This window comes from Schistocerca serialis, chromosome 3 (assembly GCF_023864345.2).
Source record: "Schistocerca serialis cubense isolate TAMUIC-IGC-003099 chromosome 3, iqSchSeri2.2, whole genome shotgun sequence".
In the NCBI taxonomy this organism is placed as follows: Eukaryota; Metazoa; Arthropoda; class Insecta; order Orthoptera; family Acrididae; genus Schistocerca; species Schistocerca serialis.
This window is the reverse complement of record NC_064640.1, coordinates 160,849,463-160,993,641: the sequence shown is the minus strand read 5'-3', so window position 1 is coordinate 160,993,641 and position 144,179 is coordinate 160,849,463. Positions and strand designations below refer to the sequence as shown.

The window sequence follows — 144,179 nt, the reverse complement described above, 5'->3', positions numbered from 1 at the left end:
AAATGCTAGAATTATTAGCTGTCATATCCCTACAACCTGGCCGCCTACATCACCTGATCTTAATGCGTGTGACTTCTGGGTGCGGGAGTATCTGAAAGATGTTGTGTTCAGTGCACTAATTACGAACGTAGCTGAAGTGAAACGCGCAACGCATTCTGAACGTGACCCCCCGAGGCACTCCAATCTGCTGTGGAACATGCTGTTTCTCAATTTCAATTGTAGAAAACGGTGAACACCATATTGAACATGTCTTGCGCCAGTCTCACGACAGTTAGAACCCGATGTCATTTTGTTTTTTATTCGGTTTTTGGTTCCAGGACAATTAAAAATTTATGTAATTTTCCTTTTTATGCCGTTTTTGGCCTCAGGTCAATTAAAAGTCGATTTTTCCCATCCGAAGTGGTACGACCTTGCCGTGGTGGATGGGCTGACCTCACTAACAGTGCCACAACTATTGACTGGGCGAACTTGTACAGTGAGACACAGCGAACCGTACAGATGATGTACTGTGCAACTCAAACCATAGCCATTGTATTGCGATTCAACTGCCATTTGTAGCCGAGCCCATTTACGTTAAGACACTTACAGCGTCATTCATTGGTACAATTTTTTCCATGATATTTCCTACTGTGCTAATAATTTCCTGTTCAAATTTGACGTCAGTCTGAGCAGAGGTTCTCTTTCTACAGCTTTTTGAAACTGGAACTTTAATTATGGGTACCCAGTACATTGCATATATGTCTCCTACAGCTATTTCCAGTGTACATGATTTATTTTCATTTTGCTTTAGAATTAGACGTTGGACATATGTGTGGATGACCCTCACTGTTGTGCACCAGCTGTGCATGACCCACAAGTCTGTCAGTTGGTCTGCACCAGTGGCCAGCCCAGTTACTGCTCGCATTGAGGTTGATCCCCCACCTGTGGCCGAGTGGGAGGTCGCCTTAGGGCGCAGCAGGGTGCGAGGATTTTTTGGAGGCTGAAAGTAAGGCCTCACCAGTTAGTCTGACAAGCAGGTCCCAGGTGCTATGTGTGGATGACAGTGCCCCTCAGCCAGATGCAGTCGCATTTCCTGTTTCAGATAAAACCTCCCAGCCTGCAAGGTTATTGGTAGTTGGGAGCTCCAATGTTAGGCATGTTATGGGGTCCCACAGGGACATGGCTGCCAAGGAGAGGAAGAAAACCAGTGTGCACTCCCTGTGATACCAAGTGGAGTCATTCCAGACGTGGAACGGGTCTTTCTGGATGCCATGAAGAACAAAGGAAGAAAGATTGGTTTTAACATCCTGTCGATACTGAGGTCATTAGAGATGGGGCACAAGCTAGAATTGTGTCAAGGATGGGGAAAGAAGTCGGCCGTGCCCATTCAAAGAACCCATCCTGGCATTTACATGGAACAATTTAGATAAATCACAGAAAACCTAAATCTGGATGGCCGGACACAGGTTTGAACCGTCGTCCTCCTGAATGCGAGTAGTGTCCTAACCACTGCGCCATATCACTCGGTCCTTGAGGAGCGCACGTTGGTACGGATGATGTGTGTCGTTTTCGATTGGAAGAGATCCTGTCTGGTTTCAATCGACCATCTGAAGCGATAAAGGCCGCCAGTCATACTTGCGAGATGAAAATAGACCTCACTATTTGTAGCATAGTCAACAGGACTGACAGCAGACTTTTGGTACAGAGCCGAATAGAGGGTCTGTATTAGAGGCTCAGACGGTTCTGCAACGGTGTAGGTTGCAGATTCCTTGACTTGTGCCATAGGGTGGTGGGATTTTGGGTTCTGTTAAATAGGTCAGGAGTCCATTTCAGGCAGCAGGTGGCTACACGTGTAGTGGGGGCTGTGTGGCGCGGACTGGGTGGTTTTCTAGGCTACAGGGTCTCGAAGAAACACAAAAAGGGCTTCAGTCTCTAAGGTGCAGGTCGAATACAGGAATTTTTTCATTACCCGCCACTGTCAGACATTTTTTCACTTCACTTCCTGAGAGTTATACTTTGATTACAGCAGTGTGAAGGCTATGCAGGGAGCTCCAAATTAATTAATTTACGGACCACCTGGCCATAGCAACGACAACTAACACAGATTTTAAGACAATCAAAATTAACATCAGTACACAAACAAGTACAACAATGCAACACTAAGTCTCTTATTGAGATCAGACTTATAAAAAATTCTAGTACAATCGAACATATTTTGTTTCAAGAAAAGACACCGAGCCTTGGTGACAATGATGTCCCTGAAGAATCCAAACTTCCCTACAGCGTTTACGTGTTTCATATACAAGTTCCCTAAGCACGAAACAGCTTTTAACAAATATATTCTATTATATAAACATATTCATATTATAATAATTTAAAATTTCAAGATTTTTTTGCTGTCTTGGTGTATACATTGCAAAGCTCTAATTTTCTTGCCATAGATCAAGGAGTTTAAACAACACAGAATACATACTTCATAAATTGCAGATATACAGTTACATAATATAAACCTACTTCTAATCGATGTAAGTGTTACATGGTACAAAAATTTATCTTCGAAGGAAGGGTCTGTCATAACAAATTCTTTTCACAGAGGCAACTACAGCAACTCCACTCACCTGAAAGTCATACACATGAGAAATATCCCGTCAGAAATTAATGAACAATCGGTTACCAAAGAGTGAGGAAAATAATAAAATTTAAATAAAAACACATATCATTTCGTGGTACATCAATTAAATGAAAGCAACAGATTTATCAAAAATATGTGTTATTTGTAACTGCATCACCTGTGGAAATCATATATAAATCAGTACTTTCAAATACATGAGTATCATACATCTTGTATTAACGAGAATATGAGTTGTAGGGCAAGGGCAGCATGGTCATACTATGCATTGTTGCCAAATTTGTTGAAGATGGTGGATCCAAGATGGTGGTAATAGATGTGGCAACATCACAATAACGTCATGGCGGGAAGTTCAAAGATTGGCGGGAAAATAGGTCAGTTGGGCTACCTTCAGTAACCTAATCCACTCTCCTTCCCCTCTCCTCCACCCCCCCCCCCCCCCAGAAAAGGGCTGGAAAATTTTAATGGGAAAAATGTCTATTGTGCTACCTCCACTAACCCAAGAAAATGGCGGGAAAATCCAATAATATAAGTCATCCAGCCACCACCATCTCCTCCTTGGAATTGGCCTGAAAAGGACTCAGTCTGTGTGCAGCTGCTGAAGAGGAAGCAGTGTACTCTATTTATTTTCAGTGGGAAGTTGGAACAATTTATTTAGGGATGAATCTCACATAGTTTATTTAGTACACTGATACAAAACACTTGCCCTGACGTGCTTGGGGTCACAATGCACGGCCTACAGACCTGCAAACTACTCGTAAACCGCCGAAATAATGCAGTACCCTGATGTACAGACACGCAAACAACTCTAAATTGTCATAATAATGCTTGCAAACATGCTTGCTAATTGTAAACTGTCGAAATAATGTATTGCACAGCCTACAGACATGTTCGCAAAATAATGCAGTACGCTGATGTGCACACACGTTCACTATGCATAAAATTGTCTAAATAATCCATTTATAACAGTATGCAAACACGCTCACAACGCTTAAACAGCTGAAAATAATGCAGTGCACATACACTCATTGCACGTAAAAAAAGGTTTCTTACAGTCGTTATGAAATTCGACCGCAACGTTCCCTACAGAGCTCCAATGTGGGCTCCGGGACGGCGCGAGCACGCTGGTCCTCTATGCGAGACGCATCTGGCCGCGCACATGTTTACCGTTACTGATGCATAGTTTTTGTAACTGTGGGTCCAGCACAGGCTTAATTGCTGTGTGAGAGATGTTTGCCTAGCGATGCACCATCACAAGCGCAGCTAAAAGGTTGTCAGTGTTATACTCGTACTGACGCCACATGTCTATGTAAATAAGAGCCAAGTCTCCTCATGGAAATCGTAAAGTGTCGAAGAAATAGTTAACGGTCGCTTTTGTTGTTGTAGGAGTTTTCGTGATCTCTCAGCTTGTCCGCATGGAAGTTCTTCTCCTAACAGGACCTGTTTACGAGAATAGCCCAGAACAACACCGAATGCATTCTTCCTGATGGTCCTAACGATGCAGCCCATCCATCATGTGTTACCCTTCCTGGAAATCGTAACGTCCTGCTTTCAACACACATCTCAGAAACGGTAGACGTTCTCACTGTTAAAATCCTTCATCATGTCTGTGCATGCCTGCAAAAACACCATTAATCATAAAAGCATTGTTGTTGTTTGGAAAGAGAGCACTGTCAAAGACCAGACAGGAAAATCAGAACAATTACACAAACAGAATACGAAGCACTGTCCTACAGAAGAGAAAAGTGGTTGCAATTTCCGGTGTACCACAGCTACTGGTCTGGAGATGTCCTAATGCCACAATGGCAGATGAGGGACAGGATCCCGCTGTAGATGGATGATCAGCTTCAACTTGTCTTTGAACACTTGAACAAAGAAGACATCACATTGCTCTCGGAACTTTCTGTAGTCCCTTGCCACCGTCTTGTTTGAACCAGTCTGTAGAGGCTCCTATGTCCCAGCACAAAAGATGGGTTGTAAATGAATGGAGCATTCTGATTGGCTCTTGTTGAATTTACTTACCAAATTACTGATGCTGCCAATGTGGGAGCACTGTCCACCATTTTTTTCTGCAGCGAGACTTTCAGTGGTAAAACTACTTTGTACAGAAAGCCATGTTGCACTGATAGTTAAACCCTGCAAAAGTGGTCAACAGGTCATGAAATACACGAAGACACTTCCTCAATTACACTGTTCTGCCACTGACGACGGTAGCTTGAATATTTCAGCGTGAAATCCATCTCCAATCCAGCTATATATCACCACATACTGTATCGATGTAGTAAACATACAATTCGTATCCTGCGCCAAACAAAATAATCACTTCTGCATCCTGCATATAGCTGTCAGCCACCAGACACTTGTACATTTAGCGCGAAGACAGACAGCATAGACACATGGACCGTATACAGTCCTCGCAGCACCAGATATTTCCCGCGAGGTCGATAGGTTAATTGCCACAGCCGATAGTCACAAGTCACCTGCACCACACACACACTGGCACGATACATGACCAGAGCACCATCAGCAGACCAAGGTCACTCTCCAATTGACACAAAGGCATTACTGTTTCTGGTCCCGACCTGCCTGCCTGCTTGCTTTCTACACCCATCTCTAAACTCTGGGATTACAAGAAAATATGTATTTTCACCTGGTTTGCCAGAACATCATACCATTTACGCAATACTTTTCGATATCAAACACATAGAGTATGCTACCGATCGCTTGCACAGCATAACTCGGAAGATATAGACTGGAAATTATATCTCTAGAAACCCGAAACTTTAGCGAGATGCAGCCTGCTGTAAACCACTGAGTAACTACAAACTTATCCCGCCTGTGAAGACTTTTACTTGAAAACGCGAAAAAAATAGAACAAACTGATATTTCCACTCACGAATACCAATGTTGGTGATACAGCTCTTTCCAAATCATCCTTATAATTTACAAAGACAATTAAGGTGCTCCTGATGTTTAGAGAACCAGCAAAGGTGTCTTCCACCCGTCTTCGCCTGCTAGATGCACATAACACACAACACAATCGATGTTCTCTCAGCCAAATAAAGATAGGAAATGTGCAGAAGCAGTGAACTGGACAGTTTACATGGGAGGGAATAATGGTCCAGCGCAAAAACACGTCCATATTGAATCTTCTCAAACTTCCATGGAGAACACACGCAATCAAGAAGGCTGTCGAACACATACTGAGTATTCGTTCGCTATTCAGCCGTCTAGAGGGCGACACTGTTAGATCAGCTACATTCCTGTACCCCAACCGGCGTTTCCATTCGGGTGGCTCCTGCCATTAGCCTTAAATGTGAATCATTCCCGGCACAGGCCACTGCCACCACGTACTCCACACACACACCAGGCAGAATCGTCCTAGGAAACCAGTCACACATATATTTTGTCACTGAACATACAATTAAATATTATGATCACAGTCTCATTTGGACGACATTCGACAATGAGCGAAGTATCGGAAATACCATGCTGACGGCTGTGGCTCTGGAAATAGAAATATCTGTACCATTCTTATGAACTGACATACTTTTCCAAGTAAAAAATAAAAAAACTTTCATTCCCTTTGCAGCTATCGCAGTTTTCCACGTCAAATCCATACCTTCCTAACGCCTGGACATAGTCATTTTCTTTACACGTGTCGGAACATACGCACATCCAAGCCTGATGCTCAAGGCGAACCTATCACGCATCCCCTACTACTAAGTATAATACTTCACCAATAACTGATTGCTGGCGATACGAAACAATACTGAGCGAAAATCAGCGATTGGTGGACATGTCTCGTAAGTTTTCATGTGAGTGGTACCACAGTGTCTTAGAAAGAGAGGTGTAATCATCTTACAACCGTCCGCCCCTAGTAGCTGAGTGGTCAGCGCAACAGAATGTCATACTTAACGGCTCGGGTTCTATTCTCGTCTGGGTCGGAGATTTTCTCCACTCAGGGACTGAGTGTTGTATCACCCTTATCATCATCATTTCATCTCCATCGACACGCAAGTTGCCACAGTGGCGTCAACTCGAAAGACTTGCACCAGGCGAACAGTCTACCTGCCGGGAGGCCCTAGCCACACGGCATTTCCATTTATCTTACAAGCCACCAGATGTTAAAAACACGATCGCAACGACCATGTTACTATCACGAGCGGTCTTGGTTCTACAGGTGCTCACAAGTATCGCAAAAAATGTCCATGTTAGAAACTATACAAGCCTCATAAATCGAGGTATGACATTACCTCCGAATGAAGAGGTTTTTCCACACAAATGGACCGCGACACTGAATATAGATGATGATCGCTGGAGTGTATCTTAACAGACCAACAGAGGGGTTACACGTCACCGACTGTGTATGTTCGGTTAAAACCAAAAATCGACAGCAGTGGGCTTCTGGGGGGAAATTTAATCGTATATCGAAAGGATAGGCTAATAGGGAAGGGAGATTGGTTTATTGGTCACAGTTCGCAAGAAATTCAAATCCACGGAGATATAAATTGAAGTTGCAGGTGAGACTGTTTGGATCAGTGTCACTGTCAAAGAGGGGTGAAAAATTATAATTGAATCATTCTCTCGGCTACCGGACTCACCTATTGAAGCAATTGAGAATGTTAGAGAAAAACTCAGATCGCTAGTAGGTATGTTTCCCAATCATGCTGTAGTGATAGGGGGAAACATTAATCTCCAACAGTCAATTTGTGTAATTACAGTTTTGGTGGTAAATTCCTATGGAACGAAACTGCTGAGATGATCAGTTCCTAGGCTTGCACACTATTTAGTCTAACTTAAACTAACTTACGAGGGAGGATTCGAACTTCCGACGGGGGGAGCCATGCGAACAATGACAAGGCGCCTCAGATCTCGCGGCACTTCAGTTTTGTTAGTGGTTGGTGTAACAAGATACCTGCGAAACATTAGTAAATGCCTCCTCTGGAAACTACACTGGTGTACAAAACTTAAGGACGAAAATATCTTTCACCTGATGTGTCACTGCCAAGTAACATAGCCCGATGAAACTTGGACCATACATAGAAAGAACTTCAACAGAATAGTACAGAAGATAACTGGAAAAAATACACAATGAGACGAACAGAGACAACGCTTTTATTCAAGAACAATAATTACACTGACGTCACCGAGATTTATAATGGCCCTGTGGACATTACAGAAGGCAGAATATGGTTCTTAACAGGGCAAGAAATCACCACAGATGGCAGTGCATACTCTGCAACGTACTCCCATGTTGGCCATGAAGTTAATAAGGAATTCTTGTGGTAGGGCGTTCCGTTTTTCTACCAGAGTGGTTGACAACTGCTGGATGTTCGTTTGTGCATGTGGACGTGTTCCAATACGTCTCCCAAACGCGTCCCATATGTGCCGATGGGATTTAAGTCGGAGGAGCGAGCAGGCCAGTCCATCCACCGAATACCCTCTAGTTCCAAGTGCTCCTTCACCAGCGCAGATCGATGCGATCGCACATTGTCATCCATAAAAATGAAGCCAGAACTGAATGCACCCATGAAAATACCCACATGACCAAGGATTACAGTGTCGCAATAACTTTGACCACTGACTGAACCATGTTCAAACATTTGGAGGTTAGTACGCCAACGAACGTTATGCCTCCCGACACCATAATGTATGCACCACAAACACGATCATGTTTGATAATGTCGCTGTATACATTAAATACTTCATGTGGTGTAAGTTGGGAACACATTCTTTCTACGTCCATGTTTCATCGGGCTATGTTACTTGGCTGTACAAGATTATGCAATACTTCGCTCCTTAAATTTTGCACACCGGCTTACCTAGAACAAAGAGTTCGAAATTCCATTCCTGATGGAATTATAGTGGATATAATGGCGACCAATAGAACTACCTATTTGAGGTTGTCCACATCGTTCCTGGTGTTAGTAATCATGTGAGAGTTGTAGCAACAATGTTTACTAAAGTACAAAGAGCAACTAAAATAAGTAGAAAGCTTCAACTAGATGAAGAGACACTAGTGTCATATCTCAAAAAAATGGCTCTGAGAACTATGGGACTCAACATCTGAGGTCATCAGTCCCCTAGAACTTAGAACTACTTAAACCTAACTAACCTAAGGACATCACACACATCCATGCCCGAGGCAGGATTCGAACCTGCGATCGTAGCGCTCGCGCGGTTCCAGACTGTAGCGCCTAGAACCACGTGGCCACCCTGGCCGGCTCATATCTCAATGCAGGGACCAATTTGTCGCCCAGAGCCAGAGAAATGTACTTCCGCCCCTCATTTCGACGTAAATGTACCACCAAGTAACTTCTATCTGTACATAGCTGAGTACTACGACTGCTACTACTACTACTACTACTAAAAATAATTATAGTAAATACATCTATTCTGAACTCACAACACTCATTTCAGGCAAAGGTGTTTACGGCGTGCTTTCTCTGTCGCAAATTTATGAATCACATCTTCATAGCCTAGGAGCTGCGTTTGGTCAGAATTCATGGAGGCCGGCCGGGGTGGCCGAGCGGTTCTAGGCGCTACAGTCTGGAACCGCGCGGCCGCTACGGTCGCAGGTTCGAATCCTGCCTCGGGAATGGGTTTGTGATGTCCTTAGGTTAGTTAGGTTTAAGTAGTTCTAAGTTATAGGGGACTGATGACCTCAGAAGTTAAGTCCCATAGTGCCCAGAGCCATTTGAACCAATTCATGGAGAGGACGGCAAGACGTGACAAATAATTCTTGAGCCTTTTGAGGAGTGAGAAAGAGCGCTCTGCCGAACAGTTGGTTGCAGCAGTTGACAAAAATATTCATAGTGACATTCCCAAATTAGAGAACAATTCTTGATTGCGATTTTTTTGCAATACTCATTACGTAGTACCTAGGGCAGAGGTATTTATTTCTAACGTCGTCGCTGTCTATTTGTCCGACATAAACATTATCCCGAGTCCGCTGGGCATGAAAGAGTTTGCACACCTACGGACAGCTGATCGCGAGTTAGCCAAAATGTGACACAAAATGTTCTTTAAAACTCGAGCGTGACCTCCTACCGGGTTCCACCACACCCGTCGAGTGCGACACCTTGACAGGCACGCTCCACACAGTCACTGAACGTTTGTTTGGTCAGGTATAAGAACAACTGTCGTGCTTGGACATGCGCGTGTATCCCGTGTCAGAGGAGTAAAGTGGGGTGGCATGTCCAGCCCCTCTTGGACAATTCAGCATCTCCGAGGGTCACCTGTGTGACGTCCATATTGACAGTGTGAGACCACTAGCGTCCTTTTGCGCTACATTCTATCGTCTACTGGATCACGATATGGGTTTAAGTCGTTCCCCTATCTGACATTATGACCGAAATAGTTGTCCATGCTTTCATTAACTCCCTGATTGCCCACTTTGGCTGCCGCTCCTGAATTACAGCTATGAGTGTCGACAAATTTCTCACCACTGTTTACCATCCACAGAGCAATGGTCTGGTGGAATGTTGGTATCACACACTTAATGCAGCACTCGTGTACCATGGAGGGTTCCTAGTTTGAAGTGCCACCATGGACCCTTTTAGGGATACATGTGCTGCCTGCAAGGAAAATCTCCGGGCGTCACTCACAGACATCTAGTAGTACTATGAGCCCCTTGTCCTACATGCCGAATTCGTCTCCCCTCTTCTCCTCCCCCCCCCCCCCCTCAAAACACAAGACAATGAGATTCCAGCACTGGCTGATCGTTTAAATGCATACATTGTGCACCATAAGGCACATCTGCAGTCACATTCTCTATCCCGGGTTTCCGTTTACAAAGAACTGAGAACTTGCGATTATGTGATGCTCCACGACAACTCTATTCACACGTCACTTCAGCATCCTCACATGGGCCCTCACAAATTCCTCTAACGCTGACAGAACACCTTTGACATCATACTTAATGGCAGTAGTGGGACAAAATGGATACGATGCCACCTTTAATTTATTCAAGATGATGGACCCTACCCCACCCCTTCCCCAGCCCCACATGTAGATGTGGCAACATTGCACTGATGATGTCACACTTTTGATATCAAAATAAATGACTAATTAATTAAACTTATCAATTAATTACTCTCTTCCCCTCTGGGAAATCTTCAGTTCATGAGAGGGGTCCTCCCCCATCCCCTCTGGGAAATCCCCAGCCTACATGTCACAATGTGGCGGCCTGCAAGCTTAAGTAAGTGCGTGAATCAAGCCCATGGGCACCAAAGATTGCCCACGCCTGGAATAAGCAGACGTTCGGTTGACCAACATTCAGATCATCGACGATGATGGTTTGGGATGTGGGGTGCTCGTCATCATGGTCATCAGCATCCTGACTAACAGTCAGCATGCTAATCTCATGGGTGAGGACGAAGGCTGTCCCCACATGCGGAGCAGTTCATAATGTATTAAAGTCTGCCACCCTCCCCACCAATTTAGGGATGAGGCCTGACAGTTCACAAAATTTCACCACCCTTGTAACACAGGAATCGGTATTTGTGAGGATGGTGGGCAGATCTCCATAGAGACTGAGGGTTGCCCTAATATCAGTAACCAAAACTGAATGGGAGATCAAACCTAGGTACCGGACCATGACTTGAACCTCTAATTAATTTGCATAATTTTTTTATATCAATGTGGTGCTAGTGGTACAGTTGTTATTGGGAGGGAGTGCGTGAGTGGGTGACATAGAGCAGAACGACAGGTTATGTGCAGAACACTACGTTAATTTGCATGATTTTTATGTAAAAGGCAGTACAATAGTTTATGGGGGTGGGCGACAAAGGAGAATGCGTCAGAAATGGTGTTTAAAAGCATGTGAAATTCGAAATGTGTACCAGAAAATGGTGAGAGGGCATAACTGATTACTTAATTTGGTATAAAAGGCGGTACAATAGTTTAAGGAAATGGGGATGATATGGAAAACCAGTTAACGGAACAATAGGTTAAGTGCCGTCAAGGCCCCAAACATTAGGTTAAGACACCAAGAGTTCAATGCCAAAAATTAAGTTATGCCACATCCAATTGCTTCTTGCAAGACCTACATGTTTCCAAACAGCAGAGAATGATGAGCAAGAGAAATCCAACTCCCCAAAAATAAATTTTTTATAAATAAACAATATACGGTGGAATTTCCTGTTATGAGATCCTTCCTCTCCACCAATTTCCATATATTGCATACAATGCATTGAATCCCCTAAATTGTTTAAATAAACAATACTCCACACAATGTCTAAATTGTTTAAACAATATTCCATACACTACAATCGAATTCCCTCCTAATGATCGATCAACTGAGTCTTTTTCCCGCCAATTCCTAGGAGGAGATGGCGGTCGGATGACTTAGGTCAGTGGAGGTGCCCTTTTTTCCCGCCATTTACTTAGGTCAGTAGATGTTGCATTGTCCTGATGGAATTTGAGCCTCCAACAGGGGGGCATGGCAGGGGTGTGTGGCACTTTCCCACCAGAGAGGTTAATTAATTGATCAATTTAATTAAGTAAATTTGACCTATCTTCCCACCATTTTCTCAGGTTAGTAGAAGGTGCATTGCCCTGTTGGAATATGAAGTTCACTCCATTTTATGGGGGAGGGGAGGGGTTAGGTTAGTGGAGGCAGCCCAAGTGGCCTATCTTCCAGCGATTTTCTTAGGTTAGTAGAGATAACCGTGGTGTGATGCATTATCCTGTTGGAATTTGAACTTCCCAGTGGCAGTTTCCCGCCAAAATTCAAACATCCCGTCGGGGGGGGGGGGTATGACAAGAGATGTGGCGCTTGCGTCATCAGTGACATCACGGAAGCCATCTAGGGTGACCTACTTTGGGGCGACGTCCTGGTCTAGGGTGACCTACTTTGGGGTTACGTCCTGGCCTGGGGTGACCTACTTTGGGGTGACGTCCTGGTCTGGTGTGACCTACTTTTGGGCGATACCCCTGTTGTCTCACTACTAATGGCATATACATACGATTCACACTACAAACAGCATGCTGTTATTGAATTCTTGTGTGCAAAAAAAGAAACCGTGGTGAACATCCATATACATTTGTGTTCACTGCATGGCGATGTTGCAGTTGAGAGGAGTACAGTTGGGCGATGGGTAAAGAAAGTTGGGCATCAGGAAATTCAGAACCAGAGCTCCATGATCAGCCACATTCGAGACGTCCTGTCACAGCCACCCTCTCCAGACATGCTGAATCGTGCGGATGCCATTATTCGTGCCGACCGGAGCATCACAAATCGACAATTGACTCTACAGCTCCCGGTCAGCATTGGAAGTGCGTCTGCAATGATCGACACTCTCGGATATTCAAAGAGGTGCTCACCATAGGTTCCACGAATGCTCACAGCGGACCAAAAGATTCTAAGAAAGGTCATTTCATCTGAATTATTGGGGGACGAAAGCTGGGTGCACCACTTCGCGGCCGGCCACGGTGGCCGAGCGGTTCTAGGCGCTTCAGTCCGGAACCGAGCAACTGCTACTGTCGCAGGTTTGAATCCTGCCTCGGGCATGGATGTGTGTGATGTCCTTAGGTTAGTTAGGTTTAAGTAGTTCTAAGTTCTAGGGGACTGATGACCTCAGATGTTAAGTCCCATAGTGCTCAGAGTCATTGAACCACTTCGCGGCAGAAACAAAAAGGCAGTCCATGGAGTGGCATCATACTCATTCACCACAAAAGAAGAAATTCAAGACAACCCCTCCCTGTCGGAAAAGTCATAGTGACAGTCTTCTGGGATTATGATGGCTTCATTCTCATGGATGTGATGTCAAGATGGTCAACCGTCAATTCAGAGGTATAAGTGAAGACTCTGCCGGCCGGAGTGGCCGAGCGGTTATAGGCGCTTCAGTCTGGAACCGCGCGACCGCTACGGTCGCAGGTTCGAATCCTGCCTCGGGCAGGGATGTGTGTGATGTCCTTAGGTTAGTTAGCTTTAAGTAGTTCTAAGTTCTAGAGGACTGATGACCTCCGCTGTTAAGTCCCATAGTGCTCAGAGCCATTTTGAAGACTCTGAATAAACTCAAGAACCGTTTCCGACGTGTTCGATCGGACAAGAATCCAGCAGAAATCTTGCTCCAGGACGATAATTCACGCCCACACGCAAGTCTGAGAATCTGGCAACACATTGCCAAATTGGGTTAGACATTATTGCCTCATTCATCATGCTACAGTCGGACCTGGCATCCTCGTGGACTTCCAGCTCTTTGCGCCGTTTAAAGTTTCACCATGGGGAACACACTTTGAAGAAAATGAGAGTGTCAGTCACGTAGTGAAAACATGGCTACGCCTACAGGATAAGTGCTTTTACCAACGGGGAATACATTCTCTTCCACAACGTTGGTGTACAGCCATAGAACGTGATGAGGACTACGTAGAAAAATAGGATGTGGACGAGACATGTTGATGTGTGTTGTCACCAAATTCTGTCACAACAATAAACATGTTCTGAGAAAAAAATTACTTATTGAACGACCCTCGTATATTTTCCAAGTCACAGTTTGGGTTTCTTAAGGGTTCTGATACAGAGAAAGGTATTTACACGTACAGTGAGAATGTACTTAATTCATTAGATAACAAATTAGAGGCCACTGGAATATTCTGTGACCTGTCAAAAGTCTTTGACTGTGTTAATCACAGCATTCTCTTAAGTAAATTAGAATATTATGGTGTCACCGGCAGTGCTGCAAAATGGTTTGAGTCTTAACTAACTAACAGGAAACGATGGGTGTCGTTGCGAAATACCTGTGCAGTAAGCAGTTGGTCTTCAGCTGATTGGGAATTAATTAAATGTCGTGTTCGTCAAGGTCCCATCTTGGGTACATTGCATTTTCTTATGTACATCAATGACCTCTCGTCTATTACATTTCCAGATGCTAAGTTTGTTTTGTTTGCAGATGATGCAAACATTGCAATAAGTAGCAAGTCAAGTACAGATTTAGAAATGGCTGCTAATCAAATTTTCAATGACATTAATAAATGACATAAAGCTATTTCTTTGTCATTAAGCTTTGAACCTGTAAGAGATTTTCTTCCAGCATGTGTATAACACATGAAGACATGCAGATTGAAGAAACTGACGGTCTTAAATTTCTGGGATTACAACTCGATGATAAATTCAGTTGGGAAGGGCATATGACAGAATTGCTGAAGCACCTAAACAAGTCTGTAATTGCAGTGAGAATGAGGTCAGATGTAGGAGATGTAAATGTAAAAAAACATTCATACTTTGCTTATTTTCAGTCTATTACATCATGCAGTATCATATTCTGGGGTAACTCATCAAACCAAGCAAAAGTTTTTAGCGTGCAAAAGTGTGTAATAAGAATCATCTGTGGTGTAAATTCAAGAACATCATGTAGGAACCTGTTCAAGGAATTTTGTGTTCTAACCACTGCTTCTCAGTATATGTATTCCTTAATAAAATTTATTGCAAGTAATACATCTCTGTTCCAACCAATAGCTCAATAGATAGTATCAATATTAGGAATAAAAACACTCTTCATAAAGACCTAAAATCACTTACCTTGGTCCAAAATGGGTTCCAATATTCAGGAACACACATTTTCAATAAATTGCCAGCAACTATTAAAAACTTGGTTTCAAATAAAGCACGGTTTAAACGGCGTTTGAGAAAGTTTGTGATAGGCAACTCCTTCTACTCTATACATGAGAATCTCAACGGGGACGTTAGAGCAGCTTAGATTTCAGTTTTAACAGCACTTGGTCACAACAGTCAAGATTGGGTATTTTGTGTATGATAAATTTATTAAAAGTGCATAACCATGTTTCATTCTGACAGCGTATTAATTCTGTACATATTAGCAGTTCTATTTTACTGTAATGTATTGACCTATTTTTACAATCTCCTGACAAACGATCAGGGTAGTGAGTATTATATTCAAATGTCTTGTGTGTTTTATGTTATACTTTCTGACATGTTAAACTCCCACGAGTATCATCTAACTTTTGGGTCTATTGAACGGAAACTGAATCTAATCTAATCTAATTTAAAAACCGTCAGCCCAGACTTCGACTCCGGGCAACGCCATCGGCAACGTGACCACAGCGCGGCCGCATCCTGCCGTCTCAGCTCGCCTCACAAGGCGCAGTCTCCTAAGCAGCGTGTACGTCAACGTCTGCACCTACGACGCAAGAATATTATGTGGGAACTCCGAATCGCGCCAGAGAATGGAGCACAATCAGAAGAATGTCTGAACTGTATGAATGAGTAAAGAACTAATGAAGAGTTGTTGTATCTTCAGAGGACTCGTCTCTGCTGCTGTCCACACCCCCTATGTTCAACAGAGAATCCAGCCCACACCCAAATAGCCTACCTCTCTCACCTTTACAGATTCCTTGCATTTTCATATAACTAACCCCTGCGTAACTCGATGTCAAAATCATATTTACATAATAAATTTATCAACGAATCAACTAATTCTTCTGATTTGTACCCTGAATTTGGCACGAAACGGATAAATCTTTCAACAGGAAATCCATCTTTTGATAAATACCTTATAACAAAAGACATCTGATTCACATGTGTAATTTCAGGGTGGAGTCTAATATGGTGGAAAAATATTTAGTTACCTTCACTTCATCTACAATATACTTCACCACTCTTTCTGCCACAATTGACATAAACTCTTCACGCTTTTGAAAATAAAGATATGATGTGCTCTCTTTTCCTCTCTTTCCATACAGTCCTATTTGTTTAGCTATGGAATTCTGCTGTTATCCGTAATACCATCTCGAAATTCCGGCACTGTCTTGATTCAAACCCACAGTTATAAGCTCTGAAAGATAACCCTTGCATGGAAAAGTTTTTGATCACAGCAACAACTCGTTTTAACACGACCCGCCAATATTTTACGTCTGTCTCAAGCAGAGATGTTATGTTCTTATCTACTCTTCTCGTATATCTCCTCAAACTTTTAAAGCTAACACACATTTCCTACGCTCAGCTGAATTTTTTTGGCCAGTTAATCGGGGCTGACCGTTTTTCCAGTCATTAAATCCCTCGTTAGGCTTTAGAAACTGTAATGTTCCGTTTGAACAATAAACATGAGACACAAAATGCACTGCCCTTGCTTTGAGACCATACTAAAAATAGTCTTTGTTGTTTCTCGCCATTCCTCGTGATTCTGAAAAACAAACCTTCATTTAAGTACCTCAGAAAGTCAGCATAGTGCCTGCATGAGTTTCTGTAATCACAATTCATATTCTGTGCCACATCACCTACATCGCAAAGAACTTTATTTGTTATCCAGTCCTTAGGATCGTCAGAAACTGAATCACTGTCATTATTCGCTTTATATGCATCATGTGGATCAAAGGAAATGGTTTTTTTCTGTGCCATTGTTGTTGTTTCGAATATAGGAACGCTTGACTCAGAAAAAATCCACAAGCTGCGTTATCTGCACTATTTTCGATATTGTTCACACACATTATGAGACTCCACAGTATTACATTCTGATGTTTCTAGACTCGAGCTCGAGCCGGAAATGGATCACTGTCTTTCATTTTTAAGCAGGACGTCGATTTCTGCAATATTTGTCACACTTTCCACTTTTCTTATTGCCTTATCTTTCATGGCTTTTTGCTGCCGGGAACCCCTACTTTTACCAGAGTCACTCATTATGATTAAAACTAAACAGTAAACAACTTCACACTTCACATTTCAAATTAAATTGAACTGCCACACAAGCGACCGACTGGTGGTATTTTCTTTGAGCTTGAAGTTTGAATGGACCGGGTGAGAGTTGACGCTGGCTACTCGTATGACAGTATTAGCGACGTCTCCGTTCACAAAGCTTAACTGCGAGATAGCTTTCCTTATGTATACCACATGAGAAGGTATGACACTGAGTAAAGTGAATAATTGTCACATTGTCACAACATAAGGTCATTACTACAACAAAACCTGTCCTTTACCGTTGTCTGACCACAACGTTCATTAAATATGAGCTAATCGTTGCCAGTGTTATTCATGTACATTTCATTGCGGTTTAAATTCTCATTCTCTTTTCAAGAGTTGTGAATGAAATGTTTTTTTTTTTTTAAAAACAGTAAGAGCTTATAAGCCAGCTCTTAAAGTCCGGTGCTTCTTAAATTCTGCCACCCTAGGTAGCTGCCTAGTCTGCCTAGGCCGAAATACACCTCTGGCTCAATGAGTAACTTGAAACTTTTAGCTTTAGAGGAATTATAGCTCAAGTTTAAACAAGTGGTTGCCGGCCGATGTGGCCGTGCGGTTAAAGGCGCTGCAGTCTGGAACCGCAAGACCGCTACGGTCGCAGGTTCGAATCCTGCCTCGGGCATGGATGTTTGTGATGTCCTTAGGTTAGTTAGGTTTAACTAGTTCTAAGTTCTAGGGGACTACTGACCTCAGCAGTTGAGTCCCATAGTGCTCAGAGCCATTTGAACCATTTTTTTAAACAAGTGGTTGACCATACTCTAAATAGATATGTACCTAACAGAAAAAATCCTGATGGGAGAGACATGCTGTAAAGAAACATCTAAAGAATAAGAGACTACTGCATAATATATCTAAAACAAAACATAGGACCGTAGATAGAGAGGTTCTGAATGAAACACTTTTACACTACTGGCCATTAAAATTGCTATACCACGAAGATGACGTGCTACAAACGCGAAATTTAATCGTCAGGATATGCAAATGATTAGCTTTTCAGAGCATTCACACAAGGTTGGCGCCGGTGGCGACACCTACAACGTGCTGACATGAGGAAAGTTTCCAACCGATTTCTCATACACAAACAGCAGTTCACCAGCGTTGCATAGTGAAACGTTGTTGTGATGCCTCGTGTAAGGAGGAGAAATGCGTACCATCACGTTTCCGACTTTGATAAAGGTCGGATTGTAGCCTATCGCGACTGCGGTTTATCGTCTCGCGACATTGCTGCTCGCGGTGGTCGTGATCCAATGACTGTTAGCAGAATATGGAATCGGTGGGTTCAGGAGGGTAATACGGAACGCCGTGCTGAATCCCAACGGCCTCGTATCACTAGCAGCCGAGATGACAGGTATCTTATCCGCATGGCTGTAACGGATCGTGCAGCCACGTTTCGATCCTTGAGTCAACAGATGGGGACGTTTGCAAGACAACAACCATCTGCACGAACAGTTCGACGACGTTTGCAGCAGCATGGACTATCAGCTCGGAGACCATGGATGCGGTTACCCTTGACGCTGCATCACTGACAGGAGCGCCTGCGATTGTGTACTCGACGACGAACCTGGGTGCACGAATGGCAAAACGTCATTTTTTCGCATGAATCCAGTTTCTGTTTACAGCATCATGATGGTCGCATCCGTGTTTGGCGACATCACGGTGAGCGCACTTTGGAAGCGCGTATTCGTCATCGCCATACTGCCGTATCACCCGGCGTAATGTTATGGGGTGCCATTGGTTACACGTCTCGGTCACCAATTGTTCGCATTGACGGCACTTTGAACAGTGGACGTTACATTTCAGATGTGTTACGACCCGTGGCTCTACCCATCATTCGATCCCTGCGAAACCCTACATTTCAGCACGATAATGCACGACCGCATGTTCCAGGTCCTGTACGGGCCTTTCTGGATACAGAAAATGTTGGATTGATGCCCTGGCCAGCGCATTCTCCAGATCTCTCACCAATTGAAAACGTCTGGTCAATGGTGGCCGCGCAACTGGCTCGTCACAATACGCCAGTCACTACTCTTGGTGTACTGTGGTATCGTGTTGAAGCTGCATGGGCAGCTGTACCTGTACACGCCATCCAAGCTCTGACTCAATGCCCAGGCGCATCAAGGCCGTTATTATGGCCAGAGGTGGTTGTTCTGGGTACTGATTTCTCAGGATGTATGCACCCAAATTGCGTGAAAATGTAATCACATCTCAGTTCTCGTATAATATATTTGTCCAATGAATACCCGTTTATCATCTGCATTTCTTCTTGGTGTAGCAATTTTAATGGCCAGTAGTGTAGTTTTCATGAGGGCACTGGATGGTGCCCTCAACAAGTACTGTAGCAGCATATAATCGAAAGATCTTTCACTAAACACGGATGAATTCTGATCCTATGTAAAGGCTGTTAGTAGTACCGAAGCTAATGTCCAGACACTCACGGAGGGGACAGTAACATGAAACTAAGGTACCAAAGCAACAGCAAAAATACTCAACTCTGTTTTCAAACGTTCCTTCACAAAGAAAAATCCAGTAGTAATACGCCAGAATAAAGGCCAATTCACACAGGCCATCACGTCGCGGCAATGTCAAGTCGAGTCCTGATTGGCTCTTACCGAATTTACCCTCCGAATTACTCATGCCACCAGTATGAAAGCACCATCCACAGCCATCCTAATCATGTCATAACATAAACCATAATAACTTTACAATGCATTATATACCCATTTTACACAATGTAAGCCACAGTAACTTTACAATACAACATATACACATTTAACACAAACAATGCAGTTATCCTTTTTATCTGTACAGCACCTGAAAAAATTATCATACGCCTACACTCACACCGGCTATATGTTATGATGCTCCCCAGTCCTAGGGAAGCACCATCAGCCAGTCTTTCTACAGTCGCGACATTCAGCGGTAATAAACTACTTTACATTAATCACCATTTCGCACTGACAACTAAACCTCGCAAAGTTGTCTACAGATCATCAAATACATACTAAACTCTCAAGAATATCGGAGCTTGAAAGTGATCACCATCGCAGCAATATATCACCAAGTACCGTGTCGATCTAGTATACATACAGTTCATATCTGTTGTGGATTGGCAAGAGCGCCAACCCAATATGAGAGGAAGCCGAAAGGCACGCGTTTTAGCTCACGCAGGCTGGCGTGAGGTCTGGAACAGGACAAGGAAATGAGACTAACAAAAAACTTACGTAGCTGCTGGAATACTTAACTTTAATCCATAATTGGTGAACATCGCTCTTGACGGTACATGTTTTACAGCATCAATAGTAACTGGTAATGGCGCCTTGCTAGGTCGTAGCAAATGACGTAGCTGAAGGCTATGCTAACTATCGTCTCGGCAAATGAGAGCGTATTTTGTCAGTGAACCATCGCTAGCAAAGTCGGCTGTACAACTGGGGCGAGTGCTAGGAAGTCTCTCTAGACCTGCCGTGTGGCGGCGCTCGGTTTGCAATCACTGATAGTGCCGACACGCGGGTCCGACGTATACTAACGGACCGCGGCCGATTTAAAGGCTACCACCTAGCAAGTGTGGTGTCTGGCGGTGACACCACAATATCTTCCACCATACAAAATCACCACTTTTACATCATCGGGCCGAAGTCGCTCTCAGAACTATTGTACAAATTCGCAGTCGTTTCCCCTCAACACAAACGCGTTACTGTCTCTGCTTTCTTGCCTGCTCGCTTTTCTGTGCACATCTCCAGACTTGGGGATTACAAGAACACACGTATTTGCGCCATAATATTATACCATTTTTGCGATACTTTTCCATATCAAGCACTAGGGCAGCATCCCACCGATCGCTAACGCAACATAATTCCCCAGATATAGACTAGAAATTATTTCTCTACAAACACAAAACTTTAGCTACGTGGAGCATGCTCTAGACCACTGACTAACTAGGAACAAACACATGAAAAATCATATTTCCACCCGTGAATACCAATCTCGCTGATCCAACATACCCCAAATCATCCATATAATTTACAAGCCAACTAAGGTCTTTCCCATGTCTAGAGAACAGGCAAACGTACCTTCCACATGCCAGATGCACACACCACAATCGATCTTCTCTCAACTAAATAAAGACGCAAAATGTGCAGAAGCAGTCAACTGAACATTTTACGTGGGGGGGAATAACAGTCCAGTGCAAACGCACCTCCATACACAATCCTCTCAGATTTCCACTTGATCACGAAAGCCGCCCATCTTACGATCGTGTGGGCCCGAGCGTTGTGAATCAGCAAGACCTTTGAGCCCAACTTTCCCCTGCGCTTGTTTTGTATTGCTCTTCTGAGGTTGTGCAGAGTTTGGCAATACCTTTGAGAGTTTATTGTAGTGCCTCTTTCCAGGAAATTCACAAAAATCACACCTTTTCTGTCCCAAAAGACAGTCATTACGCGGTTGAAGGCGCAGGCGGCCGAATTTTACGACGAAGGAATTTCCAAGCTCGTCCATCGCTACGATAAGTGCCTTAATTTAAATGGCAACTATGTAGAAAAGTAGTATTTAAGTGTGGCTTTCATCTGTATATAATTTTAAAAAATTCCAATACTTTATTTATTTTTAATTCCAAAACGTAATGTACTTTGTGGATAGCCCTCGTATTATGGCGAAAATACGTGTGTTGTTGTAATCCCTGAATCTGGAGATGTGCATAGAAAAACGAGCAGTCAAGGAAGCAGAGACAGTAATGCGTTTGTGCTGAGGGGAAACGATCGCGAATTTGTAGAACAGTTCTGAGAGCGACTTCGGCCCGATGATGTAAAAGGGGTGATTTTGTATGGTGGAGGATATGAACTGTATGTTTACTAGATCGACACGGTACTTGGTGATATATTGCTGCGATGGTGATCACTTTCGAGCTCCAATATTCTTGAGAGTCTAGTATGTATTTGATGATCTGTAGACAACTTTGCGAGGTTTAGTTATCAGTGCGAAATGGTGATCAGTGTAAAGTAGTTTATTACCACTGAATGTCGCGTCTGTAGAAAGAAAGAAAAGGCTGATAGTGCTTTGCTAGGACTGGGGAGCATCGTAACATATAGCTGGTGTGAGTGTAGACGTATGATAATTTTTTCGGATGCTGTACAGATATCAAAGATGGCTGCATTGTTTGTGTAAAATGTGTATATACTGTATTGTAAAGTTACTGTGGCTTACATTGTGTAAAATGTGTATATACTGCATTTTAAAGTTATTATGGTTTATGTTATGGCATGACTAGAGATGCTGACTGTGGATGGTGCTTCGATACAGGTGGCATGAGTAGTAAATTGCCGGGTAAATTCGACAAGAACCAATCAGAATGCTCGATTCATTAACATCGTTTCTGCTGGGATATAGGAGTCTCTACATTGAGGAGGGAACGTTTGCGTATGTTGAAATCTGGAAGGGTAACACGTTAGGAGAACTGGGAAGACTGCATTCGATGTTATTTTCGTAAACAGGTTCTGTTAGGGTAAGAATTTCAGTGCGTACAAGCTGAGGCATCAAGAAAGCGAACGCTAACGATTTCTGTGACTCTATACAGTTCCCGAGAGGTCGACTTGGTTCTTACTTTTTTACAAAGCCATGTGGCGTAAGAATAACATTGAGAACGTTTTAGATGGCGACTAGCTACTAGCTAGTTCCAAAATTTAAAGGACACTGTCGAGGACTTCCCTTTGATGGTGATGAAGCGATCCAAGCAGAGGTGAGGTTGTGGCGCTATCAACAAAGTCAAACATTCTACAGTGACAGTATCAACAAATTGGTCACTCGTTGGATGAAATGTGTTCATCGTCACGGTAACTATGTTGAGAAGTAAGTGTGTAGACATGAAGAATAAGGATGTAGTCGGCAACTGCGGAACACTATCTAAATACAGGACATCGGATGACTTATGAAAAGACGTAAGTTTTATCCCCGGCATCATCTTTCTGGGATTGCGTCATTAAGGAAACAATACATATCTGTACAGCCGATAATCTCATCAACAAGGATGCAGGATTTCAACTGAGCACAGCCTGGAACCCTGCATTGGCTACCATTAAATCACGAGGCGAAAATCAAGATTCTTCGATAACAGACCCGTCATAACATTGGTCTAGTACGGCCGTTGGTGAGTAACGTCTGGCCGCACTGTTGGCAAACGCAGCGTACAGCGCACGAGCAGGAGAGCCGCTCTGCGATTTTCGGCAGAGGGAGTCTGAATATGGCACCATCTATCTGCAAATCGCTGCGGACATGCGGATACCGTCAGTCGTACCTAGCTACCAGCCAGGTTGAACCACCTGGAGATGTCGGACAGTTGCTCCGAGGAAATATTGTGGAATTTGCACGTGATCTGGCGGCAAACCCGTGAAGACTATTTACAACATATCCGCCGGAAAAGCTTGAAGAGTCACATGAAGATGTAGATTGTTAATAATCTTTGTTTTATTCAAGAAACTCTAAGAGTTTTCATATAAAATGCTCAGAGGCTTTACCTTTCAGTGCGTCCTGGTACATTCTGCGACATTGGAACTGTTTTTCATTTTTTCTTGATTTTTGGAAGCCACTGGTATCTTGTATGAGTTTTTCCACTACTTCAACATTATGTTCATTAAAATATTTCTGACCTTATTTGAATCTCTACATTTCTTCTCATCCTTACCTAATATTCTATTAGTGTTCCCTTTCCTATCGGGACTTTCCTATAGGCGTTTATATGGACGTATAGAGTCTTAGGTACATTATTGGAGTCTGAAATTTCATTTCGGTAAAATGGGATTTGGTTTCACTTATTAGCGTACCATATGCTCTCTTCTTGTTCATCTAAGTGACAATATTGCCGTGAGTAATGTTTACCTGGCAATTTTCATATTCTGGTAACATTTTTAGTTCTTCACTTGGTTTTACAATATCTACCGTGATCCACCTATAACGTTCTCCATATTTACATTTCTGAAATCAATGGGGCATGCAGTATTCATGATGTAAGCTACTGTTGAGGAAATGTCTTCTCATCCCTACTTTATGTTATTAGATAAGTGTACTTCCATCTAGTCTTCTGTCTTTATTAATCTCTGCAGACTACGGTAATTTTATAGCATCAACTGCCTAAATTCTACAAGTATTTTTCAGAGCTATCGCTGATTTGTCCACAACGATCTTAGACTGCAGTATTTATTACTTGCAACATTTGCCTGCTGTGATATGTATATTGTATCAGTTATTACATAATCCATCAATTTCTGTGAGGCCTGACAACACCTTGTTGGCTTGTGGGTATTAATCAGATCTCTGAATCTTCTTATGTGACAACCATCGTTTAACATATCAGTACCAGATTGGGAGAGCCAGCCATGAGAAAAATATTCCATCTGGTATGGAAGCTGTATAAAACAGGTGAAAGACACCCAGATTTCAAGAAAATGTAATAATTCCAATCCCAAAGAAAACGTGTTCTGACAGGTGTGAATATTACCAAACTATCAGTTTAATAAGTCATCATTGCAAAATACTAACACGAATTATTTAGAGAAGATTGGAAAAACTAGTGGAAGCCAAGCTTGGGAAAGATCAGTTTGGATTCCAGAGAAATTTAGGAACATGTGAGGCAGTACTGACCCTATGGCTTCTCTTAGGAGATGGATTAAGTAAAGACAAACATACATTTGTAGACTTAGAGAAAGCTTTTGACAATATTGACTGGGATACTCTATTTGAAATTTTGAAGCTGCCTGAGGTAAATACAGGGAGCAAAAGACTATTGTTAAAAAACCCTAATCTCAGGGATCGTAGTATGTCAGAACGACTGAGAGGTGTGGTTTGGGAGAAAGGGGTGACTCACACCGAAGCGTGCAGAGAAAAACGGCAAGTGTGTCATTGACTTGACTGCATCGAAGGTACACAGTCGGCCTTTCGCTGATCCCAGTGAAGGCAATGTGCATGGGTCAGCACCAATGCCAATGCCGGAGTCTGCAACATTGGCGTCCAGTTGCCCAGCCTTGCAGACATAGTGCTCCTACCCACGCCATGGCTAAGTGGCCAATGTGTGTGTTCACTGTGCCAGTAGCTTGTGACACAGCTGACTGCTCCCTCAAGCGCAACTCGTGAATCCCATACATAGCGCCGAAGGGAAACAGCTATTTGCTGTCATTGTAGTGAGCCTTAGCAGCTCAAGCTGTAAGCCCATGGCATCCCGTTCAGTGACTATAGAAAGCCATGCACCCGGGAGGTCATGAGTTCACGGCCCAGCTCCGCCCCTGGGAATGGCAGCTTGCAATCTGCTGGATGATGTCACTCAGGGGCAGAGGCCAGCAGCCCTCTCGCTCCTCATGCTGGTGTAGCTCCAAGGTGTGGCCTGCCCCATCACAGCTATGGTGTGTCCTTGTAGCAGAGGTTGGCGATAATTTCAGAAGACCAGTTGGCCACTGATATCCTTCACCAGAAGATCGTCGCGGTTGGCCTGCAACTTAAACAATTGCCAGACCGCACACGTTGAGCTATCGTGCTGGCTACCACTGCGCCACGGAGATGAAGAATAATTATAATATCCGAATGCCTTATCTAGGAGCATTTCTAGTTCTTTTAGAAATCTTAACATGAGATACAGGTGATCACTAACAGACTTAATGTCGAAAACTTCGCTCCCTGTAACTTTATTTGCTTAGATATGGCTTCAAAAAACATTTATGTAAAACTTGCAACTGCCCATTCATTTCACTAGCGCCGATCGTCATAACAGTTCTACGAACGCACAGCTTACTTTCGGCAGAATGTGAGGCATGCCCAGGCATGCATATGTTCCTGACGCTAACCAAATTGGATGCTACGTCAGTCCATCTGGATACTGGACCTGACTTTATCGAGACGGCTGTCCGACAAACGGAAACAAGCTAAAAATGGTAATGTTTTTTTATCTATGGGGTAACTTGCTATTGCAGCGCGAAAGATGTAAAGTAGAAGAATTAAAGAGACAGCAGTATTCTGCCAGCTCGCATGTAAGTTGACTAGAATTTATTATTGGAAATTAAGTGCATCCCACGACAGTCACATAGTTATGGACGAATGACATGAGCGAATATATGAGGTGGCGGTAGATCATGGTAACACGAAACACACAGAACACAAAAAATATCAGACACGCGAGGGCCAGGTTTTGGTATGGAAAAATCGACAGATGATAGCACTCCGAGTAAACTGGCAGTGAACTTCAAATTTGGGAAAATACGGCGCGACAATCCGTATTCTTGCTTTGCGAAATTCCAGTACTATACGATAATATTTTTCGTCTATACTTTATGTGTGGGTCTGGTACTAGAGTTAATTTACTTAAAAAAAAAAAAAAAATTGTCATTTCGACAGTGTGGCTGTTATCGAGTGGGAATTATGTTCCCGACTACGACTTTCTTGTGTGTATTAAACTCTTTGAATTGCATTGTAAATATGTTGCTCCTATTTTGCTTATTTTTGCTCTCATTCTTTAATACTGAGTGTGGTAAATGGTTCCGTATTTGTTTTTGCTTCATATGAAACACATGCTGGTTTCATCGCATGGTATAATGTGGACTTATTTCTATTTGTCACTACTTACTAATCCGTGTGTGAACTGCTCCTTTGAATGCATTTTAAGTATATTGTTCGTATTGTAAGTTATTTTTGTTTCCATCCTTTTTTTTATACTCTCGCATTTAATGTAGGCCACCGAAATTTTCAGTGACTTCTACAAAATGTTCCCTACTGTTTGCAGTACCTGTTAATAACGTGTGAAAACATTTACGTAGCTACTGGCACGTTTTCAGCATTTGCAAGGGCGAACGCTCTAGTCACCAAGTGCACAAAACATACTGATCTACATCCACATTCTGCAATCCACTGTAAAATGGATGGAACTCAGTGGCAAAAAGCAACACCATTTAAAGCACAATAACATATTCATTCCGTGACAAGATGTAATAATGATGAATACGAACCAAAATACCATAAAAACCTACCAACACGGAGTTCTCCGTTAAATGCGAGGTAAAGTGTGTATACTAGATCGGTACCAGACTTCCTGCCACTACAGTACAACAAACCGAAAAAAAGGGGTTATCTTGAACAGATCTTTGATGCTCTATATCACTGAAACTGCATATTTGTGCAATACTCGAGTATAAATACGAACTCTATCCGAGAAGGTACGGAAAACGGACACAAACATAAATAAAGTACAACAAAAGCAATATACTTTCAATGCTTTTAAATTGAGCAGTAGACACACAGATGCGTAAGCAATAACAATAAACGTACCGTACGTCCACAGAACACCATGCAACGTAAGCAGCTTCTGTTTTATATGAAGAAATGACAATTACGGAATCATTTACCCCACCCAGTATTAAGGATACTAGCAGAACGCAATGAGAATACAATCAACATATTTACAACGTAATACAGAGCAAAACACACGGGAAGTCAAAACGAGCAGCGCAATGTTACGAGTTCAAAACACTTCCCGTAAGAAACTAAAACAGATATAGAAGCCTAAAAATTAGCCAATGAGAAAGCGAGATGACGGACTGGTGTAAACCTAAAGCACTCCAAGTGGCCTGGCGGCGAACGAGGTCATGTTAGCGGAAGTCCCTGTGTGAAATATATATATAGCGTTACACCCCCGCGGCCCCGTGACCAAACATTTACAGTTGCCGTCCCAGCGCATGCGCAAGTGATTCTTGTAACCGCGAAGTATGAGCAACGGGAATGACATCATGACGGGAAGTTTTATGGTGTAGCTGATTCACGTGACATTGGTTGTGAATTGAGGCAAACGCTGAGACGTGTCATTAAATATTTGTGTTCTGACAGTGTTGGTGCTACACACAAGAGGTTTAGGAGAGTTTCTTGTTGTTTCCATCTAAGAAGCAAGTTTCACTAAGGCTCAGGTAATAACTGGACGACTGACGAAAACGGGTACCCCCTTGTTTTGCAAGGTATTGTTATACTTTTTTAATAAATTCTGTCAGGTTTTTAATTGCCCTGTATAATTGTTAAATTTAAGTTACTGTTTTCCATAAGGAATGGAAACTGAGGCAATGAATTCCACTGTACCGCGATTTTGTGGGATTCTTGTCAGATGTTACTGATTCTCGATCTTGTAGTAAAGATGAGTTGGCCTAGGATAGATTCTTTTTCGCGAGCTCTAGTAGCGGAAGTAACAGTACACAATTTGGTATGATCTTCATAATAATATAATCTTATTGCGTCCTTCCTGGAGCAGCCTCAGTCTCTCCTCGCACCACCACTCACACTAATTGTATGGTTTTAAGGTAGGGTTAGGCGAATGCATCGTTCCCTCTTACTTCATTACGTAATTGGTAAACATACTCTTCTCATTCCTTGCTCATGAGCTAAGAAAACTAGACGTCCAGTTAACACAGTTCATGCCGTTTCATTTCTTCATTTGTGTGTCTTATACTACCGAGTGGAACAGTTTTCATCTCCATACCTTCCTTTCACAGTATTAGCCAGTTTTCGCTTCCATTGCTTCACATCTTTCGATACCGTACTATTAGTCTAGGGTGGGCTGGGTTAATTATCACACGAAAATATTGGGGGTAATTAGCAGGCCGTAACACCATTCCCATAGCAATCTGAACTTTTGTTGTCAAATAACTTTTATTTTCTATTAGAGCAACTTCCTCGTGCAGTTATACGTATTTTGAATCAGATTGTTCTCTGTTTATGCTGTACAGTAGCATTTGTTTTCGAAAATGTAGCAGACAAAAATTAGTCACATTTTCAGCTTTTGTAACCCTGTCCTCCATGGTTGGGTATAATATTATGATATGTTGATAAATTTTATTTTAGGGACGGCTGAAAACTATTTCATTCAGTTGTAATTAGACTGTCTGAAAATAAAAATTAGATAATTTACCAAACTTCTCTGCAGACTCATCATCCTATATCAAACACTTCCCAAGAAAGAAATAAAATTTGTATGTTAGTGTAGCAAGAAAGGAATTTCCGGAAAAAAGCAACACCTGTTGTTTTAATGTATTTTTTGAGGCGGCATATTATTGTGAGTGTATTTGATCTTTCAAGCAGTTTCAATATAACATACATCAACAAAGATAAAGACTACTCCACACCTAGAATAATCATCTGGTTTTTGGGTCTATGGAACGAAAACTGAATCTAATCTAATCTCCAGCTACTATATGCAACTACAGAATTGAATGAAAATCCCATTGTAAGCATCAGAAGTGTTGCTAGGAAATATGAAGTGAGGAAGGACTCGTTATTTTCTCATCTTAAATTTTTTTAAAAAGATATGGGACTTATAGCAAAAGTTACATTTTTGTGTGAAAATTACCTGGGGCTATGCTACTGTGTTAGACAAAGATTGAAACTGATTGTTCTGGGCATATACTCTGATGAAAATTATATACAATAGAGCCAGTGGTTTTAGGGGTGATATTCTAATTTATTTCCATTAATATAACTGATTACACAGTATACCACACATCAAATGTGAATGAAAGTTTCACACCCCTTTCCTCACCTAGCCTCAGCAATCTATGGGCTGATTATTTTTTGTTTTAAGCAACCAGGAAAAAGGTACATACATTATTGTATGATCTGCCATTAATTCTTTAGGTGATAATAACATAACAAAAGATATGCTTGCAGATTTTTTATATCAGATCTATGTATGAAATATTTCATTAAATGTAGGTCTATTGCTGTGAAAATTTTGAAATAATGTTTTGATAATTTTACTGTTGCTTATTTCAGATAACACACATTCACCAATGGCTTCTCAGTCATATTACCGGTCACCGGTAAGTAACTAGGCATAGTTGTTGCACTACAGTGTATTTTTAAAATATTTGTTTTATCTATGAGGAGATATTTGTGAGCCTGCATAAAATTTGAAAAGTTAAGTATGCATCTACAGTGAGATTACATGCTGGAAGGCACACATTGTGACATGTGGACTTCCATTCCTCTTTCATGCCTGCACCGTTTACCTTATGGTCTCCTGTTCATAATTCATAATTTCCCTCCCCAAGAAACCGAGTGAGATGGTGCAGTGGTTAACACACTAGACTCACATACGGGTGGTCAGCCATTGCCTTGGTGAACAAACCATCTTGGCATTTGCCTGTAGTGATTTAGGATTACATGAATCACGATGGCCAGACAGAGCATTAGCCTTCATCCCCACAAATCTGAGGCTAACATCTTATGCACTACCTCATTACTTTTATATTTAGTATACATTGCTGTGGCATTGCCACGCCTCTGTTATAGATCCATTTCTTTCCTTATGCCAGTCTGAAAAGCTGAGTGAGACTCCCCTCATGATTGAAATATTGAACTCGGAAAGAATGGCGAGACATTATTATTATGCACTATGCTCACTTATTTTTTTTATTAACCCCTACTCAGATTACTCTAAATAAACTTTGTGTGCAGTTTTTAAGAGATCAGCTTTGACTGCATGTATAAATAAATGTATTTTAGTTAACTCTTTCATTTCCTGCAGTTTTAATTCCAGATAGGAAATTCTGTAGAATTTTTTCCCCTTAGGTAACTGTTACTCCAAACTGGCTCTTGTTCCATAGTAGTGTGTAGAACTATTTGTGACACAATTATTACTTATTAATGTTTTTCATGATGCGGCCAACTGATTGTAGGTAAATGCACTCAGGGAAGGATACACATTTTTCAGTATTTTATTGCTATGAGCCTTGATTTGATTTTTAATAATCCCAACAAATTGCAGTTGTTAATCATATGGTGATTTTCTGCTGTTTGAAAACTCTCTCTCTCTCTCTCTCTCTCTCTCTCTCTCTCTCTCTCTCTCTCTCTCTCTCTCTGTGTGTGTGTGTGTGTGTGTGTGTGTGTGTGTGTGTGTGTGTGTGTGTGTTTAATGCATTTTATTCCTAGAAGTAAACCTCATAGATGAAATTTTTAATGGACATAGGAATAATATCGAACCACAAGGCACTGGTTGTTACATGCTGAAATGACCCTAAGGGCATAACATGCTTATGATGTTTCTTTGCCAGTATCTTCCTGTGTTCATTCCCTGTCAACTGAAAATCAATATTCATCCCTAAAATACTTATTTGCTACACACTAAACGATGTATCATTTATGCTGAAAGTGGCAGACGTTCTCTCCTTTTAAGCTGAAATTCAAGCTAATTTTTGTTAACAATAAAAATTTATTACATACTGCCAAGTCATACACATCCTCCAGGAGTTCAGGTTTTTTTATCAGTGGCTAATGCTGCTGTCATCAGCAGAGAATATTTTCTACATGTATTATAAAACTCATTAAGGGGAAGATAAGATCCAAGATTGCATTAATCATTCATTAGCTTTCTGCTCAATAGTATTGATATGTGGAGATGTCATAGGTCATTTCACTTGTGTGGTTTAATACTCAGCATTCCAGAAGCCACAAATTTCTCCTGTGTGATGCTAATTGATAAGCACCACATATATATATATATATATATATATGCTAAGACTTTTTGGGTGATAAGTTCTCTAGTACTGTAACCTATGACTCTGCTTCAGCAATCATCAATTGCAAAACTGCCTTTGTTGTGAGGACAGTATAATATAAACTGAAAGCAGTACTGTGTATAGTTGGGATGGCTCAGGTTTGTGGGGCTCTGTTGGATTGTTGTTGTGGAGTTAGGATGGCACTTGTGGGGAAGAGAGCAAGGCATCTGGCTGACGAGTTGTTTTAGAAGCAGCACTACTATGAATAGTAACAGGACACATGTGTTTAAAAGTACTCAGTTTATAGGCAGATTAAGATCACTTTTTAGATGACACTTTGCTTGGGAACATAGTTCCTCCAATAGGAGCTCTTATCTCTCAAGAACAATTCTCCATTGACACTGTGTTGCAACAGTGGTCATTTCAGTTGCAGTTTTAGAGTAGTATAGTGTACACTTGTAATCTGTTATTAGACACTGCCAGCATCCTGCTACCTATCGTCAGAGCCCTACCCAAGGTGCTCCTGACAGCCAAAATGGCAGCACCATAATGCCATGTGACAAACTTCAAATAACAAGTAATTTTAGCAAAAGTATAGTGAAAAGGGGATGTCTTATAAAGAATTATCCCTCCTACATTTAAAAAGCTCTGAAGATAATTACACTACCTTTTAAGTCTTTAAAACATCTCCATAATGGCACACTTCTCATAGACAGTGATAACACGTCCAGCTTCTTAACACTAAAGTCCTACCAGACTACAGAACAACCAAAGTTCCTAAACTTCATTAAGGATGCCATGTTATGCAAGAAACTGTTGGAAGTATACACTAAACAAGCAGCAGAGTGAATGGGAGAAAGATGATAAATCACATAGAAATGTCACATAAAGAGTAACTGGTGTACTGGGAAGACACGTGGTATCATTTTTAACTGTTAAGTGAGCAGTGCTTTCAGATTATATGAAGATTTTGCTTTCTCACTGATAGTCAGATCATCTTGGTATGCAAGGGTCAGGCAATAATTATAAACTGATAATGTGGTTACCAAGTGTGGAGTGAAGGTAGCCCACAATTATGAGCTTTAAAAAAAAATTTACTTTTAATTTTAAGGGCCTAGTTCTCTTTTCCTATAACACCATGTGATGCTTTTGTCAATGCCTCACCAAGAACACAAAATTATGTATCTGGTACCAAATCCTGCAGTTTTCAAATATAACTGCAGCCACTTTTAAATTGGTGAAAATTCTTAGCTGCAGTGTCACCTATCCCATTATACAGGGTGAGTAAAAAAGGACTGATATAGAAATTTGGAATGTTATAGAAATTTATTGAGTTAACTTACAGAAATGGTACATGTATCATTTTGTAGCAAAGAACTTAGTTTCACATAAGTGTCAAATGTCATTTTGGTTCAATGTGACTACCATTTGTGATGTGACAAACACCACTAATCAATTTCTTCCCACACTCATTGCGGCAAATCGGATGTAACTTCTGCAATAGCAGTGTGGATTAGTTTTTTCAGGTTGGCTTAATTGTTTGGTAGGGGTGGGATATGTATTTGTTCTTCAGTGGAACCACAGAAGCAGAAATCCAGTGGTGTAAAGTGTGGGGAGTGAGGTAGCCGTACTATTGGCTCTTCACGGCCAATTCACTGACCTAGGAAGTGATTATTGATGAAACATTGACCTTCCATGAGGGAATAAGGTGGTGCACTGGCTTGCTGGTAGTAAACCATCCCATCTCGGTCATCTTCATCGATCTGTGAAATTAAAAAGTTTTCAAGCATATCCCGATATGCAATATCAATGGCAGTTTTCTCCATGAAGAAAGGGCCATGCACTTTCAATGTGTTAAAGGGCACAAAACACATTAAGTTTGAGACTGTCACAAATGTGTACCAGAGTGCGAAATTTACGCAGAACAATTGTTGCCGAGTTTTTTTTTTTTTTTTTTTTTTTTTTTGTGAAGCCAAAAACACAGCAAGCATGTTGTGCATCCATGCAAGCAGCCGTTCTAACTGAGCACTGCACTGGTGCTCCTGGGGGAGGAATGGGCTACTGATGCAGTATGTGAATAAAATTCGACTTTGTTTGCTACAAAATGACACATCTACCAATTCTAAAAGTTATCTCAGTAAATTTCTTTATCATTCCAAAGTTGTAAAGTCCTTTTTGACTCACCTTGTAGAACTGCTCATAGCTCTTAAGGTATGCATTTTAGACCCCATGTTTACTTGACTGCTACTGGGTCATCCTCAGCCATTGACCCCTCGTTCTGCTCTCCAGCCCTTGCATATTCAGCACAGTGGGAAGCAACTGAAGACATTCATTTTAGTGACCAGTCCCCACTGTGGATCCACCCACTGGATGAAGGATTGCTTGCTTGCACAGAAGCCACCGAAATGGATGATCAGCAGAGCTAACTGGGTGCTGTTCAGTTGGTTGACTGTGTTTGAATACCATGATAGCTTACAGGAATGGGCAGACCACATCATGCAAGTGATCCATCATGCCGCTGACTTATCCATCCATAAGTCTGCAGGTCATCTTGGGGAAGTGACCTGTACCTTGGTAGACAGAGATGAGTGTTGTTCAGCAATCCAGGACAGGTGTGTAGCTCTTCGATGGTTTTAATGTTGCCGTAAAGCAGACAACTTCACTTCCTTTTAAAGGCATGAGAGTCAAGGCTTTATGCATAATTAAGGAGAGCAAGAAGAGGTCATGGCAAGTGTTCCTGCGCTCCATTAATCATTCCATTTGTTCCACAAAAGTATGGGAAGCCATGAGGAGGGTTCCTGGAAAACATGGTTGTGTAACAATAGCTGCATTGCTGAAATAGGTGTGTCTCCAGACAGCACCCAGAAATGTCACTCGATGCTCATTTTGCAAAGCTACTGCCAGTGTAAGCCAGAATCCGGCATTTTGTCACTACTGTGCAAATGTAGAGAGGGACAAGTTGGACTTCAGGTCCAACAATTTGAAGATTTACAACTATACTTTCTCCATGTGGAAGCTGGAATTGGTGCTGCCTGAGACTCGTGGTACTGCAACCAGTTGCAGCGAAATCCGGCACTGCATGCTTAGACATTTGCCAGTAATGTCAAAAGGAATCGTCCTCAAATATTTTAATTTGATATGACAGACAGGTCACTTCCTAAACTCGTGAAGAGGCAATTTTGATACCTCTCCTCAAACCAAGAAAGGGCTGCACATGTCCTATTATTTACCAGAGTATTGTCTTAATGAACTGTGTAGGAAAGACCCTGGAACGAATGGTTAACAGTAATATTGGCTGGTTATAGGAGACGAGGTAACTTCTTAGCTACTCTGTGTGGATTCTGGAAATTTTGGTTCACTGTCAACAATCTGACCCAGCTAGAGGTGGCTGTTAAACATCACTGTATTGGCGTTTTCTTTGATATCAGTAAGCCATATGACACTACTTGGAGATACAGTATTCTTGTGCAACTGCATCAATGAGGAGTTCATCACCACCTCACCATCTTCATAAGGTCTTTCCTGTATCAGTGATTTTTTTAGGTCCTGAGTTGGTGACTCGCTGTCAGATTGTTTTGAGCAGGAGAATGGTGTCCCTGAGGGCAGTGTTTTAAGTGTGACCCTCTTTTCAATAGCCATAAACAGCATCATGTCTGCAGTAAAGAGTCCTATACAGTGCTCCTTATTTGTGGACAATTTTGTAGTTTTCTGTTTCTCCTCCAGTGTTGCAACAGCAAGCAATCAGTCACAACTCTCAGTGTGGAGGTTAGAGGAATGGACTGCAAAGTTGGGTTTCCAGGTTTCTGCAGTAAGTGTGTGTGTGTGTGTGTGTGTGTGTGTGTGTGTGTGTGTGTGTGTGTGTGTGTCCAAATTGGTTGCCATGTCTGAGATACGTGAAAGCCAGAACCCAGAAGCCACTGAATATCGTAACATGCCTTAGTCACAGGTCTCGGGGGAATAGGCAGGGTGTGTCTGCTCCAGTTCTATATGGGTTTCATGTGTTGATGGTTAATCTATGGGTGCACAAAGTATGGATTGCTGAGGCCTTCTTATTTGAAGATTATTTATGCTGTTCACCATGAGGGGGATTTGGCAGGCCATAGGTGCATATATGACCAGCCCCATACCCAATCTCTATGCTGAAGCTGGTGAACTGCTACTTACAATTTGACAGCAACTCCTTATTGTGCACCATGCATGCAAGTTCTTCACAGCCTCGAATTCACCTACATCCTACACTGTTGCTCATTCACCTCTTTCCTCCCATCATCCTCGAGAAACACTGCCGTTCAGGATCTGCATGCAGCATGTGCTGGAGTCACTTGGTGTGGAGCATGTACAGCTCCAAATCCCAGGTTTTAACTGTCTGCCACCATGGTTACTGCCGAGGGCTAGGGTGATTTTAGATTTAGATTTAGTGCTGTACAGGAGAGATTACACTCCTGCATGTTTTTAATACTTTTATTTTCTGCCATTTTAAATGAGCACCACAATTTTACAGCTGTCTTCGCGGGTGGGTTGAAACAATCCATTGGTTGCTATGTTGTTTTCCCTGATCATGTCCTTAAGGTCGAACTGCCTTGCGGAGCAGATGAGACTTTTTTTTTTAAATGCTAAATTCCTTGTTTGTTCTGCCTCCCTGAGTGCCTTTTGCTATGTGCTGGGTACCAAGGCCCACGGGTCTTGCAGGGAATCCAAGAGCAGATGTAGCAGCCAAGGAGATGTGTAGCAATCCTCAGTTGTTTGTGTGGTATCCCGCTGCATGTGTCAATGGGAAGATGAGTGGCTGGAAGTGACTGATAATCAGCTCTGTCTATTAAAGCCAATTACACAGCTGTGGAATACTTCCTTTTGGCTACAAAGATGGGATGATGTCCTCCTTATTTATCTTCACATAGGCCACAGCTCTGTGACGCATGGCTTCTTGCTCTAGTGTGAGGCCCCTCCAAATCACTGTGCACCACATTTTATTTTCTGACCAGCAGGGCACAGTGGATTTGCCGATGGATCTGCCCTCTATGTTAATCAACGTGCAAATTAATGTGGTTTGAGTTTTAAAGTTTTATGAACTATCCAGCATTTTTCTCATGATTTTAGGGACGTGGTTATGGTTTTGTGTGTTAACCGGGTGACTGGCTCATACATGATTTTTAAGTGGTCAGCCAGCAACTGCTCCCTGTGCCATTCTTTTAGCTCCTTTGTCATTTTACTTGGTTTTAAGCTCACATATAGTTGCTTTTACTCTTTCTCCATTGTTTTAGTGTGTGTGTGTGTGTGTGTGTGTGTGTGTGTGTGTGTGTGTGTGTGTAAGGTAGAGTGACTGTGTGGTCAATTTGAGTGCATGAGTGTGCAACAATTTTAGAGATTTTACCCACATTTGTTAAATTTAAACAAACACGCGCGCGCTAACGAGCGAGCCCTGCTGAATAAGATTTAAACCAAAAATAGACAAACGACAAACAATAAAAAGGGTATTTACAGATGAGGAATGAAAAAAAAGGTGAGAACGTATAAAAAGATACTGGACAATTCGGAAAGAAAACCTATTGGAGATGATGACCAGAAAATAATTGGCAGAAGCGATCAAAGAAGAAGAAGAGGAGGAAGTAGTAGTAGTAGTAGTAGTAGTAGTAGTAGTAGTAGTTAGTTATTATTTCACGTAACAAAATAAATTTATGTGAAATGGTAAACAAAGAAGACAGGAATTTAAAAAGTAAAATAACAGTTTAAAACATCAAACAAATGTATGTAAAATGCAAAATTAGAATAATAATCAACATCTAGAAATTTTAATTAGGTATGTTGAAAACACTCGGACAGCACATTGTGTATAGCTTATTCTCCAAAAATGGTACTTTGGAAACCAGTTTTATTACAAATGAATGGATGTGACCTGAAAGGTTCTTTAATTTGTGATGTAACAAAAGTTTTCATTTTTCAAAATTGATTAATGGGATGGAGCATTTTGCAAAATTTCAAATTATTAGAAAAATTGGTTGTACAGTTTTCAAAAATGCTTATTACATTTCAACATATTTTTCGTGTATCATGGTTTCGAAGAAATTTCCTCTAAACCTAATGTGTCAAATTACCTTTTGGAGTGTGTTTGACCCCTTAAAAGTGAAACTGAGCAAAATTGAAAAATTATGTTTGCATTATTTTGACCACTCTCTACAGCCGCCAAGTTCCATAAAGATAATTTATTTACACTTGGGAAAATTCCCTTGTAAGTTGACTATATCATTTTGTTTTCTTGCTCACACCACATACTACTGTCCTACTTTGAAACAGTCATTAGTCTGCTATGTGCAGATTGCTTAACCTTCACTCAACAACTTGAAATGCCATGAAATGTTTTATGACCTCTGGCCTTTTTGACCCATCTCATTTTTGGTACAGTGTTTTGTTTTCATAGTTTCGTAAAATAATGAAGTACAATTTTTTTTAAATATGAAGAGATCTAGGTAAAGTCATACTGTTACAAAATAAACACTCAAACAATAAGTAAAAGACTATTTACAACTAGGCTAAGATAGGTAATACTTTCTTCAGTCTTCTGTCATTTATTCTGGCTCACACTGAAAGCACAACCATTTAGTTTTCTCATGTTGCCTACAAATGGGCAAGACACAGGTCTTGCAAATATTGTGTGTTTCTGTCATTCATTTACTGATACCACCTCTTTCTGGTTCCTGGTTGGCACTGGTGTGAGGGGAGGGGGGGCTCAAATTGGCAGGCTCTGGAATCCACATAACTGCTATTATTTCAGTTTATAGATTTCTGGGTAGCCCTTAGTTGGTCACCCTCAGCTTCATGAAGGACTTCGCCAATGAGAATGCCAATAATGTCAGAAAGTCGGATCGACTCGACTTGTCACAATGTGTTGTTATTCAACTGATGCAATACAAAGGTGTTTATTCCAGCAGTGTCCAGTACTCTGTAGAATTAGCACATTGACATCTTCTGGTACCTCTTTCTCTTGAATAGATGGGACACAACTTGTCGAAAACATAAACCCCACCTAGTGTGGAGTTGTAAAATTCAACATCAGGTGTTTGCATGTCTGGCTTCACAGTTCCAGTATTGTGCAGTGCAAATAGTAGACTTACGCATTTTGTTTTTTGTCTTCTGGTATGAAAGTAACATCTTGTCAGGCTGATAAAGGAAACATGAAGCTCCAAATTGCCCACCTTCAGTTGCATTGAGAGGAGGAGGAATTTCATACTTGTTTCTTCATGTGGTGTCAAACATGGTATTCTGCCATTTACAGAGCTCCTCACAAAGTTCTGTAGATGGAAAACCAGTTGTTACATCTACATTTATACTCCGCAAGCCACCCAACGGTGTGTGGCGGAGGGCACTTTACGTGCCACTGTCATTACCTCCCTTTTCTGTTCCAGTCGCGTATGATTCGCGGGAAGAACAACTGTCTGAAAGCCTCCGTGCACACTCGAATCTCTCTAATTTTACATTCGTGATCTCCTTGGGAGGTATAAGTAGGGGGAAGCAATATATTCGATACCTCATCCAGAAACGCACCCTCTCGAAACCTGGCGAGCAAGCTACACCGCGATGCAGAGCGCCTCTCTTGCAGAGTCTGCCACTTGAGTTTGCTAAACATCTCCGTAACGCTATCACGGTTACCAAATAACCCTGTGACGAAACGCGCTGCTCTTCTTTGGACTCGCATTCGGGAGGACGACGGTTCAATCCCGCGTCCGGCCATCCTGATTTAGGTTCCTTTCAAAGGGCACGCCCCGACTTCCTTCCCTAATCTGATGAGACCGATGACCTCGCTGTCTGGTCTCCTTCCCCGAATCAACCAACCAACCAACCAACCATCTTCTTTGGATCTTCTCTATCTCTTCCATCAACCCGATCTGGTACGGATCCCACACTGATGAGCAATACTCAAGTATAGGTCGAACGAGTGTTTTGTAAGCCACCTCCTTTGTTGATGGACTACATTTTCTAAGGACTCTCCCAATGAATCTCAACCTGGTAGCCGCCTTACCAACAATTAATTTTATATGATCATTCCACTTCAAATCATTCCGCACGCATACTCCCAGATATTTTACAGAAGTAACTGCTACCAGTGTTCGTTCCGCTAGGATCCTTCTTTCTATGTACTCGCAATACATTACATTTATCTATGTTAAGGGTCAGTTGCCACTCCCTGCACCAAGTGCCTATCCGCTGCAGATCTTCCTGCATTTCGCTACAATTTTCTAATGCTGCAACTTCTCTGTATACTACAGCGTCATCTGCAAAAAGCCGCATGGAACTTCCAACACTATCTACTAGGTCATTTATAAATATTGTGAAAAGCAATGGTCGCATAACACTCCCCTGTGGCTCGCCAGAGGTTACTTTAATGTCTGTAGACGTCTCTCAATTGATAACAACATGCTGTGTTCTGTTTGCTAAAAACTCTTCAATCCAGCCACACAGCTGGTCTGATATTCCGTAGGCTCTTACTTTGTTTATCGGACAACAGTGCGGACTTGTATCGAATGCCTTCCGGAAGTCAAGGAAAATAGCATCTACCTGGGAGCCTGTATCTAATATTTTCTGGGTCTCATGAACAAATAAAGCGAGTTGGGTCTCACACGATCGCTGTTTCCGGAATCCATGTTGATTCCTACAGAGTAGATTCTGGGTTTCCAAAAACGACATGATACTCGAGCAAAAAACATGTTCTAAAATTCTACAGCAGATCGATGTCAGAGATATAGGTCTATATGTGAATCTTCAGGTTTTGGCGGCGCAAAGACTGTTCCATTAAGTTTCGGGTGTGCAGCCGCAAGAAATCTCCTTCTTCTTCTAATATTTCGGCTGTAAAATGTTCAGCCATCTTCAGAGTGAGCCGCAAGACTGAAGATGGCTGAACATTTTACAGCCGAAATATTAGACGAAGGAGATTTCTTGCGGCTGCACACCCGAAACTTAATGGAACATATAGGTCTATAGTTTTGCGCATCTGCTCGACGACCCTTCTTGAAGACTGGGACTACCTGTGCTCTTTTCCAATCATTTGGAATCTTCCGCTCCTCTAGAGACTTGCGGTACACAAGTGACATGACAATTTGTTAGATTGAGAGGTTCTGTCTCTTGAACATTCTAGGTAGGTAATATCAAACCTTGGTGAGTTTTTGTCGCTTTTCATATGTAAGCGATACCTTCAAAAAAGAAGGTTCTTGTGGAGCAATAAAATTTTCATCTTGAATTTGTCAGGTTCTGCTGGAGTGTACATTTTGAAGCAAAACTCCTTGGAAATCTATCATTTTTTTCCCCTTTCTTCTTGGGCTGATTTTGAGTTGAATCTCTTGCTGAAAAAGTAGAAAGATTTTTTTTTTTTTTTTTTTTTTTTTAAATGCCCATAAAATTGGTGGTCCTCAACTATTGCTCGTTTGATGTACAAGAAAAACAATTTTACCTCTTCTACCAGGTTCTGAACATTTCCTTTGGCGACAGAGAAGTCTGTAATGATGATCCTGAAAGGGACTCTGATGTTTCTGGACAGCAAAAGATCACTATCAATCAAGATAGTTTCTTCATATTTGCCCAGCTCGATGTTTCTGCTTTACCCATCAGCTTCTGATGCTAAGGCTGAAGATTCTTGTCGACTAAAATGATCATCCAACATCACATCATCTTCAGGAAGAACTTCGAAGAAGTCGGCTTCATTGCTGTCATTTTGTATCATTATTTTCATCTTCACTTTCAGATACTTCTTGAGAAAAGTGTTCCTTGCCATCGTCAAAATCGGAGTTGGTCAGTCTTCGTGGATTTCTCCTTGAATTTCCTCATTGATCAGGAAATGTGAGTGGTTCACCACAGCTGAGAAAAATGTAAGAATTATTTCTCAGAAACGAAAATCACAGATTCATTTAATTTTTTAAAAAAGAAATTGCCTATGAATGGAAACTGGTAGAACATATCGTACAATGTGGTGTCATGTTGACCCTGCGTAAGTTTTATTTCATTATTTGCAAACAATAAAAAGTCGCTCCCCTCTGACAAGGGTCCCGCCGCATCTACATCTGCGGTCAGAGTTGATGGCAAGCTACTCAAACCTGTAAGTCATTCACAGCACCTACCACTGATATAGGCGTGGTTTTGTCAATCTTGGGTTAGTTTGATCCCTCACATTGTTGAGGGACGTTTAAGTGGATTGCAGTGCTGTTTGGTTTGCATTTTGTAGGTTAGAATAGAATTACTTTAACAGTAATATCTTCAATATTTGTTGTAGCTGCTTTGATTTCCTGAACAGTTGCTATTTGTAGGTTATCTTGAATTAGTAGAAGCCCTGTGTATTTACACTAAAATAAGATTTGTTCATTTGAATGAAACATTATGTGTTTGCACATGCTGACATTAGGTTTGTACTAAGAAAAGCAACAGAAAGGATGGTATTGTGGGTTACTGCCTGATTAACAACATGAGATTTGTTAACCTATCCGAGTGTCTGAGCAAGTTATAGTGGGTATGTTTGTATGTATGTTGTGTATTTACTGAAAAATTGAGTTTCTTGGTTAATGTATATAAGAAACAATACTGTAATAATGTTTAAGTTAAATGAAATGTGGTAAGGTCTTCAACGAGCAGTCTTACTACTTTAATATTTAACTGATTTTTGTGCAGTTGCTATAAATTTTATATTGTCATATAGTGGCAGTAATTAGTTACTTTAATTAGTGTAAAATATTGAATTGCTATACATAATGCAGAGCACAATTGCTAAGTTATCTGCAATGTAAAAAAGCAGTTATGTTGTTTCAGTGTACACCAACAGTGTATCCTGCTGAACCATTTGATCCAAAGGCCGATGCAGAAATATTAAGGAGAGCAATGAAGGGATTTGGCACCGATGAGCAGGCCATAATTGATATAGTAACTAGACGGAGCATAGTACAGCGCATTGAAATAGCGGACACTTATAAAACAATGTATGGGAAGGTAAGAAAATTTGGTGAGAGCTTCGAAAATCATGCCATTTCAAATTACTATAGGTTTTCATGTGTGCACTTGTGTACGGTGTAGTATATAAATGTATAACTACCGTATATTGATGCAAATTTAAGTGCTTCAAAGCACTTAATAATCTTTGGACAAAAATTGATATTTATTTTCAGTAAACTGCATCAGTGATATGCACAGCCTTGCTGTTATCAAATACTGCTATTTTTGAGATGATGCTCACTCAGATATACCACACCATTCTGAAAAAACATGGTAGCAAGGAGAAATTTTCTCAGGCTGAAAGCGAACAACTTCGCATTTTAGATCAAAAGTGCTCTTGTTTTTAAACGTTGCCCCCAATTTTTTTAATACAGTCAGAACAACATTTTTACAGTGAGTAGATTTGTCTTCTGAACAAATGGAAGTCCGAAGGTGGATCCTCCAACATTTTGTACTTAAAATCCATCAGTTCTCCCCAATGGAAAAGCATCTTCATGCCCAGGTGTGTTTTCCTGAAGATAATGTAATTTTTGACTATTTTTACTGTATTCGCTGCTAGGTAATCATTAAGAATAATTCGTTCTACATCCCATGAAACTCTGACCATAATCTTCCTGATAAAATAAATCACCTTCACCATTTTGTATTTTTATTATTACAGGGCACCTGCTTCTGCTCACTCTGTCATTGCTGATGTACAACACTTTCTTCTTCAATGATAATGAATTAGCTATTTCATATGTCTGTAATCGTCAGTCATGATATTTTCACATGTGGTGGCAGTTCTGGGATGACCTTCACGTTGGTTATCTTATAGAGAAGTACGGTGGTTTTTGTACTTGACAACCTTTTTCTTAGCTTTTGATAATCAAATACTAGACTCTGTATGAACCTTCATTGAGTTTAGATGCATTTTCATGGGTGATAAATCATCCAAAACAGGCATTTTATGACACAATAAATACCAGTTTATCCATTTGAAGACAGTACACACACTGTACAAATATTATGCAGATGAACTTATTCGTGTGCAAAGATACCAACATAACAAAAAGCAAAATTTCACTGAAATCGACCCTATATCTAAACAATGCCAAAAAATTTTCTCCTTGCCCTCTTATGTCTGTTCATAACATTATCCACAACACCTCCTGCTTAGAACATATTGGGCAGTGCTATAGATAGTAGCATGGTTCCTTAATTTGCTAATCTGTTCATGAGCCATCTTGAGGAATCCTTTTTAAACATCCAAAATCCTAAACCCATTGTCTAGCTCAGATTCATGTATAGTATATTTATTACATGGACCCGGGTTCAGGAGACCCTGTCCCCATTACATGAATCTTAGCACCATTCGACCAGTGTTTTTCATTTGGTTGCTTTGTGCACAGTGAGCCACTTTCCCAGATGTCTACTTCCATCTGTGATAGTGCAATAAGAAACTCTGATTGTATTAAGCCAACCAACAGTGCTTCCATTTTGTCAGGTACCCTTGCATAAAAGTGTTTCACATTTTAGCTGTCTGTGGAAGCTATATCTAAGGAACAAACACTCTTCTGAAATCCTGAAGATCTTAGAAGACATACTCTCTTAACCTAAATTTCCCATGGCTTATCACCCATGATCTTAATATTCTATCTACACTTGCTAACCACTTACAAGGGGCATTCACCTCATTGCAAACTATTATTGTGAACTGGAACAACTAAATCACATCCTGTCTTGTTGGCTTAGAGTACCTTTCATCAGGGTGGGTGATGAAGTGTCCTCAACTAAATCCTTCCAGTGGCTCCATAATGGTATTCCACGATCTACCTGCCCTACCAGTGTTCTGTCTCACTCCTTCCAATCCCTTGGTACATGATCATATTTGGTAAAAACCCACAGTAAGGCCTTTTCAATATGTTCACCTAGCACATTATTCCAGTCCTCTCACCAGAACATTAAATTGCTATTGTAATTTACAGAATGGCATTAAAAAGAATTTTTAAAAAATAGAGATGGTTTACAACAACACATTTCAGCAACCTCTTTAAAATACTGTGAGGAACTCATATGCAGAGTAAACAAAGTCAAACCTTTCAACTTAGATATGAAAATCTATAGTTTTACTCACACTTTCCAGTTCTGTGGGAATCCTGTTGAAAATTGACATGCAGAGGAGTGCATATTTTTTTGTACAATGGTTAAGGAACTGTTATCCAATTGCAAACAATAATTTCTTTATAGCCTTCACTGAGAGACTGTCATAGTTCATTTTGAATGAGCCCATGCTCGAACACAATTCACGTGAAGGACTACTTGTACATATATGGCAAAGCTCCAATTATGTGATGCCTGATTGGTAGGGTATGAAAAAACTGACACAAAAGGTAATTTCAACTGCCCTTTTCTAGGCAAGGAATATTCTTTGTAAATGCAGAATTGTCACAAATATGATACCATAGAAGATTAAAGAGTGAAGAGAATCAGAGTAAATGAGTTTTCACATTTCAGCGACAGTGAAAATTATTCTTATAGCAATGATAGCCACACTTGGTTTATGTACAAGATCCTGAAAGTGATTATTTCCAAGCATGGACCTAAATAGATAAAAGAAAAATAGAATTTAAAATGTTGAGTTTCACTGGTTAATTGATCATCCCATGATGATAGTTTGGCTTTAACGAGACTTTTATCTTGGAAACTGTATGCATTAAGTTTGCTGTAGTCAAATCACATTTTGTTTCCTGTAAGCTAAGAGCTGATACTACCCACTGTCCTAATATAGGAACCTGGTTGCAACCAGTGCACTGCTTTCAATAATTGTAATTGGTATCATTATTGAGTTGCAGTACACACTTCTCTGGAAAGAAAACCAACTTAATGGTTGTTTCAGAATCCTGTCTGCCTGTGCACCTCTTTGCTTCCCCCCTCCACTGTGCAAGACAAGATTTTTTGCATATACTAAGAAAAACCTGTCCTCCTTTAAATGTCTGTTTCACGAGTCTCCCAGTCCCAGTCTTCAGTATTCTATCTCCCATGTACTTCTGCCACTTATTGTGACACCTGTCCTGCTCTTATCTATGTGCTGTCACAAGCTTCATACCTTTCTGTACACTGTCTGTGTTTGTAGGGCTAATGTACACGTATTCCTATCCTGTGACTTTCTCACATCTGCCCCTGTTTAACTGCTTTCTTAACTACACCTGAATCAGAATTAACAAAGTGATTAATAAGGAAGCACTGTTAAGAGTGGAAGGGAGCAATGATACCAGTTCACCGGTGTGTGCGCATGGAGTATGGCTCAGGCTGCGACAGCAGTGTAGTTCCGTACTGACTGTCTTCATCCACCCTCTGATGCAATATTGAGTTTGCTTTACAGGATCATAATATCATTTCACTTAAGGAACATTCCTGTGCATAAAATTACACTGCTTTTCTGTTATTTGTATAGCTCATGGAAAGCAACAAGATATGCACTGTGTTTTACAGTAATCCGAATGATTCATGTTTATTGGTGTATTTGATATGAAAGGAATGCTAAAATTTATATGAATCCTTGATGTAATTATAGTAACTAAATACATTAAAATAATATAAACTGTTATGGTACTTACCAACCACTTTAGTGTGCATGTAGTATAGCATACTTCTGCAGAGGGGCGTACGTTAACGTGAGATGAGATTTAGTGTGCAAGTGTGGTAGACATTACTCACTCAAGATGTGAAACCTGAACCATGTCTACAAACAATGGAGGAGACGAATTACAGCAAAGTGTAAAAACCACTTACCGTATTTACTCGAATCTAAACCACACCTGAAAAATGAGACTCAAAATCAAGGAAAAAAAAATTTCCCAAGTCTAAGCCGCACCTGAAATTTGAGACTCGAAATTCAAGGGGAGAGAAAAGTTTTAGACCGCACCTCCAAACTGAAACAAAGTTGGTCCATTCTAACATGAAACACAGTTTAGGTCGAATGGATGAAGATACAGCTACAGTAGTTTGGTTCGAGTCATAAGCTTAACAGTTAAGCTTTACCAAGTAGCCATTGCTTTGTGTCAGGTGCTCCATCCTTATTTGTACGGGTACCCTTCCTTTTCCACGTGCTTCGTCTGGTTTGAATCAGATTGCTTACCTTGCTTTGATCTGATAAGTGCCGTTCTCTTTGTTATAGGTGTTTACATCACTCTAAGCTGAAACTGCATTATTTTAATGTGTCATGCATTGTTTGTCACATTCTGATAATAAGTGTTTGTGACATGGCTTGCTTTTGTGCGCGCTACTGCAGCTTACAATAAAAAAGAAGAGAGGAATTGTCTCATAAGCAAGACAATGGCAAGAGACTGCTATTTGTTGTTACTTACACTGCTGCTTTCTTTGATAATGATCAACAAGGACCAAATAATAGACTGCGTATGATAGATGATGTTCTGAACGAGAGTTTAGCAAAAATTTTTCTCCGTTTAAAAATCTTTGCAGACCTCTCTTTAGTACATTACATTCTGCACAGAAATTAGTCATCTTAGATTTAAAAATCTAGTCAGTTGCCGTGCTTCATTTCTGACTGTATCACTATTCAGCGTAAGAATAATACGAATATAAACATGACATGATATGTATATTCTTCCGCATTTGCTGTTCTCTCACTCTAGTTTCGTTGTTTATTAGGCAGACAGGATGTAAATGAAATAGCAGCAAACATGAAAGAGTACATGGCATAATGTTTACATTCTTCTACCTTTTCTTTTAATTTATTTACTGACACAGAGGTTTCGGTGCCAGTATTTATCTTTGTGCCTGCAAAGCATGCCTGTGTAGTGCTACGTATATTCGACGGCAGAAGTTAGTTGTGGCGGCACCTACCAACATTTTTCAGAACTTCCGCTTACTTTGCACTCAATTCTAAGCCGCAAGCAGTTTTTTGGATTACAAAAACCGAGAAAAAAAGTGCGGCTTAGATTCGAGTAAATACGGTAGTCAAGTCACTTCCTTCCTTGGCACTGTTATGTGCTACGGTCCATGGGAGAGACACTGCAACTGCCTAAGGGTATAATTATATTTTAGATACTACTTTCTATACTCACTCCAATTTACCGATCTTTTGTGATGGAATGACTGGTTTTTATCTATGTTTCATCAAGCCACATTTGTCTTCAGATGGTACATTAACAATGTCCCTTAAAAATAGATAATGCCATACAATGGTATCTCTTCTTTTCATTACAATTTTGTGTCCATTAGGTGTTCTGTTCCTGAAACTGAGGGCTCACTCTTAATATCAAAGTTTTTCACTGCCTGTGATTAATTTTGCCTGTGAAGAGTAACACAGCTTTTTTAAATGGTCAGATGTTCTTTTCTCTCATAATATGCACATGTGTGGTGAGAAACAGCATCTTTTTAGGTTTCATCAAAGTCTGTTACTCATTGTCCTATCTCACTCTTTTTTACTTGGTGCCTGTAACCAAGATGAACTAGTCCCTTATTGTTCTGCACAGTATTTTTTCCTCGCAAACTTTCATAGTGTGTTTAAATGCATCTAACAGTTCTTTTAGACTGCACTCATTAGAGGCAGTAGAGTCACACTATTTTCTCTCTTCTTCTTGAAATATTCCCGCACCGAGCACACATGCCTGACTATGCGAAAAGTGAACAGGTCACTGAACATTACATTTAGCAGCCACACTGTCCTGCACGCTTCAGCTACAAGCTTCAGACATTGCTGTTGTAGCAAGTTTACTTTGCACCACAGAGAGTGCCCAACAAAAGTAGGTCACAACTGTTAGGTTACCAGCTGCAAGTGTTTTCTGCAACTGGCTAGTAAGTGCTACCTGCTGTAACGGAGTGATTTGACAATGCTGCGCAGGAAGTGCAAAGAAGCACATTTGCTGGCTGTTACTATGGTAGCAGCTATTCAAACAGCTAGATGTTTGTAATTCTGATCCAGGTATACTTTCTTCTGTCCCATCACCCCACCCCCTCTCCCATGCAATTCTGAATGTTAAGTTTGAGATATTCTTGTCAGGAACTGGGTCTGGGCTTCTCTTGAGCCCTTACTGAACCCTATCCCTTTCCACCTGTTTAATGTTAATTTAACCTGTTTGGCCCAAGAAATAGCTGTAGCATTGTATGTGTAAAGAAGACCACTCATCAAAAAGCAAACGCATTGTGTCATCTACAGGTGCACACAAAAAAGGACAGAAAATTGACTAGTTTCCAGAACAATCCTATCTTGAGCTGGCGTACAAATATACACATGCACAGTGTCTGGAGTGCAGTTTGGCAGGTGAACTTGGTTAGGGTGGGGTTTGTGTTGGATGGAGGTGGTAAAGGGGGGGGGGGAGAGAGAGAGAGAGAGAGAGAGAGAGAGAGAGAGAGAGAGAGAGAGAGAGAGAGACTGTGTTACTTGGTAAGTGAAGACATATTGAAAGTAATTGAATATTGACTTGCAAATAACAAATGTGGTATAGCAGAGTGTTACTAGTTAAATAGTTGTTTCACAAAATGTGGACATTATCTGAATAGCATTAGGAGATGACTCACTCGTGTACAGATGAAATTGGTCATGCCAATCTAGATGCGGATTGAAGTCCATCATTGCCAGTCAGTTTAAACATGTCTAGTAATAAGACAATTGTTGCAATCCACTCTGGTTGACACACATCCAATCTCTTTGCATCTTGCTTAGCATCTGTCTTTGATTCTATACTTTTAGTTATGTGGTAAAATGTAGTGCTTCTTAACATTTCACAACACCCAGTTGTTACAAATACTGGGTGGCAATATGAAGTTAAAGCTATTGACAGATTGCCAGTGTGGGCTGTAATTATCATACGGAAGTGAAGCTTGGTAGATATGCAAATTCGTTAATGCGAAAACTGTTTCTGCTGGAAAAATATTAGTTCAAATTTTGGCTGCCAGGTTCAAATCTGGTGCTGTACACTGTTTCTATGATGGCACAACATCCACTCTGTCATTTGAGAAGCCATAGTGGTTAATAATAAAATCACAATTATGCCTTTTTTTTCTTTTGTTTGACCTTTTCTGCCCATGTCTGGTTCGTAATCCATTACAGATAGAAACATTTCTGTACATCTTTCTTGCATTCATAGCGCCAAATTTACACCTGGTGGCCAAGAACAGAACTAATTTTTTTCCAACATAAATCGCTTCCACATTAATACATTAGCTTATCTACCAGGCTTTGCTGCCATACAATAATTGCAGCCAACTCTGGAGCTCTGTAAGTAGCTGCACCTTAATTGTAACCACCCAGCATAATCTTTATGTCCTTGTTTACAGATGAGACAAAATAGTAATTTTTTCTTCATTCGTGGTATGTATAAATCCTTGTTTAGTATTACATAACTAGTAATTTTTTAATTTTTTGTTAATACTTGTAATGCTCTTCCACAGGATTTAATATCAAATTTAAAAAGTGAACTGAGTGGGAATTTTGAGAATGTCATTATTGGGCTGATGACACCTCTGCCACAGTTTTATGCTAAAGAATTGAATGATGCAGTCAGAGGCCTGGGGACAGATGAGGAAGCTATTATTGAGATAATGTGCACACTAAGCAACTATGGAATACGTGCAATTTGTTCAGTCTATGAGAAAAGTAAGTGTAATTATTCAATTAAATATAGCAATACTGGATAATAATCATCAGTCCAAACAACACACATCAATTGTATACTGTTGTTGTTGCACATTTTTGTTTTAAACTGTTGGTAAATGAGTGACTTGGTCCTGATCTATTTATTTATTTATTTATTTTGATCCAACATCAACTGATTACAAAAAGGTTTTTTTTTTTGTTCCAGTCTTCTGGATAAGTCAGAGCCTTACTTGCTAGGGTTACATATTATTGGCTGATACTTTTATCTACACAACTTTTTCTAAATTTAGTTGAGAGAACAGAGTTACATATATGGACTATACATAAAAAATTGTTATTGCCATACTTAGATTAAGGAATTTACAGTTTGTGACATAGTATTCATATCTGACATTCAAGTATTTACAGTTTGTGACACAGTCTAAGATCTGAGATTACACATATTTTTAGATAGATGGTCTTCCATGATACGAGTTTACTAAATCAAGAAACTCATCTATTGAATACACAGGATTGTTTAGGAGCCATAATTTTAATTTCGTTTTTACTTTTGTAATGGGCAATTTGGAGATATTAGGATGGAAGCAATTCAGTAGTTTTATGCCTGCAGAGTGAGGGCTTTTCTCATAGTGTCGTTCTATTAGAGATGATATGGGGTCTCTCTACTTCTAGTGTTGTGATCGTGTATTTCTTTATTAAGTGTTTTGTTACTGTTTACTGCCATAATGATTATCTTCAGCACATACAGGTTATGAACAGTTAGTATTTTAAATTCTTTAAACAAATTTCTGCAGGACTCCATGGCACATTTCTTTCCCATAATTCTAAGTGCCTTCTTTTGTAAGATAAGTACACTTTTCATATTACCTTTACTGCTGGATCCCCATACCTCTATCCCATAGCTTAGATGGGATTCAAATAGTGCAAAATATATTTGCCTCAGAGTGATGATGTTACAAAAAGGTGTCAGTTTTCTTAGGACATATATGGTAGTACTTAGCTTTTTGCAAATATCATTCACATGATCAGACCAGTTTAACTCCGCATCAAGATATAGGCCAAGAAATTTGGTCGAGTATTGTTTTTTTAATGTATTCGTCACCCATTAAGATTTGGTTTTCATGAGTTTTTTGCCTCCCAAGATCAAATTCAATATAGACAGATTTATTTGTGTTTAATTTTAGTTTGTTTTCACTAAAATACTGCAGAATTAAGACTGCTGCAGTATTGGATTCCACTTAAAGCTGCGAATAGCTTGGATTGCAACATATTAACATGGTATCGTCTGCAATTAAGATAGCTGTTGCATGGTTTGTTATTGGGGGGGGGGGGAGGGGGGGGAGGAGAGGAATATCATGGTTGATTATAGCAGCTCATTATGTTACACCTGAAAGTAAGTGTACAAAAAATTTGATATGTTCTGCCTTCTAAAAAAATTTCATTTATTAACTTCTTGTAGGAACATTCTTGTAGAATGTAAATACTTTGGATTAAAGGAGACCACTAGCTGAAAAGCTGAAGCATTGAGTTGTTGACAGGTGCACAATGTTCGTCCATCTGGCACCATGTAGTGGGCATAGTAGGAATCACAATATGCCGGCTGTGGTTTAAATTGCACAATACACCATCCAGACTGTTCAGTGTGCTTAACTGCACAAGTTTGGCAGTCAACAGTTGTGACACTGTTAGTTAGGTAAGCCCATCCACCATGGCAATGTTGTATCACATTGGATATGGAAAATAAATTTTTAATTGTCCTGAGGCCAAAAACCACATCAAAAGCAAAATGAGATTGCTTTCTGATTGTTGTGAGACTGACGCAAGAAGTGTTCAACATGGTATTCATTGTTTTCTGCTACAAGGTGAAATCGGTAAACGACATGTTCCACAGTGGATCAGAGGGCCTTGAGGGTCATATTCACAATGTCTTACACAGTGTGTGCCTTCAATACAGCTACATTCCTGCTACATCTACAGCTACATGGTTACTCTGCAATTCACACTTAAGTGCCTGGCAGTGTGATCATTTCTCCCTAACTAGTTGGGTGTCAACAAAATATTTTCACATTCAGAAGAGAAAGTTGGCGATTGAAATTTCGTAAATAGATCTCGCCGCAAAGAAAACCGCCTTCGTTTTCGTGACTGCCACCCGAACTCCCATATCATATCAGTGACACTCTCACCCCTATTGCACGATAACACGAAATGCGCTGCCCTCCTTTGCACTTTTTTGATGTCCTCCATCAAGCCTACCTGGTAAGGATCCCATACTGCGCAGCAATATTACAGCGAAGGATGGACCAGGGTAATGTAGGCTGTCTCTTTAGTGGGTTTGTCGCATCTTCTAAGTGTTCTGCCAACAAAGTGCAGTCTTTGTTTCACCTTCCCCAGAATATTATCCATGTGGTCTTTCCAATTTAAATTGCTCGTAATTGTAATTCCTAGGTATTTAGTCGAATTGACAGCCTTTAGATTTGTGCGATTTATCATATACCCAAAATTTATCGGATTTCTTTTAGTACCCATGTGGATGACCTCACACTTTTCTTTGTGTAGTGCTAATTGCCACTTTTCGCACCATACAGAAATTCCCTCTAGATCACTTTGTAATTGGAATTGATCGTCTGATGATTTCACTATACAGTAAATTACAGCGTCATCTGCAAACAATCTAAGGGGGCTGCTCAGATGATCACCTGGATCATTTATATAAATCAGGAACAGCAGAGGGCCTATGACACTACCTTGTGGAATGCCAGATATCACTTCTGTTCTACTCGATGATTTACCGTCTGTCACTACGAACTGTGACCCCTCTGAGAAGAAATCATGAATCCAGTCACACAACTGAGATGATACTCCATATGCGTGCAATTTGATTAATAGTCGCTTGTGAGGAATAGTATCGAAAGCCTTCTGGAAATATGGAATCAATCTGACATCCCTTGTCAACAGCACTCATTACTTCATGGGAGCTAGCTGTGTTGCACAAGAATGATATTTTCTGAACCTGTGTTGGTTATGTATCAATAAGTTATTTTCTTCAAGGTGATTCGTAATGTTCGAATACAGTATATGCTCCAAAATCCTACTGAAAACTGAAGTCAGTGATATGGGTCTGTAATTCAGTGGGTTACTCCTATTTCCTTTCTTGAATATTGGTGTGACCAGTCACTGTTCTTGTAAAAGAGATTCACTAGCAGCGGGTGATCCTTCGGAGACAATCCTGCTGGGAGTCTTGGATGCAATCTGGGGAATAGTTGTGTGCCAGACTTGTGTTGGTGTGCATGTTATGATGCATAGAGCACTATCCATTGGTAAAATTTTCATTAAATTTTGTTTTGTTCTGTGATGTTTCCACCTCTGTCAATAATATGCTATTGAAGTTTGATATCAATCTGCACAGTGGTTCTCTTTCTACAGCATTTTGAAACTGGAACTTTAATTGTGAACACACTGTGTGTGTGTGTGTGTGTGTGTGTGTGTGTGTGTGTGTGTGTGTGTGTGTGTGTGTGTGTGTTGCTGTCTGAATTGTCACACTCATCAAGATGGACATCAGATGCAGAGTTGCTGGACGATTCTTCTACTTTACATTTTGAATAACTTTTTGGCTACTTTATTCTTAACTTCGGCTGCTGTTTTTTTTTTTTTTTTCTGTTAAGATTCTTGTACTGTGACTAGTTCCACTTTCCTGGCATCACCTTCTGGAGGAGTGTCAGCATGGTGATGAACTGATAAATCATACTCCCTACAGAAGTTTGTGTCGTACAGGACGAGAGCTGTTTTCCTGAAGGCATTCACAGATGCTTCCATTGTTACTGCTCAGTTGCAAGCTGCCCCAAATAACCTGGCTGTAATGGGGTGACAACATCACCTGGGTTACTTGCCAGCCATGTTTCTATCTCTCAGGCGTAGTAAGTTTTCAAGGGCCCCATAAATTCCAGATCAAGTGGCTGCATTTTGTGTGTCGAGTGAACTGGCAAACATACAGTATGAACACTGTTTTATGTGCTTTACCTGATACATTAGTGTTCAGTGTGGGAATAATGTCCATCAAGAATCAGGATGATAGGGTCCTCTGATGATTGTTTTACAGTGTTCACAAAATGATCAAACCACTAAGTAAAGTATGAGCCTGCATTCAGCCACTTGGATGTCAAGCTGTTATTGATCATTCAGGTGCACAATCAGTCAATTTCTGCTTCATATTCTTCCGTGGGAAGATGATTAGTGGCAGAAAATAATGGCCAGCTGCTTCCATACAAGCCACAACTGTGATGAGATTTCTCCTTTCTGCTGATGTCAAGGCAGCAACTTGTCTCTTCCCTTTCATAGCAATAACCTTGCTGAACAGATGTCACCTCAGTTTCAGCAACATTGAAGGCTCAGTGTGCATTATGGTTGACTTCAGGTAGTGTAGATTCACAAATATCAAAAACATCTCACCACATTTTGTGGAGTAAAAGCTTTCAGTATTGCTGCTGTGAGACCCTGAGTAGTTCTCATTGGCAAACTAGAATGTCTCTTAAAGGAAAACTTGGAGCCATTTCTTTCCTGCTGAAGCTTTTCTGAACTGAAGGGACTCCTTGGCCTATTTGTTATAGGTAACTGGAAGGCCATAAGGCCATGCTTCGTATGTCCTTACATTTAACAGGATGAAAACATTCTTCCATTGCAAGGCAGTATTTCATAAGATCATCTTCAGTTGAGGTGACAAAACAGGCCTACCAAAATGAACCTCCATTAACTCCTCAGATGTAAGAATTTTATTCTTAAAGTGCCTTTCCAGCCTGTGTTTTGATCAGCAAAAAGTTTTAAGTCTTTTAAGTGCTCGATCTTGCTGTTCGTCACACATGTAATGGCACAAACCATGGCTTCTTTATCTCAGGTTTCCTTCTAGGTGCCAATGCCACCTACACAGAGTATGTGCAGTAATTAGGAATAGTCGCCATAACACTTAAACTGTTCTAATTTTATTTGATATATTATTTTTTATAAATACGATGAATTTAGTTCTTTAAATATGGAGGAATATTGATTATCTTATGAATGAAATGCTGCCAGAGTAAGAAGGTCCAGAAAACTTGCCTAGTTTCCACTTGCAGGACCATTCAAAGACTCCCCATTCATGGTATTTAAATAAAATAAAAGTAAACACAAATTTTATTATTTTACTATAATAAATGTAAAAAATGTTGTCTTTTTATTGTGTTATTGTATAAGCTATGTATAAGAAATTCTGGGAGGAGTAGTTCCCCAATATGCGATAGGTACCTTAATATGCGACACTATCACATATTTGAAATCACGCCATGTTGCACAAACAAGTCTTGCTCTGCTAACAATGTTACTTTGAAAAAAACATAATTGTCAATAATTATAGGTAATTCCATCACAAAACCAACAATAAGAGTACAGTAATATCCACTTAACTCTGAACACAAATATTTACTTAGCACCAATGCCACAAAAACTTCCTACATTATAAATTTTATAATGGCCTCTACACACTCTGTCTAGCTCAACAATGATGTACTCGGCACTATGTCATCCTTGAACGTGCTAGACTTTTTTTTAAAAAATCTCCACCAGAGTTCAGCAAAGTAGAGGTACAGCACATTAGGGAAGTATTGCATAATAGGCACCTTAATGTCAAATGTATCTGTCAGCTCACATGACACTAGTTTTCATATTGTGTGGACCAATTATCTTTGAAGCTGACACCAACGCAATGGGACAACAGTCACAAACCTTATGAGTTAGTTAAACAAAACTGTTACTAAGTATAGTTTCATCACCATGACTTTATGCTTATTGTGTGTCACCATTAGAAATGGTCACATAGTCAGTTATTGTTTTATAGTGATGAAGTTTCTTGGATGTATGGATAGATGACACACTTAAATAGGTTATTTACAGGTGAAAGGTAATAAATAGTCTATGTAGCTTGTACTACACATTTGATGAACTGAGTACTGTGTTTCTTGTTGCAGAAATGCTTGTTCTTTTCTGTAAAAGGCTTAGAGTACCAGATGCAAACAGTGTACACTTATACATAATGATATGTGAACAAGTACTCTATGCAGTATCTATTTTTCATATTAACATAACCACTCATAGCCATGGGGTGTGTGTGTGTGTGTGTGTGTGTGTGTGTGTGTGTGTGTGTGTGTGTGTGAATAATTAGTATTATTTTATTAAATGTTTAATGTAATCCTTACATTTTGTAATTTTGTGACCTTCAAAATGTATGACAGTCTCATATTTGCATGTCATCACAGTTAGAGATTTCTCAGGTTCAATAAATAACCTTTTATTGTTTCTGGCTCTTTGGAGGGTTAAGGCCTTCAGAATAATACAGGACATAATTAAAATAATGAAGATGTGTGTGACCATGAAGTAATGTGTTGGGCTCCTGAGCCTCATGTGAAACTGTGATCCCTTGCAGAACTAATGATTAACTGTCAGCTGCTGACAGAGGGCTTCCATGTCAGACAATTCATTTTTAACAAGATAACACAGCAGTTAAAAGTCTGTCATTCTTGCAAGTGTTGAACTTTGAATTTATTTTTATATGCATTTCATGTGTAACATTGTGTACATGTTGATTTTTCTTATATTTATTATAATGTCCAGTGTATTAGTTTTTATATACATGTAATTCTATACTCTTTCAGTATATGGAAGAACCCTGGAACATGATTTAAAAGATGACACCTCAGGACACTTCAAGCGTTTCCTTGTATCTCTCTGTATGGTGAGTACATTGGTAATATTTTAGAATGTGTCAATCAGTAATCTGCTTTTTGAATTTTGAGTTCACCATTGAAATAATTAAATGATCTTAAAAGTGAAAAGAATATGATGAGAAAATGACTGCTGACATAACTGTCAAAGACTTTGAGTACTTTCCATAATTGGAGTCATAAAAATATGCAGAAAGAGAAATCTCTATCACTGCTAATCATGTAGTTTATAATGAAGTTTAAAAAGTAACTGTAAGCTATTTAGATCACCCTCACAATTCATTATTCACAGCTGTGAATTGCGATAGTGATCTAGATAGGTTAGACTTAATTCTTGGAAATGCCCACAGGAGGAGCTAAAATATGGAGTGATATACTGTAACAATGTTCTTTGCCACAGCATTAACGCAACTATATTAAATAGTTCTTTAGAGTAGGTCATGTCTGAATAGGAACTGAGAGAGATAGTGCAATGGGAAGATATGAAACTCGTTTTTAGGACGACTGCAGTTTCGTTGCCTAGATTTGGGTTTTCCAGGAATTGCATTGGGCAAATGCTGACATCGTTTCTTTGAAAATGGTACAACCAATTTCTTTTCCTATTCTTTTCCAATTGGAGCTTTTTCTCCATCTATAATGACCTTTCCATTGACAGGACATTAAATCCTGATCTTCTTTCCATTTTCGCAAGGAAACAGGAAAACCAACTATTGAAGTTTTTGGTAATTTTGACTGGATGTCTTGGGAAGAGGTGAAAGTGTCAGTTTGAACTGTTAAAAATCAAAAATAAGCATTAAATTGCACTGTGTTGCAAAGAAATTTGTCTGAGCAATGTATCCTTGTAGTGGGAGTTGGGCACCCACACGACACATACACAGAGACATAAAATTTTTTACTAGTCTCATTGTGACACTTTGAGAATAATAAGACTGGCATATAAATTAATTTTCAGTTCTGCGTGCACACTTTATGTTGTGTGGCAGAGGGTGTTTCTAGCACCACTGTGATTTTCCCATTTCTGTGATCCATTCACAAATGCTGGGTGGGAAAGAAACTATTGATAAACCTCCATAGGAGCTCTAATTTCTCTGATTATCTTGTTGCGGTCAGTTCGTGAGATATAAGTGGGAGGAAGTAAAATGTTGCTTGACTCCTTTTGAATTGAAATGGTCACACTCAGAATATCAACAGTAAACGTATCTCTGGTACACAGTACCTATATTAAAATGTCTTGTGTTGAACATTTCTGTAATGCTCTTGTGCTTGGTAAACAATCCCATGATGAAATTTTCTGTTCTTCATTGGACTTCCTCACTCTTTTTTTTTTTTTTTTTTTCAATCCTAGCTGGTAAGGGTTCAATACTGATGAATAATATCTAATAATCAGGCAAAAAAGTGGTGTGGACCCCCCCCCCCCCCCCTCCCAATGAATCTCAACCTGGCAGCTGCTTTTCTCACAATTAGTTTCATGTGGTCATTCCACTTTAGGTCACTTCAGACAGATACTCCTAGGTGTTTCGCAGTAGTTATTATTTTCATTCATTCTTTTGCCAATAGCGTAATGAAATAGTTACAGATCTCTTTGCCTATTTATGTGCAGTGCATAAAACTCATTTCCCTTACGAATAAATTGCCAGTCCCGTACCAGCTACCTATCTTCTGCAGGTCTTCTTGCAAAATGCTAGAGACTTCTGACTTTCCAACCTTCAATGGATGATAGCAATGTCCATGAAAAGCCTCATAGAGCTTCTGACGTTATCCACTAGATAACTTATCTTGGCCACCCCAGATAACTTTTTTGTCCAGAAGCAAAATAATAAATGTATCAAGGAAGTGTTGTTTAGCTACCATGAAAGCATTAACCAACACTATTACCATTCTTGTATCTTTGTTCGAGAGGAAGGTATGAACAGCAGTATGTATTTTTTTAAAACCGCCCTGTATTTTTAATTTCGTAATCTGCTTCCTCTCCTCAAGAAATGTTCAAAAACATATCATGTATTCACATAAACGTAGCATTCAGCTTGGTAAGAAATAGAGGGAGGGATAGTGTGAGGGGGGGGGGGGGGAGGAAGGGGATGGGTGGAGCAGGTGGACAGAGAGGGAGGGGAGTGGAGGAGGTACGGGGGTGGAAGAGGTGGAGATGGACTACAAGAAAATTAGAACGAGCACATACCCATGCAGTGCTGGGTAGTTGGTAGCATATCATGTCAGGGGCTCAGCATTCCTTTGCTGGGTACAGGCATGGTGATCCTAGGGTTCCTGAGCTGGGGACTGGTAAATGCCACCAGTCCTCTGTCACTGTAAGCTCTGGGCATGCTTCAGCAACCACCATGCATCATGGCAGTGGAATGTTGTGTGTCTCAGGGAATGGGGATCATGGCTTGACCGCCTGGATTGCGAGGATGGTATAAGCCTCCATAAAAAACCCTTGATCTCAAGGTGTGTTGCACACTGGTGGGGTGGAACAGTTGTCGCTGGCAACGTTTTGGAAAACTGCCACACATCAGTTGTATAAGGCTTACACAGGCATGTGGGGCTCTGTCTGAGTGGACACTTATTTCCCTGTCTACTCATGGGACCAGCATGGATCCTTCGAAATCTTCTCTTCCTCCTTCCAGAGGAAAGGGTGGGCTGCTGGTGGATACCAGCACTCATTCAAACTAGAGGGCTTGCGTAGCCAGTGCTCCAGACTTCAGAATTACACAGACATTGTCAGTATTGAGTAACAGAAGGTATACTGGTGGCCAGCATTTATTTCTTATAACCAAATGGAAAGAGAGGAGGTTTGAGAAAGTGTGACCTTTGAACAAACAAAAAGGTTTAGAGGGAATTGATGGAAGTTTAAAACCTGTCAAACGCTTGTCAAATGGCCCCCTGCTGGTAGAAACATCTAATTCCTAACAAGTGAAGAACATTCAGGTAGCTCAGTGCTTTGGGCAGTATGCAATAGAAAGGGAACTGCACAACACTGTGAAATATAGCAAAGGTGTTGTGACTTGCGGGGCTCTGGTTGACATTCCCCAAGAAGAAGTAAAAGCTGAGTGGTCCCAGCAGGTGTCATTGATGTACATAACATAATGAAATGGGTGGATGGTTATCTTGTGAAACTGGACTCATTGATACTGACTTTCAGCAGCACAAAGCTTCCAGAGCACGTTAAGGCTGGTTTCCTCCCACCTCACCATGTAGCCTTATTTTCCTAACCCAATGCGCTGTTATACATGCCAGTGCTTTGGGCACACCACCTCAGATTTTAAGAGAGCAGCAACTTGGAAATGTGATAAGGTTGTCCATGAAGGTGCTGGTTGTTCATCTCCAAAGTGCTCTGACGATCACCCTGTCTGGATTAGGGACTGCAGTGTCTTTCTTGAAGAAAAGAAGATACAGAAAATTAAGACAAATAAAGATATCTCATATGGAGAGGCCAGAAATATTGATAAAGCCATGAAACCCCCAGAGTTTGCTACCTCCTTTTCGTCTGCTCTTAAACAACCAGTTCAGAAGGCCAATGCAGCTACCCAAATGGAGGATGCTAGTGTCAGCACTAGCACCTGTATTTGCCAGTGCACTTGTGCCACCGCGATTCCTTCAAAGCCTACCCTTCCTCCCAAAACATCAGTCAAGTCTGTTGTCGCTAATGTCGTAGAGCTCCCTGCTCCTCCAAAAATTTAGTTTGTCCTCAGGTCTTGTCCAGTGGTCTCACTACCACTGCCCCGGTTTTGGCTCTGAAGTATACCCAGGACAAAAAAATCAAAAGCCAAGTATCCAACACCAACGGAGTTGGGGAAATAAACAGTTAGGCAATGTTAATGTCATACTATCTGGCATCACTCTGGACTCTGGTGGAACTAATGGACCTTGATGTCGAACTGGGGCAATCATCTTGCCCCAAGATTGAGGCCCCACCCATTACGGGCTCCCTTCTCCAGTGGAAAGACAGGGTGAAAGTGCAGCCCTAGTGATAGATGGCTCCCGTATTACAGTGGAACTTTAGTGGGTTCAGAACCCATATAGAACTAAAACTGCTAGTGTAGGAATGCCCCCTATGCCTGTGTTTGCAGGAAACACATTTTAAAGCCACTGACACCTCTATGCTATGTGGCTATATCCTTCACCGAAAGGACGACTTGACTGGGGACAGAGCTGTGTTTGTCAGTAACGTGCACCCCTCCACTGCTCTCTCCCTGGCTGTTGACCTGCAAGCAGTTGCTGTCAAAATTCATGGTGTCAGATGATCACTGTTTGCTCTCTGTATCTACCTCCACAAGATGTAAAAGACTGTGAGGCTCTCGTAGATCTTGTGGGACAACTCCCACGACCATTTCTTCTGTTGGGAGACTTCAGTGCCCATCGTGTCTTGTGGAGCTCGACCTCTACTTGCCTTGGGGGCCAGATTTTGGAGAGCCTCATGATGTCTAATGAGCTGTGCATACTCAACACAGGTACTCCCTCATTTCTGCACTGCTAGTGGGTCATTTTCAGCCATCGACCTCTCTTTCTGCTCTCCAGCCCTCTGACTGTTCAATGGGAGGTCATTGATGACCTTCATTCCAGTGACTGCTTCCCACTCCTCATTCATCTACTGGATGGAGCACTACCTGAAGAGAAGCCGCCAAGATGGATGGTCGGCAGCACTAACTGGGTGCTGTTCAGCCAGCTGGCTGTGTTTGAACATTGCAACAGCATCCAGAAATGGATGGACCACATCACATGACTGATCCATGATGCCACTGACTTATCCATCCCAAAGTCCTCGGGTCATCTTGAGAGGTGACATGTACCTTGGTTGACAGGTGAGTGCTGTTCAGTCGTGTGGGACAGGTGTACGGCTCTTCAACATGTTAAATGCCACACTACAGCAGAGTCACAAAAGCCAAGGCTTTATGCATAATTAAGGAGAGCAAGAAAAGGTCATGGCAAGCATTCCTGGACTCTGTCAACCATTCCACTTGTTCTACGAAAATGAGAAGACTTCAGGAGGCTTTCTGGTAAATGCAGTTGTTTATCAATAACAGCACCTGGAGCCATCTCTCAGATGCTGGCGGAGAATTTTGCAAAAACTGCTGCTAATGCCAGCCAGGATCAGCGTTTTGTCACTACGGTGATACTGTAGAGAGGGGAAAATTGCACTTCAGATCCAACAATTCTGAGACTCGTGATACTGCACGGCTCTGTTGGTTGCTCTGTCATTTTCCCAGATTGTGTCCTCAAGGTCCACCTGCATCAAGAATTTACTGTCTTTGACACAGGAATATATGCAATCTTGCGACACTGGAGCAGATGAGATGGTCTTCCAGTGCTAAATTCGTCTGTTCTGATTCCTTGAGTTCGCTTCACTGTCTCCAACATTTGTACCCAGTGGGTCAAGTAATCCAGGACGCCCTTTGCCAACTACAACAGGTGGGGAAGGTGTCATTCTGCTGCATACCAGGACACATGGGTCTTGCAGGGAACAAAAGGGCAGATCTAGCAGCCAAGGAGGCGTGTAGTGATCCTCAATCATTTCAGTGTACCATCCCCCTGCATGCTATCACCTCACTGTTGAGGTACAAAGTCATGTGTCAATGGGAAGACGAGTGGCTGGAAGTGACAGACAATAAGTTCTGTGTAGTAATGCCCACAACTCGACTGTGGCGTACATCTTTCCAGCCTTCTTACTAGTCTTCCGAGAGGGCCCTCCAATGTGTGGTGCTTGAGCCATGCAGATAAGTGTGTGCCACATTTTATTGCACTGTGTTTTATTTTCCAACCAGTGGGCTGTGGCGGATTTTGCTGATGGATCTGCACTCTATTTTATGTAACGTCCAAACAAATGTGGTTCAAGTTTTAAAGTTTTGTGGATTGTCCATCATTTTTCCCAAGATTTTAGGGAGATAGTTTTAATGTATCAACAGGGTGACTTGCTCACCCAAGTTTTTTTGTAAGTGGTCAGCCAGTCACATTTCCCTGTGCTTTCCTTTAGCTCTTCTGTGTTTTGTTTTCTCTGAGTTTTAATTTCATCTACAGCTTCTTTCCCTCTTTCTAAGTTGTTTCAGCACATGTGAAGTGATGACCCTGTGGTAATTTAGAGTGCATGAGTGTGCAACAGTTTTAGAGTTTATCTCCACATCAGTTTTTTAATGAGTGTAAGGGTGCTGATGACCTCGGCATTGAATGCTCATAAGATCCAAACACACACGCTAGCATATCATTAAAACATTCAAAGCATTAAAATTCGGAGCACCACGGGCAGTGAGTGAAGGCTCATATGTCACAATCACAGTTTCTAGTGTGATTGTAACTAGGAAAAGCAACCTCATTAATGCTGCTAAATACCTCACCATCTGGTGATAATTTTGCCACAAACCAAGCAGATCAAACCATTTGCTCAAAAGCTGGAACCAACAACTGATTATGAATCTAAGTTTTTATTTTATTTATTGCATCACTTCTACTTGTGATTTCCATTTGCTGTGCGATGAGAACAGGGCACTTTTGTTGTGAATGAACATAATGCTTCACTTGTCAGTATAATCATATGTTGTAGGCTTGACAAAACAGCATACACTTCAGTGGAATTACTTTTAATGAACAAGGTGATATTATGGTTTCATGAATAACCAGTCTATTGTATAAGGAGAGCGAGCTTTGCCGATCCTGCAAGTCAACAATGTACAGAAACAGCTCCATTTTTACATAAAGTAGAAAACTTTTTCCAAAATTTGATGATGAATTTCTTTGTTTTAGTTGGCCTACAGCTATTTCTTTAACTTTCTCACCTCAAAACAGTGTTGTCTTACGAGAGATGTGATACCCACATTCTGTTCAATGCTTACTTACAATGAAATCGAGGGTGAAGTGAGGAATTTTAGTGGAAGTTTAAAGTTGAAACAATCTTGCTATTCCCAATAATTCATCAAATGTGCACTTGTCTTGGGTACTTATGTATTTGGTGACAAGGCACTGTCAAATTCCATTTTTCCTTTTGAAAGAATTGGTCCCGGTGTTTAAGGCTTTGTATTCAAAACTTCCCCCAGAAATGAGGCTGCTGCCCACTGTTACTTTGGTTGTGTAGTAACTGCACATCCATTGTTTCTAGCCTCTGTAAAAAAAAAAAAATGGCTAATTTTATATTTAGCTCTAGTGGATCCTCTGCTTGTCACTTCAGTCCTCCATTGCGATAGTTGTTTTGTACTGACAAGCATGCACAGTTGCAAACAGCCCAATGGTTGGAAAACAGCTACCAACAGTTTTTGTTCTTCTCCAAGAAGTCAGCAGCAAAGGCAGTGCTCAAGTAAAACAATAATGTGTACACAACCACCACAAAAGTGGGAAAGCCCACAAAAGATACCAATCATCAGGTTTTGGACTAAGTTTTCTGACCATATGGAAAAGTTGAGGCATTTCTGTATATTATTCGCGTGTGGATTGGGCAAAGCTATCCTGCCTCACACGATGGCCTGGTTGCCCATAAAAACAGAATATTGAAGTGTTAATTAAAAGCAATTCTGCTGAAGTCTAGGCTGTTCTCTCAACCTTACAATACATACTTTCACTGACAGGTGAAGAATTAAATTCACCCATTACAGATGTGCCATTTGTCATTGCACAGAAAATGTAAATCACAAATGGAAGTAATGTAACTGATGCCTGGATCCTTAATTGATTGAAGGCTCCAGCTTTCAAGAAAATTCGCAGGTGTGTTTGGTTTACCACAAAAATTGTAGCCATATCGCAAGGTACTTAGCAATGTTAACATGGTTCCTTTTCCTAACAATATTCGCACCAAAAATGTGACTGTGGCATATATGCCTTCATGCATTGCTTGTGGAGCTCTTAATTTTTTAGTCTTTCAATGTTTTTATGGTATATATCACCCTCAGGAATGCAGTGGCTTTCTTGAAGTATAAACGCAAAAAATCACAGCAAAAATTGAAATGTCAGAATTTACATATTTGCCATGTTCAATTACTGTTAACTGTGTAAGGTTATGTAGGATTTGTGGTGTTGAAATCTACTTTTAATAAGAAATGACATGCTTATTTCTTTTGTCACTAAGAGGATATACATCTGGAGAAGGGGAGAGGCAACCACAGGAACCAAAAGTACAGCACATGGAAATCTAACTCGTGGCTTGGGTATGCAGAAAAGGAGTGTGGTAACAGGACAAGTGCTGGTGTATAGGAGAGAGCTGTGCCTCTGAGCAGTCCCTTGTGTGATCGTGCCAGAAGCATCACACGCTCCGTACACCACCCCATTGGCCAACAAGGTTGAACAACATTCACAAAAAATATCCCTTGTGCAGCACCTCGCACTGTAAAAACTGTTAACACATTAACATCTCCTGCTGAAGGCAAAGGAACATTTGAGTAGCAGTTATAGTTTACAAGAATTTGTTGCTATGGTCACTGACAGAAATGTACATAATTCTGGAAGTAATTCTCATGCAATTCTTGGTGTAAGTGTACATCTACATCTACATACATACTTGGCAAACCACTGCATGGTGCACAGTGGAGTGTACTTTGTAACACTGCTGGTCATTTCTTTTCTCATTCCACCCACAAATTGAGTGAAGGGAAAAAGACTGTCTGTATTCTCCCATACAAGCCCTAATTTCTCTTATCTTTCCTTTGTGGCATTTATTCGAAATGAATGTTAATGGCAGTAGAATCATTCTACAGTCAGCTTCAAATGCCATGTCACTAAATTTTCTCACCAATGTTCCCCAAAAAGACTTGGTGCACAGCAGAATAATTTGGTTGCACAGGCTTAAAAATTTTATTTAACGTCCACCTGGTGAGCCTGGAATGGAATAAGTCAGAGCTGAACCAGACAGAAATGCATACAGTGCTGTACTGCTTAGCAAGACACTGTAAGAAAGCACTTAGTGACTCCGCATCTGAGCACTGCTACAAAGGCAAACATTGACAGACTGAGCTTGATGGCCTGCAATCATTATTGAAATTACCAGAGTGAGGTAAGAAGTGCTGACAGGTCTGATAAATGTGGACAAATATACTCATGTGTCCAGAGCCTCAATGTTGTAGGCGAGGCTCAGACTCTATAAATAGTGCAGCTTTTGGAGCACAAGAACGCATCCTGTCATACTACCATTCTGTTCTTTTCTAAGAACCAAAGGGAATGGTGGTCTAATGAGTTTCTGAGAAATCACGATGAACTGTTTGATTGTGGCCAGCCTGCTACCTGCTTGCCAACTTGCACACTGAGGCAGCCAACAGTGATCAGTGATGCATACCATAGCCGTGTCCAGCCAGTGCTGCCTACTGGGTCATCGCCAATGAGAAGGCCGGTGTGCAACCTACCCCCCCCCACCCCCCCCACCCGTTCAGTCATTGGGGTTGATCTACAAACTGCCATCTTCACACAGACCAGCCATGGTGCATCTGTGCACCCTCCTGGCCAACTCGAGAGCATCTGCTGCAGCCTTGGTTGATCCATACTGGGTGACCAGAGCTTCTCTGCACAACAACCAGCATCTAGGACCACAGTTCGTAGATTCCACATAAGTGCATGACAGAGCTGTGTTTGAGAGCGCTGAGACGGTAGCCAATCTGGGTCACTGCAATACATCTGGCAGGTTACACCCAACTCGCCCGCTATTGTCAGCAGCACCACACACATCTGAGCCACTGACCTGTGGCTGTGATGTCACAACATGCTGGCAGGGCGTCAGCATTCCTTCGTGGGACGTGCACCCATGTCCCGCCACTACCTGCAGCTTTGAAGAAGCCATACCTTTGTAAATTTTGCTCGATCAGTAAATGTATTTACAGATGATGCCATATGACTGACACCTCCAGGCATGCACTGGACAAATCCCCCTTGCACTTTAATAGACCTTATCATTACAGTGCAATCTGTAGCTCTGATAGACTTCGTCGGTGTCGGAACGTGGTTCTGGGTCACTATAGAATGTTACTTTCATGCCAGGGATTTCCATTTGAATTCCCAAAATACTTGTATGATGATTGAACATGCTAGTAACAAATCTAGCAGCCCACCTTTTGAACTGTTTAGATGTTTTTCTTTAATTTGACCTGGTGGGGATCCAGACAGTCGAGCAGTATTCAAGAATGTCACACTGGTGTTCTATATGCGCTCTCTCTACAGATTGCAAAAAAATTAAGCTAAAATTCTCCTAATAAACCAGAGTCGACCATTTGCATTCGCTATTATAGTCCTTACAAGCTCGTTTGATTTCATATCGCTTCCCAATGTTATGCCTAGATATTCAATCAGTGTGATGTTGAGCAGCACTGTAGTCAAACATTACGGGGTTGTTTTTTCCTATTCATTTGCATTAACTTGCAGGTTTCTACTTTTGTAACTAGCTGCTTTTCATTATAAAAACTAGAAACTAGTCGCTCAACAGCAATACTTCCCCATAAACTACACCGTCATCAATAAAGTCAGAGATTGCTACTCACCCTCTCCTTCAGATCATTTATGTCAACAGAGAATAATACTGGTCGTATCACACTTTCCTATGTCACTCCTGAAAATACTCCTGTCTCTGATGAACACCCTCTGTCTAGAGCAACATACTAGGTTCTACTACTTTAGAAGTCTTTGAGCCACTCACATACCTGGGATCCTATTCTGTATGCTCATACCTTCATTAACAGTCTGCAGTGGGGCACCATGTCAAATGCTTTTCAGATCTCGAAATGTGGAATCTGCCTGTTGCTCTTAGGCCATAGTTCGCAGGATATTTTGAGAAAAGGGCTATCTGATTTTCAGACAAGCAATGCTTTCCAAATCCTTGCCACCTACTGCCAGGTATTCCATAACAGCGACCTCAGTAGTCATTAGACATCGTAAGAGAGCAGAATGGGGCACTCTGTGGAACTCGTGAACTTTGAATGTCGTCATGTTATTAGGTGTCACTGGTGTCGTACATCTGTACGTGAGATTTCCACACTTCTAAACATCCCTAGGTCCACTGTTTCCAATGTGATAGTGAAGTGGAAATGCGAAAGGACACATACAACACAAAAGTGTACAGGTCGACCTCGTCTGTTGACTGACTGACACCGCCGACAGTTGAAGAGGGTCATAATGTGTAATAGACAGACATCTATCCAGTCAATCACACAGGAACTCCAAACTGCATCAGGATCCACTGCAAGTACTATGACAGTTAGGAGGGAGGTGAGAAAACTTGGATTTCACGGTCGAGCGGGTGCTCATAAGCTGTACATCACGCCAGTAAATGCCAAATGACGCCTCGCTTGGTGTAAGGAGCATAAACATTGGATGATGGAACAGTGGTAAAACGTTGTGTGGCATGATGAATCACGGTACACAATGTGGCGATATGATGGCTGGGTGTGGGTATGGCGAATGCCCGGTGAACATCATCTGCCAGCATGTGTAGTGGAAACAGTAAAATTCGGAGGCAGTGGTGTTATGGTGTGATCGTGTTTTTCATGGATGGGGCTTGCACCCCTTGTAGTTCTGCATGGCACTATCACAGCACAGGCCTACATTTATGTTTTAAGCACGTTCTTGCTTCCCACTGTTGAAGAGCAATTCGGGGAATGCACGACCTGAAGCAGAGTGGTTACATGACAATAACATCCCTGTAATGACTGTCCTGACTTGAATCCTATAGAACACCTTTGGAATGTTTTGGAACGCCGACTTCGTGCCAGGCCTCACCGACGAACATTGATATCTCTCATCAGTGTACTACTCCATGAAGAATGGGCTGCCATTCCCCAAGAAACCTTCCAGCACCTGACTGAACGTATGCCTGTGAGAGTGGACACAGTCATCAAGGCTAAGCATGGGGAACACCATATTGAATTCCAGCGTTACCAATGGAGGGCGCCACGAACTTTTAATTCATTTTCAGCCAGGTGTCCGGATACTTTTGATCACATAGTGTATACAGGAGTCAACTACACTTTTTGCCAGTCTCTCGGGATGCTGTGCTGGGCAAGAGATTAGTGATAAATGCAAGCTAAATAAGAGACCAGTGCTGTAGACTACTCTTCATAAACCTGAATTGTGATTCCATCTGGACCTGACAACTTTCTTGTTTTCAACTCTTTCAGTTGCTTCTCTACACCAGGGCCCCCTATTACTAAATCCTTCTTATGGGAATTTATGTGTTAGTCAAATTAAGGTATGTTTGTACCATTCTCCTGTGTGAACAATTTCTTAAACATGAAATTGAAAACTTCAGGTTTCCTTTTGCTACCTTCGATTGCCACACCAGGCTGGTCAACAAGTGAATGGATAGAATCCTTATAACCGCTTAGCTGTTTTACAAGGGACTAGAATTTTGTCGGGTTTTCAGCAAGCTCTTTTGCTAAGTTATGATGGTGGTAGTTGTTGCATGCCTCGCACATTGATCTCTTAACAGACGCATGAAACTCTACTTACTTTTGCCTATCGTCATTTGTGCGTTGTCTTTTGAACTGAGAGTGCAGCAGCCTTTGCTTCATCAGCATTTCCCGAATTTTGTTATTAAATCACGATGGGTCTTTCCAGTGCTTAATCTGCTGACTCGGTACATACTTCTCCAGAGCGTGATTTACAATGTGCTTAAACTTTGCCTGTAATTCCTCCACATTCATCATACCTGTACTCATTCATTGTCTAAGTGATATGCTAACAACTGCTTATCTGCTCTTTGTAGCAAAAGTGTTGTCCTGGCTGTATTGGTAGTTTTATTAACTTTTGTAACCACCATTGCTATGATATCATGATCACTGATCCTTGTCTTATACTGACACCACTCATAAGGTCAGGCCTATTTGTAGCTAGAAGTTTCAGAAATCGGCAGTAGAAACCACCACAGAGTCAACAAAGCCTTTGTTTGAGACACTCCACTTGCCTCCAAAGCAGAGGACCATGATCAAGTCTGGAAACAATGACTCAGATTGCGAGTGTTGTGCTTGTGCCCCATGTGCAAAGCCACAAATCATCACCACTTCTGCCATCCACTCATCGCCATACCCACTTCTTTCCATTTGAGCTCCTCCCCCTCCTGCTCCCAGCTATTTTCCCAATGCCATTTTTGTTTACAAAATATGACAGTATACAGTACATGCAATGTGTTACAGCAGTGGAAGGGACCTCTAACCACAAGAGACAGTGCCACAAGTTCCTCCAAAAAATCATAACACAACACACAGACGCATGTCATACTAACAAATGTAAATCCACCTGATGATGGAGGTTTAAACCTTTGAAACACGTTGTGGAGATAAAACAACAATGACTGGTAACAGTAAACTTGTAGTTTCATTTAATGTCAATAACAGTCATGGTAAAGCCTAACAAAAAATGTTCGCATTTGGAGAACAGTTCTCTCTCTGCTGTTACTTTTGCTTCCTCGTTCTTCCCCTCCCTGGCCATCACATAAGTTTCGTGAAGTTGATGTACTTAGTAAGATACACTCTGGTTCCCTACTGATTAAAACCTCTTCTGCATGTCAGTCGGCTTTCCTTTGTGCTTGAGAGTGCTTAGAAGACATGCTGGTGAGCATTACTCCACTCTGCTCTGATATGGCTCTACACAGTATTGGTCCAGTCCCACCTAGATTATTTGAGTCTCACATACGGCTTGGGATAACCTTCAGCATTACAGGTGCTGGACTCAATACACCATTGTGGGTGACAACTGGAGACTGGTCCCTTTCGGAATAGCTGTGTGATCAGCCTCCTAGTGGAGGCAGGGGTTCCACCATTGCAGGTTCTGCACAAACAGTTAATTGCTTGTGTGTTATGCTTCCACAGATCTCCAGAGCACCCAAAGTACCATCTCCTCTTTCTAGATAAGGAGATTCACTACCTGCAATGGTGGCCCAGGTCTGGGGTTAGGATTGCCATCCACCTTCAGTCCTTTTTTTTTTCTTCTGAACTCCAGTTTTCCCCTGTCCACACGTCTGTCCTTGACCTATCATGAGGTTCAAAAGACTCGGCTCATGCTGAAGGCCCCTGTCACCAAATTTTCTCCATTATCAGTGTGTTTTGGGGTTTGGAAGTAGTCTATACTGATGGCTCAATGGTTGACAGTCTTGCTGGCTTTGCTTATGTTCATGCAGGATGCAATGAACTCTGCTGCTTGTCAGACAGCTGCAGTGTTTCTGCTGTGGAGTTGGTAGCTATCTCTCATGCTCCTGAGCATATTCGTTCCTGCACAAGCGAGTCCTTCCTCATCTGTTGTGACTCTTTTAGCTGTTTACAAGACCTTAACCAATGTTACCCTTGCCATCCCATGGTCCTGACTATCCAGGGTTCACTTTTCTCACTCAAACAATTTGGACACTCGGTGGTCTTCATCTGAACTCCAGGTCACATTGGGATTCTGGGAAATGAACTAGCTGACAGGTTGGTCAAATTGGTTACTGGCAAGCCACTTATTGAGACTGGTATTCTGAAATTGGGCCTTGGATTGGTATTATTCCATTAAGTTCTAAGTGTTTGGAATATGGAATGGCATACTCCCTTTGCCAAACTGTGGGGGTAAAGGAGACCACAGATTTGTGAAGGTCCTCCATGCGGGCATCTCGCAAGAACTTCTTTGTCCTTTGCTGGCTTCGCATTTGCCACTCCTCCATCATGAGCATCTGCAGGACCTTTATTTATCAGTTTTGATGACTGGAAGCTATTTTGAATGCCAAAGGTTTTCCTACACCATATTAGGCTTGGTAACATGGTTTGGTTTTGGCATTCCCATATTTTTGTCCACCCCCAGTACATCTTCTTATACAAAACTGAAGTATTTCTGGAAAAGACTGTACACCAGTAAAAACAATACAATTCACACTGAAAGATTGTTTGGAAGAAAAAGCAAACTAAAGAAATTTAAAGATTATGCAGTGCAGTTATTGTCAAGATATACATGTTTTAAAGTCTTCGCATCAATCATCTAGGGGTGATAGAATGCCATGGGGAATGACTTTTGTTAGAGACAAAATGTTCACCAGTGCTTCCCAGTGACACTAGCATCTTTTAATACTGGTTGTGCCCCTGAGAGGTGTTCATATGCATTGTGTGTTGCCTATAAACCATTCATCTGCCCCATATGAAGGGGGATAGGCAGAGTTCCTGGTTCACTTCTAAAATATTTTTCTCCTCTAGAGACACTAATTCCTAAGGTTTTCTTCTTGAAAATCACTCTGGTGGTTTACTGGCATAGGTAGTATGCAAATGCAGCACACCTGTTCAGTAGACCCTGATAGTTCGGTGATATTTCGCTGTCCCAGGGCCGATGAGATTAACAAAAAGATACTTAACACAGCCAGACAGTGCCGGCAAACATTTTGTCTCTAACAAAGGTTGCTCCCCCTGACATGATCTATCACCCCTAGATGATTTTTTTTGAAAGACTGTGAAACATTCTGTATAAATGAAATCCGTTATTTGAAGATAAGACATGAAATGGATAACCCCATTGCTGGTCTTGAATCCAATTTGTATTCTGACACAGTGGCATCTGAATGCAGTAGACTGAAGTACAGTGGTATGTAAATACTAATTGATTCAATAATTGACACTCAAAAATTAAAATATTCCATAACACAGCAGGTGTAGTAATCTGCAAGAATGAAACTAGGAGATAGAAAATTTCAGGGTACACACACAAGAATGAAAGAACTGATTCAGTTTGAAGTCTGTGCTACTATAATGCTTAATGAGAAATTGCCAAATATTGATTTTTTTATTTGTATTTATTTTGAAATCTTGGCCGTTGCTCTTAGAAATCAATCCTTTGTTTATAATATCCTTTCTCATTTCATTAAACAGGCAAACAGGGATGAAAATACAGATGTGGATGAGACAGCAGCCCAACAAGATGCAAACGCACTTTTTGAAGCAGGTATTTTTGCTTGAAATCATGAGTAATTGAAGATTTTTTTTTTTAGTTAAAAAATGGAAAATAAGATGTACTTCCCTACTTTGTATTTTACATCATATCAATCTGTACAGCTGTTTGCATTTCAATATTTGTCATGCCCAACAGCAGAAAGCCTTATCATGCCATGAGTTCAAATTAGATCAGATTTTGCCACTATTGCTGTAATCAGTGAAATTTTCTGAACGTATCTAAAAGAATGGTGTATATATTTGCGCTTCATTTGAACTCAGTCACTAACAATAAATGAGGGAGAATATAGATGAATATACAACCCAAGTTATGGATTTAATTGAAATATAAATTTCCTGCTCATCAGAAAAGTGTATAAGAAATTTACTGTTATTTTAAAATGTGATGGCAGCAGAGTCAAATGAAATGAGTAATGTTAATTTAGAAATTCTTACATTAGATGTGTAAATGTAACCATGCTCCCTCTCCCAAAGAGCCAATATTCTTTGAGATGTAGTTTGTCATATACTACTAAGTGAAATGCTGTTTGTATTGTGCCAGACATGTTACACTTCTTTATAATATATGTGATACATGTTTGGTTTTGTATCTAATAATTGCATTATATGATAATTACATATGTTATTAAATTGCTGTTGTTTACTATTATCTTGTTGTTAGATGAGAAACAACTTATAACACAAGTTTTGTAAGGTTAAAGTACTATTTATTTCTGCTTACTTTTTGTGATTTTACTAGTGCCACCATGGAGATGTACTTAGTTGGTCTGCAAACCCAAACGCTTCACAAATAAAAAGAAACACAATGTGTATTGTGCAAGACAAGCAGCCTTTCACTTAGTTGCATTAGACAAACCACATCTCAAAGAACATGGGGGGGGGGGGGGGGGGGGTTGGACATCAAACAGCAGGCCGACTTGGAGCAGGAGAAGCATCCCAGGACATTTTAATTTCCACTGTCTATACTTTTACAAATAAATTCACAGAACTTTGTCAGCATGACCAGGAAGGGTTCAGGATTCACACTCATAGCAGTGGAAGTTAAAAAAACACAATAAAATATTTTTTCTTACATGCGAAATTTCATCATTTTTTTCACTTACTGTTGGCTGCTGCTATAGGTACACTTTTCTTCATGAGTAAGAGAGATTCTTCAATGAATTCTGCATAGCATACAAACCATACTTACAGGTGTATGAAACTCTAGAATTTTCCAAATCTATTAAAAACTGTGGTAAAAATTGAGATAATTAACTATAAAATTTGAGTTTTTTGTAAACATGAAGTTTAAAATGTAACACCTCATTCATTTTTTCGTAAACTGAATAAATTCTAGAGTTACTTACTCCTGTAAGTATGGTTTGTATGCTGTGCAAAATTCATCAAAGAATCTCTTATTTATGAAGAAAAGTGTACCAATAGCAACAAATGCAGCAAATAGTAAGTGGAAAAAATGATGAAATTGCACATGTAAAAAAAATTATTTCGTTATGTTTTGAACTTCCACTGCTAAAAGTGAGATTCCTGAATCCTTCCTGGTCATGCTGACAAAGTTTTATGAATTCATTTGTAAAAGTATAGATAGTGGAAATTGGAACGTCCTGCGGTGCCTCTCCTGCTCCAAGTTGACCCGTTTGGCATCCTACCCCTGGTAAACAACATTGTGAATTGTGCTTTGTTAGTCTCATATCATACATATCCTAAATCGGATGATTCAGGTACAGAAGACACATCAAAATTGTGGTAAAATTTCATCATAACCAGAACAGCTGATGTTCATAACAGCATCCTAATGATAATAGTTTTGTTATATGTACGTACAATTAAAAAAATCTATCTTGAAATTTCCCCTTACTCAAATTATCATTTCATCTGTAGCGGTTCCACCTGCTTTGTTTCTTCGTTTGTTGCTCTCGGTGTCAATGTACTGCGTTGCTACACTGGCTGAAAAATGGGGTTTGTAATTTGGACGCTGACTACAGTAAATGATGTAGCCTACAGGTGCACAGCTGTGTTTCGCTTGACTTTTACTTTCACTTTGCACAATCCCCCAGTAATACTCAGTTATATAAATATGACCAGTGCACTATTGTTTAAACTTTCCATAAGCCTCGTTAATAGTTTGCAGGCGAACCTCAACATGCTGCTACAATATTTCAAAGTTTAATTTACAGAAATTACAATTAAAACTTAACTCATTAAATTAACTAAATATATAGAAAAATTGCATCTTTTTAACAGTTTCTTCTACTACAAGGGGTAAGCCGAATTATTTGTTTAAATGATGAAATTAACAAATATAGTCATGCAAACAATACTTTTGATGAAACTGTCAATTACTTTGGAATTAATTAAGAGCTGGCTTTGCTAACATGTTTTTGAATAGAGCCAAATAGATACTAGCATTTCGTCTTCCAAATGTTTGTAATTAGTGCAGAATTTATATTTGTTCATATGTCAACAATAGAATTTAAGTTACAAAACAGTTGCTGATTTCACTCTATAACAAAAGATACTAACTAGGAATAATTGAAATAAATTAGAAAATCAACTACATGCATAAAACTAAGCAGAAAATTAGATCTGGTGCTACATTCTTTAAAACTGAGGGCCAACCTTACTCTTTTATGAAAATGCAGATTATATTCATGTATGCCAATGGGGTAAATAGTTAAAAGTAACAAAACAAGTTTAAAGAGGGAGATGGCAAAACAAGAGGGGAATTAAAATTATCCCAGCTTGCTTCGTCACAAACCACCTCTGAATTCTTCTACCGAATAGAAGCATTTCTCCACAGAATTTGCTGTAGCCTTGTTTTAAAAAATTCTTACTTCATATTGAATGTGTTTTTGCTCATGAATTTGTTATACATGGTGGTCAGAAACAGTCTGAAAAGCTTGTAAATATGTTGTAGGGGAGGTTGTGCTGAGAAATAACTTTAAAGGAAAAAATTTGATATATTGTGTCCTTTCTGAGTTATTAAGCATTGAAGTTAGCCAATCAGGTTGTTGCACATGCAAATTAAAGCAACCTGCCAGGTAAAATTAGTGCTCATTGTTCTCCTTGCATAACTAATAGTGTAAGAGACTGCTCAGTGTTTGGCTTGGGTTAAATCCTCACCACCATCCCATGTCCAATTTTTTTTATCACTCTCTTGTTCGCTTTTAGGAAGCCAAACAGAGACCATGTTTGGTGACACTCTTTATTCCTTGTGTTGTATGTGTGAGTTAATGATTCTTCTTAAAAAAATTTTTGTCTGCTGCATAGGAAGATTATAATTTTGTAAATGTATATGGAGGGAACAGCTATACTTTGCAGTTTCCAAACTAGTGGATGAAAAGATTCTTTTTGTTGTGCCATACACATGTATCCGACAGCATTCTTCTGCAATTTCTGTAGTTGAGATAAATTATATGTACTTCCCCAAGGCAATATACCATACCTAATGACCTAACAACAAATTGAAAATAACTAAGATTGCTATTTTTTTGTACTCCTGTCATTAGAACTTGTTTGTATTTGCATTGAAAGCGCAAAACTGCTTAGGTTATTTGATAGGAAGTCAATATGTGTATTCCAGCTTAGGTTCTTGCCCACATTTAGTCTAAAGAATTTGAGTGTGTCAACTTCTTCCATTAGGTGGTTCGTGTGTTGTATTTTAAGTTCCACACGTTTCGAATGTTTGGTTTTGAAATGTTCCATATAGCTTTTTATAATGTTTAGTTTCAACTCACTTAACTGCAAGTAGTTTTTTAGGATATCCAGTGGGCTGACAATAGAGCCCAATCATTCCTGCACCATCATTCCACCCAACCCCTTCCCTGGGGGCTCACGGTTCTGTCTTCAGTTCGTGTGTGGCACACAAGAGGTCCCTAACTATTGCAGCCCATTCTTCCTTCCCGGACTGCATTTCCCTCACTGCGCCCCTTCCTCTGCATCCTCACTCCTTCCATGCTGCCCTCTTCTTCCCCTCTCTTGGTGTTCCGATTCATGTCAACCTGGCTATCTACCTGGTTCCTTGTATTGCTTGTGATTTTGTTTCTCTTGTCTGTTCTTTCATCCTTTTTGGCATTTTTGGTCCCCCTTGGGGTTTGAGCTCCACTTCTAAGTTTTCTGCCTTCAGTGTGAGCCATTTGGGAAGACCTCTCTCCCGAGTGTCTATGGCATGGATTCCTCTCCCCTCTTCCTTCCCTGTCATAGCCCACCTACACCCCACTATGTCACCAGCACGTGTAGCCAGTCTGTGTGGTGGGGCTTTTATGTACCCACCTGGCTTGAGCCCCATGACAACACAGGGATCAAACTATTGATACCTGAGCTGTTGTCTCCCCATGTATGCCAAGGAGTGGTTGCTTCTCATCCTGGAACATCAGAACTCCTGGCAATGGCTGCCTTGCCAGATGGCCCTTCCTGTGGCTGGGTGGTGCCCACAGGGATAGCTCCTAATCAGAGTGGATGATATCAGAGTGGATGCTTGGCGCATGAAGCGTATCAAGCTGCAAAAATCTGGGCGTTCTCAAACAGCTGTCTCTCTGAATGGTAAAGGATCATTGAATGCTGCTTCCTATGACCCTCCTGCCTTCCCTTCCCTGGCTACATCCTGGGAGGAGGGCCAGGCTCGCCGTCTTGGGATGGAACATTTTCCACACTACCTGGTCTGTACTAGGATGGATGTTTTTTGAGAATATCAAAGACAAGTTTGGCGAAGTGTAGTCTCTCAGTAAGATGCAGTTTGGCTCCCTGTTGACCAAAGCTGCTTCTGCCGGCCACTCTGGAGCTCTTCATGCTTGTGGTGGTCTTGGTGACATCCCAGTGTCTGTTACCCCTCACCAGTTTCTGAATATGGCCCCAGGAGTGATTTTTCATAGGGACCTCGTGTTGCAAACCAATGAGGAACTCTGAACTAATCTGGAGTGATGCAATGTTCATTTTGTTAGACGTGTGCAGATGGGTCATAAAGACAACCACACTGATACTGGCACCTTTATTCTGACTTTTGAGGGAGATACTCTCTCAGAGAAGATCAAGGTAATGTGGTACTGATGTGATCTGGAGCCATACATCCCACCACCCAAGAGGTGCTTTCGGTGCTTGCGTTTTGGGCATACGTCTTCTTGCTGTATGGCAGACACTCTGTAAGGTAACTGTGGATACCCACTCCGTGAGGGAAGCTCTTTTGTTCCACCATCTGTGTGTGTAAATTGTCATGACTGCCACTCTCCTTGCTAGCCAGATTGTCCTGTTTACAAGAGAGAAAAGAATATCCAAAAGTAAAAGTCTCTGGATCATCTTATCTTATGCTGAGACTCACCAAAAATATGACCCACTCCACCCAGTGTCTATTTCTTGTACCTTTGCCTCCTACAGATTTTTAAGTCTCACTGGCTCTTCCGGGTTTGAGTTGACACTTCACTCAGCACTCCTCGGATTCGGGAGAACAGTATCCCACAGGATTGTGTGTTACTTGTCACACTCTTCCTCATCACCATCAATGGGCTTATCACCTCTGTTGGGCCTATGGTTAGCCAGGTGTTGTATGTCGACGATTTTTGCTTCTGGTAGAGCTCTCTCTCAGTAGCATCTGCTGAATGTCAGCTCCAAGTCGCCATCGGAGGGGCCTCTGCATGGACCCTTTCCCATGTCTTCCAGTTTTGTCCCTGCAAAATGCAGGTTATGCATTTTTGCTGTCGATTCACAGTACAGCCCGATTCAGAACATTATTTAAGCAACTGGTGCCTAGATGTTGTAGCACGATCCGATTTCTTGAGGCTTATTTTTGATAAAAAGCTGATGTGGCTACCTCATATCCACGGCCTGAATACTACATGCATGCAGAAGCTTAATACTCTCTGCCTCCTGGCCCACACATCTTGGGGTGATACTCCTCTCCATTTTCACCGTGCTCTGGTTTTGTCCAGACTAGATTATGGTTGTCAGGTTTATGGCTCAGCAGCTCCTTCCACTCTGAAAATACTTAGCAATATGCACCCCATGATGATCAACTGGGTTATCAGTGCTTTTGCACTAGTCCCTTTGACAGTCTTGTCACAAAAGTGCGGATTCCTCATCAACAAATATGATGGAGCCATCTCCCAGTTTCTCATGCAATTGCCATTTGACAATTCTCTGACTGTCCTGTTTACGCCATCCTCTTTGCAGATGAGGAATGTCTCATTCCTGATACCTGCCCTCGGGTGGGATTGCCGATTAGAATGCATCAGTGTTTTAATATGTACAGACTCAATGAGTAGCTTACAGTCTATAGACCAATGCTACTCTTGTCACCCATTGGTCTCTACTATCGATGACCTTCTGTTTGACCTTGGCTGTGCAGCCTGCTCAGTTGTCTTTCTCTGGGTCCCATGTCATGTGTTCATCGCAGGGAATGAACTGGCTGACCGTTTGGCTAGAGGGGCAGATACTTGCCCCATTCACTTTCATGATTCCAGGTGCAGATACACACAAAATCTGTTTTGCCCAAAAGTGGAATCACATTTGTGGTACTACTGCTTTCAGTAATAAACTCCGCACAATCAAGGAGACTACTGCAGTTTGGTGCTCTTCCTTCTACTCCTCTCGGAAGGAGTTCACTGTCTTATGCCATCTGTGCATTGGTCATACTAGGCTCTCTCATTTTTTCCTCTTGTGTATTGAGCCACCCCCGAAATGCGGTCGTGGAGCCAGACTGAAGGTATCCCATACATTGATGGACTGTCCCTTCTTTTGGCCCTTTGTGCTAAGTATAGCCTTCCAGATTCTTTGTCTTTAATGTTAGCAGGTGATTCGCGGTTGGGTGAAGTGGTCCTCAGTTTTCTTTGTGACAGTTTTTTTTTTTTTCTTCTTCTTCAGTTATAAGGTTTAGCTTTCCTTCTGGAGCAGAGGCAGAGTTGTTGTGGTTGGGTCCTCTCTTGGTCTGGGACTCATGACCTCTCCCCCATGCAAAGACTGCTTTTTTATCTCTCTGCTTTTCTTGTTTTAAGATTTGTCATACCCTTTAACGCCTTCTACTGTGAATGTTTTTAGCTTCCTCACTTCATAGTTTGACCCCCCTGACAGAATCCACCCAATTTTAGTATACTTACAAGGGAACCTCCCCATTGCACCCCCCTCAGATTTAGTTATAAGTTGGCACAGAGGATAGGCCTTGATAAACTGAACACAGATCAATTGAGAAAACAAGAAGAAGTTGTGTGGAACTATGAAAAAATAAGCAAAATATACAAACTGAGTACTTCATGGGAAGATAGGCAACGTCAAGGACATTCGGAACGCAGGAGCGCCGTGGTCTCGTGGTAACGTGAGCAGCTGCGGAACGAAAGGTCATGGGTTCAAATCTTCCATCGAGTGAAAAGTTTAATTTTTTATTTTCAGTTTATGTGACAAACTCTTACGTTTTCATCACTTTTTTGGGAGTGATTATCACATCCACAAGAAAACCTAAATCGGGCAAGGTAGAAGAATCTTTTTACCCCTTCGCCAAGTGTACAAGTTAGTTGGGTTGACAACATATTCCTGTCATGTGACGCACATGCCGTCACCAGTGTCATATAGAATATATCAGATGTGTTTTCCTGTGGAGGAATCGATTGACCTATGACCTTGCGATCAAATGTTTTCGGTTACCATTGGAGAGGCACGTCCTTTCGTCTACTAATCGCATGGTTTTGCGATGCGGTCGCAAAACACAAACACTAAACTTATTACAGTGAACAAAGACATCAATGAACGAACGGACAGATAATAACTATGCAAAAATAAAGAAATTAAAATTTTCACTCGTTGGAAGACTTGAACCAAGGACCTCTTGTTCAGCAGCTGCTCACGATACCATGGGACCACGATGCTCCTGAGCTCACTTTGTCCATGATGTTGCCTATGCGACCCGTGGACTACTCAGTTTGTATATTTTGCTTATTTTTTCACAGTTCCACACAACTTCTTCCTGTTTTCTCAATTGATCTGTGTTCAGTTTATCAAGGCCTATCCACTGTGCCAACTTATAACTAAATCTGAGGGCGGTGCGATGGGGAGGTTCCCTTGTTAGTACAAAGGGCCAAAAGAAGGGACCTTCATCAATGTATGGGATACCTTCAGTCTGGCTCCACGACCGCATTTCGGGGGTGGCTCAATATGCACGTAACTTTTGAATTGTGGAACTGATGACCTCACCATTTAGTCCCATACCGCCCCCCCCCCTCAATCAATCAATCAATCAATCAATCAATCAGTCACTCAGTCAGTGAATCAGTCATCATTGCTCACATGTTTATCTAATTTGCATGTAATCAAGGTATGGTTTTGGAGCCAGAGGCTTCTGTAAGATCACAGAAGATACCTACAAATTTACTCCTCTGATCTCATCCTTCCCATATCTTTCCAGGAAAGTTACTTGCTGCATCCAGAGTGTTTTTCCCTTGTTGAAATCCAAATTGGTTAGTTATAATATTATCATTTTTATAATAAACTTTTGGGTCTGGTTTGTGGCTACTTCTTCCAAAATTTTCAACAGACTTGGAAATATAGAAATAGGATGATAGTTTCCCATGTCTTTCCTCATCCCTTTCATGAACATACGTCTGACTTCAGCATACTTCAACATATCAGAAAAGCATCCCTATTCAAAAGGTTGATTATTTTAGTTAATAGAAGTGCTATTATGTGATACGTGGCTTTAATGACTTCAGTGGGTACCCCATCCCACCCAGCAGAGTTTTTATTTTTTAATGGTAATGTAACCTGTTCCATATCCTCTACTGAGACTTAAAATCTGAGAGATACTCAGCTTCTTGGTATTGTCTAAATAGTCTTAATTTACTCTAAGACTCTGCTAAGACAGCATCTGACTTTGCCACAGTTGTGAAGAATTCATTTAAACACTCTGATATTTGAGATGAGTTTACAATAAGGCTGCCATATACTGTAATCCTAGATATTTCATTACTACTAACTCCAATGCCTAACTCTGATTTGACAATTGACCATGCCATGTTTGACTTATTTGTATGTTGCAAAATGGAGATATTGTTTGGCTGCCTTCACAACTTGTCTCATTGTAGCTTTATAATGTCTAAAATCTTCAGTAAAATGCCAATTTTTATTGTATTTAAGTTCATTGTGGAATTGCCTCTTCCTGGTGCTAAAATTTTTATACCCTGAGTTATCCAGTTACCGTATTTACTCGAATCTAAGCCGCACTCGAATCTAAGCCGCACCTGAAAAATGAGACTCGAAATCAAGGAAAAAAATTTTTCCCGAATCTAAGACGCACCTGAAATTTGAGACTCGAAATTCAAGGGGAGAGAAAAGTTTTAGGTCGCACCTCCAAATCGAAACAAAGTTCGCCTAGTTGTAATATTCGACACAATTTAGGTTGAATGAATGACGATACAGCTGCAGTAGTTCGGTTCGAGTCGTAAGCTTAGCAGTTACGGTTTACCAGGTAGCAATTGCTACGCGTCACGCGCTCCGTCCGTATTTATACGGATATCCTTCCTTTTTCACGTGCTTCGTCTGGTTTGAATTGATTGCTTATTTTTCTTTGATCTGATAAGTGCCGTTCTCTTTGTTATAGGTGTTTACGTCACTCTAAGCTGAAAATGCATTACTGTACTGTGTCATGCATTGTTTGTCGCATTCTGATAGAGCGTGTTTACGGCCTGTTGCCGCTCGTGGCGTGGCTTGCTTTTGTGCGCGCTACCGCCACTTACAAATAAAATATAGAGAGGAGTCGTCTCATTACCGAAACATTTGTTGTTACTTACACTACTTCTTTCTTTGATAATGATCAACAAGAACCAAATAATAGACTGCGTATGATAGATGATGTTCTGAACGAAATTTTAGCGAAAATTTTTCTCCGTTTGAAAATCTTTGCAGGCGCCTCTTTAGTTCATTACATTCTGCACAGAAATTAGTCATCTTAGATTTAAAAACCTAGTCAGTTGCCGTGCTTCATTTCTGACTGTATCACTATCAGGCATAAGAGTAATACGAATATAAACATGACATGATATGTATATTCTTCCGCGTTTGCTGTTGTCTCACTCTAGTTTCGTAGTTTATTAGGCAGACAGGATTTAAATGAGATAGTAACAAACACGAAACAATACATGGCAAAATGTTTATATTCGTATTAATCTGTATGGCTATTGTTACAAGAAATTTCCGTGTTAATTTTTCGTGATTTGGTGAATAATGTGGAGTGGTCAGAGATTCCTAAATCTACAAAATTTATAAACACGTTTTTCCTTTTGTTTTTCTTTATTGAGACTTTCAAGCAAGCACTGAAATTTGACCATAAAAGCTTAAATTTTGTACTCTATTTGTATACGTGGATACATTTTCATGCTCACCTTATTTAGCACACTTATGTTATTTCCATAATTATTTTTCCAAATATAGTTCATGGAAAACACATCTGGCACAAAAGTGATCTCAATCATGGGCTTTTCTCTCTTGCAGCTCCTCAATATTTGTGCTTCATTCTTATTTCCTCAGTTTCTGATGAAAATGCAACAGTTCTTTCATTTAAATATCTTGGAGCTTTCTCATTAACCAGGAGTTACAGCTTGCATGTGATTTTTTAGTGGAGTATGGAGTACTGTAGCCTGCAATAGCATATACAGGACATTCCACAATTCCTATTTCATGCTTGTGGGGGTTGTAGAGGGGACTAAGTAGATAAAGTTTCGATAAGGAACCCATTTCTGGAAAGGTACCACTGTTTGGATATGAAGTAAGTTTGAGGATCAGATCACTTTCAGATGTCTGAAGACCCAGTACATGAATAAACTGAGAAGAGGGTGCCATCTTCAGTCCGTTTCATTTATGGCATCACATACCACTGCCATCCAACTACAACAGTGGACGACAAAAACTGAGATGTTTGCAACTAAGAGGGTTGACTATGGTGCTCTACAAATACACCACACACTAGATATTGAAGAGGACATCTTTTGTTACATAGAAGAGAACATACTGACAAGTACTTAAAACATTGCATGTGCTGTGGGATCCTGTAGAGCGTACAAATTGGAGTTCGTATTCTCCTTTGTGTGCATTCTAGGAAGTGGGAGACTTGAAAGTGATTATATCTTCAAATTTATTTTACATTTGAATGGTAAATTGTCAGATGTAGGCTCCTTATTGAACCTTTATCTACTAGATCCCCTCTAGAACATGTAGAAGCCTGTAAGTGGAAATGTGAAACACCCTTCATATCAGCTTCATAATAGGACTTCGCCCATTTGTGTGTGTTTATTATTGATATTTTCAAACTTTTACAGGTGAGAAGCAGTGGGGAACAGAAGAGTCAGTTTTCAATGCAATTTTGGTTTCTCGTAGTGAAAATCATTTGAGGCAAGTGTTTGTGGAATATGAGAAACTGACGGGTCACACCCTGGAGGAAGCCATTAAGAGTGAATTTTCAGGAAGCATAAAGAAGGGCTTGATGGCAATAGGTATGTTTGTGGTATAGTATTTTTGTTCTGTTGTTAATATTTTACTTATGTTGAAAAAGTCTTAATTTTTGCTCATCATAAGCTATATGGTTAAATAGTGTAGAACAATCACTGCCCAGAACAGTAAAGCAGGTTTGTCACTTTCAGCTTTTAGTGAAGGAAGGAAAAAGACTCTAAATAAATTATGTTAGATGAAACAACTTACTCCAGCAGACAGCAAGAAGCTGAATTTCTATCATTACACGATGTATCCAGAAAGTTGCCGGAATTATTTTCATTGTGTACTAGTGTGCTAGCTCTTGGCAAGTAGAGTTCCTACTTCTAAGTGAACCAGAAAAAGAGATCCCCATGTTTCCTCTGAAGTTGAACTTCATGGAAATGAATACGTATCACAATTAATATTGTCAGTTTATGGAAATGTAAACATGGGCTATGATAACATTAAATTTCATATAGTAGACATGTAACAGCGTTTGAAACCATCTGACATACTGTAAAAATATCATTATGTTGATAGCATAGGTAATGATACAAGAATGGTGGAAACTTTCTTGAAGCAAAACAGTTGCTGGAAGATAACCAAAGGAGTGGGTGGTGTTCTGAAAGTGACAAAATTGTGAAACTTGTATTAGACTTCCTTGTTAAAGATACAGGTGAGTCGTTACAAGGAAGGATGATACATATAGTACAGGGTGTTATGACACCTGTGCCGAGTGTGGGGCTTCACCTGCATGTATATCGCCTGGCCAGGTCCTCAGACAGTAACACTGTGCGCATACCTCCCATACTGTGTGACTGAGTGTAGGGGTGTTTTCATTTGAGTTTTTGTCAAGTTTTCATTATTGTATTCACGTAGGATCGATGAATGTTTATTGGGTCGAAACATGTAAAAACAGTGATTTGACAATACACAGATTAGTGAAGAAATTTTGAGAGACTGGATCGATTTTAGACAAACAAAGATCTAGAGGACCCAGTGTTTTACTTGAAAATAAATTAGATGACGTACATGAGATCTTGGAAAGAAATGTGAGAAAATTTTGTGCCATTTATCTCTTCACATTGGTGTGTCAGTAGCATCTTCTGATAGAGCTGTGCACAAACTCAAACTGAAACCACACAAAATAATAGTAGTGCAATGACTAACTTGGATTCTGTTGCTTGGTGTCATTGTCGCACCTGGCTGTTAGTCCGTGCATGATGGAGAGGTTGATTCTGAAATGCTCTTTTTTCTGACAAAACATGGCTGCATTGTTCAGGGTACCTAAATTAGCAGAGTAGTTGATGCTGGAATTCAGAAAATCCTTATTTGTTACTTCGACAGCCTGTGCATGATGTGAAAATGGGTGTATGGTGTGCAATTAATGCAAAATTAGTGCAAGACAAATTATTCTACTAATCTTTCTCTGTGAGATAACTCGAACCAAGAGACCTACCGTTATTTCATGCGGGGCAATGAGAGACCACACACTGTCAATGCTTTTGTGATGATAATACAAAGTGTTTTTGATGATAGGATAGTTGACTGGCCTCCTCATTCTCCAGATCTAAATCCACGTGATTTTTATCTTTGGGAAATATTAAATATAAGGTATATGTAAACAATCACCATACACTTGAAGAGTTAGAAGACAGGGTTCAGCTAGTCATCTCTCAAATTTCGGCAGCCGAAATTCATCAAGTGTTTGGTAATGTATTCAGAATGTGTCAGGCTACTCTTGCCATGGAGAGACATAATTTTGGGAACCTGCTAAAAATAAAGATAACTTAATTTATTCAGATTGCATCATTGTTTACACTCGGCGTAGGGGAGCTGCGGGCTTCCCTCAGTTATCACATGTGAAACATCCTGTAATACTGTACCAACTGTTGTTGACATTATCAGGAAAAAGCATGGACACAATTCATTGCATCATCTTGCTGAAGAGTGACAGAGGGTGCAAGTATATACTTGTGTTGATTTAATGTGAAAGGCCAGTAAAAGAGAAATGGGTATTTCCATTGTCTGGACTTGAGCTGAGCTGTACCTGCATTGAACTCAAATTGCCATTAGTAAATCATTACCGAAGTTGAAAAATGTTATTTTGACATTTGTATTGAGACTAAGTTACTAGGATCAGTCCAAAATTAATTGTCTATTTTTTTACCATCTTTTTTATAGGAATTTGTGTGGATTTTCACAAGATATGCTGATAATTTTTTTTATTTTTATTTTTTAGTGTATTCTACCTCACACATTAAAGTTTTCTTTCTTCCTATTTATTGGAATACAACATATTTAAATGCCTTGTCTCTCAGAGAACAATGAATAAACTTGTCTTCAGTAACCTGAAGGGGGACAAAAATCAGGTGGTGGTATGTCCTGAGGGAGGACTGGGATTAAAATCTTTGTCCAGCCATCTATATTTAGGTTTCCTGGTGTTTGCCTGAACTGAAATGAGGTGAAAGCTGGGATAGTCCTTTTGAAAAGGGCAGGGCAAATTTCCTTCCACATGTGTACCTCAACTTGTGCTTCTCTTTTTGTTGATGGGATGTTAAACGGTATTTGGGAACCGTGTTTATTTAAAGGTGTGTTTCAATAAGAGACCTACTTCAAACTAACAGAAAGTGCAATTCAACAGTTGTTGACTGGCACCAACAGTGTTCATGTGTTTTATAAAGTTGTCACTGCACTGTGTGGGTGCTTGCATTGGCACACATCAGCATATCATGGTTCTTCCTGTTCAGCTGTTGCAGCATCATGTCCACTGCCATATAATACGTCCATGAATGCATATTGACACTGTGCTTTCTACAGCAAAAAAAATTGTTGTGGGACAGTGTTTAGTTAAAACATAATCCATTTTGTAAACCTTACTGTGGTACGATCTATTAACAATATTGCTATCTGAGGATTGTATGTAAATATTTAATTTAAAAAACGCCAAATTTGAATTCTGCGTGTTGCTAAAATATATTGAAGGATATTAAAACAGCTGGAATTACTGTCTGACAATATTTATGGACAGTCAAGGAACAAGAGGAATCTGAAAGAATTTTTTCTCTTAGCCTATTACTGCACCTGTGAACAAAACATTGTTATTATTGCAAGTGTTACATTTTATTCAGTGTAGCATCATATCTGCTAGAAAATCACCGGACCTTTCTTCTTGCCTTTCCACATCGAATTGTGGCACATCCACTAAAAAAAACAGTACGTGTTTGATGTACAGTCTGGTGAACACTTAACAGCACTATATAAATGGTCAGCAGAAATCATGACCAGAATTAATACTGTGCAGCACTGTTGTGAATGAGCACAGCAACACACCAGTTTTTCAGTCTATTGGAAAATGGTGAAGAGGGAATATTTTTTTGAAATATTACACAGAAATGGTTTGGTCAATATTCTAGACCCATACTAATAAAACAAATAAATTTCCCATAAGGAGAATACAGTGTCATTATCGAAAGATACACTGCTTGGTAACTGACAAAAATTAGATTTGTCGATGGCCTGTACAACTGGAAAGGCATAATCAAAACTTCATGTGAAAGGATTATAAGCTAGAGTCCAGGTTTGGTTGCATCGTTCATGCATCTTGAAAATGATAAATACTGTGCCTGAGTTTCTGTCAAGTTTGCTCGGCATAATATTCATTATGATCATAGTAGAAATTACCAATGTTGGCGGACGTTCCTGAGAACGTAATCACAAGGTGTTCAGAGATGTATAGCCAGCCAAGATCTCTGCTTTGAAAATATTTTTGGGCAGAACTGCTGTTACTGAAACAAATTACATTACAATTTGATTATACCTGTCCTTTCAGCAAGCAGATGGAAATTAGTTCAGAAAATATTAGAGAATGCAAGCTTTGTGCTTTTAATATGAGGTATTTATGATTTGATTACTGGCACATAAACATACTGGACTTAATAATTCTGAAATTTTTTGACAGCTTAGTGATCAGCTGTGTATTATTATTATTATTGGGTTTAGAATGAAATGCTGTAAGGAACTGTGACTGAAGTAATTTTCCATTACCAGAGACAGAAATTGTTAATTAAACACTTATTTTCCATTTTCACTTATCAGGATGATTGAGTTGTAATCAAATTAGTTGCTTCACATAACACAACCGTATTTCAAAAAAGTGAACATAATCTGTGTGGCAGGATCATGAATCAAAAGTAGCTTATTTCAGTACAGTTTTAATATTAGTTATTGATTATGACATAATATTATGTTGTTAAAAACAAATATTTCTCAGATAGCATAACCTTATTGTTGGTTTAGAAAGATCTCAAATGTTGCCTTCGTAAAAGATTGAAAGTGTAACACAAAAATAAATTTTTATGAGGGTCTCAAACTTTACACCTTGGTATTATGCAGAAGACTGGTTGCTACTCAACATGCTTGACTAAAAGGCTCCCTCATTATAGGGGCATGAAACGCAGTGAATGCCGATGTATTAAATTTAAAATGTGCACTCTTGCAAAAGAAGCCTATACGGAGAGAGGAAAGTGCTTAATTTTGTGATAGATGACCTCTACAACTTGGAGTGGTTTTAATGTAAGATAATATGACACGTTAGATTTTATCCCCATATATGCTGGCCTTACACTGATCTTTCAATATGGTGAGCTATATATGTGTATGTATAAGCATACTATTTGCTTTATTGTAGCAAATAACAATCTTAAGTGATTAATGTATCTGCTCTTGAATCCTGCTGTGAGTCTCTAGGTACTGTATTTATGAACTACAGGTAATTGTCAAGAGGTTTTTTGTTATTGTTGCATTGCCTAGTGAATGAAGGGAAGTTGTCAAATTTGGGGGTCAGGACTTGGCATGGCAGTCCTAAGTGCACTGCTTGGTGGTTGATACAGTGGTACCAGGAAAGCTAGAGAATCTTCTAAGTATATAGAAACTGCATTTTTGCATGTATCAGCTGCAGATAAGGCAGAGATGTTGTTAACATCATGGCAAAATCTGTTTTTAAAAATAGTACCATTAAAACACACTCTTGTGTTTTGCCAGGTGAATAAAATTCAAACCTGAATTTGGGGTGCACAGCTACAAAGCCAATCTGTTGCCATGAGGGATACAGATTTTGACTCTTTTGACTAGCATTTGTTGTGAACAGTGTCAATTTAACTGACAAAAACTTACAGTTGTCTGATTAATCAATATTTTCTTCAGCATTTGATGTGGTCTGATAAAGGGTACACAGGCTGAAAAGGGACAATTTCAAACTGAAATACAACCAAGTCATCTTGCACTGGCCATGTGTCAGAGGCGGTGGGGCATTTGATCTCTTTCTTTGAACTTGAGACTGTGACGCTATTCATGAGTATATTCAGCAGCATCAAGCTGACAGTTTATCCTGTGAAACATTCCATCAGTGTAAAAACCATATCCTGAGGGTGTTTACAGTAGGACCGATCTTCAGACCACATTTCAGGAGTAGTGCAGGAATAAAAGTATTCCTATCCTTAAGTAGCATCCTTCTGCCCAAGAGCTCAATCCCACTGAAATTGTATGGGTGAGTATGAAATGGATGATGCTGGAAAACGGATGGATTCCAGGTCAAGAACTTCAGGTGACCTTAGGAATACCTTCCTAAAAGCCTGGCATGGGAAACTGAGATTATTGCCCACCTCATAAGCTCTCTGCCTCCCAGAATGCAGGTAATACTTGAAGTTATAGGCCTTTGCACAGAATATTAAGTAATGAAAAAATTACAGGCTGTGCCTTTTTCAGGCCCAAAAGTCTTAAAATATGTAATGTCTTCAGGCTGTTAATCTTGTTGTTAGCATGCAACCCCCCCCCCTCTCTCTCTCACTCACTCACTCACACACACACACACACACACACACACACACACACACTCACACACACCATATTAAAACAGAATACTTACTTCCAGAGTGGGTTCAACCATTAGTCAATAACCTAAACCAGTTGGCTGCAATACAGCACACTGGATAGTGTATTACTCGTTGAAGTACGTAACATCAAATTACAGTTGTAGGCGTGCTTCGTAGCACTAGGCCATCCATGACTTAACCTCTTGTATGCCACCCCTGTGAATCGAAATTATTACTACAATCTGTGAGCCACAAATGTTTGAATATGTAATGAATTTTCTCTGTTGTGTGTGTGTGTGTGTGTGTGTGTGTGTGTGTGTGTGTGTGTGTGTGTGTGTGTGTGTAAATGACCATAATGGGTGTAGTATCATGTCTATGTTGGGAGGTCATGAGAGGGTAGAGGGGGTAAAATCCATGCCTACACAAATACAAAAATTTCAGCACAGTTGTTGGTGTACAGTCAACAGTGATCATTGCTGTCAGTATGTGTGCTGAGATAGTTAGTCTAAAAATAAAATCATTGTCTAACAATTAAATGTTATCTTACCATTATAATAAAGTTGTAGTGGCAGAAATAGGTAAATGATATTACAATAAACGACACAGAACAAAGTGGTGCTATGCTAAAGGCCTTTTGACAAATACCTCAAATTCACTGAAGTTCTTGAGCAGCACTGGTAGACCATAACACATCACGGTAGTAAAATTAGAAACAAATGCTAAGTATTTACCATATTCTTAACTTATTCAGTAGTGGTTACTTTTGGCATAAAAGGGGACTAACCTCAAAATATTATGCTGTAGGAAATCGTCAATATAAATAGATAGAATTTGTTAATCAGTAGTTCCTCCATGTGCAGATTCCATACCTTTGTGTAGAATTAATGTAAAACTGCTCCAGTTGCTGCTGAGACCTCTATTATTAACTTTTATGTGGGTCAGTAACTTTGCTTAATTTGTTAGCAACAACCAGTTTTTGCACCTTATATCAAATAAAATGACAAGTATTTTTGCACATCACAAGTGAAGCAGAGAGGACTCTTCATAAGACCCTTGTGGTGTTACTTCTGTAATCTACCCCGGGAAAAGGTGTACCATCACTACATAAGGTAGTTCCTGAACTGTTTTTCTAAAATTATTAATCTAGCTGTATTGGGACAAAACAAGCTAGCAATGTTTGATATGGACATAATACCATCTAAAAACATAAATTGATGCTGGCTAATGGCAGCTGCCATTGTGGTAGACTCCACTTCTCAGAAGTGGAAAGGGAGATAACAAGCATTTAATTTGGCACCTTCATGTTTTCGCAATGCGATGACAGCTCGGTTAAATTTCGGGTGAGCAGCTGCATGCTCTACATCTACATTGTTACTCTGCAAGTGTGTGGCAGAGGGTTCATTAAACCATTTTCGTACTACTTTGCTACCATTCCACTCTCGAATGATGCGTGGGAAAAAGGAACACCTAAATCTTTCCGTTCGAGCTCTGATTTCTCTTAATTTATTATGATGATCATTTCTCCCTATGTAGGTGGGCGTCAACAAAATATTTTCGCATTCAGAGGAGAAAGTTGGTGATTGAAATTTCATAAATAGATCTCATCGCAAAGGAAACCACATTTGTTTCAGTGACTGCCACCCCAACTTGCGTATCGTATTGGTGACACTCTCACCCCTATTCCATGATAACACGAAATGAGCTGCCCTTCTTTGCACTTTCTTGGTGTCCTCCATCAATCCTACCTGGTAAGGATCCCACACTGTGCAGCAATATTCCAGCAGAGGACGGCAAGTGTAATGTAGGCTCTCTCTTTAGTGGGTTTGTCGCATCTTCTAAGGGTTCTGCCAACAAAGTGTAGTCTTTGTTTCGCCTTCCCCACAATATTATCTATGTGGTCTTTCCAATTTAAGTTGCTCGTAATTGTAATTCCTAGGTATTTAGTCAAATTGACAGCTCTTAGATTTGTGCGATTTATGGACCCAAAATTTATCGGATTTCTTTTAGTACCCATGTGGACGACATCGCACTTCCCTTTGTTTAGTGCTAATTGCCACTTCTCACACCATACAGAAATTCTCTCGAGATCATTTTGTAATTGGAATTGATCGTCTGATGATTTTACTAGTAAGTAAATTACAGTGTCATCTGAAAACAATGTAATGGGGCTGCTCAGATTATCACCTAGATCATTTATATAAATCAGGAACAGCAGAGGGCCTATGACACTACCTTGCGGAACACCAGATATCACTTCTGTTCTACTCCATGATTTGCCGTTCATCACTACGAACTGTGACTCCTCTGAGAGGAAATGACGGATCCAGTCACACAACTGAGATGATACTCCATAGGCACGCAATATGATTAATAGTCGCTTGTGAGGAATGGTATCAAAGGCCTTCTGGAAATCTGGGAATATGGAATTGATCTGAGATCCTTTGTTGACAGCGCTCATTACTTCATGGGAATAAAGAGCTAGCTGTGTTGCACAAAAACAGTATTTTCTGAATCCATGTTGGTTATGTATCAATAAGTCGCTTTCTTCAAGGTGATTCATAAGATTCGAATACAGTATATGCTCCAAAATCCTACTTCAAATTGAGGTCAGTGATATGGGTCTGTAATTCAATGGGTTACTCCTATTTCCTTTCTTGAATATTGGTGTGACGTGTGCCACTTTCCAGTCTTTAGGAACAGACCTTTCGTCAAGTGAGCGGTTGTATATGGTTGCTAAGAAAGGCGCTATTGTGTCTGCTTACTCTGAGAGGAAACTGATTGGTATACCATCTGGACCAGAAGACTTGCCTTTCTTAAGTGATTTGAGTTGTTTCGCAACGCCTAAGACATCAACTTTTGTCACTCATGCTAACAGCTGTTCTGGTTTCGAATTCTGGAATATTTACTTCGTGAAGGAGTTACGGAAAACTGCATTTAGTAACTCCGCTTTAGTGGCACCATCATTGGTAAAATTTCCATCGCTATCACGCAGTGATAGTATTGACTGTTTTTTTTACCACTGGTGTACTTCACATATGACCAGAATCTCTTTGGGTTTTATACCATATTTTGAGACAATATTTCTTTGTGGAAACTATTAAAAGTATCTTGCATTGACGTCCACACTAAATTTAGAGCTTCTGTTAAACTTGGCCAGTCTTAGGGATTTTGTGTTCTTCTGGATTTGGCATGTTTTTTTCGTTGCTTCTGCAACAGTGTTCTGACATGTTTTGTGTACCATGGTGGATCAGTCCCATCTCTTATTAACTTATGCGGTATGAATCTATCTATTGCTGCCGATCCTGTATCTTTGAATTTGAGCCATATCTGGTCTACACTTACATAATTAGCTTGGAAGCAATGGAGACTGTTTTAAATAGATATATTTTGCGTTTATTTTTAGTGGTTTTGGTTGACACTATTGTGAGCCTCACTAAAATGACCTTGGGTTCACTAATCCCTGTATCCATCATGATGCTCTCTATTAGATGAGGATTATTTGTGGCTAAGAGGTCAAGTGTGTTTTCACAACCATTTACAATTCATGTGGGCTCATGATCTAATTGTTCAAAGTTTTTCACAGAGAAAGCATTTAGTACAATTTCGGAAGATGTTTTCTGTCTACCACCGGTTCTGAACATCTATTTTCGCCAACAAATTGGCGGTACATTGAAGTCTCCACCAATTACAACTGTATGAGTGGGGTACTTACTTGTGGTGAGATTAAAGTTTTCATTGAAGCATTCAGCTATTATATCATCTGAGTTAGGGGTTCGCTAGAAGGAGCCAATTATTATTTTGGTACAGCTCTACCCATAGTAATTTGCAGGAACTATCTATTTCAACTTCACTACATGATAAACTACTACCAACAGACACAAACACACCACCACCTACTTTATTTAATCTATCCTTTCTGAACCCCCCAGCCCCCCCTCTCCGCCCCCGCCGCCACCAACTTTTTAATATTTATACACTTTTCCTTCTTTATTTCACTATGATCCCTACAGGAGGCATCTCCATCAGAATCAGAAAGCTCTTGCCAGTTACTTTCCTTTTTAATTATTTCATAATTACAGCATAGTTGTATGTTTTAACACAGATGTGAATATGTATGTCATTACCTGATGATGTATATTTTATTACCATTGAAATATATTCACAGTGAAGTGCATCGTAGACAAGACTGCATTCTTTGCTGAGCGCCTTTATAAAAGCATGGCTGGTTTGGGCACAAATGATAAAACTCTGATACGAATTGTGGTTGCACGCTCGGAGATAGACTTGGGTGACATCAAAAGAAAATTTGAAGCAATTTATGGAAAGACATTGGAAAGTTTCATTGCTGTGAGTATACCTTCTTCTTATTATTATTGTTTTGTTGTTGTTGTTGTTGTTATTGTTATATATGAGAGAGGATATAATTAAAAAACATTACTAAAAATTAATGTTTCTTGTATGTGTTTAAAGTTTCTCAGTGTTGAGTCTATAATTTTTCATGTGTGTATATAGCACATTAAGCCATTCCTATATTCCACTGCTTTACTGGAACTGCTTCCTAGTAAATAATGTAACTGTGGCATCTGTCTAAAGTAGTTCTATTAGCACATGACAAACTTGTTTATGATTTCTGTGTGCAAATATTGTGAATGATAATAGAGCTTATTTTGATGTTAATTAAAACAAACACTATTTGTTGCACGATGGATGGATGATAAAATTTCTTTATAAAGGAAATTCATGTATAGCTGCATTAATTTAAAGTTACACAGCAAATGATTGCAGTAATAGAAAATTCAGATGGAGCATTGTAAAAAACTCAAAGAATGTGTTAATGCTACTTGAATATTAGTGAATGAGTGTGAACTTAGTTTCAAGGGGAGCAGGGAATGAAACAATAAGATTGTGTGTGTGGTTGTGAGAAGGTGGGTGGTGGTGGTAAGAAGTAATGTTACCACAAAGAGAGATTAAAATATTGACGGGAACATTCAGTACCAGGCTGGTCCATCTTGTCGTCCATAATATGCTTGGATCCTCCTAGACGTCCTGTCCACAAGATAATCATTTTTACTGCTCAAGCCAGTCCCACTCTTTGAGGGCAGCTCATCTGAGGTTCCCCCCCCATGAACCATGGACCTTGCCATTGGTGGGGAGGCTTGCGTGCCTCAGCAATACAGATAGCCGTACCGTAGGTACAACCACAACGGAGGGGTATCTCTTCAGAGGCCAGACAAACGTGTGGTTCCTGAAGAGAGGCAGCAGGCTTTTCAGTAGTTGCAAGGGCAACAGTCTGGATGATTGACTGATCTGGCCTTGTAACAATAACCAAAACGGCCTTGCTGTGCTGGTGCTGCGAACAGCTGAAAGCAAGGGGGAAACTACGGCCGTAATTTTTCCCGAGGGCATGCAGCTTTACTGTATGATTAAATGATGATGGCGTCCTCTTGGGTAAAATATTCTGGAGGTAAAATAGTCCCCCATTCGGATCTCCGGGCGGGGACTACTCAAGAGGATGTCGTTATCAGGAGAAAGAAAACTGGCGTCCTACGGATCGGAGCGTGGAATGTCAGATCCCTAAATCGGGCAGATAGGTTAGAAAATTTAAAAAGGGAAATGGATAGGTTAAAGTTAGATATAGTGGGAATTAGTGAAGTTCGGTGGCAGGAGGAACAAGACTTTTGGTCAGGCGAATACAGGATTATAAACACAAAATCAAATAGGGGTAATGCAGGAGTAGGTTTAATAATGAATAGGAAAATAGGAATGCGGGTAAGCTACTACAAACAGCATAGTGAACGCCTTATTGTGGCCAAGATAGACTTCATGTCTACACACCTACTACAGTAGTACAAGTTTATATGCCAACTAGCTCCGCAGATGACGAAGAAATTGAAGAAATGTATGATGAAATAAAAGAAATTATTCAGATAGTGAAGGGAGATGAAAATATAATAGTCATGGGTGACTGGAATTCGACAGTAGGAAAAGGAAGAGAAGAAAATGTAGTAGGTGAATATGGATTGGGGCTAAGAAATGAAAGAGGAAGCTGCCTGGTAGAATTTTGCACAGAGCATAACTTAATCATAGCTAACACTTGCTTCAAGAATCATGAAAGAAGGTTGTATACATGGAAGAACCCTGGAGATACTGGAAGATATCAGATAGATTATATAATGGTAAGACAGAGATTTAGGAACCAGGTTTTAAATTGTAAGACAATTCCAGGGGCAGATGTGGACTCTGACCACAATCTATTGGTTATGACCTGTAGATTAAAACTGAAGAAACTGCAAAAATGTGGGAATTTAAGGAGATGGGACCTGGATAAACTGAAAGAACTAGAGGTTGTACAGAGTTTCAGGGAGAGCATAAGGAAACAATTGACAGGAATGGGGGAAAGAAATACAGTAGAAGAAGAATGGGTAGCTTTAAGGGATGAAGTAGTGAAGGCAGCAGAGGATCAAGTAGGTAAAAAGATGAGGGCTAGTAGAAATCCTTGGGTAACAGAAGAAATATTGAATTTAATTGATGAAAGGAGAAAATATAAAAATGAAGCAGGCAAAAAGGAATACAAATGTCTCAAAAATGTGATCGACAGGAAGTGCAAAATGGCTAAGCAGGGATGGCTAGAGCACAAATGTAAGGATGTAGAGGCTTATCTCACTAGGGGTGAGATAGATACTGCCTACAGGAAAATTAGAGACCTTTGGAGATAAGAGAACCACTTGTATGAATATCAAGAGCTCAGATGGAAACCCAGTTCTAAGCAAAGAAGGAAAAGCAGAAAGATGGAAGGAGTATATAAAGGGTCTATACAAGGGTGATGTACTTGAGGACAATATTATGGAAATGGAAGAGGATGTAGATGAAGATGAAATGGGAGATATGGTACTGCGTGAAGAGTTTGACAGAGCACTGAAAGACCCGAGTCGAAACAAGGCCCCCAGAGTAGACAACATTCCATTGGAACTACTTATGGCCTTGGGAGAGCCAGTCCTGACTAAACTCTACCATCTGGTGAGCAAGATGTATGAAACAGGCAAAATACCCTCAGACTTCAAGAAGAATTTAATAATTCCAATCCCAAAGAAAGCAGGTGTTGACAGATGTGAAAATTACCGAACTATCAGTTTAATAAGCCACAGCTGCAAAATACTAACACGAATTCTTTACAGACGAATGGAAAAACTAGTAGAAGCCGACCTCGGGGAAGATCAGTTTGGATTCCGTAGAAATTCTGGAACACGTGAGGCAATACTGACCTTACGACTTACCTTAGAAGAAAGGTTAAGGAAAGGCAAACGTACGTTTCTAGCATTTGTAGACTTAGAGAAAGCTTTTGACAATGTTGACTGGAATACTCTCTTTCAAATTCTAAAGGTGGCAGGGGTAAAATACAGGGAGCGAAAGGCTATTTACAATTTGTACAAAAACCAGATGGCAGTTATAAGAGTCGAGGGACATGAAAGGGAAGCAGTGGTTGGGAAGGGAGTAAGACAGGGTTGTAGCCTCTCCCCGATGTTATTCAATCTGTATATTGAGCAAGCAGTAAAGGAAACAAAAGAAAAATTCGCAGTAGGTATTAAAATCCATGGAGAAGAAATAAAAACTTTGACGTTCGCCGATGACATTGTAATTCTGTCAGAGACAGCAAAGGACTTGGAAGAGCAATTGAACGGGATGGACAGTGTCTTGAAAGGAGGGTATAAGATGAACATCAACAAAAGCAAAACACAGATAATGGAATGTAGTCGAATTAAGTTGGGTGATGCTGAGGAAATTAGATTAGGGAATGAGACACTTAAAGTAGTAAAGGAGTTTTGCTATTTGGGGAGCAAAATAACTGATGATGGTCAAAGTAGAAAGGATATGAAATGTAGACTGGCAATGGCAAGGAAAGCGTTTCTGAAGAAGAGAAATTTGTTAACATCGAGTATAGATTTAAGCATCAGGAAGTAGTTTCTGAAAGTATTTGTATGGAGTGTAGCCATGTATGGAAGTGAAACATGGACGATAACTAGTTTAGACAAGAAGAAAATAGAAGCTTTCAAAATGTGGTGCTACAGAAGAATGCTGAAGTTTAGATGGGTAGATTACATAACTAATGAGGAGGTATCGAATAGAATTGGAGAGAAGAGGAATTTGTGGCACAACTTGACTAGAAGAAGGGATCAGTTGTTAGAGCATGTTCCGAGACATCAAGTACTTACTCAGAGATGAAGAGGCTTGCACAGGCTGCAGTTCTCCACACTAGTCTATCCTATGCCAGCCTCTTCATATCTGCAGAACTACTGCAGCTTATGTTCATTTGAACCTGTTTATTTTATTCGAGCCTTGGTATCCCTCCATAATTTTTAGACTTCCATCCAAAACCTAATCATTCATTTCTCGATGCATCAGGGACACCTTATCAGCTGATCCCTTCTTTGATTTGAGTTGTGCTATAAATTTCTTTTTGTCCCAGTTGAATACAGTGCTTTTTCATAGAGTATTAGATCTACCCTTGTAATCTTTAGCATTCTTCTACATCTACATGTACATAGATACTCTGCAAGCGACTGTACGGTGTGTAGCGGAGGGTACCCTGTACCACTACTTGTCATTTCCCCTGCTGTTCTACTCGCAAATAGAGCGAGGGAAAAACGACTGTTTATACGCCTCTGTATGAGCCCTAATTTCTCATATTTCATCTTCGTGATCCTTATGCACGATGTATGTTGGCAGCAGTATTATAATTCAGCAGTTGGCTTCAAAAGAAGGTTCTCTAAATTTTGTCAATAGTGTTTGTCGAAAAGAATGTCACCTTCCCTCCAGGGATTCCCATTTGAGTTCCCAAAGCATCTGTGCAACACACACAGATCTAGCAGCCCTCCTTTGAATTGGTTTGATGTCTTCCTTCAATCCAACATGGTACGGATCCCAAACACTCGAGCAGTACTCTAGAATAGGTCACCGGTGTTCTATATGTAGCACCACATTTCAAAAGCTTTTATTCTCTTCTTGTCTGAACTGTTATTTGTTCACATTTTGCTTCTTTATGAGATTACAGACAAGTACCTTCAGAAAGAACTTGATAACCTTTAAGTTAATTTTTTATGTTTACAGATTTCTCTTTTCAGAAATTTTTTCTTGCTCTTGGTAGTCTGCAATGTATAGTGCAGCATTTCTTAATTTAATTCCTCTGTATTCCTTTATCTTTGTGTTACATACATTGATATTCTTCTTGTAATCTCTTTTCAAGAAACTGTACATTCCATTCAACTGATCATCCAAGTCCTTTCCCATGTCTGACAGAATTAGTATATCGCTGTCAAATTTCAAAATTTTTATTTGCTCTTGATGAACTTTAATTTCCTTTAAAAATTTCTCCTTGATTTTCTTTACTGCTTGCTCAATGTACAGATAGAATGTTGGGAGCAGGCTGAACTTTTGACTTTCTTCTCAACTACTGTTTCCATTTCATGCATTCAACTCCTATGACTGCAGTCTTGTTCCTGGACAATTTGTAGATAATGGTCACCATCCCCCCCTCCCATCCATCCATCCATATTTTTCCTTGCTTTATCTGTCTGCAGATGCTACAAACATAGTGGAATAGCACTCTGCTTTTGGAGACCACTTCTGATTCTCGAGCACAACAACTGCTTGCTGCCTCGCTTCTCCTCGGTTACCCTGTTCATGTTGAGGCCCATAGAACTTTGAATTCTTCCCTTGGTGTAATTTACACCAGGCTCCTTGACGGTCTAACCGAGGCTGAAATACAATCTTACCTCTCTGATCAGGGTGTCATTGTCGTCCATCGTGTAATGAAGAAGGTAGATTCCTCCGTAGTGCCCACCTTTGATAGAATGGTGCTTCCATCCAAGCTCAAAGCAGGCTATGAAATTATCACCATCCAGCCATACATTCCAAACCCAGTGTGCTGCTACCATTGTCATTGTTTTAACCACACTAGAACATCATGTCGACTCCCAGCCACATGTCACCTGTGGAAGGGATGTGCACGAGGGCAATTGTCCACCTCCTTCTCCCCAATGTATCAACTGCAATGGTGGCCATGCCGCCTCCTCTCAGGAGTGTCCAGTGTATCTTGAGGAGCAGGCTGTTAAAGAGATCTGAGTAAAGGTAAAGGGGCCTTATCCAGTTGATCGCAAGTTACTGGCTAGTCGCAAACCCTGCGTTCTCCTGTCTGGTATGTATAGTTCTGTTCTTGTTACCCCTCGCTCCATGAAGGACATGGCCACACAGACATGTGACCTCCAATTCAGCTCTGAGGTTGTGAAATCACCATCCCCTCCCCCCCTCCCCGCCCCCCTCATCCAGCTGTGCAACAAGTTGTCAAACTCTCACCCCACGGGCCGAAACCAGCGGCTACTCAACCAGTAGGCCAGAAAGGACTGTGAAGACTTCCTATGTCCCTCCAGCCAAACACCCAAGCGTCCATCTAACCGGAAAGGCTCTAAGAAGTCCACCAAAGGCAAATGGCCTTCTCCTTCACCACCTCGAAGATTGTCCTTGATGGTGTCAGCACGTGATCCTTTCGCCCAACCATCCTCTGTGACGCCTGTTGCACTAACAACCATTTTTTGGCATAGGACTCCACAGATAGATTGTACAAGTGAGTTGATGCTTGTGTGGATCCCATGAAGCAGGATCCTCCTGCTTCTGTGCCCTTTAGTAATGCCTTTTCCCCAGCTGTCACTCGGCAGCTGTCGAGGTGACACCCCTACGTCTCTTCCTCATCACTCTCCTCCAGTGGAACGTTCACGGCCTTTGGTCCCACAAAGATGACTTACAGCTGCTTTTAGCATCACCATGTACTCTGCCTTCAGGAAACAAAATTGGGCCCTCGTGACCGCTTCAAGCTTTCACGTTACTTACCGATTCATTTTGACCTTCCCTGTGAGATCGGCATTCCATCTCATGGGGGCATCATGCTGCTCATACAAGATGACCTTCATAGTCAACCCATCTCCCTGACTACCCATCTTCAAGCTGTTGCCGTTCGCCTTTTCCTTCCCCACCTGTTTTCTCCCTCTGTACCATTTATGTACCTCAGTCACCTTCCTTCAACTTACTGGGCAGCTAACTCCCCTATTTTTGCTACTCTGTGACTTTAATGTGCATCATCCTCTTTGGGGTTCTCCCAGGACCTGTCAGAGGGTGCCCTCTTGGCTGACCTTCTTAACCAGCTTAACCCCTTCTTTCCATTTTCCTTTCCGACTCCTCACATACCTATTCCCATTTGGACCTACCCTTCTGCACTGCCCAGCTTGTCCATCGTCTTGAGTGGTATGTTCTTTCTAACACCTGTTCGAGCGACCATTTCCCGTGTGCTCTCAGTTTGCTGACTCCTACCCCATCCACTTGTATACCCAAATAGCAGCTTAGTAAGACTGACTGACTGGTAGTTTTACTCCTCCCTGGTAACCTTCGAAGAACAAGATTTCCCCAGGTGTGATGACCAGGTGGACTATGTCACCGACGTTACCCTTACTGCTGCAGAACTTTCAGTTCCTTGCACTTCATCTTTACGTCATGCCCCAGTCCCTTGGTGCGATGCAGTTTGCTCACGGAGACGTGCTCTCCATGTTTTTAACCGCCACCCTACGCTGGCAAACTGCAATCGTTATAAAGAAGATGCATGCAAAGTTTCGTTGCATTCTTCGGGGTAGCAAAAGAGCTAGCTGGATTTCATTCACTAGTTCTTTTAACAGTTCCACACTTTCCTGTGTCATGTAATGGCTCTATGGACCCAAGATACATTCCTCAATTTCCGGCCTGACAGTAGCTGATGTCATCGTGGATCCTATTGCTATCTCCAACACCTTGGGCCGCCATTTTGCAGAAGTTTCGAGCTCTTCCCACTATCAACCTGCCTTTCTCCATCAGAAATGAGCAGAGGCAGCTCGGGTGGTACCTTTCTTTTCTCCAAATCATGAGCGGTACAATGCTGCCTTTACTATGAGGGAGCTAGATCATGCTCTCAGTTCATCCCAATCCTCCGCCCCAGGGCATGACGCCATCCGCGTTCAGATATTGCAGCACCTTTCTCTTGCGGGCAAGCACTTTCTGCTTAACACATACAACCGCATCTGGGCTGAGGGCACATTTCCTGGACGCTGGTGTGAGCCATAGTCATACCCATCCCTAAGCCTGGTATGGACAGAAACCTTCCTTCTAGCTAATGCCGCATCTCTCTTACCAGCTGCATTTGCAAGGTGATGGAATGTATGATTCATGCCCGGCTGGTGTGGTGGCTCGAATCTTGCCATTTACTAACGAATGCACAGTGTGGATATAGAGTGCGGCGTTCTGCAGTTGACCATCTTGTTACTTTGTCCACCCTTGTCACGAATGGTTTTCTGCGGAAATCCCAGGCTGTGGCCATGTTTTTCGATTTGGAGAAGGCCTAAGACACCTGCTGGAGAAGTGGAATCCTCTGTACTCTTTACGTGTGGGGCTTCCATGTGTTTTCTTCAGGCATTTTTACAAGACCAATTTTTCAAGGTGTGTGTGGATTCTGCCTTGTCAGACACCTTCATCCAGGAAAATGGTGTGCCTAATGGTCCCGCCCTGAGTGTTGTCATCTTTGCTATCGCCATGAACCCTATAATGGGCTGTCTCCCGTCGGGCATCTCAGACTCTGTTTGTTGACGATTTTGCCATCTATTTCAGTTCCCCATGGACCTGTCTCACTAACCGCCTTCCCACCCCCCACCCCCAGTCCCCTGCGGGTCTGGGGGTACGAATAGGCCCGAGATATTCCTGCCTGTCATAAGAGGTGACCTAAAGAAGTCTCACATGTTTCGGCCTTTACACGATGGTCCTCTGTAGGATTTGACCTCCATTTTCAAAATTTTCCTGAAGAGCGAGCCAATTGGGGAAGGGTGCGTTACATGGTGCATTGTGTCCATCACGCGCTGAGACCTTTCGCATCCTTCATCGACGTGGATCTGCACTTCTGCTCATTCTCCAACTGTTGGGTGAGGTCACCCTCTTGGCTGCATATTTTTCCATCAACTGTGCAGTATTGTTATCTTTGCTGCCTATGATAATGGACTTGTTTACTTGGTTGCACCTGATATCCAGCATGGTAGCCAGTCCATTGGGGTGGAGCTGCCATGTATCCTGTTGGTTGTAGCCCCCTGACCACACAGGGATCGCTCTCCTGATGCCTCCCCATGTATGCCAAGGAGTTCATGCCCATCCCCCTGGGGTATCGAGACTCCTGGCAATGGCCATCCTGCCAGGTGGCTTTTGAAGTGGCTGGGTGGCGCCTGTGGGGAGGGCCATTGGTCGGAATGGGTGGCAACAGGGTGGATGACAGACCATGAAGCATAGTCTATCATCTCTTGCTGGTGGTGGACCACCAACAGTCTCTAAGCGGTAGAGATCTACCTTCAATGCTAAGAAATAAGACTCCAGACCATTCCCCTGCCTGGCCACACCATGGGAGGAACACCAGGCTAAGGATGGCAGCGAAGCTTATTCGGCCCGGCACCTCGTATGTTAGAGAGTTGATGCGGAATCATTCATGTCCATGAAGCCTCAGTTTTTTGTGGAGCATTTAGAGGACAAGTTTGGTGAGGTGAAGGGCTTGTCCAAAATGTGGTCAAGGTCAGTCGTGATAAAAATGGCATTCTCTGCCCAGTCATGGGCATTACTCGCTTGTGACAAGCTGGGGATGTTTCTGTTACCATCACACCCCATAAGAGCTTAAATATGGTCCAAAGTACCATACCAGAGGAGGTCAAGGTGATGGTCTACTGCTCTGATGTGAAGCTATATATCCCTCCCATGACGCGGTGCTTTAAGTGCTGGAAGTTCGGCCATATGTTTCCCACTGTACTTCCAGTGTCACCTGTCGGGATTGTGGATGTCCTTCACGTCCCAATACTCCATGGGCCCCAGCTCCCATCTGTGTCAACTGTGGAGAGCACCATTCGCCTTGCTCGCCGCTATGACAACGGCTCTACCATCTTCTGTTCTGCCGCATAGAGTTGGCTCTGATCTGCCAGACTCCATGTGCCCCCTTGATGGTGGGGGGCACTACCCTTCCTGTTGCTCCTTCACCACGTACTTCGGGAGCAACACCCCTCTCATCCCCTGGAACCATCAGGGACGTCAGTCCCCACTTTCCAGCCTGAGAAGGGTTTGTTTTATTTGGCTCCTCTCACTAGGAAGGGGTCCCTTGGGTCACTCCCTTCCCAGGTTCCTACCAGTGGTAAAGCTGACACCCGCCAGTGGTTGACGTAACCACAGGTAGCTGGTCATGGGGCTGCACAGTCCTCTTCAGTCCCCAAGACTGAATCAGTGAAGCCCTCCCAGCCAGACAAACCTAAGGAGCAGCAAGAAAAAAGAAAAAGACCCCCAAGAACCAAGGCACTGTGGTAGCACCCACACCACTGCTACCTACAAGCTCTGCTGATGAAGTGATGATTCTGGTGTCCTCTGAGGACCTAGATCTTGTTGGGCCCTCACACACAATGGATGTTGAGCGCACAGGTACTTATCCGGTGGCAGCAGGTGACCATGAGGCATAGACTGCTTCATTGAGTGTATCATGCATTCCCAGTCTCATGATCATGTCATCCTCCAATGGAATTGCAGCGGTTTTTTCCATTACCTGGCTGAGCTACAGCAACAGTTAAGCTTTACACCTGCTTTCTGCATTGCCTTCCAGGAAACCTGGTTCCCGGCAATGCAGACCCTTGTCCTTCGTGGCTACAGGTGATATCACAAGAACCATAGTGAATATAATAGCACGTCAGGTGGAGTTTGCATCTATGTCCTAAACTCAGTATGTGGTGAACCTGTGCCCCTTCAAACCCTCTTAAAGCAGAGGCTGTCAGGATATGGATGACGCAGGAACTAACTATCTGTAATGTATATCTCCCTCCCGGTGGTGCAGTACCCCTTATAGTATTGGCTGCACTGATTGATCAACTCCGTAAACCTTTCGTACTTTTGGGAGATGGTAACGCCCATAACCCCTTGTGGGGTGGCACTGTGCTTACTGGCAGAGGCAGAGTTGTCAAAAATTTACTGTCCCATCTCAACCTCTGCCTCTTAAATGCAGGTGCCCCTAAACATTTCAGTGTGGCACATAGCACACATTTGTCCATTGATCTCTTGGTCTGCAGTCCTGACGTTCTCCCATCTATCCACAGGAGAGCTCATGACGACCTGTGTGGAAGTGACAATTTCTCCATCTTCCTGTCGCTACCCTGGCGTCAGGCTCATGGTCACCTACCCAGATGGGCTTTAAACAAGGCAGACTGGGTAGTTTTCACCTCTGCTGTCATCACTGAATCTCCCCCACATGGTGCCATCGAAGTATTGCTTGAGCAAATCACTACAACAATTGTTTCTGCGGCAGAAAACATGATCCATCGTTCTATAGGGTGCCCTCGGCTAAAGACACAGTCCCTTAGTGGTCACTGGAAGTCACTGGGGAATTGAAGAGCATCGGCGAGCTCTACGGCGACATATTCGGCACCCTTCCCTGTAGCACCTCATAGCCTTTAAACGGCTCTGTGCCCGCATTCGCCAACTTATCAAACGACAGAAGCAGGAGTGTTGGGAGAGAGATGCCTCAACCATTCGGTGCCATACATCACCTTCCCAAGCCTGGGCAAAGATCAAATGTGTTTTCAGATTCCAGGCCGCAACAGGTGTTCCCGGTGTTAACATAAATGTCGTGTTATCTACTGAGGCAAATGTGATTGCCAAGCACTTTGCTGACCACTATGCTCGAGCCTCTGTGTCGGAGAATTACTTCACAGCCTTTCGTAGTCTCAAACGGTGGCTGGAAGGGAAATTCTCTCATTCACTACATGCCACAGTGAATCATGTAATGCCCCATTTAGAGAGTGGGAGCTCCTTAGTGCCCTGGCACATTTCCCCGCACGGCTCCTGGGCCAGATCGGATCCACAGTCAGATGACTGAACATCTCTCGTCCGACTACAAGCAACATCTCCTCATCATCTTCAACCTGATATGGTGTGATGGCGTCTTTCCATTGCAATGGCGGGAGAGCACCATCATTCCGGTGCTCAAACCCGATAAGAACCTGCTTGATGTGGATAGCTGTTGGCCCATCAGCCTCACCTTTGTAACCTGCTGGAACGTATGGTGTGTTGGCGGTTGGGTCGGGTCCTGGAGTCACATGGCCTACTGGCTCCATGTCAGGGTGGCTTCCAGCAGGGTCCCTTTACCACTGATAATCTTGTGGCTCTAGAGTCTGCCATCCAAACAGCCTTTTGCAGACGCCAACACCTGGTTTTAGTCTCTTTTAACTTACATAAAGCATACGACAAAACCTGGCGACACCATATTCTTACCACATTGTATGAGTGTGGTCTCTGGGTCCCACACCCAATTTTTATCCCCAACTTCCTGTCGCTCCGTACTTTCCATGCAAGTTGGTGCCTTCCATGGTATTCAGGAGAATGGCGTTCCGCCAGGCTCCATATTGAGTGTGTCTCTATTTTTAGTGGCTATTAACAGTCTAGCAGCAGCTGTAGGGCCATCGGTCTCATTTTCTCTGTATCCAGATGACTTGTGCATTTCGTATTGCTCCTCCAGTACTGGTGTTGCTGAGCAGTGCTTACAGGGAACCATTCACAAGGCGCGGTCATGGGCTCTAGCCCACATCTTCCATTTTCCAGCCACGAATGTCATCTGTCATGCACTTCCGTCAGCATCGTACTGTTCATTCGGAACCAGAACTTTACGTTAATGACGATCCACTCACTCTAGTGGAGACATACCGATTCTTAGGACTGGTTTTCGATGCCCGATTGACTTGGCTTCCTCACCTTCATCAGCTTAAGCAGAAGTGCTGGCAGCACTTCAATACCCTCTACTGCCTGAGCAACACCAACTGGTGTGCATATCGCTCTACATTGCTGCAGTTGTACAGAGCCCGCTTTGACTGTGGGGTCTGGTTTGTGGTTTGTCGGCGCCCTCCCTCAGCGTTGGGTTTACTTGACGCAGTGCACCACTGTGGTGTTCGCCTAGTGACAGGAGCTTTTAGGATGGGTCCAGTAACCAGCATCCTTGTGGAGGCCGGAGTCCCTTCATTGCAGGTGAGGCATGCACAACTGCTGGCCAGTTACGTTGCACACGTTCATAGTTCTCCTACACTTTCGAATTACCGTCTCCTTTTCCCACCCACAGCAGTTCATCTCCCGCATCGGAGGCCCTAGTAAGGGCTTCCAATTGCAGATCGTGTCCGATCCCTCCTTTTGGCACTGGATTCCTTGCCTTTACCACCTATACTTGATGTCAATTCACGTACACCTCCATGGTGTACACCTAGGCCGCAGCTTCGCCTCGACCTTTCACGTGGCCCTAAAGACTCGGTTAACTCTGCGGCTCTCCGCTGCCATTTCCTCTTGATTCTTGACATGTACCAAGGCCATGAACTGGTTTACACCGATGGCTCAATGGCTGATGATCATGTCGGCTTCGCGTATGTCCATGGAGGACATATTGCCCGATGGCTGCAGTGTTTTCACTGCCGAGCTGGTGGCTATATCTCGTGCTCTTGAGCACATCCATTCATGCCCTGGGGAGTCGTTTCTTCTGTGTACTGACTCCTTGAGCAGCTTACAAGCTATCAACCAGTACTACCCTGTCATCCTTTGGTAGTGACCATCCAGGAGTCCATGTATGCCTTGGAACAGTCTAGTCGTTCAGGTGACGTCGGAATCCCAGGCAATGAACTTGCAAAGTTTTGCAGCTTTGGGAGATGAACTGGCATAACCTCAGCACACGCAGCAAACTGCGTGCCATTAAGGAGACTACAAATGTGTGGCAGTCCTGAATGTTGGCCTCTTGCAGAGACTCTGTGGTTCTCTGCTGGTTCCACATTGGCCGCACTTTTGTGACACAAGACTACCTCCTGTGCCGTGATGACCCACCTCAGTGTCGTTGTGGTGTCCAGCTGACAGTGGCCCTTAGCTTGGTGAGCTGTCCTTTGGCTGCCCTGCGACGGACTCTTCAGTTACTGAACTCATTGCCATCAATTTTAGCTGACAACGTCTCATCGGCTAATTAAGTTTTAAGTTTTATACGTGATGATGGGCTTTATCATTCTGTGTAAGTTTTAACATATGTCCTTTGTCCCTTTGTGTTCTCCACTGTAATGCTTTTAGGGTGGATGTTTTAATGTGTCAGAGTTTCCGGCTTTCCCATTTGATTCTTGTGGTCAGCCAGTCACGGTCATTTGCTCTCTTGTTTTTACCCCTTTTACCTGTTTCTTGCTTCTCTCTGTGGTTTTCTTTTCCTGGTTGTCCTCGTGACGTTCTTCTGGTTCTTTTCATTCTCCTATTATTGTGCTGTATGTCTCCTTTCTTTTCTTCTTTCCCTTGTGTAATTATTTTACCGGGAACAAGGGACTGATGCCCTCACAGTTTGGTCCCTTCCCCTCTCTCTTTTAAACCAACCAACCAACCAACAAACCCCCTCTTTTAAACCAACCACTGAGCGGCATCTTGATAGTCTTTACTCATGAAGCATTGGCAATGGCTTTTGCTTTTCCCATGACAAAACCGTCTGTATAAATTTCTGGTGGCACAAATGGGTTTTCCCACCATCTGTACATCTTGGCCTGTTGCCCTTCCATTTGTTGACACTACAAAATTTCTGGGGCTCATGCTCGATAGGAAACACTCTTGGTCCTCTTGGTTGTCTTACCTGGCAGCCCGCTATAAGCGGTCCCGCAATCACCTACGTGTCCTCAATGGTACTTCCTGGGGTGCCGATCGAACCTTTGTTTGTACTGATCCCTTGTCTGTTCGAAACTCGACTATGGGTGCTTTGTTTATGCATCTACACACCCATCCCTCTTACACCGTCTCAACACTATCCACCATCATGGCATCCATTCGGCCACGGGTGCCTTTTACACCAGCCTGGTTGAGAGTCTGTATGCTGAAGCTGCTGCACTCCCACTGTCCTACCGGCGTGACTTTCTCCTCAGCAGGTATGCACGCTGTTTGTCTGCCACGCGTGGCCGCCCCTCCTATGCCTCCGTCTTTGATGATTCCGTTGATCGTCAGTATGGGGCTCATCCCTAACTTCACACTACCTGCAACTTCCCCACTGGGTGTGAACCCCGTCACCACCTTGGCTTCATGAAGTGGCCCATGTTAACCTTGGCCTTCATTTACTTCCTAAGGACACTACTCCAGCCTCAGTCTATCACCTCCAGTTTCACAACCTTTGCATCCTTTGCATGGAACTTCGCGATAGTATCTTTGTATACACTGATGGCTCTCATACAGACGGTGGTGTCAGGTGTGCCTTTGTCATTGGCACCTGTGTCTTTCGATATCGGCTTCTGGCACACTCCTCAGTATTTACAGCTGAGTTCTTCACCTTGTATCAGGCCACGTATTACATCCAGCGACACAGCCTTTCCAGTTTTGTCCTCTGCTCACCAGACTCCCTCACTGCACTCCAAAGTCTATGTGCGCTGTACACTGCTCATCCCTTAGTGCAGTGGGTCCAGGAAAACTGTCACTTGCTCACTCTGGATGGAGCCAGTGTCACCATTCTGTGGGTCCCTGGTCATGTCTGTCTGCCAAGAGACAAGGCTGCTGATGCTGCTGCCAACGCTGCACTCCTCATACCTCAGCCTGCAAGTACATATACTCCCTCTGATGATCTCTGCGTTGCCTTCTGTCAGGAGGTGGTGTCCCTTTGGCGTCACCAATGGTCCTCCCTTCACGGGAATGAGCTTCGGCTTATTAAGCCTCTCCCAGCGCCTTGGACAACCTCCTCACGGCCCTCCCACAGGGTTGAGATTATTTTAACTTGACTGCGTATTAGGCGCTGCCTTTTTAGCCATCGTCATTTGCTAAGCGGTACTACGACACCACTTTGTACACATTGCGCCCAAATTTTAACTGTCCGCCACTTCTTGCTGAAATGTCTTTTTTTTAACAATTTACGTTCCAGCTTGGGTTTGCTGTCTGATTTATCAGCCGTTTTAACGAATCACATGCGGGCTGTTGACTACGTTTTACTTTTTATCCACCAAAGCAATATGGCGAAGGCCATTTAATTTTTAGTTTTGGACTTCCATTTTTGTATGGCATTTTTTTCTTAGCCCTTTTCCCACATGCCTGTTTTTAGCTGTCTCGTATTCTGTCCATTGGGACTGACATGTAGTTGTTTGACTCCCCTCTGTGTTCATGTTCTATAGTTTTGACTTGGGTGACCCCAGTTGTTTTTTTTGTGCCCTAAGGCAAAACGAAAGATGATAAAAGATTAACAATTCATACAAAAATAACGTGACAATTCCTTTTAATTTTGGTAGAATCCCATAACCCAATGCCTTTTCAATAGAGACTTCCTGGAATGGAAACTTGGCAAAGGATTTTCTCCCTCTTCTTCATCTGAGAAATCTGAAAATAATCCTGAACAAATAGTGCACCACCTTTTTGTTCCTATCCCCATTCAGTGTGAAGTGGTGATCTTCACCTTTATTGCCTTTTGATGTGTCGACGATAGAATATATATATTTATTATCCATTAGCCTTAATGAGTAGTCTCAAGGCATTCATAAAGTAATGACTATCATGTGTTTGTAACCTTGTTATTCACAGATACACAGGCACCAAATTTATTATTTCAAATAATAACTGACTCAATAAAACTTTTTCTAACTTTGATGCTCTGAACACACTGATGATTTGCAGAGCATTGCGAACTGTTCATCAAAGTTAATATCACTAGTGAATTAAAAGATATTTGTGGTAAGAGGATTTACTCTCTCACTCTGTACAGTATAGGAATGGAAAGATGATATGCTATTTGCTGTACTTTTTCACATGTCCAATATAACTGAGGTGTAGAAAGAAAATCCTTCGGAAGTTTGAATCCCAGCTGCTCATTATTAAAAATAAACAAGGTTATAGGATTCCTCTGAAATTGGAAGAGAATTTGTGATTTATTTTTGTCTGAATTGTTGACCATTTCTTATTTGAAGAAGCATCCTCAATTATGATGAACAGCTACATTTCTCATGTTGACAGGTTTAATTTTGGTTTTGTTGCCAAAACACACTATAAATTACAGAAACTCATCTTGCAATAGCTATTGTGACAGAATCTCAAAACAGAGTGTCTTATTAAACAAGCAACAGGCAACCAGAGAGGTAAATACCTTACGGAAAACCTCATTGTGTCAATTTGCTGTAACAAAAGAGCAGATATTTCACATATATTTTCATACTAGCAAATTCTCTTTTCACTAGCTATCAGTGCCTTTCAAAAATTACGGTACTGGATTGAAAAGAATTAAATAAAAACATTAGGTTTCACTGTATAAGTCTAGATAAGAAACTTCTGTAGGTTAACCATATGACAAAATATTCTTCTCGTTGTGTGCTATCAGTTGCCAAAATCTTGTTTCATTATCTTGAAAACAGATTAGGAAATATGAAGTACGTTATTAATATTTCATTCTTGTGCATGACCTGTTGTAAGTGAGCATCCTATATTAACTCAATTTTCTCGAGGTTGGAGACAGACATCCTCCCAAATCTAAAGAAAAATTGAATATCTTAGCTAAATTTTATTCGCAACAAAATAAACTGTAATATGCACCAAACACAAAATCGTAGGGACCTATAATTTTCATTGCAAACTTTTTTGTACTTTGCAAAGTGTCTTACTTAAATGAGAATATCGTAATAAGAAAGACCATGAAGCCGACATATATAGCTGTTTGTACCACAAAAATCAAACTTTGTTGATGAATAGTTTCCGTAAAATCATGTGAGACAGGCTACAGAGCTTGCATGACATTCTACCCATAGTGGCACTGCTCCACCTTGACTAGCAAGCTAACCAGCATTCTCTGTGCACACCTACAGGTGCATATAGTGGCATTGGGCAGCATGGTGAGTTGACTTGCAGACTACCGGCTTTCTTTATGTTCTTACACTAATTGGGAAATCCTACCTGTACCTCAGCTGACGGTGATCTATTTATCTGAGAAACATGAGACTCTCAACAAAATCTATTGCATCAGCTTCTATACTTATCGACAATAAAATTGAGAGTCATGTGTCTCCAGAAAAATGTAATTCCGTCAGATCTTATTTCTTTTTTCTCTGTTCGTCCAAAAATTTCTCTACCCTGATCAGTTGTGCTGATATTGTTCCCACTAATTGTCTTCCTATCTCAGAAGGCAGATGCCTTACATACTCATCCTCAAATGGTTTTCCTAAAGACCAGTCCTTACCCAATCTCTTCTCCAAAAATTCTGTTCATGTTTCACCAGTCTCCTTATAATCTTCATTATACAGCCCATATATAAAGCTATCCTGTGTGCATTTTGACCAGTACTTTGCTAAGTATTTCCCAGTTGATATGCACCTCCAGTCTAATGATTAAAAACATAAGAGATATTTTCAGCATTGGTCATTACTGATAGTAATGGATCCTTAAAACTACTAATAAACCCAGTAGTGGACATCTCCTTTAGGTTGAAATGTGTTTAATTGCATGCCCTGTAGAAAACATGCATGTTTTTGTTCATCATTGCTTACGTCACCACTACACACCAAAAAACGAGCTGAAACCTTTGGTCGGCTTCAGACCATGCCATTCAGCTTGCATTTCGGTCTCACTATTTGGGACTTGGGTTCAGCTTGCATTTAAGGTCATGCAATGATTGCTGTTTATTTCTAGGTTCATAATCTGACTCATCCGTCGTGTTGCATGGGCACTTCCTGCACCTTCAAATCAAAACTTGTGATCTTAGGGACCTGCTCCACTCGGGGACTTTCTTTAAAAATGTCCTTAACTCATTAGACCACAAATTGGAGGCAACTGGCATATTCTGTGACCTGTCAAAGGCTTTTGACTATGTGAGTCACAGCATTCTTTTAAGTAAATTAAAATATTATGGCATCACTGGTGGTGCTGGAAAGTGGTTTCAGTCATATCTTACTAATAGAAAACAAAGGGTGTCATTACATAACACTTCAGCAGTAGACAATCAGACATCATCTGACTGGGAAGAAATTACATGTTGTGTTCCCCAAGGTTCCATACTAGGCCCACTGATTTTTCTTCTGTGTATTAATGACCTGTCATCTGTTACATTACCAGATGCCAAGTTTGTCTTATTTACAAATGATACAAACATTGCAATAAATATTAAGTCAAATATAAATTTAGAAAGGGCAGCTAATCAAATTTTTACAGACATTAATCAGTGGTTCATAACCAGTTCACTGTCATTAAACTTTGTGAAGACTCACTATATGCAGCTCAGAACTTCCAAGAGATTTCCTCCTAGTGTGTGTATAAAATATGACTACATGGAAATAGAATTTGAGAGTGTAAAATTCTTGGGAATACAACTTAATATTAAATTCAGTTGGGAGCGACATACTAACGAACTGCTAAAGCGCCTAAACAAGTCTGTGTCTAATGCGAATGATGTCAGACATAGGATATATATATAATGGAAGGAAACATTCCACGTGGGAAAAATTATATATAAAAACAAAGATGAGGTGACTTACCGAACAAAAGCGCTGGCAGGTCGATAGACACACAAACATACACACAAAATTCAAGCTTTCGCAACAAACTGTTGCCTCATCAGGAAAGAGGGAAGGAGAGGGGAAGACGAAAGGAAGTGGGTTTTAAGGGAGAGGGTAAGGAGTCATTCCAATCCCGGGAGCGGAAAGACTTACCTTAGGGGGAAAAAAGGACAGGTATACACTCGCACACACGCACATATCCATCCACACATACAGACACAAGCATATATATATTGCTTATTTTACTCCATTATGTCATATGGTATTATATTTTGGGGTTACTCGACAAACCGACAAAAAGTTTTTAGAGTACAGAAGCGTGTAATAAGAGTGTAGGGTAGTGTAAATCCAAGAACATCATGTTGAAACCTATTCAAAGAACTGGGCATACTAACCACACCTTCTCACTATATTTATTCTTTAATAAAGTTTGTTGTAAATAATACATCTCTTTTTCCAACTAACTGCTCAGTACACAGTATCAATACTAGGAATAAGAACAATATACATAAAGATTTAAAATAACTTACTCTTGCTGAGAAAGGAGTCCAGTATTCAGCAACGCATATTTTCAATAAGTTACCAGCAACCATTAAGAGTTTAGTTTCAGACAAGGCATATTCCATCCATGAATTTCTCAAGTGCAGTAGACTATTTTAATGAAATTTATTATACTTTAATTTTTGACAATACTTCGTTGTAACAACCAAGTAACTACCTACTGTGTGAATGATGGATGTATGGAAAATAGATGTAAGTATCAAAACTTGTAAATATTAGAAGTTTAATTTTAATTCATGTAAACAATTTTACTGTTTATTGACTGAGGATCATTAAAATTAATGTAACTCAAGTTTTTCTAATTTCATTTTCGTAATGTGTTTATCTGACATGTTCCACACCCAGGAGGATCCCCTTTTTTGTGGGTCTATGGAATGAATAATTTAATCTAATCTACATTTGTGATATGTTCCTAAAGCTCCTGTCTTGTTTTATTTAATTCTGTAACTAGCTCAGTGTGTTCTCATTTGACTTTAATTTCAGTTTGGTCTTGTTTCACTTCACCAGCAGCACAATCTTGACTTTCTAGCATCTGTTGATGGAATTAATTAACTCCCTCTTTCTGATATTGATCAAGAACTAGTCTGTCTTCTTTGAACTGTCTAGCTATGCTACGCAGCAGTTTTTTGGCTGTGTGTGTGTGTGTGTGTGTGTGTGTGTGTGTGTGTGTGTGTGTGTGCGCGCGCACTTTTAAGATTTTGTCTGATTCTCACAGCAAAATCTTTTGTGAGATTAGCCTAATTTTTTTCAACTCTGTTCGCGCAAGAGTTGCCAAAGTAGTTTCATTGTACCTGAAAAATCTGCTGTCAGTGGATTTTCCACGCCCATCTTCCATTTTCCAGTTTTGGGTTACTGTGTGGAGGCACCTTGATCCACAACCTCTAGAAAAGTATTTGTATTCAGTTCTATTGGATTTCCCTGACCATCCATTTACTGACACTTCTTTTCCTGTATCTGCAGCTTCAAGTAAGTCTGCACTTGCTGTGGTGTCACCGCCAGACACCACACTTGCTAGGTGGTAGCCTTTAAATCGGCTGCGGTCCGTTAGTATGCGTCGGACCCGCGTGTCGCCACTATCAGTGATTACAGACCAAGCACCACCACACGGCAGGTCTAGTCTAGAGAGGCTCCATAGCACTCACCCCAGTTGTACAGCTGACTTTGCTAGCGATGGTTCACTGTCTACATACGCTCTCATTTGCAGAGACGACAGTTTAGTATAGCCTTCAGCTACGTCATTTGCTACGACCTAGCAGCAAGGCGCCATATTCAGTTACTATAATTACTATCTTCAAGAATGTATTTTGAACAGATAATATTGTGTATCATGTACCGTAAAGAGTGACGTTCATCATTTATGGATTAAAGTTAAGTATCAAACTAATTACGTCCGCTTTCTGAATTCTCATTCCTTGTCATGTTCCAGACATCACGTCGGTATAGTGCTTCCCTCCTCACACCAGCCTGCGTGAGCTAAAATGCGTGCATTTCGGCCTCCACTCGTAACACGGTGTTGGCTCTTCTGCTAACACAAAACTTGCTATATTAGCCATATAGTCCTTGTCATCAATTTTAGATTTGTTACTAAATGACGTAAAGAAGATACTAAAGCAGCACTGTAAACTATCCAACACAATATACTTCTAGTATTTGCAGCACACTATTTATGCTGTTAATCACACTAAGGAGCAATGCAGTGCCATGCAATACTATGCCTTTCGTTCAGTTATGTGCGACAGCCCATGACAATGATCTGGCCGCTTTTGCAAAATACTGCAGATGTGATGCATCGTGATGCAATGGTTCTGTAACTCTTCTTTCTTGCATAATCCAAAAGTGATGAAATCCACTTTCCACGTACACGCAGTTACCATTCACAGCGTGTTCCTAATTCCCTTCTGTGGCTAGTTGTACTTATTCAGTGTCTACGATTTCTTCCTAGTGCAATCTGATATGAAGTTCTCTTTGAAGATATGGCAATATTTTCATTTAACAGAATGTTGATTAATGTCCCCTAATTTCTATTTTTATCCCTAGTTTCTTTTCTGAAGAACAAAGTTCTTTCACACGGCGACACGTACAGTTTCTTCAGCATAGAACAAAGTCCTTTAACTTTTTCTCTACGTTATCCGAAGATTGCATTAATTTGATTAACTCATGTGTTGATGTATATGACCTCTCCCTGTACCTCAACAGTTTTCTCTTGGCTGTCAGGCTACTGAGAAAAGAGAGGTGACGATTTACATAGCGATACATAGATGGCAAATGAATTATATCGTGCATGAACCAAACTAAGAGGGCATGCTGAAATGTAATGACTGTGACTATTTTATGTGAAAACTCGTAAACCTTTTTAAATAAACAAATGTTATTAATAGTATACATCTTTATTTTTCATGTCTACATATTTGTTTCCCAACATCCCCTGCACAACAAACACATTTCTCCCAACAAGAGACCAGCTTATTAATACCATCACTGTAGAATGTTCAACTTTGTTGGTAGAATTACAATCTCACCTCTGTTTGCACCACTTCCTCAGTATCAAAGTAAAGCCCTCAAACATATTCTTCAATTTTTGGAAATGCATGAAAATCGGTTGGGACCAAGTCGGGAGTCCATGGAGGATGATAGATGACAGTGAACCCGAAGCACCAGAATGTTACAGATGTTGCAGTGCTCATTTGTGCTCTCACATTGTCATGCTGAAGGAGAGAAAGCTCAAGGTGTGGATGAGCTTTTCGAATTTGAGATTAGACTACAGCATGCTGTGTCATGTGCACCAACATAGTTATGTTACACACAGCCGTATTACACGCTACTCTGGTGTCAGAGGTCTACTAATGTGTAGACATGAAGAATAAAGATGTAGAATGTCAATAACATATGTTTTATTTAAAAAGCTTTAAGGATTTTGGCATAAAAAATTCAAAGGCATAACTTCCCAGCATGCCTCAGTACACACTGTTTTCTGTGCTATTAGGAATCTGTATTCAACAATATTACTAGAATGATAAAAAGTCGCGCAACTGAAACACAGTTCATTAATACTTCCAACAAGTAAATGTTCCCTAGTCTGTTTCATGCAGTCTCACAGCACTTATTCAGTCCAGCCACAACTAAAAGTTTCAGCTTGAAGTTATGTTCAGAAAGATTTAAGTGTCTCGGTAGCTTATAGTTAACTACTTCTGGTTTTCAATAAAGATAAGTCACCTTGATAATATTCAAGCTTCCATGTGGCATAAATGGCAGCCACTCATGTAAAAAATGCATGATCTCTCTTCCACTTATAACCTTCAATGCCTTAATTATTAGTTCACCAAACTTCTTCCTTGTGTACAGAAATACTTCTTGCTTTCACTATACTCCTCAAAGTCGTAATCATGCAAACACTTCTTCACCGACACACTTTCTCTAACATAGGGGCTGCAGCCCAATTGTCACCATTGGGCGCCCATACGACTCTGAACTGCCTGTCTTGCATCTGCTCAAGTGCGTGCAATCGAATAGGGAATTCCCCATCTGTTGTGGTGAAACTGTTCCTTCTGGAAAATATCAAAAGACCAACAGTATAGTATTCATGAGATGTTGGTGAATGTGATAGATTATTAGTAAAGGTATTGATAATAGTACCCTTACAGGTATTGGTAATAATTACTTATGTACAATGAATATAATTAATCAGGAGCCAGAAAGATGACATTGGGCTTTGAATAATGCAAAAACAGATGTGTTTGTTGTAACTCGTGATTAGACATTAATGAATTTCCTGTCCACTTAGTGCTGGCTAGATATTCCCAGTTGTACATAGACTGAGTAAGAAATATGAGAACATTTTCAGTTTGAAGAAGTTAATGTAAGGATCTCCTGCTTAGGCCGCCTAGGATCCTATATATTGAGCCATTGATTTTGTAAGTCCCAGTGCCATGCAGTAAAACAAGACAGCTTGCACTATCAAGTAAGAAAACAAAAAGTGATACGTGGAGAGGGATGTGTACCTGTTGCAACCAAAAATATTGATCTGTTGCAGAATAATGTTAACATTTTGGTCCTATGTAAATTCAGGATTTAAGCATGTCTGTGGTACATACACTCCTATTTAACAGTTGCTGTAAAGCTGTATCTGTATACAGGCCCAACAGTTGATTCTTTTATCATTACATTTGATCCAAAAGCTGTTGTTGAATATTGAAATCCACAGTTCGTAGCACTTTCCATACAGCCATGATCTTGTCTTCTGCGTGTAATGTCTTGTTATCACAAATGATGGCTTGGCTGAAGACATCTTGCAGATGTTTGTTAATGAATGAACCCTGCTACCACAAGACACTTGAATTAAATTTGATAATTGAGTTAAAGAATACAGGGGTGCACTAAGTGTACAATATATTATTCAGAATAATAAAATAAATGCAGATCAGTTGAAATATCTTCTTAGTGCCATTCTTATTGAACTACACCAGCTGCCACAATCTACCTTCCTTAGCACCTTTACAATTATCCCAAATGTTTGACAAACAGATATGTTTGCACTTTTTTAATGTGCAACTCGCCTCTCACTCCCAACTCACTCACACATTAGCCTGTTGCTGTAAGTCACTCAGACCCATCCGCTCCCACTAGCCCATTCGCACTCATTGATTCGGTCCAGATCATTGACATTATCTCCTTGTGTGTGTCTGTCACGGTCCCCCCGTCTCTCAGCCAGTCTCCGTCATTCTCTCTCTCCTCTCTCTCTCTCTCTCTCTCTCTCTCTCTCTCTCTCTCTCTCTCTCTCTCTCTCTTTTTCTCTTTTTCTCTTTCTCTTTCTGCTACTATCTCATTCATTCATTCATTCATTCATTCCCAACTACTGCTATCTCTTCTCACTGTCACTATCCCTCTCTTCCTCCTTGTCATTGACTGTCTCACATCATCATTAGCTCTCACCAACTTCCACTTTCTCCTTTTGTTTATTTCTCTTCTGCTAGCACTGCCTCGTTCACTCTTTTCCTAGCACTATTGTCATTCCACTGTCGCTGTGTTTCTTTTTTCTCACACACAGCCATTGCCACATTCACTCTTTCTGTACCATAACCACTGTCTTCTCTCAGCATAAACAAGTGTGAATATGTTCACACGCCAAATTTTTTGTGAAAATTTTAAGGTGCTGAGGAAGGAAGAATGAGGCTGCTGGTGCCTCTCTTTTCAATTAGTTTTTTAAACAGGAGCATATTTGCCTTAGCATTTTTCCACTGGTTCCCTTCTCTCTGCTACATCAAGACATGTTGTTCTTGTGAAAAGAATTTTACCGGTCAGAAAATTTTGACAGTTTACTTATGTGAAATTGAAATGATGCGAAAACATTGGATTATATGTGCACAAACATTTTGCATGTGCTTCAGAACACAACCAACATGGGGTTCCCATAAACCTTCTCCTGTGCGCGCCCACCCTCTCCCCCACCCTCTCCCCCATAGTTGTTTGCTTAACTGCATTAAGTCTTGTGAGTCTAACTTATGTCCAGTAGACTAAATTTGTAAATTTTGGGATACCAACTGGCAATTTTATTTCTGAGGCACTCTCACCTTTTAGTGTTTCAGGCGCAAACTTCTCTGTGGGAATGCGCATTGTTGTCGATAAAAAGGAAAGAATTGTCATAAGGCAGAACAAAAGTCAAAGTTGATTCACTAGAGGAAAGGTTAGCTTATTTTTCCTACTAGTGTTTTATTGGTGAATATTCCAGTTTTATTTTATCCATGCTGGATCTTGTTGAACTCCATGGCTGCTATTAAATTTAACATCATTGATGGAGAATGCAACCTCTCACGCATACTTTTCTAAAAGCTTTGCGTTATTGCTGTAACTGGTTTTGGGCTGTCATGCCAGTCTTCAGATATTGTCGGGGGAAAAAAAAAAGTATAGCCGTCTGAAGATAGGCACAACAGCCTGAAACAAGCAGAACAATTAAATTTTCTCTCTCCTATTCTGAAACTGCAGTTGAGTGTTAACAACAAATTTATAAGTGAATAAATGTACATCAAAGGTTTGGTTAATGTTCCAAATTGTTTGAACAAATGCCAGCTAGATGTACATGTGTGAACTCTGCCTATAATTATAATAACTTTTCTTTTGTGCAATGATACATTTTTTTCAAAATAGTGTGTTACACCAGAATATTACCCCGCAGGATGTCAGTGAATGAAAATATGTAAAATACATTACTTGCCGATTTCTATAGCCCCAAAGGGTGTGTGTGTGTGTGTGTGTGTGTGTGTGTGTGTGTGTGTGTGTGTGATTTCTGTATACATTTACTTCCATTATACGCCATGTACTAAAATTTATATTTTTATTTTTCAGGGTGACACTTCTGGTGATTATAAGAGAGCTTTGCTTGCTATTGTGGATTGATGAAAATTGTCTTTTTCTGTATGTAACCACAACTTTTTGTGATAAAATGAATCTCAGATTGTGAACTTGTACTAGTTTAGAAATGAAATTTGGGCTTCTGAATATGACAAAAAGAGTAATTGTTTATTATTATAAGATCTAAGGTGACGGCTTGATCTTGATATGAAATGAGTGTAATATACAAATTTTATTTATTCAGAAAAATATATGTATACAATGAAACTGCACCAGACTTTCATTGTGTGTTTCATTTTTCTCCTTTATTTAGCAGAGTTTAATTTATACATAATCACAGCAACTGAAAAGCTAAACTACATTAACTGCATGGACTTGAAAGACTTTTAGTACCTGGAAGTAATGCACGATTGCTTCAGGGTTTGAGGTACCACTTATTATTCAGCAAGGCAAATTGGTTATCTGGCTGTTGTGGAAACTAACTTGGCCACATGACAAGGTACAGTCATGTTCAAGTTCAAAGTAGTGTTAATTGGTACTTCAGTGTAAGCACAAAAAATGGTTGTGTAAAATATATTCATGGGAAACTACAACTTTATGTTTAACATTACTAATTATATCGAAAATGCCAACAAGAAAGGTGTGATAGTGCCAACAGGGAAGGCGGCGGCAGGTGCAAAAAAATGTTGACAAGCAAAATTTAAGTCTGTCGTTGGTTTGCAAATTACAGTAAGGCATGGTGCAAAGAGAGGCATCATTTGCATATCTGCCCCCCAAGAAGAATAATTATAATGCTCACAATAAACTTTCAATTATTGATGTACATAGATGTGTTATTAGACATTAAATTCTGTGCAAAGAAACTTGGAGAAAAAACTGTTCCATCAATGTGACTTGATTTTTTTAAAACGTGCCCGAATGAGGAGTCATCCAAAATTGAAGTGTTTTATGTAAGTGAACCATGGATTCATACACGCTACACTGAAAATAAATATTGCAAAGTGATGGTGTGCAAAGAACAGTGATGATCAACATTTCATTGTTGTAAATGCAGAGTTTCATCCTGGGGTCTTCTATCCTTATTGGCTTAACGGAAAAATTTCAGACTGTCATGTAAAAATGGAGAGAGAAAAAAATTAAAAATACATAGAGACAAGGAAAGCTGAACTTTTGTCATTAATCAAAGAGCATAACAGTCTCTTTATTCCACTGACAAAATATTGCAAAAGATCGTTCCCTTCCTACTTCTATTATACCACCATGACCTGACTTCTATAGATCTGGTCTGGAATCTTGAAAAGAATAAAATCCATAGTCTTTATTTGTGAAGCATCTTGCTTCTAGGGTGTAAATACAATGGTGCTGCCAGCCTGGTTAGGTAACCAGTTTGCCTTGGCAGGTACTAAGTGCATTTTCTACAGTAACAGTGTCTGATACTGAATTTAAAAGCTGCATGAAGTATGGAAAAGTTAAGTCTCCATATATTTACTAACACACTGAGTTGTCTCCATGTGGATAAGACTAGGTTTAAATGTCTGTAGAAGAGAACAATGACTCAATAGCCGAAAACATGGGAAGAGGAGTGGCAGTTGAATCCTGTGCTAAGATTAGCACAATGGGAAGAAGTACATATTCACATTTTGAGACTGAAATGTTCAGGTGCTGCATAGTACAGGATTTATAGACATAGAAAAATGCTCGTTTCATTAATTTCTGAGCACTTGAAAGTCAAAGGTTGACAGCACTTCGGTAAATTGTAGAAATATACAGTTAACACAACATTGTGGTATTAACTAAAGATTCATTGATCATAAAAGTGGAGTAAATAGAGGCATTAGACAAAACTACAGAAACACTAAAAACAAAACACAACACATTACCATGCCTAATACAATATAGTAAAAGCCATGGATCCCTAAACATAAGGTGCCAACGGCACAATGCACAGTGTATAAGTGAGGGTCAGCCATGGTGTGCCAAACTTCACGTGGGATGTGAGTGGGCTAAGGCTCGGCCTGTCTCGGCATTGCTCATTTCTTCCTGGAAGTAATCGGTACAGTGCGATATTTCATTTGGTATTGCAGCATGGCATTTTTCGGTCAGTCTCTTTAGTTTGGCAGAAACGTGTTGTCAGTGCTGTTTTACCTTTGCTATTTGTTCATGGTACGAAGGATGTTTACAGGTTCAGTGGCTATTTGCACAAAGAGATAGTTTAGCGATCTGTCATCATGAGCCTTTAAAAATGAATGGGAATAACAGAGACGGTATGAGAATTCTCAATATATATTATGCAGTCACATAAGTGACTGGTAGTGCAGATTTGCTATGAAATGATATTACAATACGATGCAGAAAGAATTTAAAGATTTAAGTGACAGTGAAAGAGCAAAAGCTTTTGTTTGACAGACAGAAGGTTTGTGTTAAAGTTGCAGGCATGCAGCACATGAAGTTGAAGTTGATGGTATAAATAATAAAATTTTTGAAGTTGCAACAGTTTTGAGTGGAACTGAACGAAGAGTATGGAGGCTTTATATATTACTGCAAAGTATGTTGCTTTAGTTGAGGAGCATGCCTGGAATGATTTTTAGACTTAAAACACGCTAGTGTTGAATTTATGGAAGAAAAAGGAGTGCAGGAATGAAAATTAAAACATCGAGAATTGATATCAGACCTTGCATTTTGAGTGGACTTGGCTCCACACTGCTTACAGTAAGACTTTCAAATGTGAGAAACAACTTATTTGTGATTTGATGGGGATGCATTTGAAAAGGAAAATTGTGTTATAGATAGGGCACACTCTGATATACACAGTCCAGTTGTGTAAGCACATAGCTGTTAAATAAAAGGTTTGTAGAATTCATTGTGGCCTTGAGAGAATGATAATGGTAGTTTTCTAAATGTTTTGAGAACACTGTCAATCTTACATTTGTTTTTGAGGCCATTGGCCATTTCAGTTGACACCACCCATGTTCGTGTGCAGATGTAATTGATTCACCTGCAAGGTAATTCCTGTTTTAATGGCAAATCCTTCTACATTCAAACTGTCCAGGAATTCTACATTGCTTTCCTCAAATAGTTTTTCCATGTCTCCATAGGTTGCAAAAGTGCTACAATATGTCAATCGATGTACTTGTGTGAAAGCTTTTTTTATTATAAAACTAAATGTCATGTTTGTATGGAAACCTGAGTCTGAAAATCTGTGGAACTGTCTGAATCTGTCAATATGCTGACACTTTTTACTGTTATGTCTTCAGAGCATCAAAAATAATTAGTACTGAAAATCTGTTTTGTTTGTGATCTATGTTGTTACAAAACGTGAAATATAAAACCAAGTTGTATGCAGTGCGACTGCACTGCCATTTAAATGTGGTGTTATTGCAGTTTCCCCCTATTCATGTTCAGACAGCATGTCGTAGTGTTGGGGTAATATGCAGTGAGGCTGAGTGCTATGGCATGCCTGCCAGGACACGGCTCGCAAGCCGAACTCTTGGCCACTCCAAGTCTAAGGAGTTTAGGTTGCCATGAGCTTCGCTCCTACAGAACAGATGCTGTGGGAAATCTTAGTTCCAGAACTACACAGCCAGACCAGCAAGTGGGGACAAAAGTGTTCTGGCTAGTCAACGTGCACTGCTACAGTAGAGGTTGTCAACATACCACACCTCTTCCTGCATCCACAGTGTCACATGCCGAGAATAGGCCTACATGTACCCTATTGCATGGCAGCTATTTAGACCAGCGCATGAGCTTAGCAAGCCAGTTCCATAGCAGTGAACAACTAATAAGATGATTTCAGTAACGCGTTTACGGTCGTTGACGACGACGACGACGACCACCACCACCACCACCACCACCACCACCACCACCACCTTTCAGGACACCTTCTTGTGTCCTCCTTGTAGACTCCAAGTGTGATCGGTGACATGCTAGCTGGAACTGTGTGTGATTTTTATTGTTTTTTCTTCACTCACAAGATAGTTTCAAGACTTGACTTTGTGCTTCTATACTTGTTGGACTTATTTTCTATACTGTTTGATCATCGGAACTACTCCTGTGAAGTACAACTGTAAGATATTTTGAAAGCATCTACTTCCATGACTTAAGCTACAGTGCAGACTTGTTTTGTGTTTAACTTTATTCAGACTTCACGATTTTGCTCACCTTTTAAAATGTTGTATTTTCAGTTGTCAACTGATTATTTTCACATGTAGGATAACTTAATTATCTGTTTGCTTTGGGAACTTTATTTCTGTTTGCCACTGGAGAAACATTGTTTATTTTTCACTTGTGGAAGAACTTCACTTTCATAATATGTTGAGGACTTTGTTAAAATTGTGTTTGAGAAATAAATTTATTATATTGTAGCTACTTGTCTCTCGTAGAACTGGATAATACAGCTCCTATGTGGGTTTGAAGGGGATCTTACACCATTCTTCCTGCACAAGTTGAGGTAACAGTGGAGGTGGACAGTGGTCATGCACCATATCGGTCACGCACCCCTTTCGAAAGCAGACCACAAACACTCAATGTTATTGTGATCTGGTAATTGGTGGCCAGGGAGATGCAACAATCAATCTCCATGCTCACAAAACCAGTCCTGCATGGTGCAAACAGGGGCCCTGTCGTCTTGGAATGCGGCATCACCAGTGGTGGAACAAACATTGCACCAAGGGATGGACCTGATGAGACAAAATGGTCACACAGTCTGTCACAGTAATGCAACATTGGAGAGTAACCCCAAATTGTCACCACACCCCTGGGATGTAAATAGTGTGTAACAAGACTCATCTGACCAAGGACTTTCTTCCATCGTTCCATAGTCCAGGTTTTGTGGCTTGGCTCCACATTTTCATGTTACAAGCACTTGGATATTTGACGAGTGGTTTTGGAATTCCAGATCGCCCTGCAATTCCTGTCTTGTGGACCACCTCCTGTGTTGTTTTGGTGCTGACAGGATACACAAGTGTGACATTCAGTCCTGCAGTGACTATTACAACTGTCTTCCTCTTATTTTTCATCACAATCTCACAACACACTTTCGCCCACGGCATGATTCAATGCATGATGTTTTCTGCTTTCCCTGTATTCAGTATAAATCTTAGATATAATGCCTCTTGAAACACCAAACATTTTGGCTCCATTCATTACAGAAGTGCCCACCATACAAGCACCAAGAATTTGCCAATGTTCGAATACACTGAGCTCTGACATAAAGCACTAACATCTGCACAGAATACTGTTAGGGCCACAACTGACACATATTGAGGACACTGCACATGTGCCATTCAGGTCAAATACAACAGTGGAACCTGCAGGCTTGGCTAGCCTTTGTGTTTTTGTTTGAGTAACGATTTATCATGGTGTTACCATATTTTTGTTCAGCCTCCATATAATAATTAGTTGGATATACCATGGGCTCAATAAAATGTTTGTATTAATATGTTAACACATACACATTTTATTTCTTGCATTTTTTATTAATTTTGCATATAACTTATTTCCTAAATTGAGTGTACATGTGTTGGAGAAGGAATTGTGTAATGTGCTTTCCTCGAATTAAAAACATAGTGACGTTTTGATACAATAATGTACTTTGTCCTTGTTATTTCCTTGACTATATATTGTTTTGTATGTTCAATAAATTTTATGAGCTACTTTTGAATCTACAGTTGGCAAAGATTCACAGAGGTTCTCTTTATTTTAATTAATGTAACTAACAAAACTTCAGATTAAGGAGCTTGAAAAATATTCTGTACATTTTAATCTGCAAGTTTTTTTACTTACTATCAGCAGTGCTAAAAACAATAGCTAAATGTTTAGAAGATTGGTATGTGTAAAGAGATTCAAACTGAATTGCTTGAAACTTGTTACAAAAGCAAATGAGCTCTCTGGTTTCCGGTAAAAAAAATACAATGAAGAGAAGTATAATTATGTGTCATTATGTGCATATTAATAGTTTAAAATGGCCATTGTTTTAAGAATCGGGAGGAGGGAAGGAATATAAGAACAGCAAAACTTGTGAAACAAACCAAGATGGCAAGTGCAAGCATCTAGCATGATAATCCAATGAATATAGTTAAATTTGTGAAAGTGAGAAATATGTACTGATCTCAGCAAATCAGTGCCACAAGATGTATCTTCTCATCGTAATGCTGCAAAAAGTATGATGATTATAAAATGCAAAGCAGTAAACAATTAACAGTTGTACTGGTACTAGCCCGAACAAAAAACCACTTGTCAGGTTTAAAATCTGACACAAAATGAACTTTTTGAGTTAATGAGATACAGAGGTTGAAAGACAAATATGATACAATGGTGAAGAATAACCTACATTTAAATTCAGAAGTCTAAAGATTAACTTCTTCAGTCCCAGTGAGAAAATGTTTTCATTTTTTGTTTTATTGATGTTACCCAGCTACTTTCTAAATTATGTTGTTTTCTAAAATATTTAAGGTACTCCCATGAGTACAGGTCTTAATCAGTAGACTAAAAGATATTTTGACACTTATCAAGAACTTTGTTTGTAGAATTTTAAAAATCAGTTGTTTTTGAGTCGTCGTCTTCAGTCCAGAGACTGGTTTCATGCAGCTCTCCATGCTACTGTATCCTGTGCAAGCTTCTTCATGTCCAAGTAACTTCTGCACCCTACATCCTTCTGAATCTGCTTTGTGTATTCATCTCTTGGTCTCCCTCTACGATTTTTACCCTCTATGCTGACCTCCAGTACTAAATTGGTGATCCCTTGATGCCTCAGAACATGTCCTACCAACCGATTCCTTCTTCTAGTCAAGCTGTGCCACAAACTTCTCTACTCCCCAATTCTATTCAATACCTCCTCATTAGTTATGTGATCTACCCATCTAATCTTCAGCATTCTTCAGGAGCACAACATTTTGAAAGCTTCTGTTCTCTTCTGGTCTAAACTATTTATCGTCCATGTTTCACATCCATACAAATACCATCAGAAAATCCTTCCTGACACTTAAACCTATACTCGGTGTTAACAAATTTCTCTTCTTCAGAAATGCTTTTTGGCATTGCCAGTCTACATTTGATATCCTCTCTACTTCGACCATCATCAGTTATTTCACTCCCCAAATAGCAAAACTCATCTACTACTTTAAGTCTCTCATTTCCTAATCTAATTTCCTCAGCATAACCTGATTTAATTCGACTACATTCCATTGTCCTCATTTTGCTTTTGTTGATGTTCATCTTATATCCTTCTTTCCAGACACTGTCTATTCCGTTCAGCTGCTCTTTCAGGTCCTTTGCTGTCTCTGACAGAATTACAAGTCATCGGCAAACCTCAAAGGCTTTTCTCTCTTCTACATGGATTTTAATTTATACTCCATTTTTTTCTTATTTTCCATTACTGCTTTCTCAATAAATAGATTGAATAACATTGGGCATAGGCTACAACCCACTCACTCCCTTCCCAACCACAGCTTCCCTTTCGTGCCCCTTGACTCTTATAACAGCCATCTTCTTTCTGTACAAATACTAGACAGCCTTTCGCTTCCTGTATTTGACCCCTGCCACCTTCAGAATTTGAAAGAGAGTATTCCAGTCAACACTGTCAAAGGCTTTCTTACCCAAAGATATATTTAACTTCTTGGACATGGTTCTTGTGCAAGAAGAGTGCCTTCGTAGCTGCATTTAGACTCACTCTGCTGACTTATATCTCCAAAAAATAAGTGGCACTGCAAGCAGAATGTGATGCAATCAAATAGTAAAAATGAAACTATACAACCTACACGAATGTGTGATATAGGTCTTCCAATAATAAAAACAGTTTATTAATTTTACAATGCAAATACTTAATGTCCACATGTGTATCCGTGGACTGAAGGGGTTAAGATAATTCACATTCATCCTACAAGAGAAACCAGGCAGGAGATCTGATTTAAGTGTGAAACAAGTAACTTAAAAATCAGATTGGCCAAAACCTTAAATTACATAAAAGTGCAAAAATAAACGAAAAGTCATGAAATAATAATAATAATAATAATAATAATAAATGCTGCATGTGGAGTTGATAGTCTCCCATCGGGCGCCTCCCCAGGTGGCAGATAGGGGAATGCTCTCCAGATATGGAGGGTACCGGGGAAATAAAATACTCGGGATGGACCAAAACTATCAACAGAAATCCACTAACGTCTGCCTGGTATCCAGCGGTTAGGGGTCAGCGTCTGTTCGCCTAGATGGTGCGGCTGCAGCAACCTTCTTGATCTCAACAATCAAGTCGTATTCCTTGTGATCTTTCCTCAGAAGGATCACCACCAAGTTAGTTTTCAACTTGAAAACCAAACATGATGATGTCCAAATTATTACACACAAAACAAAGACACTTCATCGGTACACTTAATACTAATACTCTTTTCAAACTAGGCAAGATCAAAAAACTTACAGACGTGCTGCAAAAATTCCAGATCAAAATCCTAGCAATCCAGGAAACACGATTTACGGACGAAAACCATTTTGATACAGACAACTACAGGCTCTACAAAGGAAAACTAGCAGTTAAAACTAATGAGAAAGGACTCAAACGGTTTGGTACAGCATTTGCAGTCCACAAATCTATCAGCAGCTCTGTCATTGACTTCCAGTCTGCCTCAGAACGTATATCAAAGCTCTCCGTCAAATCGGCCAACAAAGCATATACCTTGATCAACGCACACGCACCCACAAATAACTATAACAAGAAGAACCGCCAGAAAGTGGATGACTTAAGGAATGACCTTGAAGAGACGACAAACAAAATTGCCAAACACCATGTAATAATCTTGTTAGGCGACTTTAACGTACAATTAGGCAAAGAGAAAAAACACAGGAAAATCACCGGAATCCATACAGCTCACAAGAGAAATAACAAGAATGGGGAAAGATTGATAAGCTTTTGCGAAAATTTCGGCCTCGTAATTATGTCAACACAATTCAAAAAACGTAACAATAAACTGTATACTTGGAAGACGCCCAACACAATGTTGGGTGTATTCCAGATAGACCATGTGGCCATCTCCAAGAGTAACACAGCAGAAATTCTGAATGTGAAAATGAGAAGAGGATTTTTTGACTCAGACCACCATCTTCTACAGATAAAGACCAGATTACCACCCAATAGAAAAAAGCCAAAACTAAACAAAGTGCTGAGACCAGACCCCAAATACATAAAACTCAACAAGGAAAACATCTTACAGGAAATTAGTCAGACAAACACCACAAACTGGACAGAACTTGTGGATGTCCTCAAATCCACGATGAAATTGGGTCAACCCCCGAGAAGGAGAAAACACAGGTGGTGGAATATAATATGTGACCAAGCAATAGAAGAAAGGACCAGTGCCTGGAAAAACTTCAATAGTCACAAAACATCAGAAAAATGGCAACAATTTCTAGTAATCCGAAAACAAACATCGAAAACTATTCGGAGGGGAAAAAAGAAATTATGACAAACGGCGACTAGATGAGGTAGAACAAGACTTTAAGAACAACAACACCAGGAATTTTTATAAGATGTCTAAAGAACATATTGCAGGATACCAGCCACCCAATCTTTGCTTCAAGAAATCGGATGGTTCGCTAGAAACTAACACGAAGAATAACTGCCAAATCCTCACAGACTATTTCAACAAACTTCTAAACTGCGAAAGACCTACAGATTATTGCAGAACTATGGAAACTAAATGATGAAAGATTAACAGGAAAAATTCACAAAATCATATTAAACATTTGGGAAACAGAACAGATCCCTTCTGAATGGAAATGCGCACTCATCCATCCACTCCACAAAAAAGGGGACAAAACTGAACCAAATAATTACAGGGGTATCTCACTCGTACCGGTCACATATAAAATCCTATCAAAAGTTCTCATGACTAGATTAGAAGAACAAGCTGACCCACAAACAGGAGAATACCAGGCTGGTTTTTGCAAGGGACGATCATGCATAGAGCAGATCTGGAATCTGAAAATGATTCTCCAGATGAGAAACACCCGAAACACAGTGGTCACTTTTGTAGATTTTAAAAAGGCCTACGACTCAATAGACAGAGTAGCGCTCTGCAAGATGCTGGATGTATTCAGCATTGACAGAAAGACAAGAGCAATCATTCGGGAAACATTAACTGACACAGTCTCCAAGGTTAAATTTATGGGGGATATCTCAGAACCATTTGAAATCCAAACTGGAGTGCGACAGGGTGATGGACTTTCACCATTACTCTTTAATATCATTCTTGAACAAATTATCAGGACATGGGAAAAAGAAGTCAAAGGAATCCAAATTGGCATTAGAAAAGATAATAGATTCAATGTGAAGTGTTTAGCTTTTGCAGATGACCTTGCAATCCTCACAAATAATAGAAAAGAAGCCACTAACGCCATAGAGAAGTTACACGAAATTGCACAAAGAACCGGACTGCAAATCTCATATGAGAAAACCCAGTACATAGAAAGAGTGCCACAAGACAAATTGCCTATTGTGACAACCCATGGGAAAATCGTACAAGTACCACATTTTAAGTACCTGGGAGAAATCGTCCAGCCATCAGGGATCAACCTAAAGGCCAATGAGGAAAGAATAAAAAAAAACTACAGAAAGCATATAAACTCACGTGGAACTATTATAACAAAAAGTCCATAACCATTAACGCAAAATTGAGGCACTATAACACTGTCGTACTTCCGGAGGCACTGTATGCATCTGAAACAACACAAATAGGTGGGCAAACTAAAATCAAAGAAATAGAGAAACAAGAAAGGAAAATTCTCAGGAAAATTTTTGGCCCGATACAAGAGCAAGGAATCTGGAAGAAGAGACCAACATCAAAATTATATAAATACACAGACAAGATTATGGATACAATAAAGAAAAGAAGAATGCAGTTCTACGGACATATCCACAGGATGAATGAAAACAGAATTTCAAAGCGAATTCTTAAAGTCATCAACTCAGGCAGGGGAAAAACAAAATGGATAAAAGAACCTGAAGAGGACTTCAGACAAGCACACATAACAGTAAACGATGCAGAAAATAGAACTGAATTCAGGAACATCATCAAAAAACATAAATTTGACACCACAACACAGAAGAGACCAGGATGCAAATGGACAGCGGAGCGAAAGAAACAACACATTGAACACATGAAGAAAATTTGGGCTCAGAAAAAACATAAACAATCATAAAGGAATTCAAGTTCAAACGCATTCTTAAATGGGAATAATCGAAAATAATAATAATAATTGTGCAGATGGGCATCGCAAAAAAAGTTGCTGAAACTTTATGGAATGAACAAACTGTTACGGCAACAAATTACATGGAACCAGGAGCTCCATGGGCGAAGCCGTAAAGAACCGCCCTTGCAATAATACAAATACCCCGTGCATTTTACTAATAGCAGGATCCAAGGATCTCTACTGAAATGAACTCTATGAAGTCACTCATAGTTTACATGAGAAACTGTGCAGTCTTTGTAAACATTGAGTAATTATGTGCATTCCTAAAAGGTATGACCTTGCTTGTTCTTTGTATGTAAATGAAGAAAATTTGTATAGAATAATCTGCAATTCCTTCCCCCGTACACGCTTCCCTGAAACAGAGGATATGCCCAGAGAACATTATACAATGCATGGTATGACACGCACTTGAATGGTAAGGGGGAGGGTGAAAAAATGCAGATTTGATTAGACAGTGATCATTCCATGTCCCTGTGTACAGGTCCCAAGACCTTACCTCAAGTTACTTGGGGGGGGGGGGGGGGGGGGGTCTCTCTCTTGGTCATTTTTAGTACTACAGCCTGAAAGAGGTAAAGTGCTTAGTATCCTCAGTCTTTTGCAGTGGTAATGTCTGAATAAAATCATCTTGGTTTTCAATCTCTGTCATCATTGTCAGGAGCAGAAACCATTGACTGCCAGGGCTGTCACCATTTTTTGCATATATAGGCATGATTGTAGTATCTGGTACCAATCAGAGAGGCCCGAAATGATGCGTGCACGGAAGTTGGGTTGGACAGCCCGCTCTGTGGGACCAAGTGTCATGAGGGTCCGGTGCCCATAAGTGTCATGCATCTATCTTTGCTTTCTTTCAAAATTCCAAGGCCCCTCCTTCCCCTCTCCCCCACACCCTGCCAAGTATGTACACCTTGTGTGCGTTAAAATTATTGCTCTTTATTATAATCTCAGCTGCCTAATTTGTAACATAATTCCAATATGTTGATTATGAGCCAAGACTCTGGTCTTTTCAAACTGTGTTTCGTGTCTGTTTTCCAGGCAGTGCTCAGCTATGGCCCACAAGTCAAATTCCTTTTGTTTAATATGTTGCTTGCATGTGGTAAAATGCTCTGCAACTGTGAAGATTGTTTGACCTATCTAGATACTGCCACATTTGCAAAGGACACTATACACACCATGCACACAGAGCTATGTCATCTTAAACAGGGTGTAACATCTCTCTTTTCTTGGGAGCAGGTCAGAACAGAGGTCTCAGTCTGTATCTCTGCTTGTTGCCTCACAGTATGGCTGGAAAGCAGCCAGCTTGGCCTCTTCCGTCAATTCACAAGGCATCTTTCATCAGTGGCAGCTGAGAGCATTTTCAGTGTTTCCCTTGCTATAATCATTCTCTCTGAACAAATCTATTCAAGTCATCCAAAACACCACAAAATATGCAAGATGTGAGAGCTTTGAAGCTGCGGCATTGGAAACAAATATTGCATGGAAGATATGCTGTGCATTAAACCTGTACTACTCACCAAATGGTGGAATAAAAACTCTCTTTGAACAACTAAAATGTACAATCCAATAGCTTTCAAAGAAAATTTGTAGTAACTATTGTGTGTTTGAACAGAGGCATAAGGAAAAATAGACACTAAAACACCACTTGCAGCATACATGAAACCAAAATAGTGTGTGTGTGTGTAACTTCTAAGGTCATCAGTCCCTAAGCTTACACACTACTTAACCTAAATTATCCTAAGGACAAACACACACACCCATGCCCGAGGGAGGACTCGAACCTCTGCCGGGACCAGCCGCACAGTCTATGACTGCAGCGCCTTAGACCAAAAAATTAAAATAGATGAACGTACCACAGTAACTAATGGTGAAAATTATTATTTAATCACAACAAAAAATTCTTTGATGATACTGAGATGCATAGGTAATACACTACACACTAGCCAGGCCATGTGAGTGCAAAAAGGCAGAGTAACTCACAAAAGAATTAAATAAGCTATTAATGGCAGAAAATGGGACGAGGCTTTTGTTTTATTATTATTATTATTGTTGTGTTACATGTTCTGTCAGCAAAAGGATAGTAACAAAGTCTCAAAAAAAGAAAAGTTAGGTGACTGGATAGGTACTCCATGCAAGAACTAAGCTCCGAGTATTATGACAACTAAGCAAGAGAGACAGGCTTACAATACTCTGTACAAGATAAAAAGAAACAGTACTGTAGGTTGCCCGTATCTCGTGGTCGTGCGGTAGCGTTCTCGCTTCCCATGCCCGGGTTCCCGGGTTCGATTCCCGGCGGGGTCAGGGATTTTCTCTGCCTCGTGAAGGCTGGGTGTTGTGTGCTGTCCTTAGGTTAGTTAGGTTTAAGTAGTTCTAAGTTCTAGGGGACTGATGACCATAGATGTTAAGTCCCATAGTGCTCAGAGCCATTTTTTGAGTACTGTAGGTTCATCAGAGAAAAGAGAGATGATATTCATTAAGGCAGCTGTAGAGAAAGGAGGTAATTACTCAAAACACTTATGGTCCTCCATAAATAAAGAAAGGGGAAAAGTAACAAAATGTCCTCTGTTCATCTGATCACTGAAGGATGGCACGAGTGATGTACGTCCTCTTGAAATAGATGATATATAACTGTAGCAGATGAATTTATGAGACCAAAGAGAGATGAAGTAAGTACAAGAATAACAGTACCACATTTAAACCACACCATTGCATTCATCCCAGCAACTGATACAAAAGTTTCAAATCTAATAAAGCAACTAAAAGTCAGACATTCATCTGGCTTCAATGCTATTGCATCATATCTTGAAGAAATGTATCGAAAATATACTAATATCCTTAACATATGCGGAATACTGCAATAGAGGGAGGTATATTTCCACATTCACCAAAAACAAGTAAACTGACTGTTTCATAAATGAAAAACAGATTTATTAGGAAACTACAGGCCAATGTTCACAATCTCCACTTTTGAAAATCTATGAAATGATTAAGAACATAATTATGAAAAGGATAGATTGCTAATTGCTGTAAAGATGACACTGATTTGCAGGCATGCACAACGAAAAGGCTGTTACATAATGAGGTTTCGGCTGAAGCCTTCTTCACTAAAGAAAGAAAGCACACGCATTCACATAAGCAGGCACACCTCACATACATGTGATCACTGCCTCCAACCATTCTGTAGCATTGCACGAAAGCAGCAATAGAAGGAAGGGGGCAGAAGAGCTCTGTCTGACGGGTCATGCATGGACTAGATGGCAGCAGGACAAAGCTCAAAGCTTCTAGACACAGTGCTGGGAGGCTGTGAGAAAGGAGAGTATGGGCGGGGAGGGGAGGGGGACACGGAAAAGGGTCAATGTGGAGGCTGGCCGTGTAGCATCGCCCGCTCTGCCTGTGGGTGGACATGTGTCCACTCCTTCAGGAAGGTCCGAGCAGGCACGTGGGGTGAGGGGGGGGGGGGGGGGGGGGAGGGGTTTATTAGTGATTGGGAGCTCCAATGTTAGGCGGGTGATGGAGCCCCTTAGGGAAATAGCGGAAAGGTCGGGGAAGAAGGTTAGTGTTCACTCTGTCTGCTTGCTGGGGGGTCTCATCCGAGATGTGGAGGAGGCCCTACCGGCGGCGATAGCACTGGGTGCACCCGACTGCAAATTGTTGCTCATGTCGGCACCAATGACTCCTGCTGTCTGGGTTCAGAGGTCATTCTCAGTTCATACAGTCAGTTGGCGGAGTTGGTGAAGGTGGAAAGCCTCACTCGCGGGGTGGAACCTGAGCTAACTATTTGCAGTATCATTCCCAGAACCGATCGCGGTCCTCTGGTTTGGAGCCAAGTGGAAGGCTTAAACCAGAGGCTCAGACAATTCTGAGGAGATCTGGGGTGCAAATTTCTCGCCCTCCGCTATCGGGTGGAGAAATGTAGGGTCCCCCAGAATGGGTCAGGATTGCACTACACGCGGGAAGCGGCTACAAGGGTAGCGGAGTATGTGTGGAGTGAACATGTGGGTTTTTAAGGTTAGAGAATTCCCTCCCTAGGCCCGACAAGATGCTTCCTGAGACGCAACAAGGTAAGTAGTAGGCAAAACGCAACAGGGAATAACAACATTAATGTGGTAATAGTAAACTGCTGGATTGTCTATAGAAAGGTCCCAGAACTGCTCTCATTAATGAATGGTCACAATGCCCACATTCTGAACTCAGATTGGAATGTATACCGAAGAGACAGGCTGGACAGTGAACGGGGAGGCGTGTTTACAGTGATAAAAAGTGCAATAGTATCGAAGGAAATTGACGGAGATCCAAAATGTGAAATAATTTGGGTGAAGGTCACGGTTAAAGCAGGCTCAAACATGGTAACTGGATGTCTCTATAGGCCCCCTGGCTCAGCAGCTGTTGAGGCAGAGAACATGAAGGAAAATTTGGAAAATATTTCTAGTAGGTTTCCCGACCATGTTATAGTTCTGAGTGGAAATTTTAATGTACCACATATAGACTGGGAGAAACAAATGTTTATAACGGGTGGCAGGTACAAAGAATCCAGTGAAATTTTGTTAAGTGTATTATCTGAAAGCTACCTTGAGCAGTTAAACAGAGAATCGACTCGTGGCGATAACATATTAGATCTCCTGGTGACAAACATACCCGAACTATTTGAAACAGTTAATGCAGAACAGGAATTGGCGATCGTAAAGCGGTTACTGCATCAATGATTTCAGCCGTAAATAGAAAAATTAAAAAAAGTAGGAAGATATATCTGTTTAGCAAAAGTGACAAAAAGTAGATTTCAGAGTACTCGACAGCTCAACACAAAAGCTTCATCTCAAGTACAGATAGTGTTGAGGATCAGTGGACAAAGTTCAAAACTGTGGTACAACACACATTCGATGAGTATGTGCCTAGCAAGATCATAAGAGATGGAAAAGAGCCACCTTGGTACAACAACCAAGTTAGAAAACTGCTACGGAAGCAAAGGGAACTTCACAGCAAACAAAAATTACTCGAAGCGAAATGTAGTGCGAGGAGGGGTATGCGAGAGGGTCAACGAATTCGAAAGTAAAGTTCTGTGTACTGACTTGGCAGAAAATCCTAAGAAATTTTGGTCTTATGTCAAAGCGGTAGATGGATCAAAACAAAATGTCCAGACACTCTGTGACCAAAATGGTACTGAAACAGAGGATGACAGACTACAGGCCAAAATACTAAATGTGTTTTTCCAAAGCTGTTTTACAGAGGAAGACTGCACTGTAGTTCCTTCTCTAGATTGCCGCACAGATGACAAAATGGTAGATATCGAAATAGATGACAGACGGATAGAAAAATAATTAAAATCGCTCAAAAGAGCAAAGGCCACTGGACCTGATGGGATACCAGTTTGATTTTACACAGAGTACGCGAAGGAACTTGCCCCCTTCTTGCAGCAGTGTACCGTAGGTCTCTAGAAGGGCGTAGCATTCCAAAAGATTGGAAAGGGGCACAGGTCATCCCCTTTTTCAAGAAGGGACGTCGAACAGATGTGCACAACTATAGACCTATATCTCTAACGTCGACCAGTTGTAGAATTTTGGAACACGTATTATGTTCGAGTATAATGACTTTTCTGGAGACTACAAATTCACTCTGTAGGAATCAGTATGGGTTTCGAAAAAGACGATTGTGTGAAACCCAGCTCGCGCTATTCGTCCACGAGAGTCAGAGGGCCACAGACACGGGTTCCTAGGTAGATGCCGTGTTTCTTGACTTCTGCAAGGTGTTTGATACAGTTCCCCACAGTCATTTAGTGAACAAAGTAAGAGCATATGGACTATCAGACCTATTGTGTGATTGGATTGAAGAGTTCCTAGATAACAGAACGCAGCACGTCATTCTCATTGGAGAGAAGTCTTCCAAAGTAAGAGTGATTTCAGGTGTGTTGCAGGGGAGTGTCGTAGGACTGTTGCTATTCACAATATATATATAAATGACCTTGTGGATAACATTGGAAGTTCACTGAGGCTTTTTGCGGATGATGCTGTAGTAGAGGTTGTAACAATGGAAAATTGTACTGAAATGCAGGAGGGTCTGCAATGAATAGACACATGGTGCACGGAGGAATCTCAATGTAGGTAAGTGTAATGTGCTGCGAATACATAGAAAGAAAGATCCTTTATCATTTAGCTACAATATAGCAGGTCAGCAACTGGAAGCAGTTAATTCCATAAATTATCTGGGAGTAGGCATTAGGAGTGATTTAAAATGGAATGACCATATAAAATTAATTGTCGGTAAAGCAGATGCCAGACAGATTCATTGGAAGAATCCTAAGGAAATGCAATCCGAAAACAAAGGAAGTAGGTTACAGTACTCTTGTTCGCCTACTCCTTGAATACTGCTCACCGGTGTGGGATCCATACCAGATAGTGTTAATAGAAGAGATAGGGAAGATCCAACGGAGAGCAGAGCACTTAGTTACGGGATCATTTAGTAATCACGAAAGTCTTACGGACATGATAGATGAACTCCAGTAAAAGACTCTTCAAGAGAGACGCTCAGTAGCTCGGTACGGGCTTTGGTTGAAGTTTCGAGAACATACCTTTACCGTGGAGTCAAGCAGTATATTGCTCCCTCCTACGTATATCTTGCGAAGAGACCATGAGGATAAAATCAGAGAGATTACAGCCCACAAGAGGCATACTGACAATCTTTCTTTCCATGAATAATAAGAGACTGGAATAGAAGGGAGAACCGATAGAGGTATTCAAAGTACCCTCAGCCACACACCGTCAGGTGGCCTGCGTAGTATGGATGTAGATGTAGAAAGGAGAGGATCAGAGTGGGGAAAAGACTTGAGAATGTGTTGGTAGATACCAGTACACAATGAAATAAGTGTATTTGAATTGAGAAAGGACGATAGGACAGAAGGGACGAAACTGGTGGGTGGAGGGTGTGGGGAGTGCAGTTTACTGTAGGTTGAGACCAGGATAATTTCAGGAGCAGATAATGTGTTTCAAGGATAACTCCCATCTGCGCAGTTCAGAAAAGTTGGCGGGGAGGGGGTGGGGAGGAGGAGGAGGAGGAGGAGATGAGAATGATCCAGATGGCCCAGGTTGTGAAGCCGCTAGTGATGTTAAGCATATTATGTCCAGCTGCACATTGTGGCACACTTTGCTTTCGGCCATAATTTGGAGGTGGCTGTTAATCCTGACGGACAGCTGTTTGGGAGCCATACTGACACAAAAAGCTGTGCAATGACTGCACAGGGCTGGTGCGACATGGCTACTTTCACAGGTGGCCCCACCCTTTATGGGGCACGATAAGCTTATTGCAGGACTGGAATAGGAAGTCCTCAGTGGGTGGATTGGACAGGTGCTGGACCTGGGTCTACCACAGGAATATGAGTTCTGTGACAAGGGGGCTGGGATTGGGAGTGGCATAGGGATGGACTAGGATGTTGTGGAGGTTGGGTGGGCAATGGAGCACCACTTTGGGAGAGGTCTGACAGATAATCAAAAGCCCTGGCGAAGGATGTGGTTCAGTTGTTCCAGTCCAGGGTGGTACAGGGTGGCGAAGGGAGTGCTCCTCTGTAGCTGGTTCTTGGGGTTGGTGGGAGGTTTGTGGGTGTGTGGGGGTATGGCAGGGGAAATTTGTATGTGGACTTAGTTTGGGGCCTACCTGTGTGTAGGCATTTGTGATACCTTCAGCATACAGGCTAAGGGAGTTCATATCACTGCAGACACATTGTCCCTGGTTGGACAGGCTTTGTGGGAAGGATTTTTTGGTGTGGAAGGGATGGCAGCTATTGAAATGCAGGTACTGTTGGTTTAAATGTGGACAGAGGTGTGGGTGGAGCCATCAGAGAGAAGGTGGTCAACGTCCAAGATGATGGCATGCTGGGTTGAGTAGGATCAGCTGAAGGAGTCTTGAAGTTGTGAAGAAATGAGGACAGGGTGTCTTGGCCCCAAGTCCGGGTCATGAAGATATCATCAATGAACCTGAACTAGACCAAGGATTTGGGGTTTTAGGAGGCTAGGAAGTCCAGATGCTCCATAACAGTGCCACAGATGTACGTGTTAGGATAAAGTTCCAGCACTACACAGCCATCATTTCACCATCACACCCAGTCTTTTAATTTCTTTTTATTTCTCTCCTTTCTGCTACTTACACTGCCCCCCCCCCCCCCTCCTCCACACCTTCTCTCCTGCCCTCCGTCTAAACTGCAACACTTCACTGCTGCCACTCCCACCACACTATCCTTCCCCCTCCCCACCCCAGCCTCCTCCTTACTCTCGTCGAGTCACCACTCCCATCATGCACTCGTGCTGCTGCTCGCAGTGTAGTTTCAGCTCTGTTACATTCCATCCTGGATTTTCCATTGTTTGATAAAGTTAGTAAGGCGTATGAAGAATGAGGTAGTGGGTTTGGAGTCTGAAGGGCATTAAATCTCCCAATATTCAATGGTGGCAAGGCCATGCACATGAGTGAAGTTGCATCAACAGTGATGATTAAGGCTCTAAGAGGTAAAGGGGTGGGGGGATGATGGAGAGTCAGTGAAGGAAGGGTTGGCATCTCTGATGTGGGAGGCTAGATTTTTGGAAATTGGTTGGAGGTGTTGGTCAATAAGGGCCAAAGTTTTTCCCTCTTTGCTCTGCTCTTTCCTCCCTCCTCCCCTCTCCCGACTCCCAACCCTGCATCTGGCAGCATTGTCCTGCCACCTTCTAGTCTCTGCACACAGTGCTAGACAATGCTCTTCTCCCCTCCCCCCCCCCCCTTTTGCTGCCCCACTCTAGATTGCTCCTTTAGTTCACCAGAAGAGCTGCAGTCTGTCCAGACAGGCTAGATAAGGTGATCATGTGTGTGTGAGGTGTGCTTGCTTCTGAGAGTGTGTTTTCCTTCCTTGTCTGATGAACACTTTGTCCAAAAGCTTAGTGGGTAACAATCTATTTGTTGGGCCTGTTTGCAACTCAACATGTCATCTCTACAATGAGTCACAATCCTTTTCATAACTTGATATTCCAACCTGGACTCTCCATTTATAACTAAAATACTACACTTGCTACAGTGTAGTTTCAGAGAAGGGAAGTAAACATTGATGACAACATATTCAGTTGAACTCGTCCAGTTCACTTGACAAGCAACATAAGACTGACAGGATCTTCATGGACATTGCTACAGCATTTGGCTGCACAAATCATCCCAAGCTAATGGAGAAACTATCAGTATGGTATTCGAGGGAAACGCTGCAATGTAATTAAATTTTACATTTCTAATAGGAAACTGTGCGTAGAAATGAGACCTAATAGCAAGGAAAACAATCACAGATCTTAGTTACAAACAAGCAGACATGGTGTGCCACAGTTATATCCTTATAGTAGTACTGATTATTCTCTATGTAAATGATTTTGCAGACTATAAATCAGAAACTTATGATGTATGATAGTTATCTGTGCAATTGAGACAAAGGATCAGCTGGAAAAGGTAGCACTCCTGAATACTGAAAATGCAAGCAAGTATCTAAAACAATCTTTTTATGAATCAGTCTAAAGCAATGTCTGTAGTGTTTCAAACAAAACAGTGAAATGTATAATGTAAGTATTACAATAAAGAAGCAATTTAAGAAATGAGCAGCACAAAATTTTTAGGCACTGTTACAGATAAGCATTTGACATGGGGAAAGGGGGGGGGGGATGATGGCACACAGATATACAGTGTAGAAAAAAAAGCATTTAGCAGTATCTCAAAAATGTTTATACAGTATGACAGTATTAAAAAGGAAACTAAATACTGCTGCTGTAACAAACACTAAAAATCTTATGTAATTTTTTTTCTTTATTGTGCCTTTGTCTATACATTATATTTTAAGTAACATGGTAAATGCAGTTACAACATTCAGTCTATCAGTATAAATTTTTATGACATGCCCAGTAATCGGAGCTGAAAAATCATCAGCTAGTGTCTATGGGTAAAAACTAAAAAAATATACAATTAACTGCTTTGTGCACCAATTGAAGGAAACAAATTAACTTAATAACAAAGTGGAGATGTCCAGTCCCTGTACAGACTTACACACTTGCTTTACAATGCCCACAGTTCAGAATGGTTGTTTCCCTTTCAGATGACTAAAAACTTTGGCCCACTTATTCTACAGGTAATTTTCTGTGCAGGAAATCTTGTGGCCAACTGATTTCTCCCCTCCCCCCCCCCCCCCCTTTGTGTTACTTTTTTTCCGTTTTGTAAAATCAAACTACTTTCTTCTTGGATTTTGGTCACATATTAGACAATTCCGAATCATTGTCAGTTATGTTTTCAACTAACCTGACAAAGATGTACAGATATCAGATTCTACCTGGTACAATGAATGTAGAGGGTGGTTGTTATTAAATATTCACTACTTGAGGGGGCTCCTCATGAAAGACATCACAATGAAACTTTGTGGAAACATTTGTAAGAACATGCGGAAGAGGAATGACAAATCGTTGAAAGAAACATTTTAATTGCCACATGAAATTGTAACATTTCAAATAGTAAAGGGCAGAGCAATTAGTCACAAATAATGTTTATTGTATATCCAGATTTCAGTCACTGTGACCAAAATATGGATATGCAATTAACATTTGTTACAGATTGCTACACCTTTTATTACTTGAAATAAAGACACCAGGCACATCTGCTTTCCAATGGTAACATCTTAATTGCGTACAATGTTTACACTCCAGGTCACAAAGGTTGCTTAATGTGACAACCATCTGCACTATAGATATCACTCCACAATCTCTCCTCCCCCCTCCTTCCTTCCTCCCTCCTTCGAAGTATGTACCATGGAATGTTGAGCTGTCTTGACAACTCACACACTGCTTGAAGACTGCACATTGTGCCCAGCATTCTGAACCATGGCAACAGTAGCTCCAAAAAATTTGTTTACCAATTGGCCATTGGACTCTCCCAGGAGGAATACCCAAATCACCAGTCAATTTCAACTTACAGATCATATTGGCCCTGGTGCAGGAGAAGGACCTCTGTATTCCTTTAACACTTCAATACCAGTGAGCAGCGTAACTATTATTGCTGTTTTAATAAAACTGCTTTATGAGTAAATCCCCACTCACCTGACTGCAGCTGTGATGCAGACTTATGATTTTGTTTCAATCCTACATTGCCATACCACTACCAACACTTGGAGACAAGTCATTAAACAAATTCTGCAGCACACAGTCTGATCATCATTTGTAAAAAGTCAGGTATCCATACACTAAATAGTTTTCCATCTACACTGGCTCAAGTAGTGAAAGTTTAATTATAACCACCCTGTACTTCAACCATTAGACCTATCAGTGGAAGTCATATTCCCATACAAGATAGTGTGATGAAAATTGATTGGGAATAGGGGGGGGGCGGCAGCTCCTTTGCATTGTACCATTTCACAGTCACATAAAAACAGCTTATCATAAAAGAATTCAAGCCTGTTTTAGCGCAGATTCCAACAGTGGTAAGTCTCAATTTGATTCAAGTCCAATTTGCGAAATGAGCAACAGCAATCACATTCGTTTTTCACACAGAATACCACTTGTTATTCCAACAAGGAAAGCAACATCTGATAGACGATATTACATTAACTTTTTATCTAAGTCTTCATTGCATTGGACATAATAATGGCTCCTATGATAAAAACATCCAACTGAATTGTGGTGATAATTATTCAAAGAAATGATAATGGCTTTCAGAAACAATGGGTTGAGTTCAGTGAAAGTAGCTCATAATTTCTTTCGTCTCCAGGTAATTTGAAACTATTTTCCTTTAAAATGGGGAGCCAGGGTAGTTACCTGGAAATGCTATTTCAATCCCTAAAACTAATTTTAATTAAGCACTTAACCTGCAATACAAACATTATTTACAGTCTACCATGCGGATGTAAGAGAGACCTTTTTGAGATAATCATCGCAATCAGTGACCAAAGGGATAGCTTCTAAAACTTAAGGAATTATCTGATTACAGAACATTTGTTTTTCTGACAAAACTAACATTTTTCTCTGTATCCAATGCAAACTTTTCAGTTACCTTAGAGCTAAGTGGTTATGGCAGTTTTTGCTTGTTTAATTTCAGTAGTTAGTATTCTGTGCCCTCACTTTTGTAATGATCATGTTGGCAAGCAAAGATTACATCATTCCTGACATGACTGTAGCCTTACATTTGTAAGAATAGAGCACTGCATTATTGTGCTACGTGA

At 40.8% G+C, this 144,179-nt stretch overlaps 1 protein-coding gene across 4 annotated transcripts; it reads left to right on the top strand.

Annotated features, from left to right (window-relative positions):
• Nucleotides 1–27,953: 27,953 nt before the first annotated feature.
• Nucleotides 27,954–121,037, top strand: LOC126469868 (annexin B9-like). Of its 4 annotated transcripts, none has more exons than XM_050097185.1 (9): nt 27,954–28,231; nt 30,084–30,130; nt 42,593–42,769; nt 50,171–50,375; nt 57,053–57,132; nt 72,889–72,961; nt 84,255–84,428; nt 94,444–94,625; nt 120,755–121,037. In XM_050097185.1, the coding sequence occupies exons 2-9, from the start codon at nt 30,101–30,103 to the stop codon at nt 120,803–120,805; spliced, it is 972 nt and encodes a 323-aa protein (XP_049953142.1). In that variant the 5' UTR covers nt 27,954–28,231; nt 30,084–30,100; the 3' UTR covers nt 120,806–121,037. The 4 variants fall into 4 exon arrangements, with proteins under 4 accessions (XP_049953142.1, XP_049953143.1, XP_049953141.1 ...); XM_050097186.1 differs by having other exon boundaries at nt 27,954–28,259; XM_050097184.1 differs by having other exon boundaries at nt 27,954–28,279.
• Nucleotides 121,038–144,179: the final 23,142 nt, after the last annotated feature.

What these genes read in the sequence shown, in the direction of transcription:
- LOC126469868 (XM_050097185.1), top strand. Translation starts at nt 30,101, where the DNA reads ATGGCTTCTCAGTCATATTACCGGTCACCG. An exon ending in TCCTTGTATCTCTCTGTATG is followed by an intron (nt 57,133 to 72,888) that starts GTGAGTACATTG and finishes TTCATTAAACAG; the next exon opens with GCAAACAGGGATGAAAATAC. An exon ending in CATTGGAAAGTTTCATTGCT is followed by an intron (nt 94,626 to 120,754) that starts GTGAGTATACCT and finishes TTTATTTTTCAG; the next exon opens with GGTGACACTTCTGGTGATTA.